Source organism: Oncorhynchus nerka, linkage group LG16, assembly GCF_034236695.1.
Source record: "Oncorhynchus nerka isolate Pitt River linkage group LG16, Oner_Uvic_2.0, whole genome shotgun sequence".
NCBI classification, from domain to species: domain Eukaryota; kingdom Metazoa; phylum Chordata; class Actinopteri; order Salmoniformes; family Salmonidae; genus Oncorhynchus; species Oncorhynchus nerka.
Window position 1 is genome coordinate 19588033 of NC_088411.1, and position 127887 is coordinate 19715919.

The window sequence follows — 127887 nt, forward strand, 5'->3', positions numbered from 1 at the left end:
TGGGTGTCTTATCTGGGTGTCCTCGGCAGCTATGTGTGTACTGTATGTGCGTCGTCCCTGTCTTCTGGGGTCAGTGTGTAAAGTGTGTGCGTCCCTATCTTCAGGGGAGTTGTGGCCGAACTGCCGGCTAGCACCTGTGGCTAGGAGTATCCTGTTGTGACAGTGTTCTGGATGATTACAGTGAGTGTGTGTGTGAGAAATATCCTGTATGGGGCCCGACCTGTTTTACTATGTGTCTCAGCTATAGTAGTGTAATGTCACCTACATAGGAATTAGCAGTAATGTAATGTCACCTACATAGGAATTAGCAGTCCTCTACAAGAGGAAAGCAATTTCCGAGAACCATTTTATGTCCGCCTCCTCCGTATGCTCAAAATAAGATTTTGTCAAAGCCTCCAATACTAGCCCGGGGGGATGCAGTTGGCGGACACCTTGTACGAATTGGCAGATGAGGAAATGGGCCCCTGACGATTTTCCATCGATGAGTAAATGGTTAGACGATATGGCTGAGGCATACACCTTCAAGGTTAAGGCAGAGCGACCTGAGTCCAATTGTTTCTGAAGGAAGCTCAGTAAAACAGGTACAGAGCAAGACCCTGGTTCCTCTGCCCTGGTTCGGTAAACAGCTTCCAGCAACCAGCATACATCATCTCTTTTTGTGTAATATCAATACTTTTCCCACAGGTTTTTTCAAAATGTGTTCAACAATCAAAAAGGAATTTATGAACATGATAAACATTTATTTACAAACTCTTGTTAACTCTGACTCTGCTTGCTCGTCAATGCAACTGCCACCTAGTGGTCACATTGAAAATAGCCACTATCAACCAACCCGCAGTTCTACAGGACCAAGCGTCTCATCTCTTGATTTGAGCGCAACTTCATTGGGGAAGAACTGTGTAGAATTTGGGGTAAAAACTCTCACATGTTCCGTCCAGATTCAACAACCATTTACCCTGGACAAATGTGTGTCTGGATGGGACAAATGTGTGTCTGGATGATTAATATTCTATAAGTTATTTATTGGAGAAGAACAAGGTCGGGCGGGGTGTTGTTTTCGGTGAGTAGCTAACTTTAGCTAGCACGTTAATGTCCAGTCAGTTTAGCTACCTTACGAATTTACAAAATCCCAGTTATGAAGCTGTATATCTGTTATTCAGTTGTCACTGTTATTTTGAACTGACCCAGCCAGCTAACTACCTCGTTAGCCCCGGTGGTACGATGCTGTCCCTGATGCAGGCAAATGGGCTCTCCATAAATAACGTTAATCAAAAATATGTTCTGTAAACTGAATTGCCAGCTGATATAATTAGCTACTCTTGTCACTGCTGGTTGAAGATCAGACGTAAGTAAACAAACCAAAGAGAAACTGACGTTAGTTACAAGCTAAAGCGACTGGGTGGATAACGGGGTCAAAGTGGCCCGCTATGCTCAGGCAGAGCTCTACGTCAACAGGGCAGCGGCACACTTTCAGTTTGTAAGACACACACACGCTTAACAATGTTAAAATGGTTAGTTAGCATGTGTACAGTACCAGTCAAAAGTTTGGACACACCTACTCATTCTAGGATTTTCCCTTTATTATTACTAGGTTCTACATTGTAGAATGATAGTGAAGACATAAACTATGAAATAACACATATGGAATCATGTAGTAACCAAAAAAGTGTTGAACAAAATGGATTTTATATGTTAGATTCTTCAAAGTAGCCACCCTTTGCCTTGATGACAGCTTTGCACACTTGGCATTCTCTCAAAAAGCTTCATTAGGTAGTCACCTGGAATGCATTTCCATTAACAGGTGCTCCTTGTTAAATTTCTTTCCTCCTTAATGCATTTGAGCCAATCAGTTGTGTTGTGACAAGGTAGGGGTGGTATACAGAAGATAGTCCTATTTGGTCCATATTATGGCTAGAACAGCTCAAATAAGCAAAGAGAAACGACAGTCCATCATTACTTTAAGACATGAAGATCAGTCAATACAGAAAATGTCATAAACTTTGAAAGTTTCTTCAAGTGCAGTTGCAAAAACCATCAAGTGCTATGATGAAACTGGCTCACATGAGGACTGCCACTGGAAAGGAAGAGGATAAGTTTGTTAGAGTTAACTGCACCTCTGATTGCAGCCCAAATAAATGCTTCACAGAGTTCAAGTAACAGACACATCTCGATATCAACTGTTCAGAGGAGACTGCGTGAATCAGGCCTTCATGGTCAAATTGCTGCAAAGAATCCACTACTAAAGGACATCAATAAGAAGAAGGGACTTGCTTGGGCCAAGAAAGATGAGCATTGAACATTAGACCGGTGAAAATCTGTCCTTTTGCCTGATGAGTCCAAATTTGAGATTTTTTGGTTCCAACCACTGTGTCTTTGTGAGACGCGGAGTAGGTGAACGAATGATCTCCGAATGTGTGGTTCCCACCGTGAAGCATGGAGGAGGAGGTGTGATGGTGTGGGGTGCTTTGTGGTGACGCTGTCTGTGATTGATTTAGAATTCAAGGCACACTCACCCAGCATGGCTACCACAGCGTTCTGCAGAGATACACCATCCCATCTGGTTTGCACTTAGTCCCACTATCATTAGGTTTTCAACAGGTCAGTAACCCAAAACACACCTCCAGGCTGTGTAAGGGATATTTGACCAAGGAGAGTGATTGAGTGCTGCATCAGATGACCTGGCCTCCACAATCACCTGACCTCAACCCAATTGAGATGGTTTGGGATGAGTTGGACCACAGAGTGAAGGAAAAGCAGCTAAGTCGCAGGGCGCTCTACAGAAAAGCTCTCTAAGGGAGCTGGGCCGACTCCGGGAGGCCTATGGGTGTGGCACTGGATGCCTTCTCACTGCCCCACATGTAAGTCAAGGCCACAGGGCACACGAGCACCGGAACCATAGTTCAATTAAAATGATGAATCTAATTTATTCTATGACATGCTTTTAGTTACTCGCATTTCTTTAGAATAAAACATTTAATTTGAACTGATTGTTTATGGGGTGTACTTTATTTCTCATACAGGACAGGCAGGTGGGTGAACTGGCCCAGGACCTGGCTAATAAACTAGGCCTGATGGTCCGTAAGGCCTACGTAAGCCCTCAGATAAGTTTCGTTACCTTTGACTCTACCCACTCAAATATCAAAATGCCAGGACAGGTACAGTGCATTCGGAAAGTATTCAGACCCCTTGAATATTTCAACATTTTGTTACGTTACAGCCTTACTCTAAAATGTATTAAATAAAACATTTTCTTCATAAATCTGACCGTGATTGAACTCTTTGGCCTGAATGCCAAGCGTCACATCTGGAGAAAACCTGGCACCATCCCTATTAGAGGTCGACCGATTATGATTTTTCAGCGGCGATACCGATTATTGGAGGACCCCAAAAAAATGCTGATACCGCTTAATCGGCCTATTTTTATTTATTTATTTGTAATAATGACGACAATTACAACAATACTGAATGAACACTTATTTTAACTTAATATAATACATCAATAAAATCAATTTAGCCTCAAATAATGAAACATGTTCAATTTGGTTTAAATAATGCAAAAACAAAGTGTTGGAGAAGTAAAAGTGCAATATGTGCCATGTAAAAAAAAGCTAACGTTTCAGTTCCTTGCTCAGAACATGAGAACATGTGAAAGCTGGTGGTTCCTTTTAACATGAGTCTTCAATATTCCCAGGTAAGAAGTTTTAGGTTGTAGTTATTATAGGACTATTTCTCTTTATACCATTTGTATTTCATTAACCTTTGACTATTGGATGTTCTTATAGGCACTTTAGTATTTCCAGTGTAACAGTATAGCTTCCGTCCCTCTCCTCACTCCTCCCTGGGCTCGAACCAGGAACACAACGACAACAGCCACCCTCGAAGCAGCGTTACCCATGCAGAGCATGGGGAACAACCACTCCAAGTCTCAGAGCGAGTGACGTTTGAAACGCTATTAGCTCGTACCCCGCTAACTAGCTAGCCATTTCACATCGGTTACACAAGCCTAATCTCGGGAGTTGATAGGCTTAAAGTCATAAACAGCGCAATGCTTGACGCACAACGAAGAGCTGCTGGCAAACGCACGAAAGTGCTGTTTAAATGAATGCTTACGAGCCTGCTGCTGCCTACCACCGCTCAGACAGACTGCTCTATCAAATCATAGACTTAGTTATAACATAATAACACACAGAAATACGAGCCTTAGGCCCCTGGGGCGGCAGGGTAGCCTAGTGGTTAGAGCGTTGGACTAGTAACCGGAAGGTTACAAGTTCAAACCCCTGAGCTGACAAGGTACAAATCTGTCGTTCTGCCCCTGAACAGGCAGTTAACCCACTGTTCCTAGGCCGTCATTGAAAATAAGAATTTGTTCTTAACTGACTTGCCTAGTTAAATAAAGGTAAAATTCAAATTAAAAAAATATGGTAGAATCTGGAAACTATCATCTCGAAAACAAGACGTTTATTCTTTCAGTGAAATACGGAACCGTTCCGTATTTTATCTAAGGGGTGGCATCCATTAGTCTAAATATTCCTGTTACATTGCAGAACCTTCACTGTTATGTCATAATTACGTAAAATTCTGGAAAATTAGGCAGCCCAAACTGTTGCATATACACTGACCTCTGCGTGCAATGAACGCAAGAGAAGTGACACAATTTCAGCTGGTTAATATTGCCTGCTAACCTGGATTTCTTTTAGCCAAATATGCAGGTTTAAAAATATATACTTCTGTGTATTGATTTTAAGAAAGGCATTGATGTTCATGGTTATGTACACATTAGAGCAACGATACGCACCGTATCGATTGTATGCAATGCAGGACACTCTAGATAAACTAGTAATATCATCAACCATGTGTAGTTAACTAGTGATTATGATTGATTGATTTTTTGTTTTTTTGTTTTGAATTTGACCCCTTTTTCTCCCCAATTTCGTGGTATCCAATTGTTGTAGTAGCTACTATCTTGTCTCATCGCTACAACTCCCGTACGGGCTCGGGAGAGACGAAGGTTGAAAGTCATGCGTCCTCCGATACACAACCCAACCAAGCCGCACTGCTTCTTAACACAGTGCGCATCCAACCCGGAAGCCAGCCGCACCAATGCGCCGGAGGAAACACCGTGCACCTGGCCACCTTGGCTAGCGCACACTGCGCCCAGCCCGCCACAGGAGTCGCTGGTGCGCGATGAGACAAGGACACCCCTACCGACCAAGCCCTCCCTAACCCGGGCGACGCTAGGCCAATTGTGCGTCTCCCCACAGACCTCCCGGTCGCGGCCGGTTACGACAGAGCCTGGGTGCGAACCCAGGGACTCTGATGGCACAGCTGGCGCTGCAATACAGCGCCCTTAACCACTGCGCCACCCGGGAGGCCTGATTGTTTTTTATAAGATAAGTTTAATGCTAGCTAGCAACTTACCTTGGCTTACTGCATTCGCGTAACAGGCAGCCTCCTCGTGGACTGCAATGAGAGGCAGGTGGTTGGAGCGTTGGGCTAGTTAACTGTAAGGTTGCAAGATTGAATCCCCTGAGCTGACAAGGTGAAAATCTGTCGTTCTGCCCCTTAACGAGGCAGTTAACCCACCGTTCCTAGGCCAGCGTTGAAAATAAGAATGTGTTCTTAACTGACTTGCCTCGTTAAATAAAGATTAAATAAAGGTGTAAAAAAATTGTTTTAATCTGACAAATCGGTGTCCAAAAATACAGATTTCCGATTGTTATGAAAACTCGACATCGGCCCAATTAATCGGCCATTCTGATTCATCGGTCAACATCTAATCCCTATGGTGTTTTTCAGCGGCAGGGACTGGGAGACTAGTCAGGAACGAGGGAAAGATGAACGTAATAAAGTACAGAGAGATCCTTGATGAAAACCTGTTCCAGAGCGCACAGGGCCTCAGACTAGGCCGAAGGTTCACCTTCCAACAGGACAACAACCCTAAGCACACAGCCAAGACAACGCAGGAGTGGCTTTGGGACAAGTCTCTGAATGTCCTTGAGTGGCCCAGCCAGAGCCGGGACTTGAACCCGATCTAACATCTCTGGAGAGACCTGAAAATATATGTGATGCGAAGCTCCCATTCAACCTGACAGAGTTTGAGAGGATCTGGAGTGAAGAATGGGATAAACTCCCCAAATACAGGTGTGCCAAGGTTTTAGCTTCATACCCAAGAAGACTTGAGCCTGTAATCGCTGCTAAAGGTGCTTCAACTTACGTAAATGTGATGTTTTTTTTTCAGAAATGTCTAAAAACGTATTTTTACTTCGTCATTATGGGGTATTGTGTGTAGATTGATGAGGGTGAAAAAACAATTCAATCCGCTTTAGAATAAGGCTGTAACGTAACAAAATGTGTATAAAGTCAAGGGGTCTGAATACTTTCCGAATGCACTGTATTCCAGAGATGGTTTGGTATGGTTTAGAAACTTTGGAATCGAGCTTGAGTTGACAGTGTAGCCCTGTTAGCGCCTGGACTTGTTGAAATATCTTCACGCCTAGAAGAACTTCCAGGCTTCCGTCAACTGTCAATATTTATTGAGAAAGAATTATGAATTACTGGGCAGTTTGGGAAAAACTAATCCAGTCCGAATCGTCCTCTGGAATAACGGACATTCTGGGGTAATTATTACATAACCAACATTCTCTAATAATACGTGTCCCATGTGAATAGGGCTTAGCCTAAATGTCTAAGAAAATTGAGGAGAGGGGAAACCACAACTTATTTAGGTCTATAATCAATAGCGTAACTGTTAAATGTGCCTGGCTTTATAAATCATCCATATATATCTACAGAAATAAGACAGATCCTGCTTCTGTTGCCTGTTTTACTGTTTGTTTAATAGCCTACTGATTTCCGTGAGCAACGAGCCTCATGGAACGGCAAAATGTCATATAAAACAATTTCGCAGATTTGGCTGTTTTTAGTCTTTTCCATGCTGTAATTAAGCACTGTTCCAAACAGGCAGAGAAATAATATTGTAATCTAACAGCACCTGTTTGTTACACATAATATGCATGCAGTTCTCGCTCCTATACTCTTCTTTTTCTTGATCTCGTTGTTATTATAATGATCATTATAATAAACAATGCCGTTATCATTAGTAGGAGTTGTATAGCAGCCTTGTATAACCACTATCGAGCAGTAGGCCTAAGAGCCTGTTTTGTTTAGTCTTAATACTTCAACTTACTTATGCTTATATTTCAATATATAGGCTACTGTATCAATCATTCATTCGTTCCTGCCATCACACAGCATACAAGACATTCATGCTTCGAAATGAAATCAAGCATTTTTGCCTTAAAATTAGATAAAGGGAGCTTTGAATAATTAAACCTAAACAATAAATAAACTACAATTCACGAATACATTCAACTGTTTTTTAGTCTGGTGTAATAAAGGCTTTATAAATATTTTTCTGGTACACATCAAAAATAAACATATCCAGGTGTTAGAATGGCCAAGTCAAAGTCCAGACCTGAATCCAATCGAGAATCTGTGGAAAGAACTGAAAACTGCTGTTCACAAATGCTCTCCATCCAACCTCACTGAGCTCGAGCTGTTTTGCAAGGAGGAATGGGAAACATTTTCGGTCTCTCGATGTGCAAAACTGATAGAGACATACCCCAAGCGACTTACAGCTGTAATCGCAGCAAAAGGTGGCGCTACAATGTATTAACTTAAGGGGGCTGAATAATTTTGCACGCCCACTTTTTCAGTTTTTGATTTGTTAAAAAAGTTTGAAATATCCAATAAATGTCGTTCCACTTCATGATTGTGTCCCACTTGTTGTTGATTCTTCACAAAAAATACAGTTTTATATATTTATGTTTGAAGCCTGAAATGTGGCAAAAGGTCGCAAAGTTCAAGGGGGCCGAATACTTTCGCAAGGCACTGTATATTTTAAACCAAATACTTTTAGACTTTTACTCAAGTAGTACTTTAATGAGTGACTTTTTCTTGAATAATTTTCTATTAAGGTATCTACTTTTACTCAAGTATGACATTTGCATACTTTTTCCACTACTGCCTGACGGGTTGCACATTTTAGTAGTTGAACTTCCACCACTGAAGTACCTTACATGGAGCACAGAGCTATGCATTTTTGGTCTAGAAGGAGATCTAGAATAATATGTCTCTCTCCCTCAGTCACAGAGCCCAGTCCAAGGCGCTATCCCCACCAACCTCCCCAACACAGCTGTGGGCCTGCACCCTCCATACTCCTCCAGCCCCCTCACCCCAGCTACCCCCTGCCTTCTTCAGCTTCACTGTCAGCCAGATGTCCGCTCTGGAGACCTACCCCTCGCTGGGCCAGAGGGACCAGACCTCCACACAGGTGCTGGATGCCCTGGGGGCCTTTTCCCCGGAGGCTGGGGACACAGAGGGCAAAGGAGGGGCTGGAATTGGAGGGCTGGACTCCCTCTCTGAGTACATCTTGCCTGGTGAGTGGATGAGACATATGAACAAGGTGTATGGGTCCGGGTGTGTGCTTTGGTGATGTCAATTATATTGAAAACAGCAAAGCCATTGTAGCAGGCTTTTTTTTTTTTTGCCACTATCCAGTCTTATTTTGCAACCATACCGTTTAAACCTGCATCAGCTGTTACTTAAACCTTCCCAGAACTGCCCAGTGACCCTGAACAGTCCTCGGGGAATGTGTTAGTTGTTGTTGAAGCTAGTTTGTGTCAGCAGCACTGCTGTATGGCCACACGGTGTCTGGTATCCCTGTGTCCTTGTGTTGCAGTTCTGTTCTCCAGGGGGAAGAATTTCTCACAGTATCATCTCTGGGATCTACAAACACAGCTCCCCTCACACAGTAAGACAGCGGCATAACGCCTGAACACTCCGATGGATACTCTCATCTTCTTTCTCCTGTCTTCTGAGTTTATCACAACATGGATGTCTCTATACTTGATACTATACTTTATACTCTATACTATGTGTGTTTTTTAAATTCCCAGATTGCATTTATTCTATTGTTGTTATTTATGCTTTTGTGATATTCCTTATTCTGATAAGTTCCCCTACTCTTCTCTCTGCAGGTTTGTGGGATATAGACTACCAGTACCAGGTGGAAGCAGCTCACCGCTGTAAGAGGGACCTGCTGCTGTCTCGCTTCAAGAACAAAGAAGACCCCATCCCATCGAAATAACTTCCTGGGGGGGGGCCTTTGTGTTTTGCAAAGGTACGCACAGTACTGGCCTCAAAAGTTTTAGAACACCTACTCATTGCAGGATTTTTCTTTATTTTTACTATTTTCTACATTGTAGAATAATAGTGAAGACATCAAAACTATGAAATAACACACATGGAATCATGTAGTAACCAAAAAAGTGTTAAACAAATCCAAATATATTTTCTATAGCCACCCTTTCTATAGCCATCCTTTGCCTTGATGACAGTTTTGCACACTCTTGGCATTCTCTCAACCAGCTTCACCTGGAATGCTTTTCCAACAGTCTTGAAGGAGTTCCCACATGCTGAGCACTTGTTGGCTGCTTCACTCTGCCGTCCAACTCATTACAAACCATCTCAATTGGTTTGTGTTGAGGTCGGGTGATTGTGGAGGCCAGGTCATCTGATGCAGCACTCCATCACTCTCCTTCTTGGTCAAATAGCCCTTACACAGCCTGGAGGTGTGTTTTGGGTCATTGTTCTGTTGAAAAACAAATGATAGTCCCACTAAACGCAAACCAGATGGGATGGCGTATCGCTGCAGAATGCTGTGGTAGCCATGCTGGTGAAGTGTGCCTTGAATTCTAATTAAATCAGAGACCGTGTCACCAGCACATGCATGTTCTCTTACTCAAATAAGCACAGAAGTGCTGGCAGTAGTTTTAATGTTGCTTAAACAGAATTTTCCATCAGTGATAGTAAATATTATGTACTCTCTACCTCATACCTATTTCCTGCTCCTCCTCTGTCTCCCTGAAGAGGTCCAGGAGCGCCAGGAATGCCAGTATGGGGAGAACTGCACATTTGCCTACTGCCAGGAGGAAATATACCTGTGGACCCAGGAGAGGAAGGGGGCTCTGAGAAGGGAGCTGCTGTTTGACCCGCTGAGCAGCACCGAGAGACGGGCACTCAGCGTCACACTCCTGCTGCAGCAGCACATGGGCATGTTCATGTTCCTCTGTGAGGTAGGGTGTGATGCACATAGACCTCCACATGGTGAACTTTGCAGTATTCTGTATATACGCACACACTCCGTTTCGCTCTCTCTCCCTCTGCAAGAATGTTTTGACAGTAAGCCTCCCATCATCAGCAAGTGCAGCAAAGAGAACTTGGCTGTCTGCTCAAACCTCACTGCCCGGCATCCCTTTGATAAGTGACTCTCCTAGACCTTTCTGTACTTTTCCGTCATCCTCTCTCTGTCCTTCATTGTATCAGATCCAAATAAGCACTTTGTCTTGGTATAATGGATTCTAAATCCAATTTCCCTCAGACAATATTCAAGTCAGCTATTTGCACCCTGTCCCCTTCTGCCCTCTCCTTCTCTCTCCTCCTCCATCTCTTCCCCCTCTATCTCATCCCTGTTTTCTCAGGTGCCTAGTGCATGTGGTGTGTTCTGCCAACGTGCGCCACAGTAAGGTGCGCCCGCTGCACCCCCTCTGCGAGTTTGACATGTGTCGCCACGAGGTGCGTTACGGCTGCCAGCGCGAGGACAGCTGCTCCTTTGCCCACTCCGTCATAGAACTCAAGTGCTAGGTGCTGCAGCAGGACACCGGTACAGAAGTACTCATGTGTTTGCAAGCATGGCTGCACACACAGACACACTCTATCAAGGATTCCAGCAAAATAACCAAAGTTCACGCTATCATCTGTTACTTTGTGTGTCTTTATTAACTTCCCTCTCTCTCCCAGGTATCACCCATGAGATGGTACAGAAGTCCAAGAGGCTCTGGTACAGGCTAGAGCAAAATGCTCAGAAACAGAAGGTGAGCATGAGATGGGCAGGATGCCCTTGTCTCCTAATACAATACACCATTTGCGTTATTGTTTTAAGGGCCTGATTTACAAGATCTCTCTCACTCATGCTCTCTGCCTGTGCACGTTACACACCAGAGCTGTGGTGGGGGGAATAGGGGGAGTGGGAGACAACCTCAGGGGTGGAGGGGATGGCAGGGGGTTAAACCTGAAGATGACGTTTGTGGCCAGATGGATGGACATGTCCACGAACCAGACAAGGCCCTCAAGTACTGCACGACAGGTGAGAGACGATATCAAACTGACATCTGCACTCATGGTAAGTGCTGAAGTTCTTGTGTCAATATGAGGCTGCAGGGGCTACCATCTGTTTCATGACCAGGCCTGAACTGATATTTAATAGGATAAAAGGAATGTTAAAGAAATAGGCCCATTAAAGGATTAACTCTATAGAAATGCAAAATACCTTGTTCTGAATGGTCAATTTCACTAACTTTATGATTGTAGTCCATAGTCATGTTCTTTTCTTTCTCTTTCTCCCGCCCATCTCTCATCTCTCTTCCTCATCTCTGTCTTCCCCTTTCCCCCTTTCTCCAGCTGGACTAAGAAGCGTTGGGTATTGCTGGTGAAGTCTTTGGAGAAGAAGAAGTGGGTCGTTGTGCGGCCTCTTCCCTTCTCCCATGCATACCCACAGCAGTATGACGTAAGTCCCTCCCCCTTCTCTATCCCTCCATCACTCACTCTTTTCACCCTTCCCCTCTCTCATACACAGTCACACCCACCTAAGTATGAACTGAGTCACCCCTCTCTACTAATTTTCTCCATCCCTCTCTCCCCTCGGGGTCTGTTTTAATCTCTCCAATCAGGCAGTCATTTCCAGCAGACCTCTCACATGCTGAATACAGCTGATGTTGTTTACAGCTCTCCTCCTCTCGTCTTTACACCTATAGGCAGCTTGGCCTTTGTTCCACGGTAGGTTAGCTATTTGTCGTGCTACTACTTGTGAAGGAAAAGGGTTTCTTTAAAGAAGGGCCAGTATGTCAGCATCCGTTTCAATTGTGTTTTGACATCCGATTATAAGGATTGTCAAATAAAATCACAGGAAAGTATACAATCAGGACAGACAGTGCAATAATAAAGCAGTCTCCCTAGATGTGTGTCCATGTGATGAAGCAGAAGAAGTGCCACTGACATCGGGAACTGTTCCTTCGCCCACATTCTGGAAGAAAGGGACGTCTGGACGTACATGAAGAACAACAGCTGTAAGATTCTGTCTTTCTGTTGCTTTTCCTCTTTTTGCATGTGTCATGGCCAAACAAATCATGTATTTACAGTGTATTTGTTTCCAACGCTAATCCCTGTCCCCTCCCGTCCACAGTGAGGGACATGCAGCAGATGTTTGACATGTGGCTCAGGCTGACCAGTCAGAATAGACTCACTGATGCAAGCCTTATGGCCTCGCCTCTGGAGGAGAAATGGGTTTCCCTGACGACAGATTCCACTGAGTCATTGGTGAGTGGCTTAAGTCATAGGGGCGGTGGGGTACTAAGGTAACATGGAACTGTTTTAAGATGGTCATTAGCTATTTGATTTGTAATTTTACGACCCCTTTAGGGATCCCCCAAAAGTAAAGATACAGGATTTGATCAAATATAGAATTAGGCCTTTTCTACTATAGCCCATAGAAACACATTGAGTAACAGGTTCATAAATGGCAAAAAAGACACACTTCAAAACCTTATGATTTATTTTTTGACTATGTGCTATATCTAGGAGATATGAGAAAGCTCAGGAAATATTTATGTTTTTCTGGACACATTTGATCCCTTATTTTTGTTGGCATAACTACCTTCTTTCTTCCATTCCTTTTTGTATGGGTTACCTTCAGACGGCACTTGTGAGAGTCTCCCCTTTCCATAGAGTGGAATAATAGTTTGTAGGCCAAACCGTTCGGACGCTACATAGGTTTTTGTGAGATTCCTCATGGTCTGACAAACAAGGCTACAGCTCGGCCATCTTCTGCAGATGCAGAAGGCCGACATAGGCAGTAGATTGAGACGCAGCCCGTACAAAAAACCTGATAGCTCTAGCTTGAACTAATGAATTTTGATGGGGATTTTTTATGTTACTTAGATTTGATTCACGGCTGTGTCAGTAGACTCCTTAAGGATTAAAAACAAGTGGTATATTTTTTTTATACTAGCCTTTTCTGATGTTGGATGTGGAGAAACCCATTTTGTGAGTGTCAGTCTGGGCAGAAGGATGAGATTTGTGAGTGTTGTCAGGCTGAGGCTGAGCCGCTCCCTGGAGCTGTGGATAAGTGACCCTGATCCCACTACACCAGAGACCAGCTACAGTACCTACCGCCTGTGACGAGAGTCTGAATGCGAACACACACACCCCTTACAGTATGACAAATTGCTGATGCAACAGGCACCGCCTTGTGCAATGCACACACAGAAAGTAATGTATAAGAAAATGCGCGTCCATAATCTGAGGGGTTTGACTAAGGTTTGGCTGTTATTAACTTCAATCTGAGCCTCATTGCATTTCTAGCACGCTGCAGATGTCACTGTACTGGACGTGTCTGCCCTTCCCCTATATTACAGCCCTCAAAGTCGCCCCTTTACAAATACGGAGTGGCTGCATGGCTGAATTCTCTTGACGCCTCTTCCCGATCGATAAACAACCAAACAAATTAGGCTACAAAATATATACATTTTTGAAATGTTATTTCAAATGTGGGTTTTTTATTTCAGCTGTTCAGAAATATGACGCAGAGAAATGCGCAGAACGTGTTTAGGTTGTTTAGCTCTGGGGAAGAGGTGTCTAAGGGGGTGAAACTGGGCGGTCACTCAGCCTTACAAATAAGCCCCTATATATGTTGCTAGGGACAAACGACTTCAACCAAATCCTTCCCTCCTTTCCTTGTAGGAACGTAGAAAGGTGGAGAGTGAAATAGGACAGAAATTGTGAGTACGCCATTTTGTTTGTCCATGGTAGTTAGTGCTTCACTCTATTTGTCTGCAATATTGGTAGAGGACTATGAATGTAAAGCCAGTCAATGCCATAATGAGAAAGCCATCAAATTATATATGGTTGTGGAATGTATTCGGAATACCCAAGACAAATCTTAATAACATTTAAAATGAACCCCTACTCCACCTATCCCCCCTTTATTGATAGAAATTGCATAGCAGTCTTTTGGTTACATAAGCAAGTCAGGCAGCCCAACCTGTGGTCAGCACTGACATGTACACGCATTCACATACATATGCACTGAGCAGGCTCAGAATGGAACACCGTGTTTCATAATATGGCATTGACATTGGAGGACTATAGGGGTCAAAGTGACTGTAGCAGTTCAGCTTCAGTTCTCACAGACTCTTCACTCGGACCCACTCAAACATACTGTGCCGTATGCTTAGAGTCTAGAGTTTTTGTGGACCACATGAACAAGTCCTGGTTTGTCTTGGTCAGTAGGGCTGGCACAATTACAGCATAATCCTGAAACAGACGAACCATTGTTGTTATTATTTTTCACAACCGTTTTGTTTTTATTTACGAACGACTGACTGAAGACGGGACAGTCGGTTATTCGTGCGGTTGAGTCGGTGTCTGCGGTAACACGGACTCTTCACAACGTGATGAATCTTTGTTGCTCCTTGCTGAAACAACTTGCAGTCAGGAGGAGAGGAGAAAATGTGCCTCTTAAAATCCCCCAAAAAGACCAATAACCATCATCCAAAATTCCATGACTGTCACAGCCCTCCTGGTCAGGTGACGTGGCTTCATTTGGCATGTGGACCACCAGTTTAACTAGGATAACGTGAAGTTACCTTTGCCACATTAGCCCTCAAATGTAAACCTACGCTGATTAATCAAGGGAAAACTGATTGTCTGGGATGAGGTGTCAGAATATCAATGAAGACATAAAAAGTAAATGAAAAGTAAGGTAGGACTACCCATAATTTACACTTAAAGGTACGTTTTTAGCCTAGTCTTAAATTTAGATGTGTGTATATACATGCACTGTGTGTGTGTGTGTGTGTGTGTGTGTGTGTGTGTGTGTGTGTGTGTGTGTGTACATACATGCATACTGTGACGGCCCTGAATTTTATGAACCGTCTCAGTGCTTCTCCTTCCAATAGGGCGCTTCCCCTTCAATTGCCAATTAAATAGGGCTTTTCCTTCCAATAGGGCGCTTCCCCTTCAATTGCCAATTAAATAGGGCTTTTCCTTCCAATAGGGCACTTCCCCTTCAATTGCCAATTAAATAGGGCTTTTCCTTCCAATAGGGTGCTTTCCCTTTAATTCCCAATTAAATAGCCAGCATCAGCTGCGCAAAGTGGGGTTGTGATGGAGACGTGAATGAGGATGTTTTCAACCCTCAGTTCCGAAGCTTCTCTATTCCATTTGTTTTGTTGCATTTAAATGTGTGTTTTGTAGCCTAATAGAGTTTACCCAGGATCGGATCCACTCTTTGCGTCCGTGGACTTACACCTCTCTCTTCTTCAGGGCCTTTCTCAGCTGGAGATTTGTTGGCGGATTGGATTGTCTGACTGACCGACTGACTACAACCTTTTTGTATACGGTATTTCATTTGTTTTGATGTGATGTATACTGTGATGATTTATGTAGTTAGTTGTAGTTGAGGACTTAGTAAGAGTTGATACGCTTTATAGTTGTTATTGATTGTATGATTAATTCTGGGTTTACGCTACACTTGAGTGAACGGACAAACATTGCGTGACAAAAGTCACTTGGGTTCCCTGAACTCCTTTACCGGGCTGGACTCTTTTTAGACCCGAGGCACAGGACATTTCTGGAGGAACCAGAACTCATTGTGTTATATTATTGTATGTGTGTGTAATCATTTATGTTGGTAATACAACCCACGCAAAAGAATACAGTTGTTTTTGAAGTTCTTTCCAATGTTTTAAGGGTTTATGAAAAGTTTATTTCCATCCTGACTTTTACATAAGTCCTTTGTATTGGTGTAGACTTGACGGACCAGATGGGACTCATTCCCTCCCAAACCAAAAGGAGAAACCAATGTTTTCTCTGGTAGGCACAACCTACCTGGCACCCCTATAAATAATAACCAAGTCAAAACCGTTACAATATATACATACATACATACATACATACTTGTGCTGCGGTAATATTTTTTTTTAAAATGCATTTTCTGAACACCTCACAACATTAAGTACATATTAAATGTTCAATCATTTTTTCCCCACATCAGGCATTAAAGCCATTTTATTATTGTCCATTTTTGTCTGAAATGGACACCACTTATCTTCAACCCCGTCACAGACAATATGGAAGTTGTCTGAATATGATTATAAAAGATGCTTGTTATAAGATCAACATGTACCTAATGCTCATGTGTCCAATTAAATTATTATAAATATAAAATGTATGTAAAATCTTAGAATTTTGCTATATTAAACCCTGAAATAGACATTGTGTCAGCAGGTCATCCATTTAAATTTTAAAAATGCTTTCAATTCAGAGTTTTGACATGAATCTGATCTTCTTGGGATTGTCCTTAACATTTCAGACTGAGCTCAGAAAACATCAAATTCATATTTATTCATCTTTGACATTTTATTTAACAAATATTGTCTTGTAACGGGGTAGAAGAGACACATCGGTTTCCATATGAACTAGTTTAGTTTTACAATCAAAATCCCTCCAAGATTTACCCCCAAAACATTGCATTTCATTGTATGTAACCATGTAATAAGGACATTTAGATATAGTTAGATTAATATGGGTTTTATTAACCAAACTGCAGTAAATATGGCAACATATAAAAACACATCAGGCATTGGGGTAATTAAAAACATTCAACAGGTTTCATCAGAAAAGTTCAACGTGTCATCAAACAGTAGGAACATTTTCCAAGGGCATTTCGAATGCTAGAACAGCTGTAACTACAGCACTAGTGTCAGCATGACGATCCTTCTTCTCAGGAGCACCATATTCATTCATTCATTAATTCATTAATTGTTTTCTTTCTGAGAGTCTGGCCAACACAACTCTCTCAACGTCTTGGTGGCGGGATGTCACACGCTGTGGGGGTGGAATCATCTCAAGGACTTCATCAAACTGATACCAGTGGATGTCGTCTCGATAAGGCCAGTAAAATCTGTTTGGTCCTACACGATGCATACATTTCACTTGTACACATGCCATCCGTGCTGAGGATGATGCCTGGATAAAGGTCATCAAATTCCACTACACACCACTGCCCAAGAACACCTGCATTTCCCACACTGGATTTCATCTACAGGTTGTGGGTTTTCCTCATTGGCTGGCTGTTCTGGGGCAGCCAGGACCTTCTGCCTGAAACTGAAGTGCTGTGTGTTAAAGCATGCACAGTTTAGGTCCTTCTTTGTTGAACAAAGGCTGCTGACATCACAAGACATCAGCTCACCAGGAGCAAAGGGTGATGACCTGGTGTAGTCTCATGGTGGAGGGTACCGCTTTTATCGAGCTTGGCATCATCTCCATCGCATGTTCAACATCTGGACTTTGTGGAGGAGTGGTCAAGTTCCTCAGTGTTCCTTTCCTCTCCTTGCTTCTTTTGTATGCTCTTCTCCGTTTCTTTTTCCCTGCTTCAACATTTATTTTCCTTCTCTGACGCTTTTTCTCAAGGTATTGTTCCCTTTTTCCGACACTGCCTTTGTCTTTCTGCTGCTGATGTGGGTGCCATCATTCCCTAGATGGTTCAATGGATAACGTTAAATCAAAGCTTCTTAGAATATATACATGTCTACACTATAATCATTGAGTAATTTAGGCTCTAGAGCGACTTAAAGGAACAACGGAAGTTAAGAGCCTTGCCCAACTCTCCTACCACTAGGCTACCTGCCTTTAAAATATATTTTTTGCTCACATTGAACACATTACAGCATGTTTCATAAGTGAATGTAAACCATGTATAATATATTGATTAATTCATTTGTTTAGATGCAGTAAGTAACTCAACCCTGTCACAGGTTTACAACCCTGTTACAATGGAATGTGATGGTTTTTGGCTCAAAATGGCCTCTGCTTCTCATGTGAAGGAAAGGAGACCACATGGTGTGCATGAAATTAAATGATTGTATATTTTTATGTGTTGAAATATAATTTTGATAGGTACTAGTTTTCCATGTTTATTTAATGTAACGGGGTTGAGTTGTTCAGGTCGAAGATCCCCACCTGACTTTAAAATAACAACAAAATACAGATATAAAAGAATGTGATTACTTGCCTCTTTCTGTACCATGCAGTTGAAAATTGTTGAATGATGTCAGTTCCTGTTAATGATGGCACTAGTGGACTGACTATTTTTTTATAGGCAGAGTTTGGTAGGCGTTGAGTGTAGACTGACGGACAGACCGAAATTGTGTGATTTTAATCAATAATCATGCATTTATTTGATAAATACTTACTCAACAAAAGAACACATATGTTTGCATTAATGGCAAAAGTGATTAATTATGTGCACATTTTAATATTAATTTCCCAAGTAAAAATTAAGTGAAACGCTCGGGGTACATGGCACAATTCTTAGTCAGTTAAAAAATAAGATTTTTTAAATAATGAAGTTAAAATGGATGCTATATTTATTTCAATTCATTATACTGGACATTTCAATTTATATACAAAATCTTTTAACATTTTTATTTTGGTGATCCAATACTTGAAATATAACATAAAAAGTCAGAGGGGCTGCAATATTACCCGAGCCCAAGAATGTCCCATATAAACTAAGCAACAAAAAAAAGAAACGTCCTCTCACTGTCAACTGCGTTTATTTTCAGAAAACTTAACGTGGAAATATTTGTATGAACATAAGATTCAACAACTGAGATGTAAACTGAACAAGTTCCACAAACATGTGACTCACAGAAATGTAATAATGTGTCCCTGAAAAAAGGGGACGGGGTCAAAATCAAAAGTAAGTCTGTATCTGGTGTGGCCACCAGCTGCATTAAGTACTGCAGTGCATCTCCTCCTCATGGACTGTACCAGATTTGCCAGTTATTGCTGTGAGATGTTACCCAACTCTTCCACCAAGGCACCTACAAGTTCCCTGACATTTCTGGGGGGAATGGCCCTAGCCCTCACCCTCCGATCCAACAGGCCCCAGACGTGCTCAATGGGATTGAGATCCGGGCTCTTCGCTGGCCTTGGCAGAACACTGACATTCCTTTCTTGCAGGAAAACATGCACAGAACGAGCTGTATGGCTGGTGGCATTGTCATGCTGGAGGGTCATGTCAGGATGAGCCTGCAGGAAGGGTACCACATGGGGGAGGAGGATGTCTTCCCTGTAATGCACAGCGTTGAGATTACCTGTAATGACAACAAGCTCAGTCCAATGATGTTGTGACACACCGCCCCAGACCACGACAGACTCTCCACCTCCAAATCGATCCCACTCCAGTGTACAGGCCTCAGTGTAACGCTCATTCCTTTGACGATAAACGCGAATCCGACCATCACCCCTGGTGAGACGAAACCGCGACTCGTCATTGAAAGAGCACTTTTTGCCAGTCATGTCTGATCCAGCGACGGTTGGATTGTGCCTATAGGCAATGTTGTTGCCTGTGATGTCTGGTGAGGACCTGCCTTACAACAGACCTGCAAGCCCTCAGTCCAGCCTCTCTCAGCCTATTGCGGACAGTCTGAGCACTGATGGAAGGATTGTGCGTTCCTCGTGTAACTTGGGCAGTTGTTTCCATCCTGTACCTGTCCCGCAGGTGTGATGTTCGGATATACCGATCCTGTGCAGGTGTTGTTACACGTGGTCTGCCACTGCGAGGATGATCAGCTGTCCGTCCTGTCTCACTGTAGCGCTGTTTTAGGCGTCTCACAATGGAATTTATTGCCCTGGCCACATCTGCAGTCCTCATGCCTCCTTGCAGCATGCCTAAGGTACGTTCACGCAGATGAGCAGGCACCCTGGGCATCTTCCTTTTGGTGTTTTTCAGAGTCCGTAGAAAGGCATCTTTAGTGTCCTAAGCTTTTAGAACTGTGACCTTAATTGCCTACCGTCTGTAAGCTGTTAGTATTTTAACAACCGTTCCACAGGTTCATTAATTGTTTATGGTTAATTGAACAAGCATGGGAAACAGTGTTTAAACCCTTTACAATGAAGATCTGTGAAGTTATTTGGATTTTTACGAATTGTCTTTGAAAAAAGGGATGTTTCTTTTCATGCTGAGTTTTTCAAAAGTTTGGGGTCACTTAGAAATGTCCTTGTTTTTTTGTCCATTTTTTAAATAACATCAAATTGATCAGAAATACAGTGTAGACATTGTTAATATTGTAAATGACCATTGTAGTATCAGCAGCCATCACTCCTGTGTTCTAATGTCACGTTGTTAGCTAATCCAAGTTTGTCATTTTAAAAGGTTCATTGTACATTAGAAAACTATTTTGCAATTATGTTAGCAGAGCTGAAAACTGTTGTTCTGATTAAAGAAACAATTAAACTGGCCTTCTTTCGACTAGTTCAGTATCTGCAGCATCAGCATTTGAGGGTTTGATTACAGGCTCAAAGTGGTACATGCATACATACAGTACCAGTCAAACGTTTGGACACACCTACTCATTCCAGGGTTTTTCTTTTATTCTTACTATTTTCTACATTGTAGAATAGTAGTGAAGACTTCACAACTATGAAATGTTGTGAAATCCATGAATGTGGGTTTGTGTTACTATAAATGTTGGCTTTCAATTCAAATCATAAGGTTAAATTAAAAACAGGACACATCATAGGTCACTTGCTCGATGAATGGTCATGTAGTAACCAAAAAAGTGTTAAACAAATCAGAATATATTTGAGTCTTCAGTAGCCACCCTTTGCCTTGATGACAGCTTTGCACACTCTTGGCATTCTCTCATCTGTAGTGCATTTCAATTAACAGGTGTGCATTGTGAAAAGTCAATTTGTGGAATTTCTTTCCTCCTTAATGCGTTTGAGCCAATCCGTTGTGTTGTGACAAGGTACAGAAGATAGCCCTATTTGGTAAAAGACCAAGTCCATATATGACAAGAACAGCTCAAATAAGCAAAGAGAAACAACAGTCCATCATTGCTTTAAGACATGAAGGTCAGTCAATACAGAACTTTGAAAGTTTCTTCAAGTGCAGTTGCAAAAACCAAGTGCTATGATGGAACTGGCTCTCAAGAGGACCGCCACAGGAACAGAAGACCCATAGTTCCCTCTGCTGCAGAGGACAAGTGTGCTGTAAACAAACAAAGGCTTGCCACCTCTGACCGCTATCTTTAGAAGTGTTCAATAAACAGCCATAATTAAAACAACAAACTCATGTTTGTAAACAAATGGTTATATCAGAATGGTTAATAATAATGTATCTGGCCGTGTGCTTAGAGAGGATTGGAGGAAATAACAGTGGTCTGACCTGATGGTATCAATATCCACAGAGAGAACTGCATTTGATCATGACTGACTCATTTGTTTTGGTTTAAGAAGTGGCTTTGACCCCAAAAAGCATTGTCAGATGTTTTTTATTTTTTCCCGTTAATCTTTTCAAGTAGAAGTCCGAATATGTGCTTGTAAACCTCAATTCACACAATTTCCCCTGTATTAAAAGAAGAAACATAAGTGTGAATTGACATACACACCCATATCCACACACACAATTTGCTGATATCAATTTAAATTTTCGATCAGAGTTACGGATTATTTTCAACAACATGGAATAGGAACCAGAATTATAAGAAGTGGAAAAAACGAGGCCTCTTTTTGTACTGTATTTTTACATTTGTTGTTTGTCTTAGTTTTTTTACGTTTTCTCACCCTGGTTTGAAGTGAATTATGACCACAATCTCTCAAGTGTTTAACAATAAACAGAGACTGTTTTCGAGAAATGGTGTGACTTTGATTTTCTTATTCACCCCACCCCATACATTAATTTAAAGGTGTAGTATGCAGAATTCTCTCCGCCATTTATTGTTTGATAAAATTCTAATAGGCTAATTTCATTTTGTGACGATCTAAACCACTGTGAAATATATTTTCAATACCAAATAATCATATATTTTCAGATGTTTTAAGCTGGTTTACAAAACCGAAAGTAAAGAACGGGAAGCATAGAAATAGTGCACACAGAACAGATCTGATGCTTATTTTAGACCTGCTTATCAATGGTAATGACAGATCTATAACTCACATTTCTATGTGAATTTGGTTGGGACACCCACAAAGTTATATATTGGAGCTTTAACAGTATATTGAAAGTATGAATTGGAATATTTAAGTTTGGACACAGCAAGAATATTGACCTAAATGATCATTCGAAATGTATCTTTACTTCTCTGCTGTATTTGTTTTATTGGACTCAATAGGCTTCCAGTGGTTCTGTGAGATTCTAATGGCGAACGTGCATAAAGATGGCAGAATTCAGATATTACTTGATTTTTTTTAGCATTATCCACTGAGTATGAACCATGTCTCGCGCCATAGTTTACAATGTCCGAATAAATCAGCACAATCTACCCTTTTGATTTTTAAAATTGCCAGCGTCAAGCTAAAATTGGGATCATTTATACTGTGCTTAAAAAATAAAGTAGCGCAATGGCGGCTACAATACCTTAGCAATGTACCTCAGCAAAACGAGGAATTTGTGGTAAGTGCATGGGGACCGCTATCTTTATGCACCTCTGCTATTACTGGTAGGCAACGTCAACGCTGAAACCAAAAAAACCCTGATGTACTGGCTCTACAATGATCCTAGGATTCTAACCCAGACTCAGATCCCAGCCTAGAAGTATGACCTTGCAAGAGGTCTCCGTGGTTATGACTACTCCTATAACGTGGCTGATGTTGACTGAAGTGAAAAGTGTTTTACATGTGCCCAAGATAGGACAGGGTGCCAGCCGAAAGAGATTCGTGAGATCTAGCGTGCCCAATTTGACTGGAGCGTGGAGCGAGATTCCCAAAGGCTGGATGCAGCATCAGGCTTCTCGCCCGCTCATATTTCGCTCCATTAGCGCTCCACGGTCTCGGGGCATGCCCGCCCCTGCATGCATTTGTTGTCTACTTGTGTGCTGCTAATAGACTTCCTTTAGCTGTTGCCGTGGAGTTAGCTAAATATGACATATATTTTAAATAAACTGATAAACACACATGTTATGAATCAAGTTGACTTACAGAGATGATGACCAAGAGCAAGGGAGGGAGTGCAGTGATATCCACAACTAAAGAACCATTGTGGAATCTGAAAAGACTATTATACCAACATTTACATTTACATTTACATTTAAGTCATTTAGCAGACGCTCTTATCCAGAGCGACTTACAAATAGGATGATGATGGTTTACTTGGCTACTATGTGGACATGCTAAAAGAAATGAATGAGGTGGGTAGATAACTGTCATTGTAGCAAAGTATTTATAAACTAAATATCAGATATCTTAGACGTTTAGTTCATTTTCGTTCCAGTATCTATACAATAGGCCATAATTGATTTTGGCCCAATAGACCTGGCATATTCCCACGTTCAAGGAGTTTACGTTTTTTTTGCCTTACCAATAGAAAAAAACAAAACTGCATCTCTGCCCAGCCTGGCAAGAGTGGCCAAAACGGTGTTTAGCATCCCCACTGCAGGTGTGGAGAGGATATTCTCCGCTACTGACCGGCTCTCCAGGCACCATCGCACTAATAAGTCATTTTTCGTTTAATTTATATTTAATTCTAAGTCACAGCCTATTTGCGCAATTTTATATACTATAATGATTTAATAAATTAATACAACGAATGTGTTTAAATACTGCGCGCTTTATGTCCTTACAAGCCTATTGTGTCGCACTCGCAAATGCTTCGCAATGTATTTATTTGTAGGCTATAGCCTTGAAATAATTTAAATTAATATAGCCTAAATAATTTCCGTTACTTCTTAGGCTCCCTGTCTTGACCTATTTAGTATTTATGTTCTGTTTAATATGACATGTAGCCTATTTGAAATGATGCTCGTTTCTTACAGTACATTCACCTTTTCATGTTTATTCAAAACTTTTCATTCAAATCCACGTGGTTTGGTTTCAATACTTTAAAAAACAATTAGTAGATTTAGGTAGTCACAAAATAGATTCCCTGTGAGAATGGAGCGGATTTTAGCGGAGCAAAAGGAAAGGACATAGAGCACCGGAACGGTGAGCGTGATTTCCAACCGCTCAACTCCGCTCACATACTCTGATGGGTGTGGACCAGTGGCAATTTTAGCATGTAAATCTTGGTGGGGCAAAAAAAAATACAAGTGTGATGCATGCCAGCAAAGCCACAACACAAAAATACATTAATTGAACTATAAATGGTGACAAACGGTGGCCACAAAGTGTTAGGGCCTACATAAAGCTGTCCCAACAGCAGTCCCAGCATCTTACTACTGCTACACCTGGCTATCAGCAGCGCCTTGACTGGCAGCGAAACAGTTCATTCGGCCTCATTTAAGGCCTTAAAAAACATAGCTGATATGGCTGACTCGCTTAAACAAATGTTGTTTCTACTGACAATTGTGATGTACAAACTATGGCATAAGGGGAGACAAGTGGATCAGTGGCAATCCATTTCGATTAAGACAATGAGGAGCTAGGACTTTTGCAATGTACAGGACAGAATTCAGAACATGGGCAGTTCTTGGTGTTCTCCCTGTACATCAAGTCAGAACTGTAGGATAAATAAAGGGGTCATATAAGTAGACAATGAAAGCTCTTACAATATTCTATGATTACATTTCTCGAAAACAGGTTATAGGCTACATGTGCACCACCAACTAAGAACAGTAGGCAAAATTAAGAGGGGCTCCGGCCATGACTCATCCCAGGCTCAACACGGTTGAAGCCGTCGCACAGCTGAGCACAGGTAGGCTATAAAACAAACTTTGTGCGACCACTGCATGTATCATGTGTTTCGTGATAACTTGTTTAGGCGGTAATTGTAGGCTGTTTTTCTGTGTCCTGTGTTGCAGTTGGACTTGAAATGTAGGCAACAGCCTGACAGTTTGAGTGGACTCAATCACATGATGTCCGCAGTTCATGTATGATATAGTTTGCATACATCTTTTTGTTACCACATTTTGTATCCTGAATATTAAGTAAAATAATTACACTCTAACCATACGAAAAATAGCTCATGTCAAAAGATCAGTCTAAAGCGCTTGGTTTATTTTGGAATCAATGTGATAGAAGTTCACATGTATGTGCTCAATTCATATGACTTGGCCAAACTGTAGGCTACTATGTCATCAATCTAATTTACTCTACTCTTGAAATTAATTTATTTCGCTGAGACTGAATTTGTTCCATCTTTCTAAACTGAACCAAACACATTGTATTACCTTTTACATTTTTTTTATTATTTAAAAACGTTCTCTGCAGTACTATGATTTTTTAATTGATTAAATAGGTAGATTTAATGTAAAATCATGATAAGAGCCTCTTTACATTGCTGGTCCAACTCGAGGTGTCAAAAATGCACCCTCCTCCGCAACCTTAAATATTTTCACATGACCCTCCCCTTGTACTGAAAATAAAAATGTAACACCCTCCCCCTCATAAAACACCCTCCCCCCTCACAATTATATTACCTCCATAAATAACAATAACTGTAGCAACTCTGTTTATAAACTAGGATATCGATTTTACCACTTCAGTGTTTTTTTTTTTTTGGTGGCACAGTTGATTCCATGCAGGTCTACCCGGCCAGACGATTGAGGGTTCGCGGACCACCACGGACGAGCTCACCCTGCCTGTTTTGATTACGCTACGATCAGAGCCGTCTGCAGACAAAAATTCTGGAAATCAGATGTTCAACATTTGGATGCTATACTCATAGAAAACAAATGCAAATAATTTTCCACCAACAGATTTCTGTGCCAATGCACCACACACAGCCAATAAACAACGCGTAAATGCATACCGATTTAGTAATTTTGAGCGTTCATCATCACCAGTTTTGACAAACTCAATTTAATTGAGGTGTTAATCTCGACAAACCGAAAATGCATCCATTCCTTCCTACTTGTTATTTTTAGTATTTACGTTGCTGCGTTGTTGGGTTTAGTGCTTGCAAGGAAGGCATTCAACTGTACTTGTGCCATTAACTTGAAACAGGATCGATCGAAGGCTTGGTTTGACAATCTCCGAATGTCATTAAACTTTTGCGTGTTTTGTAACAGATGTCTATCCTTTAGTGGAATGGATTTAGCGCAGTTTGGATGCTGTAATTATTAGTGTGGATGAACGTGTGCAGGTATCGTAATCAGATTAAAGCATTGACTAGTTGTTTATGCCACACGTACACTGAGTGTACTAAACATTAGGAACACCTTAATATTGAGTTGCACCTCCGTTTGCCCTCAGAACAGCTTCATTCTGTCTGGGCATGGACTCTACAAGGTGTCGAAATCGTTCCACAGGGATGCTGGCCCATGTTGACTCCAATTGTTGCCACCGTTGTGTCAAGTTGGCTTGATGTCGTTTGGATGGTGGACCATTCTTGATACACACGGAAAACTGTTGAGGGTGAAAAACCCAGCAGCGTTGCAGTTATTGACACACTCAAACCGGTGCGCCTGGCACCCACTACCATTCCCCGTTCAAAGGCATTTCAATCCTTTGTTTTGCTTGCTCATTCACCCTCTGAATGTTTCAATTGTCTCAAGGCTTTAACCTGTCTCCCCCCTTCATCTACACTGATTGAAGTGGATTTAACAGGTGACATCAATAAGGGATCATAGCTTTCACCTGGTCATGGAAAGAAGAAGTGTTCCTAATGTTTTGTAAACTCGGTGTAAAAGATAATACATTTTAAAAAGTATTGAAGCATTAGGTTCCCGGTTGACGAATAGCCCCTCGGATTGGAAAGGAAGCAGAACGCGTGTTAAACCTTCCTGAATAACTGGGCCTGCTGGGTGCATATAGTCCGTTGTTTCCCAAACTCGATTCTCGGGACCCCAAAGGGTGCACGTTTTTGGAAAGGAAGCAGAACGCGTGTTAAACCTTCCTGAATAACTGGGCCTGCTGGGTGCATATAGTCCGTTGTTTCCCAAACTCGATTCTCGGGACCCCAAAGGGTGCACGTTTTTTGCCCTAACACTACACAGCTGATTCAAATCATCAAAGCTTGTTGATTAATTTATTATTTGAATCAGCTGTGTAGTGCTAGTGCAATAACCAACAGGTGCACTCCTTGGGGTTTGGGTAACCCTGACGTAGGCCTATGTGGTCATGACTTGGGAGAATGATGATCGGCAACAGACAGCTCATCAGTATTAGAAGTAAAAATAGAACCAGACTGGTTTTCCACTGTGCCTTTCTATAATCTATCGAGAGTGGACCCACAACTGATCCAAATGGAATGAAACATTTAAATAACAGGGCTTTTGCTCTATTATTCAAGTTACATTTTCACTGCATATTACAGCCTAGAGTAGAATTGTGCTCACTTGAAAACAATAATGCAATTATTCATTGGATTGTGGTGTTGTGGGATAATTGTATTGTGCCTTAACAAGATCAATAAGGGAGCTTTTTGAGCTGCGTCTCTGCACTCTTCTATCATGTGTAATGACGGACCTGGTCCTGCCTATCAGCTATTTCTCTCTTGTGGATTTTATATAGAAAATTGGTGCAGATTTGATTAATTTGTATGCGTGGTATGATTGCTAGTTAACACATTGCAGATCTGGACAAACGATCCAACTGTCACTATGGATGGAGGGCAGGATAGTCAGTTGACTGGTATATATAAGTTCTCTCACGTCACCCCGCTCCTCCGCTCTCTCCACTGGCTTCCAGTTGAAGCTCGCATCCGCTACAAGACCATGGTGCTTGCCTACGGAGCTGTGAGGGGAACGGCACCTCAGTACCTCCAGGCTCTGATCAGGCCCTACACCCAAACAAACCAATTTGTAAGTCGCTCTGGATAAGAGCGTCTGCTAAATGACTTAAATGTAAATGTAAATGTAAATGTATGTTGTGTCGTAAAATGTTAGTTGTCCATGTGCCTCACCCTAATCATTTGGTATACATTTACATTTACATTTAAGTCATTTAGCAGACGCTCTTATCCAGAGCGACTTACAAATTGGTTTGTTTGGGTGTAGGGCCTGATCAGAGCCTGGAGGTACTGAGGTGCCGTTCCCCTCACAGCTCCGTAGGCAAGCACCATGGTCTTGTAGCGGATGCGAGCTTCAACTGGAAGCCAGTGGAGAGAGCGGAGGAGCGGGGTGACGTGAGAGAACTTGGGAAGGTTGAACACCAGACGGGCTGCGGCGTTCTGGATGAGTTGTAGGGGTTTAATGGCACAGGCAGGGAGCCCAGCCAACAGCGAGTTGCAGTAATCCAGACGGGAGATGACAAGTGCCTGGATTAGGACCTGCGCTGCTTCCTGTGTGAGGCAGGGTCGTACTCTGCGGATGTTGTAGAGCATGAACCTACAAGAACGGGCCACCGCCTTGATGTTAGTTGAGAACGACAGGGTGTTGTCCAGGATCACGCCAAGGTTCTTAGCGCTCTGGGAGGAGGACACAATGGAGTTGTCAACCGTGATGGCGAGATCATGGAATGGGCAGTCCTTCCCGGGAGGAAGAGCAGCTCCGTCTTGCCGAGGTTCAGCTTGAGGTGGTGATCCGTCATCCACACTGATATGTCTGCCAGACATGCAGAGATGCGATTCGCCACCTGGTCATCAGAAGGGGGAAAGGAGAAGATTAATTGTGTGTCGTCTGCATAGCAATGATAGGAGAGACCATGTGAGGTTATGACAGAGCCAAGTGACTTGGTGTATAGCGAGAATAGGAGAGGGCCTAGAACAGAGCCCTGGGGGACGCCAGTGGTGAGAGCGCGTGGTGAGGAGACAGATTCTCGCCACGCCACCTGGTAGGAGCGACCTGTCAGGTAGGACGCAATCCAAGCGTGGGCCGCGCCGGAGATGCCCAACTCGGAGAGGGTGGAGAGGAGGATCTGATGGTTCACAGTATCGAAGGCAGCCGATAGGTCTAGAAGGATGAGAGCAGAGGAGAGAGAGTTAGCTTTAGCAGTGCGGAGGGCCTCCGTGATACAGAGAAGAGCAGTCTCAGTTGAATGACTAGTCTTGAACATACACTTTGTATTACTTTCTTAGCTCTAGTATACTTATCTCCCTGGCATATTACATAATTTATGTAGCAGCATACAATACATTTTTGGATTCATTTGAGCATGAAGGTGGCACGGCGGTCCTTCGTGGGCAAATTTTGTCCTCAAAGTCTGGCATTCTCTGGATTTATTGTGCTTTCAAAACAACTGGAGGCCGGATTTACAATTTTGACTTGGATGACCGTCCATAACGTATTTTCCCAGTCGGAGCTTGTTTATTCCCGACTTCCCAGTTAACTTGACTTCAGTGAGTTCAAGACTTCTCAGTTTTGTGTTGTTGTTTTGAGTGCGGCACAAATCATGCTTCATTGACAACATGGCCAATGTTGAATGTTTATCATTTTAAATTAAGAAAATAGATCCTTAATCACAGATTTGAGACCACACAGCCACTGTCACTGAATCTTTCCAAACCACTCATTGTTGAATTAGCTATTTCCAACTTGTTGTGTAATGTTTATGTCCAATGGCCGATGAGCACCAATCCGTTTTATCTATAATTTCTATTCATTATTTATCTTCATATGACAAGGATTAAAAAGGATTTGTGAGTAGATTGTCGACTTGATTTGTGATGATGACTGCTAGCTAAGATTTTGAAAGTAGGATGTTGACATGATCAGTCCAATCACTGCTACTGTACATTTTACGTGATTTAACATAATTTTATCTGTGGCCAATGACCTTGAGCCTTCTTGGATGGGCAATTGTAATGTAACTCTATGGCTGCACCCGAGAATTTTTTATATCTCCCCTTGGGGGTGACGTAGTGTCCCCATGAGTGACCGAACACTGAGCCAATCACAGCGCAACGCTCTGTATTTTCTGCTGGCTTGCCCCACCACAGAAAGCAGTAAACTTGGCTGAAACACCTGCATTTTGGAGCTACCTTACTCAAGAAAACATAAAAGAGACAATGTTTGTATGTAGCTTGATTAACTCAATGATATATATATATATATATTTTTTTTTACATTGTTTGCAAACTGATATGTGACATGTATTAATGCAAAACAGGCAAGCACCCCCCCCCCCCCCCCACACACACACACAAATGCTATACCCCATAATCCTCTGCAAAATCCTATTTTCATTTTCAGTGCAGAGAGCAAACCGCTAGCCAGTTTAATTTACCGTTTACATATATTTAGATCAGTGACCTATTTAGGAAAGACAAACGGTGAGGCAACTAATTCGTTATTTTTTTGCCGAGCACGTAGACTTATTTCGTAACAACGTATTTTTGTTTCTTAGGTAATACAGTAAACGCATCCGATTGGCTTTCCCTATTTTGTCGGACAACAGGAGAAACCTATCACGACTCTTTCCGTAAGTTTCTAGCAGTGATTGGCTAGATCATGGGGGAAAATCGCTGAGGGGCGGGATACAAACCTTGTGGTCATAAAAACGAGGTTTACATTTTCCACATGTCCATCAATCTCGTTTTACATGTGGATATTTTTTCTGCTGTTGAACTTGGAAGCGTTGATAAATCTTGTCAATTTCATATATCTGCTCCAGTTTTTAATTGATAGTCAGACCAGGAGATCTTTAAAAACTTTTAGAAAAGATGTCTTCAGACATTCCGGAGATTTTCAAAGCTCTGCTAGAGGACCCCTTCACTGTTCCTACATTTGATTACAACGGTAAGAAGAAGCAAAATAATCGTTATTTCTTTGTGAACAAATTGCGCTGTGTCTGAATGATAACGAATAATGTTTCCCCAGCACTATAGTAAACCACGCGGGTACCAGTGTTTCAACCATAAAACGTATTTGATACATTTGTTGCAAGCATAAACAATGTGCTGTCTGTGAACACTCTTCGACTATAAATACAAAATGTTGGACTAATTTCTCACTGCATGTCCTATATATATTGCGTAACCTCAATAAAACCCTGGTGCCATTTTGACAGCGTCTCGGTTTAGCCTAGGCAATTTGATCACAAGATTGACCTCCGATTTAATCAACATGCCAGCATCATGTGGTGTGGGGGTTGAAGGGAGAAGTAGGATTACGGTTTGTCATCGTTAGAGGGCTCTATTCACTTGTTCTGTTCTGGATGTGGTTGTGTTCTCTCATTTGTGAGATTGGATTGGATGTGATTTATATAAACAGTCGAAAGCAGATGTTGTCAACACTTAACCAGATTGTAAAACAAGATTAGAGTAGATATGATTTTTCACTTAAATTCATGAGACAATTTAAACATGGACAGTTGCAAAATGCAAGTGGTGTCAGGTACTCCTAAACATACTGATCACACCCAAGATACAAATTACTCAGGGCATTCACAACACTTGAACCACTGACATCAACTCCCAATAGCCAAATACCACTGGACAGGACTTGGCACCTAAAACCTAATGATACAACCTGTCCACATAAGAGCTGTCTGGTATGCACTTGGTAAGGAAATGCTGGTAGTCTAATAATATGAACTGTAAACACAGAGCTCACTAATCTTGTGATATCCTCTTCCCAAACCAATTGCTGATAATTAGACACATTCACACAAATGTTTGTAAGGCCGTGCGAGACACTGTTAAGTACACACATTGGTGCCCTTGGCTGTGTAGCGCGATCAAAGTCAAGTGCGTCATAGAGGAACCTACACACAATCTTGCCCAATGTTTGAGCTGCTGCCCTGAGGAAGGAGATAAAGGGCCCCACTGTTAAGCAATAATATAAGCCAGGAGAGTTTCATTCCATCAGCCATCAGACTGCTGAACAGTGGGACATAGGACAGATGCATGCCCAATACAAGGTCGGAAAGTAGGTCGCAGAGGCTTTGAATAGGTGAAAATGTAAATGTGTGACTTTGGTACTAACTTTCCAGTTTTCTGTACTGCATGTGTATTTATATTGTGTCGTTTGTGTATTTGTATACTAACGTCACAAAATTAATTTCCATGTAAATGGACAATAAAGTATATCAGATCGTATCTCTCACACGAGGGGAGGGGGACAAAGTGTAAGGTCATGCTGGCAGCGCCAGTAATTCCCTGGAGGTCCCATCCCCTCGTCTTGATGGTGACAGATACACTCTTGTCTCCTGAATACCATATCACCCCTTTGGATGGACTTTTTTATAAGGCCTTCATAGATGCTAAACAAATTATTCAGAAGCAAACATCCAGAGGGAAAAAGGGTGATGACACATTTGGCAAAATGCCAGATGTAAGGAGGACCTGATACAATAGCTTTTATACTGTATAGTAGGCCAATCAATAGCTTTTATACTGTATAGTAGGCCAATCAATAGCTTTTATACTGTATAGTAGGCCAATCAATAGCTTTTAAATTTGTGAAGCATCTATGTAGGCCTTGTAAAGAATTTATGAAGGTGTCTTAAAGACAGTAGTGGATGACATCTATATTTTTCCCTCTTACTGTGGTGAGGATGCTAGACTAGCTCTGTATACAGACAGAACAGCACACTCTGTACTCTTGCAGTAATGCCCCCGAAAAAAAATCTATTTTACTCCTCAGATTACAATACAAGAATGCTGTCTTTGCCTCTGCTTGATCTGTAGAAAACAAATGTTTGAAAACGTGTGTATCATGTCTATCCCTATATCTAAATGTTTTGAGTAAGGGCTTAGTATGTTGTGCATTTGGCTGTTATGGTATATATGCGTATGAAGGCCCATGTCTAAATATACAGTAGCAGTCAAAAGTTTGGACACACCTACTCATTCAAGGGTTTTTCTTTCTTTCTACATTGTAGAATAACACATGGAATCATGTAGTAACCAAAAAAGTGTTAAACAAATCAAAATATATTTTACATTTGACATTCTTTAAAGTAGCCTCCCTTTGCCTGGATTCTCTCAACCAGCTTCATGAGGTAGTCACCTGGAATGCTTTTCTAACAGTCCTGAAGGAGTTTCCACATATGCTGAGCACTTGTTGGCTGCTTTTCCTTCACTCTGCGGTCCAACTCATCCCAAACCATCTCAATTGGGTTGCGGTCGGGTGATTGTGGAGGACAGGTCATCTGATGCAGCACTCAATCACTCTCCTTCTTGGTCAAATAGCCCTTACACAGCCTGGAGGTGTGTTTTTGGGTCATTGTCCTGTTGAAAAACAGATGATAGTCCCACTAAGCACAAACCAGATGGGATGGCGTATCGCTGCAGAATGCTGTGGTAGCCATGCTGGGTGAGTGTGCCTTGAATTCTAAATATATCACAGCAAAGCACCATCACACCACCACCTCCCTGCTTCACGGTGAGAACCACACATGCGGAGATCATCTTAAATCAAATTGTATTAGTCACATGCGCTGAATACAACAGGTGTAGACCTTACAGTGAAATGCTTACTTAAGCCCCTAACCAATAAATGCAGTTTAAAAAATACGAATAAGAAATAAAAGTAACAAATAATTAAAGAGCAGCAGTAAAATAACAATAGTGAGACTATATACAGGGGGTACCGGTACAGAGCCAATGTGTGGGGGCACTGGTTAGTCGAGGTAATTTAGGTAATATGTACATGTAAGTGGAGTGAAAGTGATTATGCATAGATAATAAACAGAGAGTAGCAGGAGCGTAAAGGGGGGGGGGGGGGGCAGCAATCTGTTCACCTACTCTGCGTCTCACAAAGACACGGCGGTTGAAACCAAAAATCTCTAATTTGGACTCGTTAGACCAAAGGACAGATTTCCAAAGCTCGTGTTTCTTGGCCCAAGCAAGTTTCTTCTTATTGGTGTCCTTTAGTAGTGGTTTCTTTGCAGCAATTCGACAATGTAGGCCTGATTTCAAGCAGTCTTCTCTGAACAGGAGGAGAGATGTTGTTGACAACAGATGTTATGTTTGTTACTTGAACTCTGTGAAGCATTTATTTGGGCTGCAATCTGAGGTGCAGTTAATTGCCTATTTTCTGAGGCTGGTATCTCTAATGAACTTATCCTCTGCAGCAAGGTAACTATGGATCTTCCTTTCCTGTGTCGGTCCTCATGAGAGCAAGTTTCATCGTAGCGCTTGATGGTTTTTGCAATTGCACTTGAAGAAACTTTCAAAGTTCTTGAAATGTTCTGTATTGACTGACCTTCATGTCTTAAAGTAATGATGGACTGTCGTTTCTCTTTGCTTATTTGAGCTGTTCTTGTCATTATATGGACTTGGTCTTTTACCAAATAGGGCTATCTTCTTTATGCCAACCCTACCTTGTCACAACACAACTGATTGGCTTCAAAGAAGAAGGAAAGAAATTCCACAAATGAACTTTTAACAAGGCACACCTGTTAATTGAAATGCACTCCAGGTGACTACCTCGTGAAGCTGGTTGAGAGAATGCCAAGAGTGTGCAAAGCTCTCAAGGCAAAGGGTGGCTACTGAAGAATCTCACATTCAAAATATACAGTGGGGCAAAAAAGTATTTAGTCAGCCACCAATTGTGCAAGTTCTCCCACTTAAAAAGACGAGAGAGGCCTGTATGACAGACAGACAAAATGAGGGGAAAAAATCCAGAAAATCACATTGTAGGATTTTTAATTAATTTATTTGCAAATTATGGTGTGAGATCTCACCCAAAACTCAGATATGATTTACAAACAAAGCATGTGTTTAGTGAGTCCGCTAGATCCGAGGCAGTAGGGATGACTGTGGATGTTCTCTTGATGAGTGTGTGAATTAGACATTGTTCTTGTCCTGCTAAGCGTTCAAAATGTAACGAGTACTTTTGGTTGTCAGGTAAAACGTATGGAGTAAAAGATACATTTGACTTTACTACATTCCAAAAGAAAATAAAGTAGTATTTTTACTTAAGTACTTTACACTACTATTCTCAGGTGTTTTGAACGTGGCATTACCATTTTCCACGAGTACGTGAAGCCAGCAGAAGTCTAACAGAATGGAGATGTCATTGGGGTTGCTCCCCCCTCCCAACAAGTTTTTTTTTCTCTCATTTATGCAGGATTACAACGGATATATAATATTTTGTCAACCAATGGTGTCACGCCTTGCCTACGTCGCGCAAAGAAAGTTAATATTCATAATGGCAGAGAAGAGCACCTATCGGGGCAGGGCTGTTTTATATTTTCTACTCTACGAGGTGCGATTTCTCTTGACCAAAAAAACGTTTTTTTTTTTTTTTGATTATTTGTAGAATCGATCAGAATCTGAGAGGTTAACTAATGTCGAGTCGTTTGCTGCAACATAACCTTTAGCCTAATCTCGGTGTCACTATCTCTGAATTAATAGGCTACTTTTTTCACGGACAGGAGATTGGTAGGGTAGTCCAAGCTTCATTGTTGAAGTAGCCTATCTTTAAATTGAGTTGTTGCATAATTACCGGCAAAAATGTCTGGAGAGGATCACAACCAAGAATGAAACATTCAAGGGATCACCGGGTGCGTTTCCCGTGGTATTGAAGAAAATCATGTTAATGCCCCAACCGAATTTACTCGAGAGCGACGATGGTAAGTCTAGATGCTTCTGTGTGAGGGTTACACGCACCGTTTGTTATAGGCAACAAACTGAGAAGAGGCCGAATGCGAATACAATTTATGCAAAGTAGTAGCCTAAAATGGATAGGCTTACACAAAATCACATCCTGTCTGTTTGTTTCTATAGTGTTATGATCAACCAAGCATTCAGGTATCCTTTTATCTGAATTTGAACTAAAATTGGGTAGCTGCACTTCAGTTCTGTGGTTCTCAGAACGCATACACAGTTGACAGTACATTCTTCTCTCCCCACTCCCTTCAACTCTCCTCCTCCTCACCACTCACTAGGCAGGTTTCCATTTACTCATCTCTATTGACAAAAGCAATGTCGCAAAAAAGAAAATGCGACACGTGTAAATGGAAATGGCAGATATAGTAGACATTTTCTAAAGATATACCCCCCCCCCTTCCGTTCGATAGGGGTGGATTATTCTTCTGACGAACTTTCTTTTTTTGCGACAAATGATGATTGAGACAGTGTTTTTCGAATAAACGATGATTGCCGAATCATTATGAAGGTATGCGGGGGCGCTGTTATACAGGCTTAAGCCTTTTCATCCACACGAGTTACATGGAAACGCACCCTAGCCTGCATATTGTATGCGAATTTTATAAATGTCACAAAAAAATCTATGGACAAGTTAATGGAAACATGGACAGTGATTTTCAGGTCACAAAGTCTGATTTGGATGACCGTTCAAAACGATTTTCGTTTCTTCGAGTTACCAGTGGTCTTGAACGCATTGAAGCAGGAGATTTTTCAGTTCCCAGTTGTTTTGAAAACTGCATATATTAGTAGGCTAGGTCACATATTCGTCTGGCTAGTGTCACGGGCCCCTTTCCACCAAATAGTGATGTAGGCCTAATATTTCATCATATCTCTTCCATTGGTTGAAATATGGTGCTTGCATGATCAGATTTGTGGGTTTGGTTCTCACATGGACCACTTATATGGAATATGTCCTGAGTGTAAATGGATTAAACCATTTACTGAATGACCATGTGAAATAAACCCATTTACAATGCCTGTCTTCTCGCAACTTGTTTTATCATGCTTGCCATAACCCATAATATTATACAAGGCTCTTCTGTTTTGCTGCCACAGACAATGACAAGGATAAGCTTTTTACGGGGGACATTGTGGACCTTGGAGGAGGGAGCGGGCTGGGTCCGTCGGCCGCCCTGACCCCCGCCATCTGGGATAAGACTATCCCGTACAACGGGGAGACCTTCCACCTGGAGTACATGGACCTGGAGGAGTTCCTCATCGAGAACGGCATCCCCACCTTGTCCCTGGACAATGCTCTCAACATGAAAATTGCAGGGAGGAAGACAGAGAAGCCAACCAGCACCACGACAGCCCCCGCTGCCCCAATCTCCCTGCTGCCGGTCCTGGAACTAGACCAGTGTGAGGAGGAGGTGGTCACCGTCACCCTCAACAGTGCTGATATCACAGCCAACACCGGTAGGCTACACCTGTGAAATCATTAGAGCCTTATGCACTAATGGTCTGTTAGTGTTATTACATAGAGAATTACCCTAGTAGTTACATGGTATAATACATAAGTAATACAAAGCGTGACTCAAATGTATTTAAGCTCTAAGTAAACCAAATAAGTTGTTCTTGGTTCTGCCATAGACAGCCAGACATGTCTGAGCACCAAGGGCACACATGGCACATGTACGGAGAAACACATACTGGTTTGTTTGAATGTCATTCAAGGCTGTATGTACTGTTGTGTGTGCTGCTGTAGATGGTGGTAAAAATAGATCCTAGTTATGCTGAGTGGTCAAGACAACTGTGGTGTTTATTACGAGCTGACCAACAGATGTGGGCTGGGCTACATGAGGCCATCTTTATCGAATGTAGAAGCCTGGAATTTATTTGAAAAATTCTCCAGTTCAGGATATAAACAGGTTAGAGCCAAATGTATGTTTCTACCGAACAGAATGTTCCATTTACATTGGGAGCATTTATTTACCCTTAAAACTGATTGTAGCATTTACCCATCAACCTGTTCTGAACAAATAGTAATGACTCAAACGGACGACTAGAAAAAGCTCAAGCCAAGTTTATTCATCCCATTGGGTCAAACAGCTAAAAAGACAAGCTATGAAGATACAAGTACATATATTTATAACCTACTAGGCGGGGTCAACTCCTTACACATCTAGACAGCCAATACATGTCTGTTGCTAGGCAGGAACTTCATTGGTTCCTCTTACTGGTGTAGTCATGGCCCTGCCTGATGCTAGAACCTTTGTGGGCGTGGAAGTGTATGTGTGTGAGAGAACTGTAAAGAGGGTTGTTGTGGTGGGCCCCTCTGGACCCCCTTCCAGAGGTTTCTTCTCACTTCTTCTGCTGACTTGACCTCAAGCCAAATTCCTCGCTCCTCTTTAGTTCCGCAGCTGGCTTGCCTTATCAGATATTAACTGTTGCCCTTTGCCTCCCTCAGTAACTTTCGATACACATTCCTTATTCACCCTTCATTGACACAGAATATAAACAGTTATCATACATGTAATGAAATCTATATGTTCTTATATAGTGACATGAATAAGTATATTTCAAGTTAGAACCCAAGAAACCAAAACGGTATACTTGAAACCTTAACCTAATGCTTGGTCACCTGTATCTCCCCCACAGAGGTGGTGACAGACAAGGACAGGCTGACCCCTGAAACCATCGACCCGGAGGAGATTGAGGTGAACGTGAACTTTGATCCGGACCCTACGGACCTGGTCCTGTCCAGCGTTCCTGGAGGAGAGCTGTTCAACCCACGCAAACACAAGTTCTCAGATGAGGAACTCAAACCACAGCCCATGATCAAGAAGGCCAAGAAGGTGTATGTACCTGAGGATTCTAAGGTAAGTCAGAGACATGGAGGTCGGAAACGATGATAAGGGTGTGGTAGGTAGGTGTATACATTTTCTTTTCAAATTCCAAGAAGAGAAATAGGATGTTTTTTTTTTTTTTAGTTATTTAATTGTGGTTTACAGTACCACCAGTTAGTTCATAGAACAGTGGTCACCACATTCCTAGTCGATCACCAAACATTTCTGTAGAAAAGCCAATGATGAAGACTTGCTCCTTTTTCTTCTTGCTGCTGTTGGGAGATCTGTGGCTAAATCGAGTGTCACCGTGCCTACAGCTTCCAGCAAAGTTTGATATTAGCCTACATGAGATTTCATAACTTTTAAAAAACCATGACCTGAGAGAGAATGTAAAGAGTTGCTGTTTTTATAAGTGAGTTTACGTTTAAGTTTTTATACAGCACTGTCAACACTGTTTTTATTCAACACTATTACACAACATAAAATGCGCTTCTTCGTACTACCACTCACGCTGCAGCTGCTTTGAATTAGTAGCCAAGTGTATTGATAGCCCTGCGTTTTTATTATTAGCAGCTTGCCGTGTCTATTTTAATATCGAGAAATATTTCACTTTCTCTGGTCATAGGAACATGCATGAGGCAGATGCTGATACGGTGCGACTCGAGTTTCGCCATCAGGTGGAAGACCCTGTCCACTCTCTGGTCAGTCTCACCGGAGGAAAGGAAGGGAGAGAGGGACCAAGAGAGGCGGACCCTCTGCTGCTCTCTCCTCCCTCCGCTGAGACTAATGCCTTGTTCAAAACAAAAGGAAACTCAGAACTTGGACATCTCCGACTTCAGTCTGTTCAAGACAAATGGGAACTCAGGAAAAAAAATAGATCCGGCTGGGGAAAAATCTTTTTGAACGGTCATCCAACTCCGAATTCCAAGTCGGAAACTCGGGCCTCTTTCTAGACCTCTGACCTGAAGATCACTGACTTCATGATTTAATTTAGTTTTTTTAATCCAGAGTTCCCAGTTGTCTTGAAAGCACCATGATCATCAGATGCAGGTACAAATGATTTCAATTTATGCTCAGCTGTGCCTTGCAAGTGCTACACAAACTGATATATTTTGTTATCAAAGCTCAAGTGTTAAAATATACTGAACAAAAATATAAATCAGTCAATTTAAATAAATAAATTAGGGCCTAATCTATGGATTGGACAGGGACACAGCCATGGATGGGTCTGGGATGGCATAGGCCCACCCACTTGGGAGCCAGGCCCACCCAATCAGAATGGTTTTTTTTTCCAACAAAAGGGCATTATTACAGACCGAAATACTTTCATGAGCTACCCGGGTGGTTGGTCTCAGACGAAGAAGCCGGATGTGGAGGTCCTGGGCTGGCGTGGTTATATATGGTCTGCGGTTGTGAGGCCGGTTGAACATACTGCCGAATTCTCTAAAATGACATTGGAGGTGGCTTATGGTAGAGAAATGAACATTAAATTATCGGGCTACAGCTCTGGTGGACATTCCTGCTGTCAGCATGCCAATTGCACGCACCCTCAAATTGACATCTGTGGCGTTGTGTGACAAAACTAGACATTTTAGAGTGGCCTTTTATTGTCCGCAGCACAAGGTGCACCTGTGTAATCATGTTGTTTAATCAGCTACTTGATATGCCACACCTGTCATGTGGATGGATTCATTTGGCAAAGGAGAAATGCTCCTAACGAGGATGTAAACAAATTTGTGCACAACATTTTAGGGAAATACGCTTTTTGTGAGTATTGAACATTTCTGTTATCTTTTATTTCAGCTCATTAAACATTGGACCAACACACTACATGTTGCGTTTTATATTTTTGTTCAGTGTATATAATATGGTCTGAGAAGAACAATATTGCCAGGCATATAGCTAATGTGCTGTGAGAATGTATTCGGCCTACCTACTGCACAAACCTCATTCCTACAGAACTGTTTTTATTAGGTTAATGTAGAAAAATAAATCATGCAACAACAACAAAAATTATAATCTGAGCAGTTGATCTCTGCTTGCTTTTTGACTATAGCTCAGCCTTCAACACCATAGTACCCTCCAAGCTCATCATTAAGCTTGCGGCCCTGGGTCTGAACCCCGCCCTGTGCAACTGGGTCCTGGACTTCCTGATGGGCTGCCACCCGGTGGAAAGGGTAGGTAACAGCACCTCCACTTCGCTGATCCTCAACACAGGCCCCACAAGGGTGCTTGCTCAGCACCCTCCTGTACTCCCTGTTCACCAATGACTGCGTGGCCATGCATGCCTCCACCTCAATCATCAAGTTTGCAGACGACACAACAGTAGTAGGCCTGATTACCAACAATGACGAGACAGCCTACAGGGAGATGACGGCCGTGGCGGAGTGGTGCCAGGAAAATAACCTCTACCTCAATGTCAACAAGAATGAAGGAGCTGATCGTGGACTATAAATCAAATTTTATTTGTCACATGCGCCGAATACAACAGGTGTAGACCTTACAGTGAAATGCTTACTTACAAGCCCTTAATCAACAATGCAGTTGTATTTTGTGTTAAAGTATTTACTAAAATAAACTGAAGTAAAAAATCTATTTAAAAAATGAAGGAGCAAGAATAAAATAACATTAGCGAGGCTATATATAGGGGGTACCGGTACAGAGTCAATGTGTGGGGGCACTGGTTAGTTGAGGTAATTGAGGTAATATGTACATGTAGGTAGAGGTAAAGTGACTATGCAAGGATATTAAACAGAGTAGCAGCAGCATAAAAATGGCAGGGGGGTGGGGGATGGACAATGCAAATAGTCCGGGTAGCCATTTGATTAGCTGTTCAGGAGTCTTATGGCTTGGGGTAGAAGCTGTTAAGAAGCCTTTTGGACCTAGACTTGGCGCTCCGGTACCACTTGCCGTACGGTATCAAGGAGAACAGACTATGACTAGAGCGGCTGAAGTCTTTGGCAATATTTTGGACCTTCTTCTGACACCACCTAATATAGAGGTCCTGGATGGCAGGAAGCCTGGACCCGGTGATGTACTGGGCCGTACACACTACCCTCTGTCGTGCCTTGCCGAGCAGTTGCCATACCAGGCGGTGATGCAACCAGTCAGGATGCTCTTGATGGTGCAGCTGTAGAACGTTTTGAGGATCTGAAGACTCATGCCAAGTCTTTTCAGTCTCCTGAGGGGGAATAGGTATTGTCATGCCCTCTTCACAACTGTCTTGGTGTGTTTGGAACATGATAGTTTGTTGCTGATGTGGACACCAAGGAACTTGAAGCTCTCAATCTGCTCCACTACAGCCCTGTCGATGAGAATGGGGGATGTGCTCGGTCCTCCTTATTCTGTTGTCTACAATCATCTCCTTTGTCTTGATCACGTTGAGGGAGAGGTTGTTATCCTGGCACCACACTGCCAGGTCTCTGACCTCCCTATAGGCTGTCTCATCGTTGCCGGTGATCGGTCTACCACTGTTGTGTTGTCGGCAAACTTAATGGTGTTGGAGACTGCATGGCCAAGCACGACATGAGTGAACACGGAGTACAGTAGGGGACTGAGCAAGCACCCCTGAGGTGCCCCTGTGTTGAGGATTAGCGTGGAGGATGTATTGTTACCTACCTTACCACCTGGGGGTGGCCTGTCAGGAAGTCCAGGATCCAGTTGCAGAGGGAGGTGTTTAGTCCCAGGGTCCTTAGCTTAGTGATGAGCTTTGAGGGCACTATGGTGTTGAAAGCTGAGCTGTAGTCAGTGAATAGCATTCTCACGTATGTGTTATTTTTGTTCAGGTTTCTTGGACAATGGTGTTGTGAGCCATGACAAGCCTTTCAAAGCGGGATTTATTATAAGCGTCCAGATTAGTGCCCCGCACCTTGAAGCGGCAGCTCTACCCATTATCACAGTGCGGATGTTGCCTGTAATCCATGGCTTTTGGTTGGGGCACGTACGGTCACTGTGGGGATGATGCCATCGATGCGCTTATTGATAAAGCCAGTGACTGATGTTTTCCTCAATGCCATCGGAACAATCCCGGAACATAGTCCAGTCTGTGCTAGCTTAGCATCTGTGTCATCTGACCACTACCTTATTGAGCGAGTTACTGGTACTTCCTGCTTTGGTTTTTGCATGTAAGCAGGAGTCAGGAGAATAGAGTTATGGTCATATTTGCCAAATGGAGGGAGTGGGAGAGCTTTGTACGTGTCTCTGTGGGTGGAGTAAAGGTGGTCCAGAGTTCTTTTTCCCTCTGGTTGCACATTTAACATGCTGGTAGAAATGAGGTAAAACAGATTTAAGTTTCCCTGCGTTAAAGTCCCTGGCCACTAGGAGCGCCGCCTCTGGATGAGCATTTTCCTGTTTGCTTATGGCCTTATACAGCTTGTTGAGTGCCGTCTTAGTGCCAGCTTCGGTTTGTGGTGGTAAATAGACAGCTATGAAAAATAGAGATAAACTCTCTTGGTAAATAGTGTGGTCTACAGCTTATGAGATGCACTACCTCAGGCGAGCAAAACCTTGAGAGTGGAGTTAGGTGGTGAGGTGCTGACTACTAAAACCTCTGTTAGCTACTTGGAATGTATCCTTGATGGAAGCTTGGGAGGTGTGAGCATGGCCAATAAGGTGCTAGGGAAGGTTAATGCCAGGACTAAGTTTTTGGCTAGAAAGTCCAAGCTGCTTGATAAGGACTCCATGAAAGTGCTAGCTACTGCCATCAGTCAATGCCATTTTGACTATGCTAGTACTTCCTGGTTTGGGGGCTTATCTAAACTTATGAAGGGGAAGCTCCAGATAGCCCAGAGTAAGCTGATTAGGGTAGTAATGAAGGTGAGTCCATGTATTCACATAGGCAGGAGCTGCTTTCAGCAACTAAACTGGCTGCCTGTTGAGGCTAGGGTGTCCCAGATTAGACTAGGTTTGGTTTACAGGAGTATTTATGGTCCTGCGCCCAGATATCTAAGTGATTTACTTTCCTCATGTTAGGGATGCACACAATGACAGCACCAGATCAGGTGTTGCTGATGTGTGCTTATACAGGTTCAGGAGTAATGCTGGGAAAGGTGCTTTCTTGTATACTGGAGCCTCAGAATGGAATGAGTTGCCTCTGTCTATAAAAACAACGTCCTCTCTGGACAGCTTTAAACATAAAGTTATAATATGTTTGATGTCTTCTGTGCCCATATGAATAACCCCTATGATGTAACTGGAACAATGAGATAGATGTTCTTCTTCTCTGTTTATGTTTTATTATTTCACTGCCATACTGTGTTGGATCTTGTCTATCCATCTTTTCTCAAGAGGACCACAATGGAAATAAGTCCTAGACTTTGTTATCCTCAATGATTTTATTAATGTGCGCATGTATGGCTTTTAAGTTTTGTGTGCTTGTTTTTTTAAATGGTCAAATGAATAAACTAAACTAAAGTCAGACTGTTAAATAGCCGTCACTAGCTGGCTACCACCCGACTACTCAACTCTGCACCTTAGAGGCTGCTGCCCTATATACATGGAATGACTGGCCACGTTGATAATGGAACAGTAGTCACTTTCATGTTTATATACTTCTTTACTCATTTCATCTGTAAATACTGTATTCTATTCTACTGTATTTTAGTCAATGCCACTCCAACATTGCTCGTCTTAATATTTATATATTTCTTAATTCCATTGTTTTACTTTTAGATTTGTGTATTGTTAGATATTACTGCAGTGTTGGAGCTAGGAACAAGCATTTTGCTACACCCGCAATAACATCTACTAAATATGTGTATGTGACCAATAAAATTTGATTTGACTGCGAAAGTGATCATGACTCAAATGTTGGTGACCACTGTCATAGAGCATTGTCATTCTGAAGGTCTTTTTAAATGACCTAGCGCCAGTGAGGGGAAAACTAGCTTTTGCTTTTTAACAAAGCTTTCAATAACACAGCAGTGACATTGAATTGAAAGCGACCTTAATGCTCTCATCATTAAGGCCGCTTTCAATAACAACCTTGTTCTCTCTCTGCTCTTTCTCTTTCCCCCTCTCCTCCTCACAAGGATGAGAAGTACTGGCAGAGGAGGAAGAAGAACAACGTGGCGGCAAAGCGTTCCCGGGACGCGCGCCGACTCAAGGAGAACCAGATCACGGTGCGGGCGGCGTTCCTGGAGCGTGAGAACACGGCGCTACGACAGGAAGTGGGCGAGCTACGGAATGACTTTGCCCGCAACAAGAATGTTGTGGCCCGCTACGTGGCCAAATTCGGAGAGCTGTAAGGGACAAAACACAAGACAACTGCCGGCCGTTGCACACAGATTGCATCAGCTATTCACTTCATTTTGGTCAGGGCACTAAGTAGCAACATCCTTTGTTGGTGGTCATAAATCAATTGTGAATATCCACTGTTGCACTGCTCACATTAGCTGCATACGAAACAATGAGAGACAGTGATATGCAGTAAATATGAGCTCCTCAGTGAGACAGATGAGGAAAAGGAAATGATGACATCACGTTGAGGTAGAGAAATGCAGGCATATTATTGCAATGAATACACTACAAATTGTTCAAATACAAAATAACCAGTGAGATATGACCTTATGTGTTTTGCTCCTTTATAACACAGTACTCCCTGTATAACACAAGTTTGATGGGTAGAATTGATGAATAATGTGGTAAATAATCTACTTTTTCTCTTCTCTTTCAAGTGCATTGCTGGAAGACCAGTAGACTATTATTGATTTATTTGTGGCGTGGGTGAAGTAATTGAATCAAATACAATGGATAGATGGATCAGAAGTGGAAGAGAGTGAATGATGTTGCCGTGTAGATACTGTGGAATTGTATTAGTGACCGCTGCTTATTGTTTTTATTTGACTTTTTATTTTTTAATAATTAGGGGGTAGATCAGCTTTAATATTGCAAATAGATTGTAGCTTCCATCAATGTAATTGTATGCATCATTTCTAATCCCCCCCATATATTTGTTTTGTAAATATATATTTTCCCCTAACCCTACCACCCTTCCCCCTAATTTGAGTAAACTAATGGACAACAACACTTTGGCTTTTTAAGGACACAGTGTATTTTACAATAGTTGTTTTTAGTCCCATCCTTCAGCTCCCCTCAACCCATCTCTGAAGACCATCCAGTTTTAATTTGATTTTACCATATTTTTAACTGTGCTGTTTCACAAACGTTCTGAACCTATATACATTTTACGGACACAGTATATTTTACATTAGTTATCTTGTTTTTAGTCCCACCCTTCAGCTCCACTCGACTACTTTCATCTATCTCTGAACACCATCCAGTTTCGATTTCTGTTTGCCATATATTCTTCTGTGCTGTGATGTTTCTGAACCTTTCTATTCTCATAGTTTCTACAGATTGTAAATTAAAGATACTTTTTTTTTTGCTCAAATTATTATCTTATTGATGGATTGATTGACTTTTCAAATCACCCAGCAGTGCTATTTGCAGAGTTAGATCCAGGTAAATGTTGCTATTCTTCAGCCATTTATTTAACTTGGTTTTAACTTGTGGGAGTGCTTCTTTCAATACACTACAATGAGAATGTGTATTCTGATCATGTTTTGTACAACATTTTCTGGTAAAGAGATTGGGATTGGGGGGATAAGGGTGGATGACATTTTAGTAAACTGAAAAGGGCTTTTATTTTGGGGGGGTTTTAGTCTAAACTAGCATGGATTGTCCATAAGCAGTTCTGGTTTTCATAACTTTGCTTCCACGTCTCCCGTTAAAGTCAAAGGTTAATTAAAATACAAAAATATAATACAATAACTAAAATGAATCCGGGGACTAATACGGCTTGGTAGTGGTTTTAAGACCATGTTAGTAAGACCTTCAATGCAAGTCTTTTCCTGTACATATTAACACTTGCTTCAAACTGTACATAATGCTTGGTAATATTTCAGTCTCTCTGTCTTGTATATTGTCCCATGGTCTTGGATCATTGTTATTTCCAGGAAACTTCTTTCTTCAGCTTCTGTGTTTTGTGTTATAAAGAAATGCTTAAAGTTAGCTTTATTTTCTGGACACTTTTTCCTTATATTCAAATAACTCCATACAAAAACCTGTTGACTTATCTATGACATTACTGTGCAATTTACAAATTTTCTGCAATTGTGTTCTCAACCAAATGTAAAACTCCAACCTTTCTCCTGTTTACTACTATGGAAAGTGGTTTATCCAACTTCTCTGGGACCTTGATCATATATGGACAGTTGCCACACAATGTAAAAAGGTGATCGATTCTGTGCTGTCTACAATGAGTACAATACATTGTAGTTACCTCATGAAACTGGAAAACAGACATCAGAACTTATGGGGAAGTTTGTATGTTGCAGTTTTTTAATTCCTTTTGATAAATGTTGCTGTTTTTAAATTCCTTTTGTCAAAATCAGGATTTTTTTTTTTTAACTCAATGTGGCTTGATCTGGGCCTGTTTCAACAAGGACCTTCAAGTGTCTTCAGCTGACTCAGTGCAAGTGCCCAGTCAGGGCAATACCATATCATACACTGAAATTCAAGCCTCCTTTCAGGGTTTCTGTCTCCTTAGTTTTTCCCCCTTTGGTCCATCATGTTTCCTTGTTATCAAGCCTGATTGTCACTTTCCTAATTCCTGCTGATGTAACTGGAGGAAAATAAGTGATGGCAGTGTTTTCAGCTCGTTTTGGAATTTATCTGAAGAATTACCTTGAAGGTAGTCTGGATGTGTTTTACTTTATTTTTTATTGACATTTTAAAATTGGTTTTGTGCGTTGTGGTGAGAACCTTGTTCAAATTGACAGCTTCATTTATTGGTTGTTTGCAAAATCTGGAGACAAGACCTTTGTGTGGCAGTGATTGTAATTATTCCAGTCCTTTGACTATAACTCAATAGATCAAACATGTTGGGAAGTAGATGATTGAGAACAGACAAATCAAGAATTTGATTCAGATAAGCTATGTACATCTTGATTAAACCAACCAGTGAACGATGTCAGGAACGTAAACCGACTGGATTGGGTTCCCCCTAAACACTAGCACAATTACTTTCTTACGCTACAACCAAGAAAATGTTCACATCTGTTATTCAACTGGTGCAGGGGAAATTCTTAACTGTTTGAGAATTGTCTAGATTTAGTTTCTACATATTGTTGCATGTGGCTACTGTATGTCCTGTATATATAAATAAAGCGTTGTTGAAAACAGTGAAGGTGTTTTGGGGCTGAAGTACCTGCCTGTGTAAATATTAGACAGGACAGTTGAAACCATCCAGAGAAAGGAACACACCAGTAGCGTTAGGACAAAGCTTTCTCAACTTAGCCATGGGATAAACTGGACCATGCCAGGGGTGTAATCATCAGTCCACAACCTTTTGCAATAGCAATGGTTTACTTAAACAGAAAACCTTTCGCACCAAAAATGAGTATTGGACAAATTCAGGTAGGTTCATTTGGTTCGTTGTGAATACACCCCTGGTGTTGCATAAGCCACTCTGAGAAACTGAAAAGATGCCATCTGGTGAGGGAGGTATGGAGGAAGAAATTAAAAGAGGACGTGGCTAAGACCAACAATGGATGTGTGTTAGGGGCTGTACCCAATTGTGAATACCGCAAACATTTGTGCATCCACAACACTTATCTAATTTCAATGTAGAGGTGTTGATTAGATTGGCAAGTGGGGATGGAACACTGAATCACACCTCAAATCAGGAGAGCGCACTTAAATCCACTGTTGAGTCAGGTGATGAGAGTTGTTAGTCAACCCTTCCTGCTGGACATTCCCCAGTTCTAGTTCATGATATCAAATTAGAATTTTAATGTCTAACGCTCAATTCAGAAGTGTGAACACTAGATCATTACTCCTATAACTAAAGGGAAATACATACATTGCAGTAATATAAAAGAAAGCTTTATTGTATTGTCAAAACATGTTTACAAAAAGAAAAGTAATAACAAAACTGAAGCAAAGCATGTTGGACTGTCCTGTCTTCACCTCTTCTTGAAGCCATACTTCTTCCGTTCATAAAACAGGTCCGTTTTTGAGCTGCCCAGGTTCACAATCTTGGGGCATCCGTCTCGCTGTAGGGTCAAACCAAGAAGTGTAGAGAGAGTAGCAAATGGTTAGTGCAGGTATAAACCAGAGTGGCAGTATAGAAACCAAGACACCTCAGTGTGAAAAAAATTATCTTAACGGGTAGTACATATTGGGAAGGTTTTATGACCAGCCGAACATGTTCTGAGCCCAGAAAGTATTCACACCCCTAGACTTTTTCCACATTTTGTTGCATTACAGCCGGAATTAAACATTTAGTGAAATTGAGATTGTCATCACTGGCCAACACACCATACTGTCAAAGTGGAATTATGTTATTTTTTATGTTTACAAATTAAAACAAAATAAAGCTGAAATGTCTTGGGTCAATAAGTATTCAACCTCTTTTTCATGGCAAGCCTAAATAAGTTCAGGAGTAAAAATGCACTTAACAAATCCCGTAAGTTTCATGGACTCACACTGTGCAATAATAGTTACATTACTTTTTAATTACTAACTCATCTCTGTACCCCCCCACAATGATCTGTAAGGTCCCTCAGTCCAAGAGTGAATTTCAAAAATACATTCAACCACAAAGACCAGGGAGGGACATTTTCCCTCAAAGGGCAGTTATTGGTAGAGGGGTGAAAAGAAAAAAAAGTTTCATTTTATTTAACTAGGCAAGTCAGTTATTATTTACAATGACGGCCTACACCGGCCAAACTCGGACGACGCTGGGCCAATTGTGCGCCGCCCTATGGGACTCCCAATCACGGCCGGTTGTGATACAGTCTGGATTCGAACCAAGTTGGCTGTTGGTACACCTCTAGCACTGAGATGCAGCGTCTTAGACCACTGCGCCCACTTGGGAAATGAAATTATACAATGTATCAACATTGCTCGCTGCTCCAATCGAACAAAATGTACAAATCTAATAACAGAAGACTCATCAGGGTCTGAATCTCCACTAGCCATCACAAATAAATAATATTTGTGGGGGGAAAATTAAGAAAAAAAAACAGACAGAAATAGCTGTGTGTGAAGAGCGGACGTGGAGAAGCAGATGAGTGAGGGCTGGTAGGGATGCGGCTACAACTGATATGTGAATGAAAGTGAAGTGGATATTATTGAACCTGCATACAATAGACTAGTGGCTGTTGCTTAAATTCAACTGACTTTATAAACATTGTATAACAGGAGCCAGCAGGTTCTTCTATCGGTCTGACAGAAAAAGTCGCTAGTATCATATGAAACGGTACTAGGGTGTTCTAAAATGTTTGCATCATGACGTTTTGGTGCCTGTATACCTGTGCAACACTATTAGAAAGCAAGACCACTTTGACAGACAGGAATCTTTATCATCTCTTTCCAAGGGAAATGCTTTCTCCTTTCCTCTAATATTTATGGTACACCATTGTCTTCTAACAGGTGGTATTACTCATATGCGATGCTCATCCCTCAACCGACAGAATCGTTGCGCTCTGACGTGAGACAATGGGTATAAACTGGATTGCTGAAAATTACTCTAAATTATAGAACCACTTTCATTTCAATTTCCTGCTTAGACATCTATAAATTGTTTACAACATTAAATGTTGTGAAAGGAGTAGAAATAAAATTACATTTCATTGGTCACATACACATATTTAGCAGATGTTATTGCGCGTGTAGCGAAATGCTTGTGTTCCTAGCTCCAACAGTGAAGTAGTATCTAACAATTCACACAAATCTAAAAGTAAAAGACTGGAACTAAGAAATAAATAAATTAGGTTGAGCTAGTTAAAGAAGTACCTGCTGCACACTGTTGAATTATCCCATATAGTTTATTCCAATGTAGATTATATTAACTATACAGGAGCATTCAGTGTGCAGATCTTCCTACTCCTTTTACAATCAGAGTGTGAGAAAGGGGTGGGAGGGTAGGACACCTACATCTTTCTCCTGGATGGTGCACTCCTTGCAGTAGTAGGCATCAGACACCCCGGGACCTCCACAGATGACACAGCGCCCCTGGTACGACCCGTAGTTGCATTCGTCACAGATGCGCACCAGAGTGCACGGCCTCACATACGAATCACAGATCACACACTTTCCATCGCCTGGGAGAGAGGGATGAGTGTGTTAATGCAATTTTGAACTGAGCCATGCACATAAACAAAGCCATCAAAGTGTTGAAATATATAACCGTTCAAAAGTTTGGGGTCACATAGAAAGGGCTTTGTTTTGAAAGAAAATCAACTTTTTCAATAAAATAAAACATCAAATTGATCAAAATACATATAGGTGCAGAGCCCCATTATCAGCAACCACCACTCCTGTGTTCCAATGGCACGTTGTGTTAGCTAATCCAAGTTTATCATTTTAAAAGGCTAATTGATCATTAGAAAACCGATTTGCAATTATGTTAGCACAGCTGAAAACTGTTGTTCTGATTAAAGAAGAAATAAAACTGGCCTTCTTTAGACTAGTTGAGTATCTGGAGCATCAGCATTTGTGGGTTCGATTACAGGCTCCAAATTAACAGAAACAAAGAACTGTCTCCTGAAACTTGTCAGTCGATTCTTGTTCTAAGAAATTAAGGCTATTCCATGCGAGAAATTGCCAAGAAACTGAAGATCTCGTACAACGCTGTGTAGTACTTCCACCATCACAGAACAGCGCAAACTGTCTTTAACCAGAATAGAAAGAGTGGGAGGCCCCGGTGCACAACGGAGCAGGAGGACAAGTACATTACAGTGCTTAGTTTGAGAAACAGACGCCTCACAAGTCCTCAACTGGCAGCTTCATTAAATAGTACCCACAAAACCGTCTCAACGTCAACAGTGAAGGCGACTCCGGGATGCTAGCCTTCTAGGCAGAGTGCAAAGACAAAGCCATATCGAAGACTGGCCAATAAAAATAAAAGATTAAGATGGGCAAATGTATTTCTTATCAATTGATGTTATTTTAAATGGACAAAAAGCTGCTTTTCTTTCAAAAACAAGGACATTTCTAAGTGATCCCAAACTTTTGAACGGTAGTGTATATATATATATATATATATATATATATATATATATATATATATATATATATTGCGCCCCTACTGGATGGAAATTACAAATGTAATGGCTGTGCTCAATGCAATGGCACTTATAAATGTAGATCCTTCAAACACCCACAAACAGGGAAATCGATCCCAATCAAAGCCATTCTTGTGATTATTGTGACTTTGCCATTGTAATTGTTTGTGTAGTCGGAAATTAATTTATGATCGTATGATATCCATTTGTTGTTTGTATGCTGTTCTTTGTATGCCATATTTGATAATTAACCAATGATATTAGGCCACTCTTGGCCATGATTACAGACGCATGTGCCTTTTGACACTACATAAACGAGTCATCCCACAGTGTTTGTGATTATACCCTGATGAAGACAGCTTGGCTGTCGAAACGTTGGTAATGACATTTTTGCATCTGAGCTCCTAGATTGTGCGGCTCTTTTATTTTCAAGTTTTCTACTCCGCTAGCCAGCACCTCGCCTAAATAGGTGTGCGTTTCTTTTTCTTCTAGAATCCTGACTAGAACCAAAACATTTGATCATATTACTCCAGTGCTAGCCTCCCTACACTGGCTTCCTGTTCAGGCAAGGGCTGATTTCAAGGTTTTACTGCTAACCTGCAAAGCATTACATGAGCTTGCTCCTACCTATCTTTCTGATTTGGTCCTGCCGTACATACCTACACATACGCTACGGTCACAAGACGCAGGCCTCCTAATTGTCCCTAGAATTTCTAAGCAAACAGCTGGAGGCAGGGCTTTCTCCTATAGAGCTCAATTTTTATGGAATGGTCTGCCTACCCACGTGAGAGACGCAGACTCTGTCTCAACCTTTAAGTCTTTACTGAAGACTCATCTCTTCAGTGGGTCATATGATTGCGTGTAGTCTGGCCCAGGAGTGTGAAGGTGAACGGAAAGGCTCTGGAGCAACGAACCGCCCTTGCTGGTTCCCCTCTCTCCACTGGGATTCTCTGCCTCTAACCCTATTACGGGGGCTGAGTTACTGGCTTACTGGTGCTCTTTCATGGCGTACCTAGGAGGGGTGCGTCACTTGAGTGGGTTGAGTCACTGACGTGATCTTCCTGTCCGGGCTGGCGCACCCCTTGGGTTGTGCCGTGGCGGAGATCTCTGTGGGCTATACTCGGCCTTGTGTCAGGATGGTGGTTGAAGATATCCCTCTAGTGGTGTGGGGGCTGTGCTTTGGCAAAGTGGGTGGGGTTATATCCTTCCTGTTTGGCCCTGTCCGGGGGTATCTTCGGATGGGGCCACAGTGTCTCCTTACCCCTCCTGTATTTATGCTGCAGTAGTTTGTGTCGGGGGGCTAGGGTCAGTTTGTTATATCTGGAGTACTTCTCCGGTCTTATCCGGTGTCCTGTGTGAATTTAAGTATGCTCCCTCTAATTCTCCCTTTCTTTCTCTCTCTCTGAGGACCTGAGCCCTAGGACCATGCCTCAGGACTACCTGGCATGATGACTTATTGCTGTCCCCAGTCCACCTGGCCGTGCTGCTGCTCCAGTTTCAACTGTTCTGCCTGCGGTTATGGAACCCTGACCTGTTCACCGGATGTGCTACCTGTCCCAGACCTGCTGTTTTCAACTCTCTAGAGACAGCAAGAGCGGTAGAGATACTCTGAATGATCGGCTATGAAAAGCCAACTGACATTTACTCCTGAGGTGCTGACTTGCTGCACCTTCGACAACTACTGTGATTATTATTATCTGACCATGCTGGTCATTTATGAACATTTGAACATCTTGGCCATGTTCTGTTATAATCTCCACCCGGCACAGCCAGAAGAGGACTGGCCACCCCTCATAGCCTGGTTCCTCTCTAGGTTTCTTCCTAGGTTTTGGCCTTTCTGGGGAGTTTTTCCTAGCCACCGTGCTTCTACACCTGCATTGCTTGCTGTTTGGGGTTTTAGGCTGGGTTTCTGTACAGCACTTTGAGATATCAGCTGATGTACGAAGGGCTATATAAATACATTTGATTTGATGCTGTATGGTCAGAAAGAGTATGACATTGTTACCGCCCGTAGCATTGAACGCAGGGGAAGCCAGCGAGCAGTTGCCCCCAAAAATCTAAAATAATAGCCAGTCAGTATTGAGCTAAACCGAGTGAGCTCAGCTGTGAATAGTCCTGGCGCACCAAAAAAACAAACAAAGGGAAACCAGTTTGAATTTGGCTTCAGACCAATCAACATCACAAGCCAAACGTAATTATTGACCCATTAAAAAAAATAAAAAAATCATCTCATTGTATTGTTGTTCTCCGGTGGCTAGCTAGCTAAAAAATCATCCCATTGCTAAATTAGCCATGGATGGAGAACGGGATTTGGACTTGTGGCTTTACTTAATTCTCCATACTGTCCAATGATTACAAAGGCTATTCTGATCCAACCATACATTCATGCATTGTGCCCCTGGCCTGAGAGGATGGAAGTTCAACATGTAGCTAGATGTAGTAGGCTAATGTTAACTAGCTTGCCTGGCACATCATTGCCCATTAAAAGGAAGTTAGGCTAGCAAATCAAGTATTTTAGCAAGGTAGCCCAGGACAACAAAAACTAAAAGCATGTACTATATGACAGAGTCATAGACCATTTAGGCAAAATGAAAGCGGATGGTATTGGCGTTTCTCTACAAGTACTTGCACACACACAGAAATCAGTACCATGGACAGCACGTCATATTTAGCTTACGTTGATTGGACTAAATAGTTTTTGTTATCACTGTATTAGACTATATATAGGTGATATTAGATGAAGTTGAAATGGTGCTGGAATAGCGGAGGTTGTTTTGTCGTCTAAAAATGTTGTAAACATTACCTTGCTTGACTATGCTGTCGGTCATGTAATTGTTGTTACATGCAATATGTTTTGTGGACTTCACCGGACAGATGTTGCTCACCGGTTTTGTAATGAAGCAAATGTGTGGTTTAATTTATTCTGCCACTGTCTTCTTATTGTTATTGTCTCAGCCTTAGGCCTATATAGCCCGGTGTCAAGACATATGAACTAACAGGTTATAGATCAAATGAATGTGTTGTGATAATTGTGTTGCAATATGGCTATTTTTGGAGGGGGGGGGGAATTGTCCTCTCCAATGATTTTACCCACACACCGCTACTGTAACATACAGCACTAGACTAAACTTCATACGTATCGAGAGATAAACATTGTAACGCTTTCACTGATTGGGTAACCCGGTATTTCCCGCCAAAGCCAGAAGTGTTATTCAAAAGCATATAAATGTCTGGATTTGATTAGAGCGTTAAGAGGCATGAAAATTCAAACCCGATGCTACCTGATCCGCCATATATAAAATACATTTTATGAACCCAAGCCCAAATGATTGTGCCATTATCCAATACATATATGATATCGGCACATTACACACGACAGAAAAACCATTAACGCCCATAGATGTTGCTAGCTATAGATGCTCTTGGGTAAATAAATTAAACTAGCTCCAGCAGGCAAATCTTTGAGAGTGAAACCTATTACTGTAAGGAAACAGCAGGGAGCAGGTATCGAACCCTCAACCTTCGAGCCCGAGGTCCGGCGCGCAATCGACTGTGTGCAAAAGCATACTCGTGCGGCAGAGTCGATTTCCGTGCTTATAAACCCAGGGTCGTTACATTACTGAATTGTACTTTCCTGATTTATATGGTCTGGAATTACACACATCGTTTAAACCATGATAAAGCAGAAGAGAACATGTGATTATGGTGTAGCACATGCGGCCTACAAAGTTATAAGTATAGGCTAACGAATTTGAAATAATAGGGCCTCTGTATAGCTAGTAGGCTGACTCGTATATGTATATATATATATATATATATATACATACATACATATACACACACACTGTACCTTCCATAAGATTTCCAAATGTTATTAGCCTCCCACCTTTTTCTCTCACTATTATTCCTTCCTCGCTTTCAACAGTTAAATGAAATAAGTTGTCCTTATCTTCACCATTCTAATGTCATCCTTTAATAATAATAATAATAATAATATAGGACTAGATTTAGATTTTTTTCACTTCTCTTGACAAATATCAAATGGTTATGGGTCTGAATAAATAAACTGCTATACCCTACCGCGTTCACGCTTCTTTCAATCTACCAGGGAGTTCAATTGGGCTGCTGTATTTAACATTCAGCAACAAAGAGCTTGCGCCCCTCTTCGAATAGTGTATTGGTATAAGAAATGCAACAAACCAAAAAATGTCCAGCAAGCTATTCTAGTCTAGCTATTCCTGCATGGGACTCCGAAGGGCTAATGAGCGGTAGAGGCCAGCGGAGTAGAGGTGCGGAGCACAGGTGCTTGCATATTGCACAAGTGACATAGGCTATAAGTTAGAAGCTTATTAAGATGGCGAGGAACCTCCTCGCGCAGTACAAAACATGATTTAATATTTTCCTGAGTTCTCTGGTTTTTGTAGAACCACCTGCAACTGGACATTTAACCTTTCCCGATTTGAGAACGATGAAAGTATTGCCAGGAGCAAGTTAGTTTAAAAATCTATGGCAACGTTTTGTATCAGCTAAACTGTATCCTCGAGTATGGAAACATAGTTGTCACATATCTTGCGTAACAAACTGTAGCTAGGTAGGGTATGTAAAATGGGGTCAACTTTGAGCACCTGTATCTCCTGAATGCATTGGCAATCAGGACCAAAAAGTCACCTTCTGACCACTTCGGCCAACCATGTATGAAAAGGTTTTTATTTAGCCCAATATTTGACTAAATGAGCCTGACGTTACTCCTTAGTGAAAGGACCGTTCTGTTTAAAGGGCGAATTGGCTCTGGAAGCCAAACCAGCCAAATACTCAATCTAAACGTGAATCGATTCTCAATTGCGATACCGCTCTAGAAACAAAAATCCCTCTACTTTCATATCAAATCAAAATAATTGTCGCGCCTGTCTTCCATTTACACAGGTGTTCGGAGACGCAGATAGCTAACGTTAATTAGCACAGGTAGTGCACCGTCTTCAATCTGCTTTCCTTAAACAAGCGCTGTAACATGGAAATGTGTCCGCTTGGGAACCCTAACCCTATAAAAATGTATCAATTAAACATTTTATTTATTGCCAATGTGAAAGATAAAGCCCTTACGCTTTCAAAACCCAAGCGATGTTCAAAACCGAGCGTCGCGGCCCTTAACAACCCCCGAGACATGACCCTATTTGAGACAGACATGAATGTAAAGTTGTAAACGTTATATTGAAACTTACATTTCTCGCACAATCTTCCAATAGCTGAAAAGTAAAACAGAAATCAGTTACTGAAAATGATTGTACAGTAACTTAGCCAACAAATAATTATTTAATGAAGCTGGCTACGCGAGTAACGTTATGCAATCAATAAAGTTGAGTCAATTCCGCTTGAATATAGCTAACTATAACGTTAGAAGGCATGCCAAAGGGTTGACGAAGAAGCAAGTTATGGTAACGTTAACTAGCTAAATGAATGAACAACATTTGCTAACTGCTCCTACTAGCATGCTCGTTACTGTACTAGCTTAGCTAGCTAGCCCCTATCAACAAAAGTATTGAGCACAGCAATAACCCATTCACAGCACGGATCATTGCTGACAAGAAGTTAGTAGTAATACAATCATATGCAGTAAAAATAAAACGAACAGCTTACCGACACCGGCTTGTTTTCTACAAAAGATCAAATCTGGATGATGTTTAGCCATTGTCGTCGAACGCAGGGCATGCAATGGCTATGTTGAACTTTGACCCTTTCTTCCTTTCTTTTGGTTTAGTTCCTTTTTTGGATCATATTATTTTAGATTATTTCACGTTAGTTAAATTATTATGGTTATGGATATGTTAGTGAATTAATCTAGCTAAATTCAAAAGGAGAATAATAAATATGAACTGCACATAATTCATCCCGGGGTCCTTGCAGCTAGGTATACAAAATATTAGATACAAAATAAAGGTTTTAATGTTTGGCATTCATGTTGCATATTAGTTAAGAAAATATATTATATATACATTTCTGAATTCAAAATTAGAGTAGGACACAGAAAAGCTATATTTCTAATACAACTTTACACGTACGATCTATTTTCCTGCAAAGACACGCGACGTAGACGGCTACAAAACCTGACGTCACCTCTGCTCGACACATCTTTGTCAGTGAACAAAATGGCGACATACTGTCTCACCGTTGCCCGGCTGCAGGTAGGTGACATTTTATCACCTTTATGTACCATCGATGTGTGAGAGTTCACCTTCAAATATAAGTGAATGCACTTTGGATGTGGACCTGATGTCTATATATGATGTTTGTCTGAGAGAGTACGATCAGTCTTGCCGGCTACCCAGGTCATCTTGTCCTGAGTCAAAGCTTCGTCATGAACTCAAGGTTGTCATTTCCACACAAATATGGCTTTTTAAAGCGATTTGTAACGTTTAAAATTGGTTAAGGTGCCCTAATGTACGATGTCATTGCGCTCTATATGTCATTTCAACCGAGGACACGTTTGTTGGTCGCAAGGTTAACGCAAGGTTAGTGCGCATAGCAACCGCACAAGGCGCTGGCAAGCACGACGCAGCATGTCCAGTGAAAACACGGTTAGACTAGTGTCCGGAGTGAGGGGTGTCATTAGAAAGCAGTTTGTCATACGAATCTTAACTTTCTGGTCTTTTTTATTTTTTATTTCAAGTCTAAATGGGTTTATTGGCGTTATGCTAAGGTGTTTTTATTTTTATCTGATCTCTAGAGCTGTTTGATGTTCATAGATCTGGTTTCCTCCCCATACCTTTGAGTGACAGCACCTCTTTGGTGACACAGAAAGACAACAATAACTGTTTATTGCTGTACGTCTCAGCAGTTGTAGCTGTCAGTTGTATGCTTGGGTCCAGGGATTTCAATTGAAGGACTCATTTAGTGCTGATTAGTGACTAAACTTTCTGTCTTTGTATTTGCTGGCAAACGCATGCATATATTCTCGAATGCTTAACCCCACATTGTGCCAATGATATGATCTCATCTGGTTCCATACAATGAAAGGCCTTAAAGCCATACAATTCCACTGCTCCCATCTAGAGGCACAGGAAGAGCAGTTTCACCTTGAGCTAGAATGAGTCTATATGTGCTCAACAAGAAAATGTTAGTTTTTATTGGCAACTCCCATCCACATACTGCTCTCTATACACACACTTGTGCATAATTTTGTAATAAACCCACCCTTCCCTTTTTATGGTTTATTTCATTGTGGGTGCAGGCACACTTTTTCATCCAAGTTGTTTACTCATGGGCTACAGTACAGCAACCAAAGACTTATCTCACTCTAGGCCCAAATGATTTTGATGTTAACTTTTTTAAATGATTATTCTCTGTCCCCAGCTTGCCCTGGGCCAGGGTGTGCGGCGCCTGCATGTGTCTGCAGCCTTCAATGCCAAGGCCAAAGTGTCAATGAGCCGCTTTGAGCCCAGCAACTTCGTCAACTATGAGAAGCTCAATGAGAATGTCAACATTGTGCGCAAGAGGTCAGTATGCCTCTCTGTTTACACTAGAACATGTACCTGTTTCACTGTGTTTACAGTGAGATGGGTGGCAGGCCTGTTCTAGTGTGGTGCCATTCTGTTTCTGACTAAGCCGACTTCAATGTCTTGCCTAGGCAATGATGGGACTGTAACGCAGGCTTTTTATGTTAATTGTCAGCTGTACAATTAGAGCTACTTGTAGCCCTTTACAGTAACTCTGCACACTCTCTGCCCTCCCTTTCAGACTCAACCGTCCCCTCACCCTCTCAGAAAAGATTGTCTACGGCCATCTGGATGACCCTGTGGGGCAGGACATTGCCAGGGGCCGTACATACCTGCGTCTGCGACCGGACCGCGTGGCCATGCAGGACGCCACAGCCCAGATGGCCATGCTGCAGTTCATCAGCAGTGGCCTGCCCCAGGTGGCCGTGCCCTCCACCATCCACTGTGATCATCTGATCGAGGCCCAGATTGGAGGAGCCAAGGACCTGGCAAGGGCAAAGGTGAGAGGTCAGGGGCAGGCCTCAAATTTTCCCGACGACAGCCACGGCCGTCTCCCCCCTTTGTGGCCATAATGCCCCCTAACAAAATCCATGCCTTGCGGCCAAGGTGGCTGAATATAATAATCGGGGGATACAATGTGCGTGTCATTCTTATTTCATGTCGAGGCACACAATGAATAAATTGGGACTGTCCACATTTACTTTTCCTCAGTCAACAAGTTGCATAACATTTACCAAAAGCAATAGCCTATGTCAATCTACTATCCCCCCATAGTACAAAAATATACCTTTTCTATTGGTCAGCTTGTTCTGTACGAGAAATAAATATTCCAAACATAATCTGGAACAGTTGTGGGATGATAGATTCCAAATTCATGAAAAAAAACCTGTTTTAAAAGCAGTTGGGCTGGTGCAAAAGATCAGATTTTTTTGCTTGATATGTTGATAAACTGTTGTCTCTTCACAGTATACGTGCACAAGGCAGTAGGCTATATGTGCGACTCTTCCAAAATGCAATTAGTGGGGAAATGTGGCAAATTAAAATATCCTTTAGAAAGAGGGAAGATATTGAGCTGCAGCTAGGATTGTCTGGCTGCTGGACAAGAAAGTTGAACATGAGAGAAATAGCCTACTGGTTTCAATGATATGAGGAAGGGTTTATAAAAATAATTCCCTGAACATTTCTATGGCCAGAATTTGACTAGGCTATTTTGAAGTAAGGTAAGACATGCCTCATAAAATATAAAGTCCAGGTTTGAAACATTTTATGGTTAAATGGCTTCAAAATGCTGACTGACTCCGCTCAAATTGCAAGGTGGGTGACGTTGTGGTGCGCAACAAGCACTGGCCTATCTTGAGTATGTTGACAGAATCAAGCCTTTAGGTGATAATATTAATTATCCTACATTATATTTTTCATTCAAGTTTGGTGCCTCCCTCATGTTGGTGTTGACATGAGGCTGTAGCCAATATGCATAGCCTATCACCTACACTTAGCTTATTATTTTAGTACTTTTTTCTTAACCAAAAAACACTAGCTTTTCTTTTTTCAAATGCATTTATTGTCTCTTTGGTTAATGTTCTTGGTGACCTAGCAGGTTGGGCACCTCTGCAAGGCCAAATGACCCTGCCCCTAAAATCATGATATTTCAGTCCTGGTCAGGGGGATAGAGGCAGGTAGCCTAGCTGTTAATGGCTTTGGGCTAGTAACGGAAAGTTCACTGGTTCAAATACCGAGCTGGCTATGTGAGCGACACACTTAACCCTAATTGTTCATGTAAGTTGCACTGGATAAGAGCGTCTGCTCAATGACTAAAATGTGAAATCCTCAATCCTGGGGGATGGAGGCAGGACTAGGGAATAAAGTACCAGTAATAATATTTGTCCTTTTCTCTTGGTCCTTAGGATATTAATGCGGAGGTGTATAACTTCCTGGCCAGTGCTGGAGCTAAATATGGAGTGGGCTTCTGGAAACCAGGCTCTGGCATAATCCATCAGGTACAGTAATGAGGCTAATCTGAAATTACACTTTTGAAGGCACTATTTTTCTTAGTGTTGATTTATGATAATGCATTCACTTGATTATATAATTACATTCCAATAAATTGTTTATGAATGTAGGTCCAGAATTTCATTATGTTAATGTGATGTTATGTTAACAAGATATTGCACGTTTATAATGAAGAGCTATGTTTGCAGTGGTAAGTACCATATTTGACTACCATATTGCACCATTTCAGATCATCCTGGAGAACTATGCCTACCCAGGGGTGTTGCTGATTGGCACAGACTCTCACACACCCAATGGTGGCGGACTGGGCTCCATCTGCATTGGAGTGGGAGGGGCTGATGCTGTTGATGTCATGGCTGGCATCCCCTGGGAGCTCAAGTGTCCCAATGTAAGTGTGATTCCTAGTTTATATTTAACAGAAACCTTTTTCCTGAAGTCCCCAGTAATATAGTACAGTGGTATAATGCATTTCTACAACTGATACTACATAAACCTCACTTAACCATGTTTTCCAACGACAGGTTATTGGGGTGAAGCTGACAGGCAAGCTGTCAGGATGGACATCCCCCAAGGATGTGATCCTTAAGGTTGCTGGGATTCTGACCGTGAAGGGAGGTACTGGAGCCATTGTGGAGTACCACGGACCTGGGGTGGACTCCATCTCCTGCACAGGTCCGAGAGAGGGAGGACTTTGTTACCTCTACACACTACTGCACACTTCATAGTGGTTATGCAGTCAATGAGACAGTTTATAATCTATCTAGGATGGTGACCAGCTGATCTCTGATCTAATATACTGTACTTGTTTTTTTTTTGTGCTCTTCACACCATACATAATCAAAGTGTTTTACTATCAAGCCACATTGTGATTTTGTGTTGTAGAAATGCCTATAGTAACCTACAGACCATTGTGGGTTTTAGGAATGGCCACTATCTGCAACATGGGGGCTGAGATTGGAGCCACTACCTCTGTGTTCCCCTATAACCACCGCATGAAGACCTACCTGGAGAAGACTGGCCGTGGAGGTCAGTCCATGTCGTCAAACACGCCTGTGTGTGATGTGCAATGATCTCCGGTTATATGCTGAATATGTTTGTGGAAGTCCTGGGAATGTGTCCCAAATGGCACCCTATTCCCTATATAATAAACTATAAGGGCAATAGGGTGCTACTTTGGACACTCCCCTGAAAGGGTTGTCATTTCATTTTAAAGAGATGTTTGATCCATTTATCTGACCAGTTGCCCTCCCTATCTCAGACATTGCTGCCCTGGCTGACGATTACGCTGACCTGCTGGTTCCTGACGTGGGCTGTGAGTATGACTCAATGGTCGAGATCAACCTAGATGAGGTGAGTGCCCTCCCCTGCTCTTTCTCTCTCTCATACACCCCCACACCCCCAACCTAACCATGCTACTTTTCTCTGTCCCTCCAAGCTGAAGCCCCACATCAACGGGCCCTTCACCCCTGACCTGGCCCACCCCATGGCAGACATTGGGGCCACCGCAGTGAAAAATGGCTGGCCCCTGGAAGTCAAAGTGGGTCAGTGCAGCCTTCAGATCCTTTTGACCTCACAGTTGACCACTGGCTCTCACAACTGTCTCTGTTTAGAGCTATTTTTGTGCTATTGCTGTGATATTACTATATTATTAACTATACATCTGACTTTAGCCTTGTATACTGATCTATAGATTTTCTACTGAGAAAGTAGACATGCAGCAGGTGGCTCCTTAAGCTCTGTCCCCTCCCCTCAGGTCTGATTGGCAGCTGCACCAACTCCAGTTATGAGGACATGGGCCGCTCTGCCTCCGTGGCCAAACAGGCCCTAGACAAAGGTCTGAAGTGCAAGGCTGCGTTCACAATCACCCCCGGGTCTGAACAGATTCGCGCCACAATCGAGCGAGATGGATATGTGAGTCCCTGGGCACGGGCAGATGTCTAGTATAGGGGAAGGGGATATGATCAGGGATGTCTTGGGTGCTGGTCACTCACCTTGCAAATCAGGGCGACAGGATAACTTTTGTAAAATATTGTTAACATCCTTGATTCTTAGGAGGATGTCAACTTTGGCACAACTCTGCTCTCTAGTTTTAAGGGAATCATATGTAGCCAATTTGTAATTGGAGCCTTGGATGTTGATATATTCAGCAGGAACTACTTCTTTTAGCTGCTCCTAATTGAAGCTGTATGTTCTGTAGTCCAAGATCCTTGGTGATGTTGGTGGAATGGTCCTGGCCAACGCCTGTGGACCCTGCATTGGACAGTGGGACAGGTAATAATTAGTTGACTTACTCATTTATGTTAAGAGCTGTTGAGGTGATCGTATTACTGGCAGTCATGAGTCATGACCTCAGTAAAATTCGATGTGACCGTTGGGTCACGGTAATCTCCAGATATGCACTCTGGACATGCATTAGTAGTACGTTCATCAGGTTGCTAATGGCCTGGTACTCAGGGGCTCTACTGTCCTTTCGAACCACTCTGACATCAATACAAATATAATCACAAATCGCATGAAAACGGAATATGCTTTTAAAACTCACCTCACTGTGATTGATCAATTTGAAGAAAGAAGTTAAACAGGTTGCAACTGAGTGGAAAACAGTTGTGGATGTTTCAAAGCCTAACACAATGAAATGGACAGCGTTTTTCTAAGGTGACGATTAATCCAAAACAGCCATATGCTGTTTTTTGAATTAATAAGCATAGGCCTATATTTGAGCCCAAGCCCCCACCCCCAAGAGAACTGAATTAAAATAATGATCGTCTTTGTACAATACATGGCTTACCGCATAATATACATGACAGGAAAACGTGTATAAATAAAAGAAATAGGCTGACACAATACCCTTTTAAGCTACCGAATCTCACCACGGTGAGTTTCTACTCTTTCCTTCATTCCTTTCTCCAGTGTGCAGAGAGGGGCTGTCAACAGTCTAATCAAATGTTTTCGTTGTGAAAATTTGTTACTGTTCACTTTCCCAAATTAAGCACTGGGTATCTGCAGGAACCGGTTTGGGTGTCATTTTTCTGTCGTGCAGCGAAATTACTCAAGTAGCCTATCCAACAGAGTGAAAAACATACCTGCAGGAAAGTAGCATCTTCGCTATTCCAGTGTATACTGGATAGGCTATCTTGCCAATTTAATAATGGGCCATTCTAAATCAAAACTAATTTGACATATTAGTAAAGATTAAATGGAGAATATTCTGATGGGTGAGAATGAGGAAACGGCGTGTGCAGCCTGAGGCAAGGTAGTGGCAGCTTTCTTTTTTCAAATCATCAATAGCCGATAGTCGCATCATGCAGCCCGTACAGTGCATTCGGAAAGTATTCAGAACCCTTTTCCCCCCACATTTTGTTACATTACAGCCTTATTATAAAATGGATCAAATAAAACCAATCCCTCATCAATCTACACACAATACGCCATAATGACCAGGCAACATCTGTTTTTTTTTTTTAGAAATGTTTGATAGTTTATAAAAAAAGATGCCTTATTTACATAAGTATTCAGGCCCTTTGCTATGAGACTTGACATTGCGCTCCGGTGCATCCTGTTTCCATTGATCATCCTTGAGCTGTTTCTACAATACAACTTGATTGGAATCCACCTGTGGTAAATTTCAATTGATTGGGTGTGATTTGGAAAGGCACACAACTGTCTATAAGGCCCCACAGTTGACAGTGTATGTCTGCAGCATTGAAGGTCCTCAAGAACACAGTGACCTCCATTCTTCTTTAATGGACGAAGTTTGGAACCACCAAGACTCCCCCCTAGAGCTGTCCGCCCAGCCAAACTGAGCAATGGGGAGGAGAAGGGCCTTGGTCACTCTGACAGAGCTTCAGAGTTCCTCTGTGGAGATGGTTGTCCTTCTGGAAGGTTCTCCCATCTTAGCAGCACTCCACTAATCACGCCGTTATGGTAGAGTGGCCAGATGAAAGCCACCTCAGTAAAAGGCACATGAAAGCCCGCTTGGATTTTGCCAAAAGGTACCTAAAGGACTCCCAGACCATGAGAAACAAGATTCTCCAGTCTAATGAAACCAAGATTGAATTCTTTGGCCTGAATGCCAAGTGTCACGTCTCCAGGAAAGCTGGCACCGCTCATTACCTGGCCAATACCATCCCTCCAGTGAAACGTGGTGGCAGCATCATGCTGTGGGGATGTTATTCAGGGACTGGGCGACTAGTCAGGACCGAGGGGAAAGAAGAATGGAGCAAAGCACAGGGATGCCTGATGACAACCCGCTCAGGACCTCAGACTGGGGTGAAGGATCACCTTCCAACAGGACAACAACCCTAAGCACACAGCGAAGACATCGCAGGAGTGACTTCGGGCCAAGTATCTGAATGTCCTTGAGTGGCCCAGTCGGAGTCCAGACTTGAACATGGCTGTGCAGTGACTCTCCCGATCTAACCTGACAGAGCTTGAGAGGATCTGCAGAGAAGAATGGGAGAAACTCCACATATACAGGTGTGCCAAGCTTGTAGCGTCATACCCGAGAAGAGTCGAGGCTGTAATCACTGCCAAAAGTGCTTCAACAAAGTACTTAAAGGGTCTGAATACTTATGTGAATATTATATTGCAGTTTTGATTTGTTAATAGATTTGTAAAAATTTCTACAAACCTGTTTTTGCTTTGTCATGGGGTATTGTGTGGAAATTGAGGGGGGTGACAATTTAATCCATTTTAGAATAAGGCTGTAAAGTAACAGTGGATAAAGTCAAGGGGTCTGAATACTTATCGAATACACTGAATCATTTGATTTGTAAGGTTTGTATAATTCACAACTAAAGTAGCAATTAACTCTAAATCTAGCGTACAGAACCATTTTCCAATTATCATTTTTACACTCAATATACGATAGCCACTTATGTGCATGCTCCTGAATGGGGAAATAATATCATTTTTATTTTATTCAGCTACGTTCAATTATATTCTTACTATAAAATAATGGCACAGTTTGCTTTCCTCAGGTGTTTCACCCACACTGCCACTGAGCAAGGCAGGTACATAACTGACTTAGGTGCTGCTGAACCTCACATCGATAGCTAAAATGCCAGGCAAATGTAGATTCAATCATGCCTGGCGGGATATTGATGTTTTTGCCAGACCCAACCAGGGATGTAGTGGAGGAAAACTCCTCCCACGACACAGGCAGGGCAGAGAGGACACAAACTACCCCAGCCCAGCGCTACAGTGGCAGAGAGACTCCGCTGACAGTGAACTTTCTTTTTTTTTAACATCCATCAACCCCTACAGTGTCAAGACGCACCCCAAACAAACCCCCTGCCTGACTTTTGGAGAATGAGTGTACAACTAGTAAATAGTCGCTGATATTTCAGGCATGTCTAGGTAGCGCAAGGGCTCCGGCTATAAGCCAAGGAGCTAGCTATAACTAGCTGGCTAGAAGGATGAAGCTAACGTTACGCGGAGCCTGACCTCAGCAGGAGCAGTTGACTGAAATTTAAGCTAGCTATAATTAAAAGATGGGCTACTATAAGTTGACATAACCAAATGCCTTTTCTTTATAGAGTAGTGAACCCGACTGTGGTGAGTCAGGTTGCAATGAAGGAGATGCAGAGTGAGGAAGCTTTGACGCAAGCAGGGAGATGGGTTAGTATTCAGGTGTTTCCAAACGTGGGGTCCCTAAAATTCTAAATAGGCGCCCGAGAGAGTCTTTAATCTTTATCAAACACATTCATAACTTGTGTCTTTTCAAATGGGTTTAGAATGCAACATTTTACACTATCAGAATTCACTTTCATGTCATATTTTAAATATTAAGACAATTTAATATGTACACTGAGCAAAAATATTAATGCAACAATTTAAAAGAGTTTACTGAGTTACAGTTCATATAAGGAAATCAGTCAACACCTTCAGTTCTGACTTAGCATGTAATGTATGTAGTCATGAAACGGGTATTATTGAGTAGAACTTGTAAGTCAGTCTTTTTTTCATGAGGTTGTGGCGATATACTGCCATCTGTTGGCGACTAGGAAAAATTGCATAATAGGAACTTACAGATTGATGGTCCGTAAATAAATATTAGTGCTTGAAAAAGCACTTGAAAGTCCATAAATTTGACTTGCCGCTGACTTTACGAACCCTGGAGACGAGAACAGCCATTGCCTTAAGAATAGTGAGGTAACTTTAATTAGGTCCACTAATATATTTTGCGTGCGCCAGATCCTGCTTGTGTTGCCTGTTTGAGTGTTTAATAGCCTACTGATTCCGTGAGCCTCAAGCAACCACAACCTCTGAAACAATTTCACAAATCTGGCTGTTGTTTTTTAATCTTTGCTCTTCTGTAATAAAGGCTTTACACTTAGTTAGGGTATTACTTGTTTATTGTGTTTACACTTCGAAGTTGTCTCAAATAATATTTATAATAATGAACCATTGATTGGTCTTATTTTTATAATAACGATAATAATAACGGTCATTAACATTAGTAGGCTTAGTATAGCAGCCTTAACCACCATCGAGCTGTAGGGCCTAACACGGAACCCAAACCGTGCGCTATCGTGCATACATTTATTTTGTCCCCCTACACCAAAAGCGATTACGACACGCAGGTTAAAATATCAAAACTTGAACCAATGACATTCATTTGGGGACAGGTCGAAAAGCAGTAAACATGTATGGCTATTTAACTTGCACTTGCTGGCGAATTTGTCCTGGGATATAAACAGTTATTTTACCTGAAATGCACAAGCTCTTCTACTCCGCCAATTAATCCACACATAAAACGGCCAACCGAATCGCTTCTAGTCATCTCTCCTCCTTCCATGCTTTTTCATCTTTTGAATTTATATGGTGATTGGCATCTACACTTTCATAGTATTACCACGGCTACCGGCAAAACAGTTTGTCTTTCAATCACCCACGTGGGTATAACCAATGAGGAAATGGCACGTGGGTACCTGCTTCTATAAACCAATGAGGAGATGGGAGAGGCAGGACTTTCAGCTCGATCTGCTTCACAAATAGGAGTTCTATTTTAGCCCTTGGCATCACAGACGCTCGTTGGCGCGAGCAATAATTGAATAACATTGATTTCTAAATGTATTTTGCGACGCACGCGACGTGTAACTTCAATACTTAATACCCCCCCCCCAAAAAAAAAAGTCTGGTACGCTTATTTAGTGTTTACATTGTTCCAAACCATCAGACAAATGTATATTGTAATCCAACAGCACCTGTTTGCCGCACAGCGCTGCCAGCATTTTCCACAACTAGTCAAATTTATTCCACACATCTGACTTCACTTTTCCCTCCTGAGCAACCAGTAAACGTCCCCCCGTTTTCAAGTTTATTTGTCATGTCCTCTGCATCCATTTTGCGATGCATACATGTGTCACGTAACGAGAGGAATGGTTGCTGGAATAGGGCATGTTTTTCTTAAACAAATTAGGGATTCTGTAACAGAACTTTTGTCAAATGGCTAATTATTTTGCAGGTTCAGTAACACGAACAGCGCAGTAAACACTGATCTGTGCTGGTCGCTGCAGCAGGGAGGAAAGAGGGAGAGACAACGGGTGCTCGTCAGTCACTCAATGTCTTTTTATTTTTTAACACTGCGCAGGAAGTCTGAGCCCGCCCAGCACAATCAAATCAACTGCGGACGAACTCATGTCTTTCAATTATTTCATCAAACGGTGCACTCAAAGCATAAGACGAGCTCAGTGCATATAGTTGATTAGGTTAAAACGCATAGGATGTGTCTAAAAAAAAATGAAAAATTCACGTTTTAAACATTTCTACCAATTTATTGGTAGAACAGATTACTCTCGGTCACCCAATATTATTTTTGTTTGTTTAGGGTAGTCCTAAAGGGATATATTGTGATGGTGTATATTCAATTGATTTTGTTCCAAAGGCGCCAAGACCCGCATCAGCAGCTTTTGTGTGGAGGCCTGGAGATGCTAAACGTGTTTGTTAATTAACATCAATTACTGTGAGACCTGCAGACTTTTGCATGACAATTTCATGACTGCCAGAGCCCTATTTATGTTCATTCTGTTATTCATTTAGACTTAAATGTGTCTTAAGATATTGGTTGTGTTTCAAATAGCATCCTATTCCCTGTGTAGTGCACTGCTTTTGACCATGGCCCGTAGGGCTTTGGTCAAAAGGAGTACACTATATAGGGAATAGGGTGCCATTTGGGATACAATGTTAAGTTGATGTTTCTGTTCAGGCGTGATGTGAAGAAGGGAGAGAAGAACACCATCGTCACATCTTACAACAGGAACTTCACCGCCAGGAATGACGCCAACCCAGCCACACATGCCTTTGTCGCCTCCCCTGAGGTACTTTTAGGACGCTAAATACACCTTATTTTCTGACTTTGTCTTTTCTCACTCGCATAGAAATATTATACACTTGCGCGCACACACGCCTTGCCTCTCTCTCTCCCTTGTCCTCTGCTCCTCCAGATCGTCACAGCCCTGGCCATCGCAGGAACCCTGGATTTCAACCCCGAGGTTGATTACCTTACGGCCGCCAATGGAGAAAAGTTTAAGCTAAAGCCCCCCAGTGCAGACGAGCTGCCCAAGTTGGACTTTGACCCCGGTCAGGACACCTACCAGCACCCCCCTGCCGAGGGTGGCTCAAAGCTGAGGGTGGACGTCAGCCCCACCAGCACCCGGCTGCAGCTGTTGGAGCCCTTTGACAAATGGGCCGGAGGTGACCTGGAGGACCTGCAAATCCTCATCAAGGTCAGGGGTCAAAGGATAATCTGGGGTCTGTTCAGGAGGGTGCGACATAGAACGTTCAGATAGAAATATATTATTTAACTGAAGACTCCTTTTTAAAATGTGATCCTTTCCAGTCACCCTTACTCTTGTTCTCCTTTTCCCATTCCACCATTCATGCTCTCTCCAGGTGAAGGGGAAATGCACCACAGACCACATCAGTGCCGCTGGTCCATGGCTCAAGTTCCGTGGTCACCTTGACAACATCTCCAACAACATGCTAATTGGAGCAGTCAACATCGAGAACGACGGCGTTAACAAGATCAAGAACCAGCTGACAGGAGAGTACGGCGGTGTGCCTGACGTCGCCCGTCATTACAAGGTAAGTGCCCGGATGATGAACAATGACTCTTGACCCCTAGCTCAAACAACATCCTTACTTGAGATAAACATTTACATTTACATTTACGTCATTTAGCAGACGCTCTTATCCAGAGCGACTTACAAATTGGTGCATTCACCTTATGACCTCCAGTGGAACAGTAGTGCATCTAAATCTTTTCAGGGGGAGGGGGGGTGAGAGGGATTACTTTATCCTATCCTAGGTATTCCTTAAAGAGGTGGGGTTTCAGGTGTCTCCGGAAGGTGGTGATTGACTCCGCTGTCCTGGCGTCGTGAGGGAGTTTGTTCCACCATTGGGGGGCCAGAGCAGCGAACAGTTTTGACTGGGCTGAGCGGGAACTGTACTTCCTCAGTGGTAGGGAGGCGAGCAGGCCAGAGGTGGATGAACGCAGTGCCCTTGTTTGGGTGTAGGGCCTGATCAGAGCCTGGAGGTACTGAGGTGCCGTTCCCCTCACAGCTCCGTAGGCAAGCACCATGGTCTTGTAGCGGATGCGAGCTTCAACTGGAAGCCAGTGGAGGGAGCGGAGGAGCGGGGTGACGTGAGAGAACTTGGGAAGGTTGAACACCAGACGGGCTGCGGCGTTCTGGATGAGTTGTAGGGGTTTAATGGCACAGGCAGGGAGCCCAGCCAACAGCGAGTTGCAGTAATCCAGACGGGAGATGACAAGTGCCTGGATTAGGACCTGCGCCGCTTCCTGTGTGAGGCAGGGTCGTACTCTGCGGATGTTGTAGAGCATGAACCTACAGGAACGGGCCACCGCCTTGATGTTAGTTGAGAACGACAGGGTGTTGTCCAGGATCACGCCAAGGTTCTTAGCGCTCTGGGAGGAGGACACAATGGAGTTGTCAACCGTGATGGCGAGATCATGGAACGGGCAGTCCTTCCCCGGGAGGAAGAGCAGCTCCGTCTTGCCGAGGTTCAGCTTGAGGTGGTGATCCGTCATCCACACGGATATGTCTGCCAGACATGCAGAGATGCGATTCGCCACCTGGTCATCAGAAGGGGAAAGGAGAAGATTAATTGTGTGTCGTCTGCATAGCAATGATAGGAGAGACCATGTGAGGTTATGACAGAGCCAAGTGACTTGGTGTATAGCGAGAATAGGAGAGGGCCTAGAACAGAGCCCTGGGGACACCAGTGGTGAGAGCACGTGGTGTGGAGACGGATTCTCGCCACGCCACCTGGTAGGAGCGACCTGTCAGGTAGGACGCAATCCAAGCGTGGGCCGCGCCGGAGATGCCCAACTCGGAGAGGGTGGAGAGGAGGATCTGATGGTTCACAGTATCGAAGGCAGCCGATAGGTCTAGAAGGATGAGAGCAGAGGAGAGAGAGTTAGCTTTAGCAGTGCGGAGCGCCTCCGTGATACAGAGAAGAGCAGTCTCAGTTGAATGACTAGTCTTGAAACCTGACTGATTTGGATCAAGAAGGTCATTCTGAGAGAGATAGCGGGAGAGCTGGCCAAGGACGGCACGTTCAAGAGTTTTGGAGAGAAAAGAAAGAAGGGATACTGGTCTGTAGTTGTTGACATCGGAGGGATCGAGTGTAGGTTTTTCAGAAGGGGTGCAACTCTCGCTCTCTTGAAGACGGAAGGGACGTAGCCAGCGGTCAGGGATGAGTTGATGAGCGAGGTGAGGTAAGGGAGGAGGTCTCCGGAAATGGTCTGGAGAAGAGAGGAGGGGATAGGGTCAAGCGGGCAGGTTGTAGGGCGGCCGGCCGTCACAAGACGCGAGATTTCATCTGGAGAGAGAGGGGAGAAAGAGGTCAGAGCACAGGGTAGGGCAGTGTGAGCAGAACCAGCGGTGTCGTTTGACTTAGCAAACGAGGATCGGATGTCGTCGACCTTCTTTTCAAAATGGTTGACGAAGTCATCTGCAGAGAGGGAGGAGGGGGGGGGGGGGAGGAGGATTCAGGAGGGAGGAGAAGGTTGCAAAGAGCTTCCTAGGGTTAGAGGCAGATGCTTGGAATTTAGAGTGGTAGAAAGTGGCTTTAGCAGCAGAGAGAGAAGAGGAAAATGTACAGAGGAGGGAGTGAAAGGATGTCAGGTCCGCAGGGAGGCGAGTTTTCCTCCATTTCCGCTCGGCTGCCCGGAGCCCTGTTCTGTGAGCTCTCAATGAGTCGTCGAGCCACGGAGCGGGAGGGGAGGACCGAGCCGGCCTGGAGGATAGGGGACATAGAGAGTCAAAGGATGCAGAAAGGGAGGAGCGGAGGGTTGAGGAGGCAGAATCAGGAGATAGGTTGGAGAAGGTTTGAGCAGAGGGAAGAGATGATAGGATGGAAGAGGAGAGAGTAGCGGGGGAGAGAGAGCGAAGGTTGGGACGGCGCGATACCATCCGAGTAGGGGCAGTGTGGGAAGTGTTGGATGAGAGCGAGAGGGAAAAGGATACAAGGTAGTGGTCGGAGACTTGGAGGAGTTGCAACGAGGTTAGTGGAAGAACAGCATCTAGTAAAGATGAGGTCGAGCGTATTTCCTGCCTTGTGAGTAGGGGGGAAGGTGAGAGGGTGAGGTCAAAAGAGGAGAGGAGTGGAAAGAAGGAGGCAGAGAGGAATGAGTCAAAGGTAGGCGTGGGGAGGTTAAAGTCGCCCAGAACTGTGAGAGGTGAGCCGTCCTCAGGAAAGGAGCTTATCAAGGCATCAAGCTCATTGATGAACTCTCCGAGGAACCTGGAGGGCGATAAATGATAAGGATGTTAAGCTTGAAAGGGCTGGTAACTGTGACAGCATGGAATTCAAAGGAGGCGATAGACAGATGGGTAAGGGGAGAAAAGAGAATGACCACTTGGGAGAGATGAGGATCCCGGTGCCACCACCCCGCTGACCAGAAGCTCTCGGGGTGTGCGAGAACACGTGGGCAGACGAAGAGAGAGCAGTAGGAGTAGCAGTGTTGTCTGTGGTGATCCATGTTTCCGTCAGTGCCAAGAAGTCGAGGGACTGGAGGGAGACATAGGCGGAGATGAACTCTGCCTTGTTGGCCGCAGATCGGCAGTTCCAGAGGCTACCGGAGACCTGGAACTCCACGTGGGTCGTGCGCGCTGGGACCACCAGATTAGGGTGGCCGCGGCCACGCGGTGTGGAGCGTTTGTATGGTCTGTGCAGAGAGGAGAGAACAGGGATAGACAGACACATAGTTGACAGGCTACACAAGAGGCTACGCTAATGCAAAGGAGATTGGAATGACAAGTGGACTACACGTCACGAGTGTTCAGAGAGTTAAGCTTACGTAGCAAGAATCTTATTGACTAAAATGATTAAAATGATACAGTACTGCTGAAGTAGGCTAGCTGGCAGAGGCTGCGTTGTTGACTAAGTAGGCTAGTTGGCATTGGCTGCGTTGTTGACACTACACTAATCAAGTCGTTCCGTTGAGTGTAATAGTTTCTACTGTGCTGCTATTCGGGGCTAGCTGGCTAGCTAGCAGTGTTGATTACGTTACGTTGCGTTAAAAGAACGACAATAGCTGGCTAGTTAACCTAGGAAATCGCTCTAGACTACACAATTATCTTTGATACAAAGACGGCTATGTAGCTAGCTATGTAGCTAGCTACGATCAAACAAATCAAGCCGTTGTACTGTAATGAAATGAAATGAAAAATGTGATACTACCTGTGGAGCGAAGCGAAATGCGACCGGATTGTTGAGTGCAGAAGTTCTGTTCGGTAGACGTTGGCTAGCTGTTGGCTAGCTAGCAGAGTCTCCTATGTTAAGGACGACATAAAACTACACACTCTAAACTACACAATTATCTTGGGTACGAAGACAGCAAAGACAACTATGTAGCTAGCTAACACTACACTAATCAAGTCGTTCAGTTGAGTGTAATAGTTGTGCTGCTAATCGGTAGACGGTGGACTAGCTAACGGTGGACGTTGGCTAGCTGCAGGGCAGTGTAGACTGCGTTAGGACGACGAAATACGATAATTACGCAATTATCTATGATACAAAGACGGCTGTGTAGCTAGCTAAGAAGGAATCGCTAAGATTAGACAAATCAAACCGTTGTACTATAATGAAATGTAATGAAATGTAATACTACCTGCGGACCGAGTGCAGATGCGACCGCTCGCTCCAACCTCTACAGAGATGAGATGATGACTAAGTACACTTGATAAACAAGTGTACTTTACGCTCTAATTTCCCTTTGAAAGTCTGTCTTGTTAAGATTCAGACCCTTTTATCATTTTGTCCAAGAGGGATTGATATCGATTAGGCATTCCCTTAAACATTTAGCCATCAATGTAAGAAACGGCAATTGGTTAGGGATTTTAATGGTTTCCCCTTTTAATTAAACATTTTTTTTTAAACTCCCCTCACCTTCCTCTTCTCCCAGGCCAACGGTCTGTCATGGGTGGTTGTGGGAGATGACAACTACGGTGAGGGATCCAGCAGAGAGCATGCAGCCCTGGAGCCCAGGCACCTGGGAGGAAGATGCATCATTGTCAAGAGCTTTGCCAGGATCCACGGTAACTTACTACAAGATCCACTTAGGGCTGGGCTGTATACCGTATTTGACTATATACCGGTATTGATGCACGTACCGGTTTGGGTTTTTACTATACCTTCTGTAACGGTATTTGAATGTTTGTTAAATGGTCAGTGCAGCACATGCAACAATGTTGATGATGACAATGTTTCCACTTTGATCTTAATATAAATCCACATTTGTTTGTTTCTTACATCTGCAAACAGCTAGTTTGTATTTTCTTAGCAATTTAAGCTAAATTGTGTTAGCCATTAATGCTAATCGCTAACTAGCTAATAAAAGTACTGAATCCGAGCAAACTGTTGTTTGTGCAACAGTATCTTCTAAATCCGAGGAATAGGCGAAGCATGAATATGTTGGCTACATTAATAAAGATTTACCGGCTCTGTTGCAGCCGGCCGTGACCGGGAGGTCCATGGGGCGACTCACAATTGGCCCAGCGTCGTCCGGGTTAGGGAGGGTTTGACCAGGCAGGGATATCCTTGTCTCATCGCGCACTAGCGACTCCTGTGGCGGGCCGGGCGCAGTGCACGCTGACCAGGTCGCCAGGTGTATTGTTTCCTCCAACACATTGGTACGGCTGGCTTCCGGGTTGGAAGTGCGTTGTCAAGAAGCAGTGTGGCTAGATTGTGTTGTGTTTCGGAGGCTCTCGACCTTCGCCTCTCCCGAGGCTGTACGGGAGTTGTAGCGACGAGACCAGACTAACTGGACCAATTGGATACCATGAAATTGGGGAGAAAAAAAAGGGGGGGGGGGCCTAGTGTTTGTTTTTTGTGTTTTTTTCCCCCCCTAATTGTGGAAATTCTCATGAGTGCAGAAATTCATGTAAATGCAGGAAATTATTTTTGTTGAATTGAACAGTATAATTTAGAATAGGTGTTACGCACTACTCATAAAGCAAATGTAGAAATTGTATTAATCAAATACCGTCAAACATTTAGAATACCATGTTATTTTGGCCATATCGCCCAGCCCTACATCCACGTTAACTTACAACAGGATCCACGGTAACTTGCGTACAGGCTAAAAGGGACAGTTTGTGTGTAAGCAGAACATTGCATTGCATCTACATTGCTTCTCTCGCCAACTTCATTTTCAACATCCATACAACTAACCTTTTTTCTTTCCTTCTCTCTGTAGAGACAAATCTGAAGAAACAGGGAATGCTGCCCCTGACCTTCCAGAACCCTGCTGACTACGACAAGATCCGCCCAGACGACAAGATCTCCATCAAAGGGCTTGCAACCTTCGCCCCAGGAAAGGTGAGTGGCACTTACACCAGTCTGTAGGCTTTGAGACTGTCCAGGATCAGAATTGCCCACCTCCAGATTAGGATCTGGGACTTTGTTTCCAGAAGGTTCACATGTCTGTATCTCTAATGGTGTATCCCTGCCCCTCCAGCCCCTGTCTACAGTAGTGAAGCACAGTGACGGCACCAAAGATGAGTTCCAGCTGAACCACACCTTCAACGAGACACAGATCGAATGGTTTCAGGCCGGCTCGGCCCTCAACAGAATGAAAGAGCTCCAGTAACTTGAGAGAGGGAAGAAGAGCTACAGAGACAGGGGGAGGGGTTGAGAGGACAGGGGGACATGCTGTGTTTTAAAGATATGGGATGTCTCAATATTCTTGAATGGCTTCCTCCCTCTCCTTATGTTTATCACTGATCTATCTGTAAGGTAAAAGTACTTGTTAATGAGCTCTGTTTAACCAATCAGTGATGAGGGAGAGGAGGCGACTTAAGAGTTTTGAGACTTGGTAAAGAATAAAAGCCACACCCCTCCAATAGCAGGATTCCGGTCCAGTACAATCATCAACCCCTGCATGTGACATCCACTGCCCGGCACTGTATAGACAAGTCAAGAACAAACCACAGAACTTTTCTTATGTAAGAAACGCATCAAACTTTGCAGTACAGATAGGAGTGCATACACACAGATGGGTACTACTGTAGAGTTGTTTTAAGGTACTGTGAGTTGCTGTGGTAGACAGAATTAACTGTCTGTCAGGCATGAATGTTGTCTCGCAGATACTGTATACAAAGGGACACTTACCGTTAAGTGTCATATGTACACGCTCTACTTTTGAGCGGAACGGTAACCTAATACACTGCCAATCGCAGCTCCTCCTGTTATCAGTTCCAACCGATTGGTGAGGTTTGAAGTCTTTCAGTCAGTCCTGTAGTCACTCAGCTTGCCTCTGAGTTGCACCAGTGTAGCACTATATCTGTTGCAGGCGGCACGGTCTATCTGCGTTAGTGATCGGGTGTCTGCTTTGTCCTTTCTGCTCTATCCACACGCCGTACGATGTGTTTTGTTCATTTTGTGGTAGATTCTCCAAAATACAAAGAATAGAAGACACATGCTGGTTAATACGAGGCAAATTGATTTATCTATATGTGCATGTTACCTCTTTGTAACAACATCCCACCACCACTGAAAAATAATAATACAACACAGTTCAAAGCTTCAAATATTTTAGTGATTGTATTTTTTTCTCTCAAAGCTTGGATGTGCATTGACATGTTTAATGCGGTCTCCTCAGAACAGTGTTGATTGGACTACCAGATTATTTCGCCCTGTCCTGTGTTTTTTTTGTGTGCTCTTTTACCTAATCTTACATGTTAGTGCCCAGAGTTTGTCTGAGTCGGGTAACTTGGCCAGAGAAAAAATCCTTGTCTTTGACACCAAGTTTACTTCAGTGATAAAGACACCTAAAACACTCCCATTGCTTAGCAGTGTATTGGAACTCTCTCAAACATACTAGCTAACTCTGCCTAGAAACATATCCGCAAGGAATTACAAATGTATGAATTTTTCTGTATTTTTATAAAACACATTTAAACACCAAATCCCAACTGCATTAAAGTTGAGGGACGAAGTGCAGCAGCTTTCCGAGTCTGCTGTGCAATGGGAGAAATGGTACCATGGCCTCAATGTCTGTTCGATTAACCCCCCCCCCCAGACAGGTCATTGCTAGAAAGGATCCCGCTTTTGTCAAATTAACATCATTAACATCAGATTTGACTTTTCGTAGCAGATTGGAACATATGCAGCAGGTTCTGAGAATTAGGCTAGGGTTAGTTAAAATGAAGGGGGAAAAATATACTTTTGATTTTAATTTGACCAAAGCTGGATCCCTTCTAGCCTTGACCCCCTAGACAGGAAACACACTCATGCCAAACAATCTCAATCACTCGTACTATCATCACCAACCTCCTCCTGTCTACAGTATGGAAAGTGTCTGGATCCATGTGTATTTAAATGTCTTTTTCGGTGTTATTTTTTTTCTCTATTGCAGAAATGAGTGCTATCCAGTTGCAATGCGTTGTAAAATAAACTGACATTTCAATGACTATAGACCACTGCCTCTGTGGGTTAAGTTGTGCTGTCTGGGGTAACTTTTTTTTTTGTCTCTGTGTGAGGGAGACTATCCTCTAGGGTGGGTTTATTTTATTTGTATTTTTTTGCACCATGTTATTATCTATTGTATTTTCCATCTCTATGCAGCATGATAGACAGTTGGTCACACTTCTCCAAAGCCGCTGAGCCGAGAAGGGTGTAATTGCAGACCGCAATTTAGGGTGTTTTCTGGTATGGGTGTTTCTTAATATCAAGTTATACCCATTGATGCTAACCATTTGGACAGCTGACGAAGAAAGCTGCAGTCATTAGATTTTGACACGGTCTGTACATTCTTCCATATACCAGAAATGGCATGATCATTACAGGTTCACCTTGTGCTAGAAACAATAAAAGGCCACTCTAAAATGTGCAGTTTTGTCACCAACACAATGCCACAGATGTCTCCAAGTTTTGAGGGAGCATGCAATTGGCATGCTGACTGCAGGAATGTCCACCAGAGCTGGTGCTAGAAAATTTCATGTTAATTTCAAATCAAATTTTATTGGTCACATACACATGGTTAGCAGATGTTAATGTGAGTGTAGCGAAATGCTTGTGCTTCCAGTTCCGACTATGCAGTAATGTCTAGTAATTCATCTAACAAATTCACAACTACCTTATACACAAATATAAAGGGATGAATAGAATATGTACATGAGCGATGGCGTGCGGCACAGGCAAGATGCAGTAGATGGTATAGAATATAGTATATACAGTGGGGCAAAAAAGTATTTAGTCAGCCACCAATTGTGCAAGTTCTCCCACTTAAAAAGATGAGGCCTGTAATTTTCATCATAGGTACACTTCAACTATGACAGACAAAATGAGAAAAAGAAATCCAGAAAATCACATTGTAGGATTTTTAATGAATTTATTTGCAAATTATGGTGGAAAATAAGTATTTGGTCACTGACAAACAAGCAAGATTTCTGGCTCTCACAGACCTGTAACTTCTTCTTGAAGAGGCTCCTCTGTCCTCCACTCGTTACCTGTATTAATGGCACCTGTTTGAACTTGTTATCAGTATAAAAGACACCTGTCCACAACCTCAAACAGTCACACTCCAAACTCCACTATGGCCAAGACCAAAGAGCTGTCAAAGGACACCAGAAACAAAAGTGTAGACCTGCACCAGGCTGGGAAGATTGAATCTACAATAGGTAAGCAGCTTGGTTTGAAGAAATCAACTGTGGGAGCAATTATTAGGAAATGGAAGACATACAAGACCACTGATAATCTCCCTCGATCTGGGGCTCCACGCAAGATCTCACTCCGTGGGGTCAAAATGATCACAAGAACGGTGAGCAAAAATCCCAGAACCACACGGGGGACCTAGTGAATGACCTGCAGAGAGCTGGGACCAAAGTAGCAAAGCCTACCATCAGTAACACACTACGCCGCCAGGGACTCAAATCCTGCAGTGCCAGACGTGTCCCCCTGCTTAAGCCAGTACATGTCCAGGCCCGTCTGAAGTTTGCTAGAGAGCATTTGGATGATCCAGAAGAAGATTGGGAGAATGTCATATGGTCAGATGAAACCAAAATATAACTTTTTGGTAAAAACTCAACTCGTCGTGTTTGGAGGACAAAGAATGCTGAGTTGCATCCAAAGAACACCATACCTACTGTGAAGCATGGGGGTGGAAACATCATGCTTTGCGGCTGTTTTTCTGCAAAGGGACCAGGACGACTGATCCGTGTAAAGGAAAGAATGAATGGGGCCATGTATCATGAGATTTTGAGTGAAAACCTCCTTCTATCAGCAATGGCATTGAAGATGAAACGTGGCTGGGTCTTTCAGCATGACAATGATCCTAAACACACCGCCCGGGCAACGAAGGAGTGGCTTCGGTAAGAAGCATTTCAAGGTCCTGGAGTGGCCTAGCCAGTCTCCAGATCTCAACCCCATAGAAAATCTTTGGGGGGAGTTGAAAGTCCGCGTTGCCCAGCAACAGCCCCAAAACATCACTGCTCTAGAGGAGATCTGCATGGAGGAATGGGCCAAAATACCAGCAACAGTGTGTGAAAACCTTGTGAAGACTTACAGAAAACGTTTGACTCTTGCATTGCCAACAAAGGGTATATAACAAAGTATTGAGATAAACTTTTGTTATTGACCAAATACTTATTTTCCACCATAATCTGCTAATAAATTCATTAAAAATCCTACAATGTGACAAATTTTCTGGATTTCTTTTTCTCATTTTGTCTGTCATAGTTGAAGTGTACCTACGATGAAAATTACAGGTCTCTCCCCTTTTTTTTAGTGGGAGAACTTGCACAATTGGTGGCTGACTAAATACTTTTTTTGCCCCAATGTACACATGAGATGAGTAATTGTAGATTATGTAAACATTATTAAAGTGGCGTTATTTAAAGTGACTGGTGATACCTTTATTAAGTCAATTTATTTAAATGGCCAGAGATTGCATTCTTTATGTTGGCAGCAGCCTCTCTGTTAGTGATGGCTGTTTAACAGTCTGATGTCCTTGAGATAGAAGCTGTTTTTCAGTCTCTCAGTTCCAGCTTTGATGCACCTGTACTGGCCTCACCTTCTAGATGATAGCGGGGTGAACAAGCAGTGGCTCGGGTGGTTGTTGTCCTTGATCTTTTTGGCCTTCCTGTGACATCGGGTGCTGTAGGTGTCCTGTAGGGCAGGTAGTTTCCCCCCGGTGATGCGTTGTGCAGACCGCACTACCCTCTGGAGAGCGATGCGGTTGAGGATGGTGCAATTGTCGTACCAGGCGGCGATACATCCCGACAGGATGCTCTCGAGTGTTTTAGATGACCAGCCAAATTTCTTCAGTCTCCTGAGGTTGAAGAGGCGCTGTTGCGCCTTCTTCACCACGCTGTCTGTGGGTAGACCATTTCAGTTTGTCCGTGATGTGTACGGCGAGGAACTTAAAACTTTCCACCTTCTCCACTACTGTCCCATGGATGGGGTGGTGCTCCCTCTGCTGTTTCCTGTAGTCCACGATCATCTGTTTTGTGGAGGTTATTTTCATGACACCACACTCTGAGGGCCCTCACCTCCTCCCTGTAGGCCGTCTCATCGTCTTTGTTGGTAATCAGGCCTACCACTGTAGTGTCGTCTGCAAATTTGATGATTGAGTTGGAAGCGTGCATGGCCACGCAGTCATGCGTGAACAGGGAGTACAGGAGAGGGCTGAGAACGCACCCTAGTGGGGCCCCAGTGTTGAGGATCAGTGAGGTGGAGATGCTGTTTCCTACCTTCACCACCTGGGGGCACGTATCAAAGTCCAATTTCTCTACCATAGGCCGTCTCCAACGGCGTTTTAGAGAATTTGGCAGTACGTCCAACTGGCCTCACAACTGCAGACCACGTGTACCCACGCCAGTCCAGGACCTCCACATCTGACTTCTTCACCTGCGGGATCGTCCGAGACCAGCTACCAGGACAGCTGATGAAACTGAGGAGGACTTCTGTCTGTAATCAAGCCCTGTTGTGGTGAAAAACTCATTCTGATTGGCTGGGCCTGGCTCCCCAGTTGGCGGGCCTATGCCCAGTCATGTGAAATCCATAGATTAGTGCCTAATGAATTTATTTAAATCAACTGATTTCCTTATATGAACTGTAACTCAGTAAAATCTTTGAAATTGTTGCATGTTGTGCAGTGGTGTAAAGTACTTAAGTAAAAATACTTTAAAGTACTACTTAAGTAGTTTTGGGGGGATCTGTACATTACGTTACTATTTATATTTTTGCTAACTTTTACTTTTACTTCACTAACTTTTACTTTTACTTCACTCCATACATTTTCCCTGACACCCAAAAGTACTTATTACATTTTGACAGGAAAATAGGTCCAATTCATACACTTATCAAGAGAACATCCCTACTGTCTCTGATCTGGCTCACAAGTGCTTCATTTGTAAATTATTTCTTAGTGCTGGAGTGTGCCCCTGCAATTTGTCAATAAAAAAAATGAGTAAATTGTGCCGTCTGGTTTGCTTAATATAATGAATTTGAAATTATTTACACTTTTCATACTTAAGTACGTTGTAGCAATTTTATTTATTTTTGATACTTAAGTATATTTAAAACCAAGTACTTTTAGACTTTTACTGGGTGACTCACTTTTTCTTGAGTCATTTTCTATTAAGTTATCTTTACTTTTACTGAAGTATGACAATTGAGTACTTTTTCCACAACTGATGTTGCATTTATATTTTTGTTCAGTATATCTATCAGATAATAATCATCATCAGCATCGACTTTGTTCCACTTATCCAATTTTGGCCAGATCTTTGAGTCTTTCAACATGACCGCTCTGTGGAAGCTGCCGTGTATCTTCATCTGTGATAACAAGTTGGGTATGGAGACGTCTGTAGAGAGGACTTCTCCTAGCACTGAGTACTTCAAAAGAGGGAGACTATTCCTGGCCTCAAGGTAGGACACACATGGTCAGTGGGTGTACAGTATCTCTGCTATATTGACCTTCCTGCCTCTGGGTGTAGGTGGAAGGCATGGGTGTTCTGTGTGTGAGGGAGGCCATCAAGCTCGCAGCAGACCACTGCAGAGCCTGGAAGGTGCATAGATGAGAAAGTTATAACACTCTTCAAGCTCTTAAACCAGTTAAGTATAACTTTGTCTCAGACAATCTAATCTCAGAGGGATGATCAGCTTCTAGTATCACACCAGTGTCTCTTCCCTGACAAAGGGAGGATATGTGACCAGCATAGAGACTCCAGTACAGAGCTGCATCTCGTCCCAGTTTAACCACTCCTGGCGTGGTGCAGAGCTAGAGAGCATAAATGCTGAGAAACTGCTGCTCCAATAGAAATCCCTGATCAGGCTATTCAGCAGTGTCATGGCTGCGTTGGCTTCCTTGTTTGAGTCTTTTTGTTTAGAAACCTCTCTGGCAGAGTCTTATTGTCACGTGGAGCTGGAGACCTAACGTTACCATGGACACAGCATGAGCGACCCTGGGGATAGGTGAGACGATATTTCTGACCCTGTGACCGTTACTTGACCTCCGGTCCCTCTGCGCCCCTTAACTCCCCACCCACACCACCTCTCTCTCGCTCTCTCCTCACTCTGTTTTGTTTTAACCTTACCCACCTCTTTGTGTTGCCACTCTTCCTCACTCCCTATTTTAGCCTGTCACCCTTCAGTGTTGGTTTGGGATGCACAGCTTCCTTTCCAGGGCTCTGTGTCTTTCTCTCATCGACCAAGGGATAGAGCTGAACCCTGCTAATCAGGTCTAACCCCTCTTAGGCTTGTGTGCGGCTGCTCGACCATGGAAACCCATTTCGTGAAGCTTTGGACAAACAGTTCTTGTGCTGATGTTGCTTCCAGAGGCAGTTTGGAACTCGGTAGTGAATGTTGCAACCGAAGACAATTTTTTTTTCATGCTTCAGCACTCGGCAGTCACTTTCTGTGAGCTTGTGTGGCCTACCACTTCGTGGCTGAGCCGTTTCTCCTAGATGTTTCCACTTCACAATAACAACACTTACAGTTGACCAGGGCCGCTCTAGCAGGGCAGAAATTTGATGAACTGACCATCCTATGATGGTGCCACTTTGAAAGTCACTGAGCTCTTCAGTAAGGCCATTCTACTGTCAATGTTTGTCTATGGAGATTGCATGGAGTGTGCTCGACTTTATAAACCTGTCAGCAACAGGTGTGGCTGAATAATCCACACATTTTATGGGGTGTCTACATACTTTTGTGTATATATAGTGTAGCTGTTGAGATCAGGAAGGTGATCGAGGATGTGGTCCAGTTTGCGATCTCTAACCCTGAGCCGCCATTGGACGAGCTCTGCAACCACAATTTCGCCAATGAACTGCCCATGGAGGTCCGTGGGACTACCCCTGGGTCAAACTTAAGTCTGTCAGCTAGACACACACCTGAACCAAACTGCAGGCCATCAGCTACACATCCTCTCCGACCCTTTGAGACACCAACCCCTACGTTAAAGTCTACTCCCCATCTCCTCCTCCTCCTTCTCTCATTAGTACTCTAAACGCACAATAGGATATGAGATTGTGAACCTGTACGTCAGAGTTCAGTCTGTAGCAGCATTCCAAATTAGTTCAACTCTGACCCTGTGATGTCACTGGTATATGTCGTTTTAGGTTAGAGTTGGTATGTATTCTCCTGATACTGAGGGATCTGTCTGAATGGGAGGTGAATTGCATTGGGAAGGCTTTTTTTCCAGCCCAGCACTAACACACCTGATTCAACATATCAACCTCTCATCAAGCTGTATCGGGTGTATTACTGCTGATATGTAACTTACAAAGCTTGTACACCCTATAGCTCTCCAGGACCAGGGTTGGGGAGTGTGTGGGTGGTCTGGGTATGTCTCTCTGTTTTTGAGGTTTATTACTGTTTGACGGTATTACGTTCCTAGACTAGATAAACTTAAGAGACACCGCCAGACTGCAAGTAATAACGTCATCATAGGAAAAGGGAATGGAAATGGTAGTCTATTTGTCTCCTCCTGCTCTCTTCCTCTCCTTCTCTTTCTCTGACTCCCTTCCCCTCTCCATGAGGAGAGGATACTGATCCAAGCACTATGGAACTGAAGCATCTGTGTGAATTGGAAGATTGTAATACAGTTTGACGTGATTTGACTTGATCATTAAAGTTGGCTGAGACTTGGGGTGTTTTGAAAAGCTCTTAAAATAAAATGTATTATTTATTATAATAACAACAATAATCGTGCTTGTTTCTGATGACTCTGTAGCGGCCCGTATGCATGAGAGCTAATAATGTACCATGCCAGGTAGGTGAGTGCATTTTCCTTTTCCTGCAACACCACGAATCTTAGTATTAGTCAGAAGTAGTGCTTATAATTAGTGTTTATATACAGTGCCTTCGGAAAGTATTCAGACCCCTTGACTGTTTCCACATTTTGTTACGTTACAGCCTTTATTATGAAATTGATTAAATAAAAAAAAGTCCTCAGCAATCTACACAGGAACATCCTGTTTCCATTGATCATCCTTGAGACGCTTCTACAACTTGATTGGAGTACACCTATGGTAAATTTAATTGATTGGACATGATTTGGAAAGGCACACACCTGTCTATATAAGGTCCCACAGTTGACAGTGCATGTCAGAGCAAAAACAAGGTCGAAGGAATTGTCCGTAGAGTTCCGAGACAGGATTGTGTCGAGGTATAGATCTGGGGAAGTGTACCAAAAATTGAAGGTCCCCAAGAACCACTAAGACTCTTCCTAGAGCTGGCCATCCAGCCCTGAGCAATTTTGGGACAAGGGCCTTGGTCAGGTAGGTGAAAGAGCTCCAAAGTTCCTCTGTGGAGATGGGAGAACATTCCAGAAGGATAACCATCTCTGCAGCACTCCACCAATCAGACCTTTATTGTAGAGTGGCGAGACGGAAGCCACTCCTCAGTAAAAAACACATGACAGCCCGCTTGGAGTTTTCCAAATGGCACCTAAAGGTCTCTCAGACCATGAGAAACAAGATTCTCTGGTCTGATGAAACCAAGATTGAACTCTTCGGCTGTTAGAGGAAATTATAGTTGAAATGATTAATTATGTATACATTTCTGATTAAAACCATTTATTCTGATACTATTATGTTATGATATGAAATGTATGGGCTCTTGGTTAAGCTGTTACTGAAAATGTAAGTAAAAACAAATTAATTGTCTGTACCTTGCGGGTTTAAGGGGGAGAAATGATATAGCTTTTCAGACAGATAAGAATGTTTGGGTTGTGTTCCATTAGTGGAGAAAAGTATATCTTTTAGACAGTTTGGAATGTAGTTTTATGAGGGGAGTAGAAGAAGATTTCCGGACCTAAAAACACTGGGCTATTGTGAGAATCGGAGAGAGGGTGGGAAACTGATGATGTCATTTTCAGTTTATAACCCGTGGAAATTTGTATTTTGGGTCAGTACTCACTTGAATTAAATGCTGTTTACCTGGCTTTTAAGACTGGTCTCGATCTACTTCATGCATAATTAATGAACTTACACCTCATTAATGAACTAGAAACGAGTGCGAATTTGGTTTTGGCTACAAAATACATAGGAATTTAGAATTCCTCTATCATCGGCCTAAATGTCAAGGGTCACGTCTGGAGCAAACCTGGCTCCATCCCTACGGTTGAAGCATGGTGGTGGCAGCATCATGCCTTTGGGATGTTTTTCAGCGACAGCGACTGGGAGACTAGTCAGGATCGAGGGAAAGCTGAACAGAGCAAAGTACAGAGAGATCCTTGATTAAAAACCTGCTCCAGAGTGCTCAGGACCTCAGACTGGGGCGAAGGTTCACCTTCCAACAGGACAACGATCCTAAGCACACAGCCAAGACAATGCAGGAGTGGCTTCGGGACAAGTCTTTAAATATCCTTGAGTGGCTCAGCCAGAGCCCGGACTTGCACCCAATCGACCATCTCTGGAGAAACCTGAAAATAGCAGTGCATCGACGCTCCCCATCCAACCTGACAGCTTGAGCGGATCTGCAGAGAAGAATGGGAGAAACTCCCCAAATACAGGTTTGCCAAGCTTGTAGCATCATATCCAAGAAGACTTGAGGATGTAATCGCTGCCAAACGTGCTTCAACAAAGTACTGAGTAAAGGGTCTGAATACTTATGTAAATGTGATATTTCAGTTTTAAATTTGTAATAAATTAACGAAAAGTTCAAAAAATCTCTTTACTTTGTCAGTATGTAGCTTGATGAGAGAAAATAATAATTTTATCAATTTCAGAATAAGGCTATAACGTAACAAAATGTGGAAAAAGTCAAGGGGTCTGAATACTTTTTGAAAGCACTGTATGTATATTTCTATATTTCTATACAGTAGACATCAATGGTGTAGTGGAGGGTAAACACAGTTTACACCTTTATTTTTTTATTTTGTGAGAGGTTTTAGCCACCTTTTGTGGAAAAATGCATTAAAAGTATAGGGACAGTTACTTAATTTAGACTGGACGGCAATCAGAATTTACCACATCACTGGTAGAGATAATGTTTTAAGATTTTGAAGTTTGGAGCTAGGGAGTTGAAGAGTTATAACCTCTCACTTTGCCAGAAATTCACACACACAGTCAACACCCATAGACTGTTCACTCAGCTACCGTCCGGCAAACGGTACTGGAACAACTGGACTGGAGCATCAGCTTTTCCACCATAATTAGCAAATAAATTCATTAAAAATCCTACAATGTGATTTTCTGGATTTTTTTTCTCATTTTGTCTGTCATAGTTGAAGTGTACCTATGATGAAAATTACCGGCCTCTCATCTTTTTAAGTGGGAGAACTTGCACAATTTGGCTGAATAAATACTTTTTTGCCCCACTGTACAGTACCAGTCAAAAGTTTGGACATACCTGCTCATTATGTTTGACTATTTTCTACATTGTATAATAATCTGAAGACATCTCAACTATGAAATAACACATATGGAATCATCTAGTAACCAAACAAGTGTTACAAAAATCTATTTTATATTCTTCAAAGTAGCCACTCTTTGCCTTGATGACATCATTGCACACGCTTGGAATTCTCTCAACCAGCTTCACCTGGAATGCTTTTCCAACAGTTTTGAAGGCATTCCCACATATGCTGAGCACTTGTTGGCTGCTCAGCATATGCTTAACTCATCCCAAACCATCTCAATTGGGTTGAAGTCAGGTGACTGTGGAGCACAGGTCATCTGATGCAGCACTCTGTCGCTCTCCTTCTTTGTCAAATAGCCCTTACACAGCTTGGAGGTGTGTTGGGTCAGTGTCCTGTTGAAAAACAAATGATAGTCCCAATAAGCGCAAAACAGATGGGATGGCATATTGCTGCAGAAGGCTGTGGTAGCCTAGCTGGATAAGTGTGCCTTGAATTCTAAATAAATCACTGACAGTGTCACTAGCAAAGCACCATCACACCTCCTCCATTGCTTCACAGTGGGAACCACACATGTAGAGATAATCCGTTCACCTACTCTGCGTCTCACAAATAAATGGCAGTTGGAACCAGAAATCTCAAATTTGGACTCGTCAGACCAAAGGACAGATTGGCTACTTTGAAGAATCTAAAATCTAAAATCTATTTTGATTTGTTTAACACTTTTTTGGTTACTACATGATTCCATATATGTTATTTCATAGTTTTGATGTCTTCATTATTATTCTACAATATAGAAACAATTAAGAAAAACCCTTGAATGAGTAGGTGTTCTAAAACTTTTGACCGGTTGTGTGTGTGTGTGTGTGTATGTATGTATGTATATATACACACATACGCACACACACACACACGCACGCACGCACGCACGCACGCACGCACGCACGCACGCACGCACGCACGCACACACACACACACACACAGTTGAAGTCAAAAGTTTACATACACTTTAGAAGCTTCTGATCATTTGAGTCAATTGGAGGTGTACCTGTGGATGTATTTCAAAGCCTACCTTCAAACTCAGTGCCTCTTTGCTTGACATCATGGGAAAATCAAAAGAAATCAGCCAAGACCTCAGAAAAAAAATCAGAGACATCCACAAGTCTGGGTCATCCTTGGGGGCAATTTCCAAACACCATGTTCATCTGTACAAACAATAGTACGCAAGTATAAACATCATGGGACGATGCAGCCAACATACCACTCAGGAAAGAGACTCGTTCTGTTTCCTCGAGATGAACGTACTTTGGTGCGAAGGTGCAAATCAATCCCAGAACAACAGCAAAGGACCTTGTGAAGATGTTTGAGGAAACAGGTACAAAAGTATCTATATCCACAGTAAAACGAGTCCTATATCTACATAACCTGAAAGGCCGCTCAGCAAGGAAGAAGCCACTGCTCTAAAACCGCCATAAAAAAGCCAGACTACGGTTTGAAACTGAACATAGGGACAAAGATCGTACCTTTTGGAGAAATGTCCTCTAGTCTGATGAAACAAAAATAGAACCGTTTGGCCATAATGGCCATCGTTATGTTTGGAGGAAAAAGGGGGAGGCCAAAGAACACCATCCCAACCGTGAAGCACAGGGGTGGCAGCATCATGTTGTGGGGGTGCTTTGCTGCAGGATGGACTGGTGCACTGCACAAAATAGATGGCATCATTAGGATGGAAAATTATGTGGATATATTGAAGCAACATCTCAAGACATCAGTCAGGAAGTTAAAAGCTTGGTCACAAATGGGTCTTCCAAATGGACAATGACCCCAAGCATGCTTCCAAAGTTGTGGCAAAATGGCTTAAGGACAACAAAGTCAAGGTATTGGAGTGGCCATCACAAAGCCCTGACCTCAATCCTATAGAAAATGTGTGGGCAGAACTGATAAAGCGTGTGCGAGCAAGGAGGCCTACAAACCTGACTCAGTTACACCAACTCTGTCAGGAGAAATGGGCCAAAATTCTCCCAACTTATGGTGGGAATCTTGTGGAAGGCTACCTGAAACATTTGACCCAATTTAAACAATTTAAAGACAATGCTACCAAATACTAATTGAGTGTATGTACACGTCTGACCCACTTGGGAATGTGATGAAAGAAATTAAACTGAAATAGATCATTCTCTCTACTATTATTCTGACATTTCACATTCTTAAAATAGTGGTGATCCTAACTGACCTAAGACAGGGAATTTTTACTAGGATTAAATGTCAGGAATTGTGAAAAACTGAGTTGAGAACAAGTGGGGAGAACAAGTATTTGATACACTACCAATTTTGCAGGCTTTCCCACTTACAAAGCATGTAGAGGTCTGTCATTTTTATCATAGGTAGTCATAGGTATTCTATACACACTCATGCTACATTGACACAGCCACACAAATCCCACATACATTCACATACACAGCATACACACACGCACTCATACCGACACAACACAAACATGCACACTCACACACTTTTAAACTCATTATTTGCTGCGGATACTCAGTGCTTTATTTTATTCTTATTATTATCTATCATGATGCCTAGTCACTTTACCCTGCCTTCATGTACATATCTACCTCAAATACCTCATACCTCTGCACTGTGATCTGGTACTGGTACTCATTGTATATAGCTCCTAATTGATCTGGTACTCCCGGTATATACTGTAGCTCCATTCTTGTGTTTTTTATTTTATTCCTCATGTACTATTTTATTTGTATTATTTTTAAACTCTGCATCATTGGGAAGGGCTCATAAGCAAGAATTTCACAGTAAAGTCTGCACCAGTTGTTTTCAGCACATGACAAGTAAGATATTATTTGGAAATCCGGCCCCCCTAGTCATAGACTGTTCTCTCTGCTACAGCACGGCAAGTACCTGAGCGTCAAATCTAGGTCCAAAAGGCGTTTTAACAGTTTCTACCCCCAAGCCAAAAACTGAACAGCTAATCAAATGGCTACCCAGATTATTTGCAATGTCCCCGCCCCCCTTACGCTCCTGCTACGCTCTGTTTATTATCTATGAATAATCACTTTAACTCTACCTACATGTACATATTACCTCAATTACCTCGACTAACCAGTGCCCCTGCACATTGACTCTGTACCACCATTTGATTAGTGTATAGCCTTGCTATTGTTATTTTACTGCTGCTCTTTAATTATTTTTTACTTAACACATTTTTCTTAAAACTGCATTGTTGGGCTTGTAAGCATTTTACTGTAAAGTCTACTACACCTGTTGTATTCGGCGCATGTGACAAATACAATTTTATTTGATTTGAAGTCTCCTTGATACAAATAGCGTGGAACTGACCAATGAGGGGAGGATCAATGGACCGACCAATGGCATGCACTGACAGGCGTTTCCTGATATCAATGGATTGACGAAGGGCGGGCACAAATGGGTGTTACCGGATAATCAAGGAATGGCCATATCAAGAAACGCCCCCAAATTTCGGTCTGCAATTAGACTATATTGGCTGAGCCGGAGGAGCGCGAATTCATCTAGCTGTGGAATACATTGCGGCCAGCAGGCCAAACGAACGACTAAAAACGAATCATGACTCTCGAGTCAGTAAAAAGAGTCGTTCAAAAAGAACGAATCGTTCCCGAACTGCCCATCACTCGTACCCCCGCCCTTCTCTCTTTTCTTTTCATTTTGCGCCCTCATCATCCAGACAGACCAGTTTGTGCAGCGAAACCACATACAAGAGCAAGGTAATTCTCTCCACATCTGTGCATTGTATTGTTATTTCATTATATAATTATCGTCATATAACAGTTAAGAGTCAATACATCAACACGTTTGCCCGAAAACAGAGTAACATTTTACGGTAAGAGCACGATTAATCAATAGCCTACATTTTGATAGTGCGCTTTGGGCTATAAATATTTTATTTTCGGAGCTATTTTTGTACAAGTTATCTACCACCATTCAGGTGAAAATGTTATTCTATAAACTTATCTGGATAAATATTTATTGTGTGAGTAGCCTAGCCTTTAAACTGTGTAGTCTCGTGCAGCTTCTACCTTATTTTGAACGATCAATCTATTCTCCTGTTGTCTCAGCTGGTTCACATAAGAATGTTCTGGAATCAAGATGCCGGTGGCCTTGATTTGGGGAGTGAGTGAGTGAGAGAGAGTCAAGACACCACATGTTAACCCGTATATTAGACAACTCTTAGGGTATTTTAAAGTTAAAAGGGATTTAGACAAAGGCCGCCAAAAAGGGCAGCGTCGTGAGTGACTGTCTGTGTGTAGCCTACTGAATATTTACGTGTCTCCCATGCTGATAATGCTGAGGACAAGCAGCCACAGTACCCTGCAGATTTTGGGAAGTGCATGGTGGTGTTGAGACAGCCTTTGTCTAGTTGAAGGAGCCCAGTCGGCACTGGTGTTTGCACTGCTCCAAAACTAGCCAAATATAAATGTACATCCTATAATAATCCCATTATTTTAAAAATCGGTTTACAGTCACTAACTACTTTTACAAGCAGTATATATAAAATGAGACAGATTAGATGGATAAACTGTGTTGTTGGATTAAAGTACTTGTCAGTGTATGTAATAGCCAATAATTCAATACTAGTTTTCAAAGTGTTTTTTTTTTTTCTGTGCAAAATTGTGACAACAGAGGTGTGTATAAGAGTGGAGGCTGCTGGAGGTAGGACGGCTCATAATAATGTCTGGTACGGAGCAAATGGAATGGTATCAAAAACCATCCCACTGATTCCGTTCCAGCCATTACCACGAGCCTGTTCTCCCCAATTAAGGTGCCACCAACCTCCTGTGGTGTACACACAATCCAGTCAAAATTCCACCAGCGTGTGATGTCGTCAGGATAAAACCTGCCACCTTTCTTTGACACATGGATGGGGGACATTTTATTCTCTTAAATTAGTTTTGGGATAAGAGATTACACTGCTTCTTACCAATAAAGAATAAAGAGTGCCTTTTCCTCTATTGGATCATTATGGTTCCCTACCGCCCTAAACCCTCCTCCCTAAACTCTGGTTGCAACCCTGTCTCCACCCTGACCCTCCAGTCAATAAAGGGCAAACTCCACTTTACTCCACCATGCAGGCAGCTATATTTAGATGGTGCCACTTGTCACAGAGAGAGAGCAGCCCTAGGGATGCAGTCTGCCACACATTTCCCTCATCTATCTTTTACATAGAAACAGTGTTGGGGAAGCTACTCTGATATCACAGTTTACCAAACTATGAATTACTTCACACTGGAAGAAGTTAATCAACACTAAAAGCTACCCTTAATAAAAAATATAGTTTACTTAACCAAAGCTACTTTGAAAAGGTACAGAAATGCTTTTTAAATGAAAATTCCAAAGCCTAAAATAGTGAACATTCAATGGCCAAAATGTTGAAAATATTCCACTGTCTCTGTCAAGTCCACATTGGGTAGACATCCTGTTTAGATAGATAGCTCTAGAGCATACTTAGGCAGACTAGCCTGACTAAATAATTTTACTAGTTCTTCAAAGTAGATAAGCCATAGGCCTACTTTCACAAACTGTCTATCCATCACCTCCTTGTGTTGTGTACATTCCTCTCTCATGCGGTCAGTCTGTATGTAACCTAACATAGCAGGCATAAAAGTGTATCCATCTCTGTCGAACCAGAATGAACCGGCGCAATGGATTATGGGCATTGTAGATAATGACCATGTTTCTGTGCTGAACTAGGTTGAATATTTGCATAGTGAAAACTACAACTCCCTTCAGCCCAGCGTCCCACATAGTTCTTGACTTGATTTCTCTTGTGATTTATTTTTCTAGAGAAACTGTGCTTTGGGCTCACACAAAAAAACAAACTAAATGTAAATCAAGTAATTGAACCGATGTCTGAAAAAATAAACATTTTGGTTAATCGCTCAGCACTAGCAAGAACAGATCCCTCTGGAGTCAGATGTTCACAGAATGTGCAGTTAAGCATATTAAACACAAAAAATATGTTTCAAATGAGAATTAAGGTCAAATTCCAAAAAAGAAAGGAAATTCTTGCCTACTTCACCCATATTCTATTTTAGCAACAACAACAAAAAAGTAGTGTGTTCCAGTATTAAGCTACACTGCTACATGGCAAACAAAGTAATTAACTACTGAAAACACCACCAAGGTTTGAATTCAGTTCAACTACCACTAAACTACTGCAAAATGTAGTTTAATTACTAGTTGAACTACATGTAGTTCACTACTCCCCAACACTGCATAGAAAGCCATCCGTCTGCAGTCTCTAAGAGGGGAGGGCTATTGTGATAGGTCTCAAAGACACAATTCTCTCAATGGCAAAATAATTGGATATTGTCTAAATAATCTGCTGGTTGCCTGTTCAAAGCGTTTGATGTCTGAATACACAATACACGGGAGGGGTTAATATGATGTATTAAATGTCGAACCTAAGGCTCGGCGAGGCTGGATTATATAGACAGTTTTGGGATGATTTCAAAGCCAGTGACATCAGTGCTGGTGCTTTAAACCAAATCACTTTCTTCAGTGGTGGGGAAGCTACTATGAAAATATAGTTTGCCAAGCTACCAATTACTTCACACTGGAAGAAGTTAAGATACACTTAAGAAAAATATTGTTTACTTAACTAAAGTAACTTTGAAAAAACAGCTTTATAATATCCTAAATTTGAAATGTCAAAGACTACAAATTGCAAGAACATATCATTCTGGAGTCAGATGTTGACAGTGTGTAATTTAGTCTAACTATAAATCTCACTATAAATCAAGTGAAAATTAGGTAGGTCTGAGGCAGAAATAGAGGATATTCTTGCCCATTTCAGACATATTTTCTTAAATATTTGCAAAAAAGAGTGTGCGTAGTTCGTCAGTGGTGTAAAAATACTTGAAAGTACTACTTACGGTGCCTAAAGAAAATATTCATGACACTTGACTTATTCTACATTTTGTTGTTACACCCTGAATTCAAAATGAATGAAATACGTTTATTTCTCTCGCTCATCTACCATAATGACAAAGTGAAAACTTGTTTTTAGAAATTGTAGCACATTTATTGAAAATTAAATACAGAAATATTGAATTCACTTAATATTCACACCCCTGAGTCAATACTTTGTAGAAGCAACCTTTGCAGTGATTACAGCTGTGAGTCTATCTGAGAGCTTTCCTCACCTGGATTTTGCAACATTTTCCCATTATTCTTTTTAAAATTCTTCAAGCTCTGTCAAATTGGTTGTTGATCATTGCTAGACAACCATTTTCAGGTCTTGCCTGAACTGTAACTCAGCCACTCAGGAACATTCACTGTCTTCTTGGTAAGCAACTCGTGTGAATTTGGCCTTGTGTTTTAGGTTATTGTCCTGCTGAAAGGTGAGTTTGTCCCCAAGTGTCTGTTGGAAAGCAGACTGAACCAGGTTTTCCTCTAGGGTTTGTCCTGAGCTTAGCTCCAGGCTTAATTCAGTTTATTATTTTTTATCTTAAACTCCCCAGTCCTTAATGATAACATGATGCAGCCACCACTATGTTTGAAAATATGGAGAGTGGTACTCAGTAATGTGTTTTATTGGATTTGCCCCAAACATAACACTTTGTATTCAGGATAAAAAATGTATTGCTTTGCCACATTTTATTGCAGTATTACTTAAGTGCCTTTTTGCAAACAGTGTGCATGTTTTGGAATATTTTTATTCTGTACAGTCTTCTTTCTTTTCACTCTGTCAATTAGGTTAATATTGTGGATTAAATACAATGTTGTTGATCCATCCTTAGTTTTCTCCTACCACGGCCATTCAACTCTGTTTAGCCTCATGGTGAAATCCCTGAGCAGTTTCCTTCTTCTCCAGCAACTGAGTTAGAATAGAACACCTGTATCTTTGTAGTGACTGAGTGTATTGATCCACATTCCAAAGAGTAATTAGTAACTTCACCATGCTCAACGGGATATTTAATGTCTGCTATTTTATTTTGACCCATCTACCAATAGGTTCCCTTCTTTGCTAAGCATTGGAAAACCTCCCTGGTCTTCGGTTGAATCTGTGTTTGAAATTCATTTCTCGACTGAGGGACCTTACAATTATCTGTATATGTGGAGTACAGAGATGAGGTAGTTATTTAAAAAATCATGTTAAATACTATTCTTGCACACAAAGTCCATGCAACTCATTATGTGACTTGTTAAGCAAATGTTTACTCCTGAACTTATTTAGGCTTGCCGTAACAAAGGGGTTAATTACTTATTGACATTTCTGATTTAAAATTTTTATGAATAAAATAAATAATCTATAAACATAATTCCACTTTGACATTTTGGGGTATTGTGTGTAGGCCAGTGACAAATCTCAAATGAATACATTTTAAATTCAGTTTGTAACAAGACAATGTGGATTACTTTCTGAAGGCACTGCATGTAGTTTTTTTTGGGTATCTGTACTTCACTACTTATATTTTTTGACAACTTTTATTTTGACTCCACTGTCTGTACTTTTTACTCAGATACATTTTCTCTGACACCCAAAGTGCTCGTTACATTTCGTATGCTCAGGTAGAATAGCAATATGGTTCAATTCATGCATACAGTACATTCAGAAAGTATTCAGACCACTTCACTTTTTCCACTTTTTTTTTTTACAGTACAGCCTTATTCTAAAATTGATTAAATTGTTTCCTCAATCTATACACAATAGCCCATAATGACAACGCAAAAACAGCTTTCTTTTTTTTTGCTGATGTGTGTGTGTGTGTATTTATATATATATCACATTTACGTAAGTATACAGACCCTTTACTCAGCACTTTGTTGAAGCACCTTTGGCAGAGATGACAGCCTCGAGTTTTCTTGGGTATGACGCTACAGGCTTGGCACACCTGTATTTGGGGAGTTTCTCCCATTCTTCTCTGCAGATCCTTTTAAGCTCTGTCAGGTTGGATGGAGAGCATTGCAGCACAGCTATTTTCAGGTCTCTCCAGAGATGTTAGATCGGGTTCAAGTCTGGGCTCTGGCTGGGCCGCTCAAAGACATTGACACTTGTCCCGAAGCCACTCCTGTGATGTCTTGGCTGTGTGTTTAGGGTTGTTGGTCCTGTTGAAAGGTGTACTTTCGCCCAGTCTGAGGTCCTGAGCACTCTGGAGCAGGTTTTCTCTGTACTTTGCTCCGTTCATCTTTACCTCGACCCTGACTAGTCTCCCAGTCCCTGCTGCTGAAAAAAATCCCTACAGCACGATGCTGCCACCACCATGTTTCACTGTAGGGATGGTATTGGCCAGGTAATGAGCGGTGCCTGGTGTCCTCCAGATGTGACACTTGGCATTTAGGCCAAAGAGTTCAATCTTGTTTGTCATGGTCTGAGATTCCTTTAGGTGCCTTTTGACAAACTCCAAGCGGGCTGTCATGTGCCTTTTACTGGGGAGTGGCTTCCGTCTGGCCACTCTACCATAAAGGCCTGATTGGTGGAGTGCTGCAGAGATGGATGTCCTTCTGGAAGGTTCTCCCATCTTCACAGATGAACTCTGGAGCCCTGTCAGTGTGACCATCAGGGTTCCTGGTCACCTCCCTGATCAAGGCCCTTCTCCTCTGATTGCTCAGTTTGGCCGGGCGGCCAGCTCTAGGAAGAGTCTTGCTGGTTCCAAACTTCTTCCATTTAAGATTGATGTAGGCCACTGTGTTCTTGGAGACCTTCAATGCTGCAGAAATGTTACCCTTCCCCAGATCTGTGGCTCGACACAGTCCTTTCTCTGAACTCTACGGACAATTCCTTTGACCCAATGGCTTGGTTTTTTGCTCTTACATGCACTGAGGGACCTTTATATAGACAGGTGTGTGCCTTTTACTGAGGGGTGGCTTCCGTCTGGCCACTCTACCATAAAGCCCTGATTGGTGGAGTGCTGCAGAAATGGTTGTCCTTCTGGAAGGTTCGCTCATCTCCACAGAGGAGGTCTGTTATTTCAATGAGTGTCCCTCCTTGTTATTGTTTTGCAGTCTTTTGGATTCATTCATATATTTCTCTATTTCTTACTCTTTTTTTTCTTTTTTTTCTTCTATCTCCAGGCAACCACCAAGCTCCTCCATTATCCCGTCTTCCAGACACATACTAAACCACCACCACAAACACACCACCCATCACCCTTATCATGCAGACAGTCTAGGTCTGTCTCCCTGGCTGTGACCCACCCGAGGCTGAGGCAGCTTCTCCTACAGAGCTCCACACCCCCAGGGGGACCCCCACAGAGATGGCTGATTCAGACCCCTTGTCCCCCTCCGATCCCCCACGGCCACTGAGCTCCCCCCGCACCCCTCTCTCCCTATCATTCCCTTTCCTCAGGGAGGGAAGTCGGGTGTGGGAGAGGGAAAGGAAACCCCCCCTGATGCCAGGCGAGCTGCCAAGCCCTCTGCCCACCAAACGCACCCGCACATACTCAGCGTGAGTAGGAATAATCTGTAGTGATAGAGTGAGTGTGTTTGTGCATGGCCTTGAGTGTGATCTATGAGGCTCTGGTCACTATCAGGGACTAGGGAGCCATTTTGCATGCAAGTCCAGAGAAAAGCCTCCATGGGTTAATGTTGTTTCTCTCCTGTGTGTGTCTCTCAGTACGGTGCGGGCCAGATCAGGCCCAGTGTATAAGGGCGTGTGTAAGACCTTCTACAGGTCCCAGGGTCATGGCTTTATAAAGCCCTCCAACGGTGGAGAGGACATCTTTGTACACATCTCTGAGTGAGTGATTCTGAAGCGTTAGGATGCAATTATAATCTACAACACACTTTGGGACTGAAGTGTTATATGCGTTGTACCTAATATCATATTTTATAATCACAATACACCTTATTGCTTTATCATATATTCATAAACTTTAATGTCCTAGACCTAAAGAGGCCTGGATTCTCTCATAACGTTCTCCCCCTCTCCCTTTTTTAGTATCGATGGAGAATACGTGCCCATGGAAGGTGACGAGGTCACGTACAAAGTCTGTTCCATCCCCCCCAAGAACCAGAAGATCCAGGCGATGGAGGTTGTCATCACCCACTTGGCCCCAGGAACCAAGCATGAGACCTGGTCTGGACAGATCATCAGCTCCTAGACCTCCACCTGCATCTGCAAAGAGGCAGTGTGGTGGGGGTTGGGAGGGAAGGTGGGAAGGAGCCTGGAGAGGTAAAGGGGAGGAGGGAAAAGTGGAGTTCAGGGTAGGGAGATAAGGTGGGGGAGGTAGGAGCCTAGAGGTAAAGGGGAAGAAGGAGGAAGTAAACAAGCACAGGGAGCAGTGGAAGGAGTGATTACGTGAAGGTGTAACCCTGAGGGTTGGAATGTGGTAATATAAGGCTTAAGACAGCGTTAAGTAGGTTTCAGTTGGAATGTGAATGAGGAAAAGTTAAATATTTAAGTTAGGAAAAGGGTCCAGGTTAAATTGGATTAAAGGTTGATGGTTTTTTAAAGATTATTTAAGATGGCAGGAGTCTAGTACGTTTTAATAAGACACTGCTGTAAGGAAAACTGTGAAACAAAGAGCAACAAACCTTCCTAAATTATGTTGTTTTTATTCATACTTTGATTTATTTATTTAATGTTTATTCGTTATGACAAGTGAGGTAGATATTGTTAAGATTATACATTTGTGTTTTAATGCCAATATATGCCTGGTCTAACCCATCGCACAATTCACTCTGATGATACTGCCCTGGTAACGCCCACTCCTTCAGTCTAATGTTGACCAATGACAATTTATTAATCTTTGTAACAGAGTTATTGATGATTACTATATGAGGTTCAAAACTCCTTTTTTTTTTTTTAAATCATTAAAACACATGTTATCAATAGTAATAGACAAGAAATGAACATGTACTGTTGTCAATAGTCTCATACTTTCATCATGCAGTTTTAGTCTTTTGTAAGCATAATTAGGTTTATATGCATTGTTAATACCATGTTTTATTTATTGTGACTAAATTATATAGTACTATGTCTCTCTTCTTATTTTGGGAAACTGTTTGAAGTTTAATTGTGTTCTAGAGCACTTTTTACGTCGATTCACTGTGACTAGCGTGTTGTCATTAGGATAAAAAGTTACTACTGTATTATTCACATTCCTGTGTGAAATTGTGTTTTATTATTTGCATGAATAAGTTAACCTGTGGTCCAAAATAGGTTATTAGCTCTTCAAATATTGCTTCAGAAATTGCTTATTAGAACGGTATGTAACATCGATAGTCCATTAGAGGGCAGACAAGGACAAGTCATCTCTAACCAATTTTGGAGAAACTCAAGGGTACACACAGTACTTCACAAAACAGGTCGACTGTGTGGAAGTGTGTCAACCTCTGAAGTAATGGTTAACCCTGACCATATACAGTGCCTTGCGAAAGTATTCGGCCCCCTTGAACTTTGCGACCTTTTGCCACATTTCAGGCTTCAAACATAAATATATAAAACTATTTTTTTGTGAAGAATCAACAACAAGTGGGACACAATCATGAAGTGGAATGACATTTATTGGATATTTCAAACTTTTTTAACAAATCAAAAACTGAAATTGGGCGTGCAAAATTATTCAGCCCCTTTACTTTCAGTGCAGCAAACTCTCCAGAAGTTCAGTGAGGATCTCTGAATGATCCAATGTTGACCTAAATGACTAATGATGATAAATACAATCCACCTGTGTGTAATCAAGTCTCCGTATAAATGCACCTGCACTGTGATAGTCTCAGAGGTCCGTTAAAAGCACAGAGAGCATCATGAAGAACAAGGAACACACCAGGCAGGTCCGAGATACTGTTGTGAAGAAGTTGCCGGATTTGGATACAAAAAGATTTCCCAAGCTTTAAACATCCCAAGGAGCACTGTGCAAGCGATAATATTGACATGGAAGGAGTATCAGACCACTGCAAATCTACCAAGACCTGGCCGTCCCTCTAAACTTTCACCTCATACAAGGAGAAGATTGATCAGAGATGCAGCCAAGAGGCCCATGATCACTCTGGATGAACTGCAGAGATCTACAGCTGAGGTGGGAGACTCTGTCCATAGGACAACAATCAGTCGTATATTGCACAAATCTGGCCTTTATGGAAGAGTGGCAAGAAGAAAGCCATTTCTTAAAGATATCCATAAAAAGTGTTGTTTAAAGTTTGCCACAAGCCACCTGGGAGACACACCAAACATGTGGAAGAAGGTGCTCTGGTCAGATGAAACCAAAATTGAACTTTTTGGCAACAATGCAAAACGTTATGTTTGGTGTAAAAGCAACACAGCTCATCACCCTGAACACACCATCCCCACTGTCAAACATGGTGGTGGCAGCATCATGGTTTGGGCCTGCTTTTCTTCAGCAGGGACAGGGAAGATGGTTAAAATTGATGGGAAGATGGATGGAGCCAAATACAGGACCATTCTGGAATAAAACCTGATGGAGTCTGCAAAAGACCTGAGACTGGGACGGAGATTTGTCTTCCAACAAGACAATGATCCAAAACATAAAGCAAAATCTACAATGGAATGGTTCAAAAATAAACATATCCAGGTGTTAGAATGGCCAAGTCAAAGTCCAGACCTGAATCCAATTGAGAATCTGTGGAAAGAACTGAAAACTGCTGTTCACAAATGCTCTCCATCCAACCTCACTGAGCTCGAGCTGTTTTGCAAGGAGGAATGGGAAAAAAAATTCAGTCTCTCGATGTGCAAACCTGATAGAGACATACCCCAAGCGACTTACAGCTGTAATCGCAGCAAAAGGTGGCGCTACAAAGTATTAACTTAAGGGGGCTGAATAATTTTGCACGCCCAATTTTTCAGTTTTTGATTTGTTAAAAAAGTTTGAAATATCCAATAAATGTCGTTCCACTTCATGATTGTGTCCCACTTGTTGTTGATTCTTCACAAAAAAATAGTTTTATATCTTTGTTTGAAGCCTGAAATGTGGCAAAAGGTCGCAAAGTTCAAGGGGGCCGAATACTTTCGCAAGGCACTGTAGATATTTTGCATCATGCAGTATCTGGGCCGCTCCACTTTTTTGCACTGTAAACCCAAGATAGATAAGCCGTGATATCACAGCTTCAGTTGAATACATGGAAAATAACTAAATATTTCATTTTTTTATGGGGATGCAATCTATCCTCCAAAATGTCAACGATCCTCCAAGTCAACATTAAAAAAAAAAAACATCTTAATGAATGCACATATAAAGAGCGCAGTGGAAACAGCTGATGAGATGTACTGGTGGTCTGTAATCAGACTTAAACCTTACCCTAAAAAGGACATTGTGCCCCAGGTATACGATAACGACACACTAACGCACTACACACACACCTGGACACATGCATCAACGAACCTATAAATGCACGCGCGCACTCACACACCCAAGGACTCATTAAATATACTTAAGTATCAGAAGTAAATGGAATTGCTCAAATGTACTTAAGCATCAAAAGTACAAATCATTTCAAATTCCTTATATTAAACAAATAAGATGGTACAATTTTATTTTTAGCCAGGGGCACACTCAGACATAATTTACAAATGAAGCATGAACGAATGAACAAACAAGCTAAGCCAGAAGAACTAAGTAACGTTAAACCCAAAGGTCTGTCCTCTTGACTTGTCATTTTTGATGTATGAGCTTTGTTTCTGCAGGTTACAGGTGTGTGGGAAATAAAGTCATAGCCAGACAGAATGATCTACAACGAGATGAGCTGATAATGAGTTCTCACCTTTTGGCAATAGCCAGGCATTTGTGAGTTCTGTGACTGAGTAAACAAGTGTGCGTATAATATGATCAGATGACTTCAGAATGTCCAAATTGAAGCAAAAATGACCAATAGTGTTTGGGAGGGATTCAGGCTTCTGGTTGTACCAGCACAGTGGCCTTTAGGAAGCATACTTGTAATTGTCCATTTCATTACTGGCAGTCGTTCATGCGTTTGTAGACTTTGTAGTTGTATAAATGGTTACATCCAGCTAACAACACTTGTTCCCACAACTTTAGAGAATGTTCCCTTAAGATTCTTATTGGGCCATTAACAAACGTTTTCATAGGACTGTTCCTTTGATGTGCAAGGAATGTTTTCAAGGGACCATTCCCTTAATGTCAAATAGAATTGACCCAGAATGTGGTTACCATGTTCTCAGAATTTAAGATAATGTTCTATACATGTTTCATGGGAACGTTGCAAGAACATTCACGTGTCCAGTTTTCTGAGGGTTAGCTGAATATATCATCAACGTCCCACCAAACATACACAGAACATGGTTGCCATGTTCTCAGAATATAAGATATACATTTTCTAGACACGTTTCATGGGAACGTTGCTAGAACATTTCTGTGTATCAGTTGTCAGGATGTTGCCTGATGGTCCTCAGATTGTAACACAACTGGAACCCCTAAAGGTGCTTCCAGGAACCCTTTAAAAAGGTTCCTTTTCCCATAGGAACATTTTGTTGCATGTATTCTATTATGAATAATAATATTAACAATAATAATACAAATAACATTGAGTGATAAATGTGTAAAGTCACAAATTCCTTTTGACTTTTAAAGTCACAGAAATCTCTGGTGTCCCTTATCCCTCTCTACCACAAAGAGTTTGCCAGTCATACAACATGTTGGTGATTTACTCCCCTCATCAATTCCCAGAACACGTTTCTGAATAAACAGCATAGTGCCTTTCACTGATGCTGCATACTCAACATTAAAAAGGAAATGGAACCTCATTGCCACTCCCAATCCCACGGAGATGCAGTGACGGAAAAACTACTCAATTGTCATACTTGAGTAAAAGTAAAGATACCTTAATAGAAAATGACTCAAGTAAAAGTCACCCAGTAAAATACTAGAGTAAAAGTGAAAGTACATAGACATAATTTACAAATGCAGCATTTGTGTTTAATCAGTCTGCCAGATCAGAGGCAGTAGGGATGACCAGGGATGTTCTCTTTATAAGTGTGTGAATTGGACAATTGGGTGTCAGGGAAAATGTATGGAGTAAGAAGTACATTCTTTTTTTAGGAATGGAGTGAAGTAAAGTTGGCAAAAATATAAATAGTAAAGTAAAGATACCCCCCCCCCAAAAAAAATCTACTTTAAAGTAGTTTTACACCACTGTGGAGATGTCCCCTGGCTCTTCAGTGAGTAGCTCCTCTCCCTCCAGGAAGAGTTGGATGTGGCTCTCATCCACACAGAGATTCCCTTCTATTCTTAAGGTAGGTGATGGGAACTTTACACTGTAAGAAGTAAAACAAATTTAAATTAAGGTTACTCAAGTCATATTGTAACGAAGACGCTGACAGTCAAGAAGCAGGTGGTACGTTTATTAACCTCTTGAAGCTAGGGGGCACTATTTTTTGTTTGGAAAAATAACGTTCCCAAAGTAAACGGCCTATTTCTCAGGACCAAATGCTAGAATATGCATATAATTGACAGATTAGGATAGAAAACACTCTATAAAGTTTCCAAAACTGTCAAAATATTGTCTGTGAGTATAACAGAACTGATATTGCAGGCAAAACCCTGAGGGAAATCCAATCAGGAAGTGCCTCTTATTTTGAAATCCTTCTGTTCCTATGCATGCCTATCCTCCATTTAAAGGGATATCAACCAGATGCCTTTTTCTATGACTGCCCTAAACGTGTCAACAGTCTTTAGACATAGTTTCAGGCTTTTATTTTGAAAAAATGAGCGTGAAAGATCACATTGCTTAAGTGGATATGTGGGGGCTCTCAGAGAGTTTTTGCGCTACAGAGTAAAGCCGCCATTGTTCCTCCCGCTGTTATTGAAAAACCTACACACTCGGTTGATATATTATCGAATATATATTTTAAAAACTACCTGAGGAATGATTATAAAAAACGTTTGACATGTTTCTGTGGACATTATGAAGACTATTTGGAATTTCCGTCTGCGTTGTTGTGACTGCTCTTTCCTGTGGATTTCTGAACATAACGCAACAAACAAACGGAGGTATTTTGGATATAAAAAGCATCTTTATGGAACAAAAGGAACATTTGTTGTGTAACTGGGAGTCTCGTGAGTGAAAACATCCGAAGATCATCAAAGGTAAAAGGTTCATTTGATTGCTTTTCTGATTTTCGTGACCAGGCTTCCTGATGCTAAGTGTACATAATGCTATGCTAGGCTATCGATAATCTTACACAAACGCTTGGATTGCTTTCGCTGTAAAGCATCATTTCAAAATCTTAGACGACAGGTGGATTAACAAAAAGGATAATCTGTGTTTTTCAATATTGCACTTGTGATTTCATGAATATTAATATTTTTTAGTAATATGGAATGGGTAGCGTCAAGAAGTTAAACCAACAAACATGGAACGAGACAACATAGTAGTGGAGTCTTAACATAGAAAGAACCTAAGGGAGTGCCAAATATAGGGGAGGTAAGTGAGGTAATGGAGTTCAGGTGTGCCTCATGATGGTGTGCCCCCCCCCCCCCCCCCCACACGCATGGTTCCAGCCGCAGGATGACGCCGACCAGAGGGATAGCCCCGAGGATGAGGACCCTGCGGCAAAGGTGGCAATCACAGATGATGTTGGGAACCAGAATGTCCTCCACTGGAACCCAACACCTCTCCACTGGGCCATACCCCTCCCAGTCCACCAGGTACTGGAATTGACCCCCACGACGTGGGGGACAGCCTCAGCTAGGGGACCAGGAACCACCGGCCTGAGAAGGGAGACATGAAAAGAAGGTGAGTTACGGTAGTCACTGGGAAGCTGTAACCTATACGTCACCACATATAGCTGTAACCTATACGTGATCCTCCGGAGAACCTTGAACGGCCCCACAAACTGGGGGCTCAGCTTCTTGCAGGGCAGGCGGAGTGGGAGGTTCCTGGTAGAGAGCCAGACACCATCCCCAGGATGGAACACAGGGGTTGCACTGCAGTGGCGGTCTGCCTACTCCTTCTGAAGGTAGACAGCGCGTTAGAGTCTCACGTGAGCATCGCTCCACACTTCTGCACGCCTGAACCACTCATCAACCGCAGGAGCTTCGGTCTGGCCCGGGGTCCACGGAGCCAGGGCCGGCTGAAAACCCAGAACACACTGGAAGGGTGTTAGCCCAGTGGAGGAGTGATGTAGCTAATTCTGGGCGTACTCTGCCCATGGAAGGAATCGGGCCCACTCTCCCTGCCAGTCCTGACAGTGACTCATCAGAAACCTCCCCCGCTCCTGGTTCATCCTCTCCACCTGCCCATTCGACTGAGGTCTATTCCCGGAAGTGAGGCTGACTGTGACCCCAAGCTTCTACATAAAGGCTTTCCATACATGTGATGTGAATTGGGGGCCATGGCCGGAGACGATGTTCTCTGGAAGGCCATAATTCCGGCCATAAGACCTGCTGGAATAGTGCCTCAGAGACCTGGAGAGCAGTAGGGAGACCAGAGAGAGGAATAAAAATGACAGAATTTCGAAAATCTATCCACAACCACCAAAATGGTGGTGAAACCATCAGAGGAGGGGAGATGAGTAACAAAGTCAATGGATAGGTGAGGCCAGGGACGCTGAGGCACGGGAAGAGGAAGGAGTTTCCCTGCTGGAGCGTTACGGGGGGGATTTGGTTTGGTCACCTACGGAACAGGAGTTGACGTAGTGAGTGATTCCCTGCGCCAAGGTGAGCTACCAGTACTTTTCAGAGATAGATTGGGTAATGCTAGAAATACCTGGATGTCCAGCAATGACAGCTGTGTGTGCCCAGGTCAGCAGCCGATCTCTTATCCCCGTGGGAACGTAGATGTGCTCAGGAGGACAGTTAGTGGGCTCCCTCTCCAGAGCCTGGCGGAGGTCCACATTTAAGTCCCAGACCACATGGGCTATGACTCGAGAGGATGGGATTATAGGTGCATTCTGTACAGGACCCTCTCCCAAATCGTAGAGACGGGACATGGCATCAGCCTTGGTTTTTTATTAACCAAGCAATACATAACCTGGGCGATACATCAGTGTGAAGTCAAATCTTGTGAAGAAAAGGGCCCACTTGGTGCTTGGTGCGGATTCCATATGTACTCAAGGTTCCGATGGTCGGTGAGGATGACGAATGGGTCCTTGGCACCCTTCAGCCAGTGTCTGCACTCTAATGCCAACTTCACCACCAAGAGCTCTTGATCACTGACATCATAGTTCCTTTTATTTATTAGATTTTTTTTACCCCTTTTTCTCCCCAATTTCGTGGTATCCAATTGTTAGTAGCTACTATCTTGTCTCATCGCTACAACTCCCGTACAGGCTCGGGAGAGACGAAGGTTGAAAGTCATGCGTCCTCAGATACACAACCCAACCAAGCCGCACTGCTTCTTAACACAGCGCACATGCAACCCGGAAGCCAGCTGCACCAATGTGTCAGAGGAAACACCGTGCACCTGGCAACCTTGGTTAGCGCGCACTGCGCCTGGCCTGCTACAGGAGTCGCTGGTGCGCGATGAGACAAGGATATCCCTACCGGCCAGACCCTCCCTAACCCGGACGACGCTAGGCCAATTGTGCGTTACCCCACGGACCTCCCGGTCGCAGCCGGTTACAACAGAGCCTGGTCGCGAACCCAGAGTCTCTGGTGGCACAGCTGGCGCTGCAATACAGCGCCCTTAACCACTGTGCCACCCGGGAGGCCTGACAGCATAATTCCTATCTGCAGGGGACAGTTTCTTCTAGTAATTTGCACACGGATACAATTGTTGTGGATTACCTTGTCGTTGAGACAGGACTGCCGCCACGCCCACCTTTTGATGCATCCACCTCCACCACAAAGGATATTGTGGGATCTGGGTGTTTGAGCAATGGGGCGGAAGTGAAACGTTCCTTCAGTAGACGGAATGCCTCGTCAGCTGCTGGGCTCCACACCAGCCTACGGGGGCCACTCTTGAGGTGAGAGGAGCGGTGACGGGAGCTGAAGTTCCTGATGAAACGGCGGTAGAAGTCGGAAAACCCCAAAAACAGTTGTAAACACTTTATTTTTGGTGGGGACTGGCCATGACCTGACTGCATCTACCTTCTTGTTGTCCATCCTCACTCCCTCCAGGCTGATTTGGTAGCCTAGGAAGGAGACAGCCTTCTAATGAAACTGGTACTTCTCAGTATTGACAAACAAGTAGTTAGCCAGGAGGCGTTCCAGGACTGATTGAACGTGAGCGATGTGATCCTCCAGGGTAGCCGGGTAGACGAGGATGTAATCAATATACACAACCACCTGGTGTCCGAGCATGTCCCTGAACACCTTGTTGACGAATGCCTGGAACACTGACAGAGCATTGGCTAAGCCAAATGGCATCACCAAGTATTCATAGTGACCATACATTGTGCTAAAAGCCATCTTCCATTCATCCCACTCCCGGATGCGGATGAGATTGTATGCAGTCCGAAGGTCCAGTTTGGTAAAGAAACGGGCCCCGTGGAGCTGTTCGATGGTGCTGGCCCCAACGTTAGAGGGTAACGGTACTTAGTGGGGATTTCATTGAGTCCTCTGTAATCGATACATGGACGTAACCCTCCATCCTTCTTGGCTACGAGAAAAAACCAGCTGACACAGGGGAAGTGGACATGCGGATGAAGCCTTTTGGAGCGCCTCTTGGATGTACTCTTCCATGGCCTGGGTCTCAGCCACCGACAGAGGGTAGCTGCGTCTGCGGGGGGCGCAGAACCTGCAAGCAGGTCAATGGCACAGTCCCAGGGGTGATGAGGAGGAAGACTGGTGGCGCAGGTCTTGGAAAATATCACCCGCAGGTCCTGGTATACCTCCGGGATGTTGGGCAGAAGGGCAACCACATGACTCTCAACCGACGTGGAACCACATGGGATGGGATGCAGGTCCTCCGGCATTCGGTTGACAAGTCTGTGATTCTCATTCTCGACCATAAGATGGTGGGGTTATGGTGTTGAAGCCAAAGGAGGCTGAGGATGATCTGAGGATGATCTGGGGATTTTAACAAAGCTAATCTGAAAACAAGACTCCCTAAATTTTATCAGCATATCGATTGCGCAACCAGGGGTGGTAAAACCTTGGATCATTGTTACTCTAACTTCCGCTACGCATATAAGGCCCTGCCCTGCCCCCCTTTCGGAAAAGCTGACCACGACTCCATTTTGTTGATCCCTGCCTACAGGCAGAAACTTAAACAAGAGGCTCCCACGCTGAGGTCTGTCCAACGCTGGTCAGACCAAGCTGACTCCACACTCCAAGACTGCTTCCATCACGTGGACTGGGACATGTTTCGTATTGCGTCAGATAAAAATATTGACGAATACGCTGATTCGGTGTGCGAGTTCATTAGAACGTGCGTTGAAGATGTCGTTCCCATAGCAACGATAAAAACATTCCCTAACCAGAAACCGTGGATTGATGGCAGCATTCGCGTGAAACTGAAAGCGCGAACCACTGCTTTTAATCAGGGCAAGGTGTCTGGCAACATGACCGAATACAAACAGTGCAGCTATTCCCTCCGCAAGGCTATTAAACAAGCTAAGCGTCAGTACAGAGACAAAGTAGAATCTCAATTCAACGGCTCAGACACAAGAGGCATGTGGCAGGGTCTACAGTCAATCACGGACTACAAGAAGAAACCCAGCCCAGTCACGGACCAGGATGTCTTGCTCCCAGGCAGACTAAATAACTTTTTTGCCCGCTTTGAGGACAATACAGTGCCACTGACACGGCCTGCAACGAAAACATGCGGTCTCTCCTTCACTGCAGCCGAGGTGAGTAAGACATTTAAACGTGTTAACCCTCGCAAGGCTGCAGGCCCAGACGGCATCCCCAGCTGCGCCCTCAGAGCATGCGCAGTCCAGCTGGCCGGTGTGTTTACGGACATATTCAATCAATCCCTATACCAGTCTGCTGTTCCCACATGCTTCAAGAGGGCCACCATTGTTCCTGTTCCCAAGAAAGCTAAGGTAACTGAGCTAAACGACTACCACCCCGTAGCACTCACTTCCGTCATCATGAAGTGCTTTGAGAGACTAGTCAAGGACCATATCACCTCCACCCTACCTGACACCCTAGACCCACTCCAATTTGCTTACCGCCCAAATAGGTCCACAGACGATGCAATCTCAACCACACTGCACACTGCCCTAACCCACCTGGACAAGAGGAATACCTATGTGAGAATGCTGTTCATCGACTACAGCTCGGCATTTAACACCATAGTACCCTCCAAGCTCGTCATCAAGCTCGAGACCCTGGGTCTTGACCCCGCCCTGTGCAACTGGGTACTGGACATCCTGACGGGCCGCCCCCAGGTGGTGAGGGTAGGCAACATCTACTCCCCGCTGATCCTCAACACGGGGGCCCCACAAGGGTGCGTTCTGAGCCCTCTCCTGTACTCCCTGTTCACCCACGACTGCGTGGCCACGCACGCCTCCAACTCAATCATCAAGTTTGCGGACGACACAACAGTGGTAGGCTTGATTACCAACAACGACGAGACGGCCTACAGTGAGGAGGTGAGGGCCCTCGGAGTGTGGTGTCAGGAAAATAACCTCACACTCAACGTCAACAAAACTAAGGAGATGATTGTGGACTTCAGGAAACAGCAGAGGGAACAACCCCCTATCCACATCGATGGAACAGTAGTGGAGAGGGTAGCAAGTTTTAAGTTCCTCGGCATACACATCACAGACAAACTGAATTGGTCCACTCACACTGACAGCGTCGTGAAGAAGGCGCAGCAGCGCCTCTTCAACCTCAGGAGGCTGAAGAAATTCGGCTTGTCACCAAAAGCACTCACAAACTTCTACAGATGCACAATCGAGAGCATCCTGGCGGGCTGTATCACCGCCTGGTACGGCAACTGCTCCGCCCTCAACCGTAAGGCTCTCCAGAGGGTAGTGAGGTCTGCACAACGCATCACCGGGGGCAAACTACCTGCCCTCCAGGACACCTACACCACCCGATGTTACAGGAAGGCCATAAAGATCATCAAGGACATCAACCACCCGAACCACTGCCTGTTCACCCCGCTATCATCCAGAAGGCGAGGTCAGTACAGGTGCATCAAAGCTGGGACCGAGAGACTGAAAAACAGCTTCTATCTCAAGGCCATCAGACTGTTAAACAGCCACCACTAACATTGAGTGGCTGCTGCCAACACACTGTCATTGACACTGACCCAACTCCAGCCACTTTAATAATGGGAATTGATGGGAAATGTTGTAAATATATCACTAGCCACTTTAAACAATGCTACCTTATATAATGTTACTTACCCTACATTATTCATCTCATATGCATACGTATATACTGTACTCTACATCATCGACTGCATCCTTATGTAATACATGTATCACTAGCCACTTTAACTATGCCACTTTGTTTACTTTGTCTACATTCTCATCTCATATGTATATACTGTACTCGATACCATCTACTGTATGCTGCTCTGTACCATCACTCATTCATATATCCTTATGTACATATTCTTTTTCCCCTTACACTGTGTATAAGACAGTAGTTTTGGAATTGTTAGTTAGATTACTTGTTGGTTATCACTGCATTGCCGGAACTAGAAGCACAAGCATTTCGCTACACTCGCATTAACTTCTGCTAACCATGTGTATGTGACAAATAACATTTGATTTGATTTGATTTGCACTGGTGATGAAGAATGGGAATGGACTCCACTGTGAGGGGTTGGGTGATGTGTGTGATGGTTCCAGATCCTATTGGCTGACTATCAAGAGCTTGAACCGGGAAAGGAGAGGAGAGAATGGTGCCCTCCTTGATCACAATAAAGACAAAGCCCCAGCTGTCTCCGTCTGCATCACAGGCAGGCGTGTGACCCCCTACCTCCATGGGTTCAGGCTCTGATCCAGGGTGTTCATCAAGAGGGAGGGAGGGAGAGAATCGATGAGAGCACCGACGCTCTAGAAGTAGGCTATCCAGACGGATGGCCATCGCAATGAGTGCGTCCAAGGAAAGGTTGTCGTCTCGACAGGCCAGTTCCATCTGGACCTCCTCTCGCAGACCTCTTCTGAATAGAGTACGAAGAACCGTCTCATTCCATCCGCTGTATGCTGCACTGTCTGGAAGGTGAGAGTGTACTCAGAGGCCGTCTGGTCCCCCTGCTGTAATTGGAGTAGCCGCTCACTCCCCTCTCTGCCCTGCGGTGGATGATCGAAGATACATTTGAACAGAGCCATGAACCCCTCATATGAATCTAGCTACTCCTCTTCTCTCTCCCAGACGATCGTGGCCCATTTTCAATGCACACCCAGTCAGCAGAGAAATAACCGTGGTAACCTAGTACCTCTCGATGGTGGGAGTTCCCATCTGGTGCGCAAAGTAGAGGGAGCACTGAAGTAGGAAGCCACGGCATTTAGATGGGGTGCCATCATATTTATCCGGGAGGAAATCGCTGACCTGAGTGCGTTGCTGAACGGGCTGTTAAGTGGCTCGCTGGATCGACTGGTTGTAGACTATCCTCCGCTAGTTGACGGCAACGCCTCCCGTCTATGTTTGAGATGTTGCACACTGCGAAGAACCTCTTCCATAGCCATCCCCAGTTGTGGCAGTTGGCCAGGGTGTTGGCAAAGAAGGTATCCCTGCTCGTCGACCGTCTGGCAGATACTCCTGCTGCTTCCATTGTTTGAGTCAGTATTCTGTAGACATTGAGAGTCAAGAAGCAGGTGGTACGTTTAATAAATCAACAAACATGGAACAAGACAACATAGTAGTGGCATCTTAACATAGACACAAAACAGTACTGACTGGGGAAAGAACATAAGGGAGTGCCAGATATAGGGGAGGTGATAAGTGAGGTAATGGAGTCCAGATGTGCATCATGATGAAGTGCAGATGCACGTAATGATTGGTGCCAGGTGTGCGTAATGATGGATGCCAGGACCGGTGGTCAGTAAACCGGCGACATCGTACACCGGAGGGGAGGAGAGGGAGTAGACGTGACACATACAGTGGCAAGACAAGTATGTGAACCCTTTGGAAATACCTGGATTTCTATTGGTCATAAAATTTGATCTGATCTTCACAACAATAGACAAACACAGTCTGCTTAAACTAATGACACACAAACAATTATAAGTTTTCATGTCTTTATTGAACACACCGTGTAAACATTAACAGTGCAGTGTGGAAGATGGTCTTGTTATGCTGCTGGAAATGTGATTGTTTAACAATGTGAGAAGAAAATATCTAAGCCAGCATATTATGGTCTTGGTAGTCACAATGGTGTAAAAAGGTTATTAGTGTGAATTAATGTGAGTAGGAAAACTGAAGGATTCTTACATATTCCTTCTCTGTCTGGTCTCTCAACGAGGGGTATTTTTGAATGAGCGCTGTGCACACATTCATGTATTGCCGGGAAGTGGGGTACCTAAGCAAACGAGAAACATACAACATTACATTTAGACTAACAATTCTGTTTGTAATACAAATGACATTGATTGATGAGTATCTATCAGCTGCAGTGATTATGACAACAGTATGAAGGAGACTATGGAGGACAGAGACAGGAAAAGGGTGACACACACAGACACACACAAGCATTATGATTCATGATTCATAATTGAGGAACTTATATCATGAACATTAAGCTAAGATTAGTATACTACATAACTATACTCACCAAGTGTAGGTACACATGAAGTAGAACAACACCTGCACAATCTGAGACCTCCACTTCGAGCGCACAGTAGGGCGATGGAGATCAATAAGTGCATCGACGACGTCGTCCCCACAGCGACCATATGGACATATCCCAACCAGAAGCCATGGATTACAGGCACCATCTGCACCGAGCTAAAGGCTAGAGCTGCCGCTTTTAAGGAGTGGGACACTAATCCGGACTCTTATAAGAAATCCTGCTATGCCCTCAGACGAACCATCAAACAGGCAAAGCGTCAATACAGGACTAAGATTGAATCCTACTACACCGGCTCGTCGGATGTGGCAGGGCTTACAAACTATTACGGACTACAAAGGGAAATCCAGCCATGAGCTACCCAGTGACTCGAGCCTAACAGATGAGCTAAATGCCTTTTATGCTTGCTTCGAGGCAAGCAACACTGAAGCATGCATATGAGAGCACCAGCTGTTCCAGACGACTGTGTGATCCCGCTCTCCGAATCCTTTAAACAGGTCAACATTCATAAGGCTGGAGGGCCAAACGGATTATAAGGACGTGTACTCAGAGCATGCGCGGACCAACAGGCAAGTGTCTTCACTGACATTTTAAACCTCTCCCTGATCGAGTCTGTAATACCTACATGTTTCAAGCAGACCACCATAGTCCCTGTGTCCAAGAAAGCGAAGGTAACCTGCCTAAATTACTACCTCCCCGTATCACTCACGTCGATAGCGATGAAGTGCTTTGAAAGTCTGGTCATGGCTCACATCAACACCATCATCCCCTAAACCCTAGACCAACTCCAATTCACATACAGCCCCAACAGATCCACAGATGACGCAATCTCAATCGCACTCCACACTGCCCTTTCCCACCTGAACAAAAGGAACACCTACAGTATGTGAGTGTCTCCCCGGGCAGACCCAGCAGTTGTCTTACATACAGCTATACACAGAAAAGTTATATTCACATGATTTAGCCTAATTAATTCATCATTACCGTTTTGTTTCATTTATGTGACCGATCAATACTGTTTCATAACATGTGACAGACATCACGAGGCTTCTCCTCTCTAAACTGAGACCTTGAAGCTGAGATATCTTTAGTTTGTTCTCAAAACAAGGTCTGGGGATATTTCCAAATTTCAGCTACTGATAAGAGAAGGATTTGTTCAGTTAACCACTTGCCTGAACACATAAAATGATTTATAGAACAGCACATGAATAGAACACAGAAATTAGTTATAAGAAAAGCACAAACATTAAAATTCCCACTACATGGGAATGCTGTTCATTGACAACAGCTCAACGTTCAACACCATAGTGCCCACAAAGCTCATCACTAAGCTATACCAAGATGGCGTAGCAGTAAGACGTCTTGTCGTGTCGTGTCCCTTGTATATATCGTTTTTTCGTTTTTACATATTTTTCTTCGCATATCTTTTAAAACATTTTGCTAAACCTCAACTTCTAAATACTCTCCTGCAACCCGCCTCACCCAATGTAGCTATTTTTCCTAAAGTATTTATATTTACTTCGGATCCGGAACCCCTCAACTGAAGCTAGCCAGCTAACTACCAGCTATCAGTCAGCAAAACATTGCTAGAGGTCTTCAGCTAACCGGTCATCAGCTAACCTTTAGCTCGGAGAGCTCTCGCCAGTTCGAACAACGCGACTCTAACCAGAGCATAACGGACCTATTTTTTTATTTTTATCCCCGGATTCCCACCGGATTCCCACCGCAAACGGAACATTTTCAGCTGGATCTTCACAACTAGCTATCTAGCTAACCGCAACTCCGGATGATTACTCCTGGCTAGCGTTTCCACCCACTTAGCTTGAAGCTAGCCCGGCCAGAGATCCTGTGCTACCACCGTAGAATACTCCTGGGCTACAATATCCGGACCCACGACCGGTCTATCGATGTCACCGCATGAAGAGGAATAAACAGACTCACCCCATCGCGACGTCCCCCAAAGGCTAACTCTCTAGCCCTTGCTATCTCCTTGCTTGCTAATTCGGCCTGCTAACTGCTAGCTTGTTTAGCCCCGGTCCGCTAACTGCTACCTTGTTTAGCCCCGGCCTACTAACTGTTAGCTTGTTAGCACAGGCCTGCTAACCGTCTGAATCGCCGCGTCCCAAACACTCACTGGACCCATATTTACTTTCTATCTCTTTTCGATTTTTAATTTGTTTATACCTTCCGGTAACCTGCCTCACCCAATGTGATACAGAATTTTTAGAACACACTCAAGAACCTCTAGAAGCTAACCAGCTAACTAGCTACAAGCTATTTAGTCATTGTTAGTTTTTTTAACCTGGATATCAAATCAAATCAAATTTATTTATATAGCCCTTCGTACATCAGCTGATATCTCAAAGTGCTGTACAGAAACCCAGCCTAAAACCCCAAACAGCAAACAATGCAGGTGTAAAAGCACTCGCCAGTCCATCTTCCCTGCCCCATCCACCGCTGCCCCCTGGACACTGATCACTTGGCTACATAGCTGTGTGAGGCAGAGTACGACCCTGCCTCACACAGGAAGCGGCGCAGGTCCTAATCCAGGCACTTGTCATCTCCCGTCTGGATTACTGCAACTCGCTGTTGGCTGGGCTCCCTGCCTGTGCCATTAAACCCCTACAACTCATCCAGAACGCCGCAGCCCGTCTGGTGTTCAACCTTCCCAAGTTCTCTCACGTCACCCCGCTCCTCCGCTCTCTCCACTGGCTTCCAGTTGAAGCTCGCATCCGCTACAAGACCATGGTGCTTGCCTACGGAGCTGTGAGGGGAACGGCACCTCAGTACCTCCAGGCTCTGATCAGGCCCTACACCCAAACAAGGGCACTGCGTTCATCCACCTCTGGCCTGCTCGCCTCCCTACCACTGAGGAAGTACAGTTCCCGCTCAGCCCAGTCAAAACTGTTCGCTGCTCTGGCCCCCCAATGGTGGAACAAACTCCCTCACGACGCCAGGACAGCGGAGTCAATCACCACCTTCCGGAGACACCTGAAACCCCACCTCTTTAAGGAATACCTAGGATAGGATAAAGTAATCCTTCTCACCCCCCTTAAAAGACCTAGATGCACTATTGTAAAGTGGCTGTTCCACTGGATGTCATAAGGTGAAAGCACCAATTTGTAAGTCGCTCTGGATAAGAGCGTCTGCTAAATGACTTAAATGTAATGTAAATGTAATGCATGCTGGACTGTCCATTAATCACGGTACTCCATTCTGCTTGTTTATGTTTTATCTGTCGGCCCCAGCCACACTCAGGCTCTGTGTGTAGTTAATCCGACCCTCCCTGCCTAGTCAACGCCATTTTACCTGCTGTTGTTGTGCTAGCTGATTAGCTGTTGTTGTCTCACCTACTGTTTTAGCTAGCTCTCCCAATTCAACACCTGTGATTACTGTATGCCTCGCTGTATGTCTCTCTCAAATGTCAATATGCCTTGTTGTTCAGGTTAGTTATCATTGTTTTAGTTTACAATGGAGCCCCTAGTTCCACTCTTCATACCCCTGATACCTCCTTTGTCCCACCTCCCACACATGCGGTGACATCACCCATTACAACCAGCATGTCCAGAGATACAACCTCTCTCATCATCACCCAGTGCCTGGGCTTACCTCCGCTGTACCCGCACCCCACCATACCCCTGTCTGCGCATTATGCCCTGAATATATTCTACCATGCCCAGAAACCTGCTCCTCTTATTCTCTGTCCCCAACGCTCTAGGCGACCAGTTTTGATAGCCTTTAGCAGCACCCTCATACTACTCCTCCTCTGTTCCGCAGGTGATGTGGAGGTAAACCCAGGCCCTGCATGTCCCCAGGCACCCTCATTTGTTGACTTCTGTGATCGAAAAAGCCTTGGTTTCATGCATGTCAACATCAGAAGCCTCCTCCCTAAGTTTGTTTTACTCACTGCTTTAGCACACTCTGCTAACCCTGATGTCCTTGCCGTGTCTTAATCCTGGCTCAGGAAGGCCACCAAAAATTCTGAGATTTCCATACCCAACTATAACATCTTCCGTCAAGATAGAACTGCCAAAGGGGGAGGAGTTGCAGTCTACTGCAGAGATAGCCTGCAAAGTAATGTCATACTTTCCAGGTCCATACCCAAACAGTTCAAACTACTAATTTTGAAAATTACTCTCTCCAGAAAGAAGTCTCTCACTGTTGCCGCCTGCTACCGACCCCCCTCAGCTCCCAGCTGTGTCCTGGACACCATTTGTGAATTGATCGCCCCCCATCTAGCTTCAGAGTTTGTTCTGTTAGGTGACCTAAACTGGGATATGCTTAACACCCCGGCAGTCCTACAATCTAAGCTAGATGCCCTCAATCTCACACAAATCATCAAGGAACCCACCAGGTACAACCCTAAATCTGTAAACAAGGGCACCCTCATAGACGTCATCCTGACCAACTGGCCCTCCAAATACACCTCCGCTGTCTTCAACCAGGATCTCAGCGATCACTGCCTCATTGCTTGTATCCGCTACGGAGCCGCAGTCAAACGACCACCCCTCATCACTGTCAAACGCTCCCTAAAACACTTCTGTGAGCAGGCCTTTCTAATCGACCTGGCCCGGGTATCCTGGAAGGACATTGACCTCATCCCGTCAGTTGAGGATGCCTGGTCATTCTTTAAAAGTAACTTCCTCACCATTTTAGATAAGCATCCGTTCAAAAAATGCAGAACTAAGAACAGATATAGCCCTTGGTTCACTCCAGACCTGACTGCCCTCGACCAGCACAAAAACATCCTGTGGCGGACTGCAATAGCATCGAATAGTCCCCGCGATATGCAACTGTTCAGGGAAGTCAGGAACCAATACACGCAGTCAGTCAGGAAAGCTAAGGCCAGCTTCTTCAGGCAGAAGTTTACATCCTGTAGCTCCAACTCCAAAAGTTCTGGGACACTGTGGAGTCCATGGAGAACAAGAGCACCTCCTCCCAGCTGCCCACTGCACTGAGGCTAGGTAACACGGTCACCACCGATAAATCCATGATTATCGAAAACTTCAACAAGCATTTCTCAACGGCTGGCCATGCCTTCCGCCTGGCTACTCCAACCTCGGCCAACAGCTTCTCCCCCCCCCCCCCCGCAGCTACTCGCCCAAGCCTCTCCAGGTTCTCCTTTACCCAAATCCAGATAGCAGATGTTCTGAAAGAGCTGCAAAACCTGGACCCGTACAAATCAGCTGGGCTTGACAATCTGGACCCTCTATTTCTGAAACTATCCGCCGCCATTGTCGCAACCCCTATTACCAGCCTGTTCAACCTCTCTTTCATATCGTCTGAGATCCCCAAGGATTGGAAAGCTGCCGCAGTCATCCCCCTCTTCAAAGGGGGAGACACCCTGGACCCAAACTGTTACAGACCTATATCCATCCTGCCCTGCCTATCTAAGGTCTTCGAAAGCCAAGTCAATAAACAGGTCACTGACCATCTCGAATCCCACCGTACCTTCTCCGCTGTGCAATCTGGCTTCCGAGCCGGTCACGGGTGCACCTCAGCCATGCTCAAGGTACTAAACAATATCATAACCGCCATCGATAAAAGACAGTACTGTGCAGCCGTCTTCATCGACCTTGCCAAGGCTTTCGACTCTGTCAATCACCATATTCTTATCAGCAGACTCAGTAGCCTCGGTTTTTCGGATGACTGCCTTGCCTGGTTCACCAATTACTTTGCAGACAGAGTTCAGTATGTCAAATCGGAGGGCATGCTGTCCGGTCCTCTGGCACTCTCTATAGGGGTGCCACAGGGTTCAATTCTCGGGCCGACTCTTTTCTCTGTATATATCAATGATGTTGCTCTTGCTGCGGGCGATTCCCTGATCCACCTCTACGCAGACGACACCATTCTATATACTTCCGGCCCGTCCTTGGACACTGCTATCTAACCTCCAAACGAGCTTCAATGCCATTACAACACTCCTTCCGTGGCCTCCAACTGCTCTTAAACGCTAGTAAAACCAAATGCATGCTTTTCAACCGTTCGCTGCCTGCACCCGCACGCCTGACCAGCATCACCACCCTGGATGGTTCAGACCTTGAATATGTGGACATCTATAAGTACCTAGGTGTCCGGCTAGACTGTAAACTCTCCTTCCAGACTCATATCAAACATCTCCAATCGAAAATCAAATCAAGAGTCGGCTTTCTATTCCGCAACAAAGCCTCCTTCACTCACGCCGCCAAACTTACCCTAGTAAAACTGACTATCCTACCGATCCTCGACTTCGGCGATGTCATCTACAAAATTGCTTCCAACACTCTACTCAGCAAACTGGATGCAGTTTATCACAGTGCCATCCGTTTTGTCACTAAAGCACCTTATACCACCCACCACTGCGACTTGTATGCTCTAGTCGGCTGGCCCTCGCTACATATTCGTCGCCAGACCCACTGGCTCCAGGTCATCTACAAGTCCATGCTAGGTAAAGCTCCGCCTTATCTCAGTTCACTGGTCACGATGGCAACACCCATCCGTAGCACGCGCTCCAGCAGGTGTATCTCACTGATCATCCCTAAAGCCAACACCTCATTTGGCCGCCTTTCATTCCAGTTCTCTGCTGCCTGTGACTGGAACGAATTGCAAAAATCGCTGAAGTTGGAGACTTTTATCTCCCTCACCAACTTCAAACATCTGCTATCTGAGCAGCTAACCGATCGCTGCAGCTGTACATAGTCTATTGGTAAATAGCCCACCCATTTTCACCTACCTCATCCCCATACTGTTTTTATTTATTTACTTTTCTGCTCTTTGCACACCAATATCTCTACCTGTACATGACCATCTGATCATTTATCACTCCAGTGTTAATCTGCAAAATTGTAATTATTCGCCTACCTCCTCATGCCTTTTGCACACAATGTATATAGACTCCCCTTTTTTTCTACTGTGTTATTGACTTGTTAATTGTTTACTCCATGTGTAACTCTGTGTTGTCTGTTCACACTGCTATGCTTTATCTTAGCCAGGTCGCAGTTGCAAATGAGAACTTGTTCTCAACTAGCCTACCTGGTTAAATAAAGGTGAAATAAATAAAAAATAAAAAAGCTAAGGACTCTGGGACTAAACACATCCCTCTGCAACTGGATCCTGGACTTCCTGACGGGCCAGCCCCATGTGGTAAGGGTAGGCAACAACACATCTGCCACGCTGATCCTGAACACTGGGGCCCCTCATGGGTGCGTGCTTAGTCCACTCCTGTACTCCCTGTTCACCCACGACTGCGTGGCCAAGCACGACTCCAACACCATCATTAAGTTTGCTAACGACACAACAGTGGTAGGCCTGATCACCGACAACGATGAGACAGCCTATAGGGAGGAGGTCAGAGACCTGGCAGTGTGGTGCCAGGACAACAACATCTCCCTCAATGTGAGCAAGACAAATGAGCTGATTGTGGACTACAGAAAAAGGAGGGCTGAACAGGCCCCCATTAACATCGACGGGGCTGCAGTGGAGCGGGTCGAGAGTTTCAAGTTCCTTGGTGTCCACATCACCAACAAACTATCATGTTCCAAACACACCAAGACAGTCGTGAAGAGGGCATGACAACACCTTTCCCCTCAGGAGACCTAAAATATTTGACATGGGTCCCCAGTTCCTCAAAAAGTTATACAGCTGCACCATCGACAGCATCCTACCCAGTTGCAACACCGCCTGCTATGGCAACTGCTCGGCATCCCACCATAAGGCACTACAGAGGGTAGTGCGTACGGCCCAGTACATCAAGCTTCCTGCCATCTAGGACCTATAGTACCAGCTTCATGAGGAATTATTTTCCAAAAGTCTTGAAGGAGTTCCCACATATGCTAAGCACTTGTTGGCTGCTTTTCCTTCACTCTGTGGTCCAACTCATCCCAAACCATCTCAATTGGGTTGAAGTCGGGTGATTGTGTAGGCCAAGTCATCTGATGCAGCACTCAATCCCTCTCCTTCTTCGTCAAATAGCCCTTACACATCCTAGACGTGTGTTTTGGGTCATTGTCCTGTTGAAAAACAAATAATAGTCCCAGTAAGTGCCAACCAGATAGGATTTTGTATCACTGCAGAATGCTGTGGTATCCATGCTGGTTAAGTGTGCCTTGAATTCTAAATAAATCACAGACAGTGTCACCAGCAAAGCACCCCCCCACCTCCTCCTCCATGCTTCATGGTGGGAACCACACATGTGGAGATCATCCGTTCACCTACTCTGTGTCTCACAAAGACATGGCTGTTGGAACCAAATATCTCAAATTTTGACTCATCAGACCAAAGGACATATTTACACCGGTCTAATGTCCATTGCTCGTGTTTCTTGGCCCAAGCAAGTCCCTTCTTCTTATTGGTGTCCTTTAGTAGTTTCAATGACAAACTCATTTTAATTAGATCAGATAGGTGTGTTGTAACTGTTGCCACATAATGACATTAGGATACTGTATGTTAAAAGCACTGTGTGAGTATCCCTTGCCAACAGACAAAGAGCTATCATTGGTTCACCAATCAGGGCGTTGATTGGCTTAGCTTAAACATGTGTATGTTTGGTGGGACGTTGATGGAATATTCTCCTAACCCACAGAAAACTGGACACATGAATGTTCTTGCAACGTTCCCATAAAACGTGTCTAAAACGTGTCTTCATATTGTATATTCTGAGAACATGGTAACCACATTCTGGGTACGTTCTGTTTTACATCAAGGGGAATGTTCCAACTCTAACGCCAAAATATCCTAAATGGTTCTCAGAAGGTTTTTTCTAACATAGATAGAATGTTCCCCTAACTAACAGAAAGCTGCACACTCAAACATTAGGGGAACATTACGGGTAACATCACAAAAAATATCTTCTCCCCTTGAGTTGTTAGCTGGGCAGTCATTAAAGCTGCAGGGAAGATTACCCCATTAAAGGGAGGGCAGTAACAGTGTGACTGGCTTGAGAAGGTAAAGTAGATGAAACACACAATCTGGCCGCTTTTATTACCAGGAGGAGAAGATATCTATCATGCAGTTTATGGCCCTATAAACCTTTGGTCTGTTCATGGGTCTTGTTCCTCCTCTTTTCTCTCTCTTCTCTCTCTCTCTCTCTCTCTCTCTCTCTCTCTCTCTCTCTCTTTATATATATATATATAAATCGCTCTCCTCTCTCTCTATACAGTGGGGCAAACAAGTATTTAGTTAGCCACCAATTGTGCAAGTTCTCCCACTTAAAAAGATGAGAGGCCTGTAATTTTCATCATAGGTACACTTCAACTATGACAGATAAAATAAGAAAAATAAATCCAGAAAATCACATAGTAGGATTTTTAATGATTTTATTTGCAAATTATGGTGGAAAACCAGACATGTTCTTTAAGAGGCTCCTCTGTCCTCCACTCGTTACCTGTATTAATGGCACCTGTTTGAACTTGTTATCAGTATACAAGACACCTGTCCACAACCTCAAACAGTCTCACTCCAAACTCCACTATGGCCAAGACCAAAGAGCTGTCAAAGGACACCAGAAACAAAAGTGTAGACCTGCACCAGGCTGGGACGACTGCATCTGCAATAGGTAAGCAGCTTGGTTTGAAGAAATCAACTGTGGGAGCAATTATTAGGAAATGGAAGACATACAAGACTACTGATAATCTCCCTCGATCTGGGGCTCCATGCAAGATCTTACCCCGTGGGGTCAAAATGATCACAAGAACGGTGAGCAAAAATCCCAGAACCACACGGGGGGACCTAGTGAATGAACTGCAGAGAGCTGGGACCAAAAGTAACAAAGCCTACCATCAGTAACACACTACGCCGCCAGGGACTCAAATCCTGCAGTGCCAGACGTGTCCCCCTACTTAAGCTAGTACATGTCCAGGCCCGTCTGAAGTTTGCTAGAGAGCATTTGGATGATCCAGAAGAAGATTGGGAGAATGTCATATGGTCAGATGAAACCAAAATATAACTTTTTGGTAAAAACTCAACTCGTCGTGTTTGGAGGACAAAGAATGCTGAGTTGCATCCAAAGAACACCATACCTACTGTGAAGCATGGGGGTGGAAACATCATGCTTTGGGGGTGTTTTTCTGCAAAGGGACCAGGACGACTGATCCGTGTAAAGGAAAGAATGAATGTGGCCATGTATCGTGAGATTTTGCGTGAAAACCTCCTTCCATCAGCAAGGGCATTGAAGATTAAACGTGGCTAGGTCATTCAGCATGACAATGATCCCAAACACACCGCCCGGGCAACGAAGGAGTGGCTTCATGAGAAGCATTTCAAGGTCCTGGAGTGGCCTAGCCAGTCTCCAGATCTCAACCCCATAAGAAATCTTTGGAGGGAGTTGAAAGTCCGTGTTGCCCAGCAACAGCCCCAAAACATCACTGCTCTAGAGGAGCTCTGCATGGAGGAATGGGCCAAAATACCAGCAACAGTGTGTGAAAACCCTGTGAAGACTTACAGAAAACGTTTGACCTCTGTCATTGCCAACAAAGGGTATATAACAAAGTATTGAGATAAACTTTTATTATTGACCAAATACTTATTTTACACCATCATTTGCAAATAAATTCATTAAAAATCCTACAATGTGATTTTCTGAATTTTTTTCTTCTCATCAGGTCCTTTGAGATCTTATCTCGGCTGCCATTTGAAACAGATTTGATAATTTCCAGACTTTCCAATTAGAAACCACCATTTCCCCTTTCCTGTCTTACCATTTGATTTGATTTGATTTATTAGGATCTCCATTAGCCGATACCAATGGCAACAGCTAGTCTTACTGGGTGGGGCCTGACACATAACAAAAAAATACATTATAGGCAAAACAATTTACATACATTTAAAAACATGAACATGTAGTGTGTATGTGTGCATCTATCCGTTACACATACACTGACTTTATTTCAATAAAGGTTCAAATAAAAAATATATAAAAAGTACAGTACATGTCAGTGCATACACGCAACAAGTAGGTCACATGGGGGAGAGGCGTTGTGCCATGAGGTGTTGTTTTATTTGTTTATGAAACCAGGTTTGCTGTTCACTTGCACTATATAAGATGGAAGGGAGGTCCATACATTATTCGTAGTGAAATCAGGTGGATGCCTCATTACCCATTTGATGCTGTCCTTTTACCCTATAGGCCTACAGGCCAATGGATGTGTACTAGCCTGTGTGTATTGTCCATATGGTGATTGTGTGATGTGAAGTGTGCAGTATGTCTGAGTATTGGTTCATACGGACCTTGAACAATGAATGGTGAGGAAGTTATTGGCAGACCAACCCATCCCTCAGACTATGTGTCGATTCCAGTTGTTCATTAACAGGTGAGTTAAGAAAGCAGGTGAGTTGTCGAATCTGAGCGGAACAAAGCAGGTGTGTAAATCCATACATCCTTGTTTTGAAACAAAGCAGTCGATCAATGAAAGATTTCACAGTAAGTAGTTAAATGAATGAAAAATGTTTGAGACATTCAGAGAAGTAAATACATTTTTATAGGCTGTTTTTCACACACCAATTTTGTTTTCCAACTGGAAAAAGTACATGTGCTGAATGGAATATATATTGCGTGAGAATATTGCGATATTTGGAATACAGAATGAAAGGGATGACAAGTAACTTTTTACTTTTTGGAATTATTAGAACATTTCTGGCAAATGGATTTTACCCACAGCTCAATGTCTTGTCATTGAACATCTCAACATCATTGGTACCAGAACAGGTCATCTAGACTGGGAAATCCAGACTCTCCTTATGAAAAATAGGAACATTCATTAGCTTATACATTAAGTCCTCAGAATGGCTCATAGAGGTTGGTGGGTGTGTGTCTGCTGGATGGTGTTGATCGCAGGCCGATGCGAGGCGATATACCCTCACTGTCTAGATGGGATCATGATGAACGTAGTTCTGCTGGATGACGACATCTCTCCCTGGAGTATGACATTTGTCCGTAGCGCTGTGGAGAGTGCGATCCAGCTCGACGCTGAACTCCCCTGTAAAAGCTGTCCAAACGGTAAATGTAATTCTAATTTAAAAACTGTAAATTAATAGAGCATTTGCACAGGGCTGCTGGTTCAAGTCCCACCGTGGCTGAGCCCCCTTAATTGGTAGTGTACAATTATCACATATAGCAGACTATAAAAAACAAAATTGGTTTATAAGGATATCCTAGGCCTACATTGTGTTATAGATGTCAGGACCTTAGCCTAACCTAAATATTTTTAGCTTAATTGTTTTGTGATTTAACTTATCTTATCAGCTCAGATTTGATGTTCTGCTGACTTGCTATCTGTGGGTCCGTAATCTTTATGCCACCATTATGGTGTATTGATGTTTTCTTTTCCAAGGAGTGAAGCGAAACCTGACTGCAAACTTCCTTGGGCTCGAGACTAGTTTGTACAGCAAGAAAGGCTGCAAAAGCAGCACTTGTGAAGTGGTGGAGACCTTGAAGAACCTAACTGTGAGTGTTAACCAACTCTCACACACACACACACACACACACATATCTAAGCTGCTTCTCCTTTGTTTCAGAAAACAGGCCAGGAGGGCTGGGTTTTGCTGGGGCCCACCTGTACCCATGCAACCTTTCAGATGGTTGAGTAAGTGTTGTGTTGCTGTGACACCCTTTCTCTTTTACTTCCTCTATATATATTGCCCTCACCTTTATTCAACTTGTTTACTCTTGTAGTTACATTTTAATAACACAGTAATTTATTACATACTGTTGTGTCATTCTCCCACTCTCCCCTGTGTGTGTCTGTCTGTCTTTCTGTCTCACATACCCTCCATCCCTCTGCCCATATCTCTCTCTCTCTCTCGCTCTCTCTCTCGCTCTCTCTCTCGCTGTCTCTCTCTCTCTCTCTCTCTCTCTCTCTCTCTCTCTCTCTCTCTCGCTGTCTCTCTCTCTCTGTCTCCATCCCTCTTTCTTTCTCTCCCTCTCCCTCCATCAATCCCTCTCTCCCTCCCCTCTCAATGTTCCAGTCAAGAGGTTGGTCTGAAGCTCCTCATGCCCATCATCTCAGCAGGCAGCTTTGCTCTGTCCTGTGACTACCAAGACAACCTGACCCGCATATTGCCCCCTGCACGCAAGATCTCCACATTCTTCACAAAATTCTGGGACTTCAAAAACAATATCAAACCCAAGTGGTCCACAGCCTTCCTCTATAAGAAGCAGGAGAACACTGAGGACTGCTTCTGGTGAGTGATTTACTTGTGGGTCGCTTTTGAGACATTTGTGAGCTGTTTGTGAGTTTCCTTTGAGTTGCTTTTGAGTCACTTGTGTCCTGACTTGTCAGTTCTGTAGGTGTAATATGCTGGAAAAGGGTGAAGGTGGATATTCCCTGACAAGTGATTCTGTAGGCTAATGGACGATTTGATGACTGAGAATATTTATTTGTGTATATTATATTTGCTTAGATGTGATGTTGATACTGATGTCATTGTATTTCCCCATCCCTCCTCAGGTACATCAATGCACTTGGTACAGGCTCAGCCCACTTTTCCTTACATGTCAAAAATACCCAAGTTATAACCAAAGCGGAAGACCTTAGAATGGAATTAAACTCCAAAAAGAGGACAAGCAATTGTAAGTAAACCCACATCATCTCACTCCTTTCACAAATCTGGAGGATTGGCAGATAGATAGCCCACCAGGGGGAAGGCCAGCAATGGAGTGTCCAGAACATTTTGAATGGGGTGGACAAGGTGGGGCACAGACCCAGTTTAGGGTGGCCATAACATTTGCAAGGTGGATTTTTTGTATATAATTATGATGGTTCAACGCATTAAATGCTTCAGCTTAGCGTTGGTACATTTTACAGTTCAAATAAATCATGAGTCAATTCCAAAAGTCTTGTTACAGTGTTTGCATTCAAGGTCTGGGTTTTATAAAAGGGTATTAGCATTCAGCAGTAAATTCACTTGAAAGTGCCATCACAAGTGCAAGTGACACTGTGACATTCGGGGGTTGTCTATTTTTCTAACTGGACCTTCTATGTGTGCATAGGAGCGATATCATTTTTTAATGGGCTTTATAGTAAAGATGAAATTTAACTGTAAATATGCATTTCATTTTAATATGTCATGAACACAACCAGTCATTATGTTTTCATCTGATTGTCAAATAAATCACTTCAAAAAGTTGGTTAAATACAGTAGGTTACCTGCGTACGTTCGTCCACTTCAAAATAAATCCAACGTCTGAACAATTTTTTATTTTTTTTTTACCTACGCCGGCGACGCTGGGCTGATTGTGCGCCGCCCTATGGGACTCCCAATCACGTCCAAATGTGATACAGCATGGAATCGAACCAGGGACTGTAGTGACACCTCTTGCACTGAGATGCAGTGCCTTAGACCGTCGGGAGCGAAATGCATTGTGCACCCGCCATTTGAATGGAAAGAGATCTCTATTACAAACACCATAAGTGTATTGACATTCAGCCTACAAAGTGGCGTGCATTCATGGAGAACTTTTTTTGCTTATAAGAAAAAACAACAAAGTAGAAAATAATTTATAATTCGTGTCTATCCGTGTTTCATAATATTCCTTCAATTCGCACAAGGCTGAATCCATTTCACCAGAGAAAGCATCTGAGCGAGGCAAACAGTCTCCCTCTGTCTTATTATATGAAGCCCATGTACTTTTGAAGTCAGAAGTTTACATAAACTTAGGTTGGAGTCATTAAAACTCGTTTTTCAACCACTCCACAAATTTCTTGTTAACAAACTTTAGTTTTGGCAAGTCAGTTAGGATATCTACTTTGTGCATGACACAAGTAATTCTTCCAACAATTGTTTACAGACAGACTATTTCACTTACATTTCACTGTATCACAATTCCAGTGGGTCAGAAGTTTACATACACCAAGTTGACTGTGCCTTTAAACAGCTTGGAAAATTCCAGAAAATGATGTCATGGCTTTAGAAGCTTCTGATAGGCTAATTGACATCATTTGAGTCAATTGGAGGTGTACCTGTGGATGTATTTCAAGACCTACCTTCAAACTCAGTGCATCTTTGCTTGACATAATGGGAAAAT

The 127887-nt window shown here is 43.1% G+C and overlaps 5 protein-coding genes and 1 pseudogene across 7 annotated transcripts in view; 5 read left to right on the plus strand and 1 right to left on the minus strand.

Annotated features, from left to right (window-relative positions):
• The first annotated feature begins 829 nt into the window (after positions 1-829).
• On the plus strand, positions 830-18182 carry LOC115144481 (zinc finger CCCH domain-containing protein 7B-like; annotated as a pseudogene).
• A 12298-nt stretch (positions 18183-30480) lies between these two features.
• LOC115144177 (thyrotroph embryonic factor-like) lies at positions 30481-47569 on the plus strand. 2 transcript variants are annotated; one of them, XM_029684998.2, is made up of 5 exons: positions 30481-30737; positions 36653-37012; positions 38195-38415; positions 44412-44623; positions 45057-47569. In XM_029684998.2, the coding sequence occupies exons 1-5, from the start codon at positions 30662-30664 to the stop codon at positions 45076-45078; spliced, it is 891 nt and encodes a 296-aa protein (XP_029540858.1). In that variant the 5' UTR covers positions 30481-30661; the 3' UTR covers positions 45079-47569. The 2 variants fall into 2 exon arrangements, with proteins under 2 accessions (XP_029540858.1, XP_029540859.1); XM_029684999.2 differs by lacking the exon at positions 30481-30737 and adding an exon at positions 35204-35520.
• A 682-nt stretch (positions 47570-48251) lies between these two features.
• On the minus strand, positions 48252-57194 carry LOC115144178 (PHD finger protein 5A). Its single transcript, XM_029685000.2, has 4 exons — positions 57087-57194; positions 56672-56695; positions 50323-50489; positions 48252-48437 (listed from the first exon to the last, which is right to left on the minus strand). Exons 1-4 carry the CDS (start codon positions 57136-57138, stop codon positions 48348-48350), a joined length of 333 nt encoding a protein of 110 aa, XP_029540860.1. The 5' UTR covers positions 57139-57194; the 3' UTR covers positions 48252-48347.
• A 337-nt stretch (positions 57195-57531) lies between these two features.
• Positions 57532-77896, plus strand: LOC115144176 (aconitate hydratase, mitochondrial-like). Its single transcript, XM_029684996.2, has 17 exons — positions 57532-57631; positions 58800-58942; positions 59184-59442; positions 60847-60939; positions 61182-61340; positions 61474-61624; positions 61874-61978; positions 62211-62302; positions 62388-62493; positions 62706-62863; positions 63150-63223; positions 69162-69273; positions 69400-69681; positions 69848-70039; positions 74385-74517; positions 75678-75799; positions 75939-77896. Exons 1-17 carry the CDS (start codon positions 57596-57598, stop codon positions 76068-76070), a joined length of 2349 nt encoding a protein of 782 aa, XP_029540856.1. The 5' UTR covers positions 57532-57595; the 3' UTR covers positions 76071-77896.
• Positions 77897-90856: 12960 nt separating this feature from the next.
• On the plus strand, positions 90857-99383 carry LOC115144587 (cold shock domain-containing protein C2-like). Of its 2 annotated transcripts, XM_065002495.1 has the most exons (5): positions 90857-91045; positions 95295-95414; positions 97356-97728; positions 97897-98019; positions 98221-99383. In XM_065002495.1, the coding sequence occupies exons 3-5, from the start codon at positions 97538-97540 to the stop codon at positions 98381-98383; spliced, it is 477 nt and encodes a 158-aa protein (XP_064858567.1). In that variant the 5' UTR covers positions 90857-91045; positions 95295-95414; positions 97356-97537; the 3' UTR covers positions 98384-99383. The 2 variants fall into 2 exon arrangements, with proteins under 2 accessions (XP_064858567.1, XP_029541492.1); XM_029685632.2 differs by lacking the exon at positions 95295-95414.
• Positions 99384-123954: 24571 nt separating this feature from the next.
• LOC115144179 (guanylyl cyclase C-like) overlaps positions 123955-127887 on the plus strand; it is a 24694-nt gene continuing 20761 nt past the window's right edge. The window contains exons 1-5 of the mRNA XM_029685001.2: positions 123955-124860; positions 125195-125307; positions 125379-125446; positions 125829-126044; positions 126311-126432. Coding sequence (XP_029540861.1) covers positions 124647-124860; positions 125195-125307; positions 125379-125446; positions 125829-126044; positions 126311-126432 — 733 coding nt within the window. The 5' untranslated portion in view covers positions 123955-124646. The remainder of the gene's footprint in view (positions 124861-125194; positions 125308-125378; positions 125447-125828; positions 126045-126310; positions 126433-127887) is intronic.

What these genes read in the sequence shown, in the direction of transcription:
- LOC115144176 (XM_029684996.2), top strand. Translation starts at nt 57,596, where the DNA reads ATGGCGACATACTGTCTCACCGTTGCCCGGCTGCAG. An exon ending in CAATCGAGCGAGATGGATAT is followed by an intron (nt 62,864 to 63,149) that starts GTGAGTCCCTGG and finishes TATGTTCTGTAG; the next exon opens with TCCAAGATCCTTGGTGATGT. An exon ending in CCTTTGTCGCCTCCCCTGAG is followed by an intron (nt 69,274 to 69,399) that starts GTACTTTTAGGA and finishes CTGCTCCTCCAG; the next exon opens with ATCGTCACAGCCCTGGCCAT.
- LOC115144177 (XM_029684998.2), top strand. Translation starts at nt 30,662, where the DNA reads ATGTCTTCAGACATTCCGGAGATTTTCAAAGCTCTGCTAGAGGACCCC. An exon ending in TCCTACATTTGATTACAACG is followed by an intron (nt 30,738 to 36,652) that starts GTAAGAAGAAGC and finishes TTGCTGCCACAG; the next exon opens with ACAATGACAAGGATAAGCTT. An exon ending in TGATATCACAGCCAACACCG is followed by an intron (nt 37,013 to 38,194) that starts GTAGGCTACACC and finishes TCTCCCCCACAG; the next exon opens with AGGTGGTGACAGACAAGGAC.
- LOC115144587 (XM_065002495.1), top strand. Translation starts at nt 97,538, where the DNA reads ATGGCTGATTCAGACCCCTTGTCCCCCTCCGATCCCCCACGGCCACTG. An exon ending in CGCACCCGCACATACTCAGC is followed by an intron (nt 97,729 to 97,896) that starts GTGAGTAGGAAT and finishes TGTGTCTCTCAG; the next exon opens with TACGGTGCGGGCCAGATCAG. An exon ending in ATCTTTGTACACATCTCTGA is followed by an intron (nt 98,020 to 98,220) that starts GTGAGTGATTCT and finishes TCCCTTTTTTAG; the next exon opens with TATCGATGGAGAATACGTGC.
- LOC115144178 (XM_029685000.2), bottom strand. Translation starts at nt 57,138, where the DNA reads ATGGCTAAACATCATCCAGATTTGATCTTTTGTAGAAAACAAGCCGGT. An exon ending in TGGAAGATTGTGCGAGAAAT is followed by an intron (nt 50,490 to 56,671) that starts GTAAGTTTCAAT and finishes CCTCTCTCCCAG; the next exon opens with GCGATGGAAAGTGTGTGATC. An exon ending in GCACCATCCAGGAGAAAGAT is followed by an intron (nt 48,438 to 50,322) that starts GTAGGTGTCCTA and finishes TTGACCCTACAG; the next exon opens with CGAGACGGATGCCCCAAGAT.